Here is a 115,551-nt window from a genome sequence, read left to right as displayed (position 1 = left end):
TTATTCTGAAAAAATTTCAAACTACAGAAGAATGACAAGACTAGTATAATGACCCCCTCCATGCCCTGCACTGAGCCATCTGCGAAAGTAAGTCACAGACCGCGTAACATTTCGCCTCTAAATCTCGAAGTCCATAACTTCGAGGGAAGGGACAGTCTTCCGTGTGACCTGTCTATCTTATCGCACCTAGGAAACTGCAGACCAATGGAGCTACAGGTGGGTGGTCAGCTGGGGGAGGGACGGGTGACTGCAAGCAGCTTTGTTCCACACTTTAGTTTTATTTTTTTTAATTTTTTTTTCAGCGTAACAGTATTCATTGTTTTTGCACCACTCCCAGGGCTCCATGCAATCCGTGCCCTCTCTAATACCCACCACCTGGTTCCCCGACCTCCACCCCCCGCCCCTTCAAAACCCTCAGATTGCTTTTCAGAGTCCATAGTCTCTCATGGTTCACCTCCCCTTCCAATTTCCCCCAACTCCCTTCTCCTCTCCATAACCCCTTGTTTTCCTTAAGTTTTCTTCAATTTATTTAAGTCATCTCTGTCCCCCACATGGGGCTTGAAGGCAAGACCCTGGGATCCAGAGTGAAGTGCTCTTCTGACTGAGCCGGCCGCCCATTCCATTTTTTCCTCTTCTTTTTAAAAATTTTTTTTCCGGGCAAACTTTAATGTATCTTCCTCTCAGGACGGCTTTGGCAAGTGTTCAAGTTTGTCAGAAACAAGAAAGCGAAATGGAACTGGAGCACGTCACAGACCTTGGACCAGAAGTGGCCCGTGAGCCGCTGGAAGAGGCGCCACTGCGCGAGCTGATGGTCGCACAGCTTGAGGACCACAAAGCCGGCGCAGGAGAGCACGCCCAGAGCCAAGTAGGTCCCCGAGGAGGCAGTGCCGTGGCGCCTGTGAGTGCGAAGGGCCTGGGCCGCGGCAGCTGCGATGTGGACGCCCAGCGCGACCTCGAACCCATGGGAGTGTAGCAAGGTGAGGCCGTAACTGCCCAGGGAGAGACCCTCGATGGCAAGGAACAACCAGGGATCCCAACCCCTGTCTAGGGAGAGACACCAGGCGACTGGCCATGCGAAGATGGGTAAGGTGAACCACTGGTCCAGCACGGCGGCGGGGGGCACCTGCGTCGCGATCCGCAGCCACTGAACCGGGCCGTAGACCAGGGCCATGCTGGCGAAGACATCCTTCAGGTAGCAAGCCCTCCGCGCCTCCACGGGGTGCCCCGGGGCCCTGGACTTCCTCTGCAGCCAATACAGCCCCAATAGGACGTAGGCCACGTTAATGAGTGAGTTGAAGGGCATGGCCAGGAAGGCGGGGAGGCCGGCCACAGGGGCTTCCGCATAGTGTTCATAGCCCAGCTGGACAAAGACGCCATCGAACACGCCTGTGTAGACGGTGGCTGTGCAGAAGCAGCTGGCCACAGCCACGTGGGAGAGGGCCTGCCTGGACTCGGGCTTCATGTGGAGCCCTGGGGGACCTCGGGGCGGCCTCCACTGTCCGTTCAGAATGAAGATAAACTGCTTTGCTAAAACGTGCCTTGGCCTCCCAGCTGAGCCAGCTTCTTCAGCAGGCCAAGTCCCGGGGATTTCTGACGCAGATGCCGCAACCTTGTCCTAGACCTTGCCCCAGAGCGGCGGACATAGGCCGGAGAAAGGCAGTGGTCCCGCTGACCGGCTGGCGGGAGTGGAAGACTGTTGTGCCTCTTCCCCTGTGGTCACAAAAACAATGGGGTTACAAAGAAAAGCACCCAAAAGAGAGCCTCCAGCTTCCCAACTCTCTGCCTCAGGGTCCACCAACAGTTTTCATTAGAAGAAAACAAATGAAAGCAAAGCGATACCCACAGTGTGTTCACCTTCTTCCTTGAGGCTTCTGGAAGCCCCTAGAATGCTCTCTCTCTTAGGGGTTCCGTGCCTCTCTCCTGACCCCATGCAGTTCTTCTCTCCTCGGGGCAGTAGGAAAATCCTGCTCCTTGCTCTAGTTCTGTTGGATCCACGACATTTAGAGACTTAGACCTTCCCAAGGCCCGTCATTACAATTCAGAAAGGGTTTCCCCACCTCAGTGGTTTCATCAATGCTGACATTTCCAGTCAGCCCCGAGCCCCTTTAACCAAACATCCAGTTGAACTAGAGACCTTAGCTGTGGCGAGTTCTGGAATCCAAAGCAAGGGACGGGGCAGTACTGGAGGGGGGCGGGGCAGGAGAAGGAGGGGCGCGGCGGGAGAGGAGGGCAAGCAGCTCCCCTCTGCTCCTCAGGCCTCCCGCGCTCCCCTGAAGTGCCACCCCATCCAGTCACCTTCTTTCCTTGCGCACGATTAAACCGCCATATCCTGCAGCCACAGAAGCGGGTGACAGGAAGACAGTGTGCACTTATCACGGACTGCCAACGGCTTTGGGACCAGCTGTGGCGCGAGCTGGCCTAGTAGCTCAGAAAGCTGTCACCGTTGTGCAAAGAAAAGGTTCCACACTCTGAAGGGGACTCAAACACCAAGAGGGTGGCAGGTGGGGACGACAGGGGCTTTCTGTGTTTGAACTCGGGCCCCCCCGCCACCTACCATTTGTGTGACCTCAGGCCTTAACCGGTCCAGGCCTCGGTTTGCACACGCGGCCGGCGGGACGCGGCCTATACCCCAGCCGAGGAGCCATCGCCTGGCTTAAGTCAGTTGTTCTACCTGCAGACGGCGGAGCAGCGCTCGCTCCTGAGGCTGTACCCTGCTCATCTCCCCTCCGGCAATTCAGGCCTGGAAAGGGCGCAGCAGGGTCTGACCGTCCGCTCTCCCTTGCCTTGGGGGCCCCGTGAGCACCTGCTCAATTCCAGTCCAGCCCAGTTCAAATGCCCAGCCAGCGCCTGTCCTCTGCCTCCTCGTGCTTCCGCTGGCATGCTACCAGTCACTTCTCACACGGACCCCAGCACCCACCTATCTTCTCTGGGGAAGGGGCCGCTGGGCCTCCCACTGAGCTTTCCGGCTCCCATCCTGCCTTGGGGGTCCTTTGCTAAGGAGGCCCACAAAGCCCAGCCTTCCCACCAGGGACTCGGCATCTCCTCACTGACCATAAGCCCCCTCCCCAGCTCGCAGCACTGTCACACACCTCCCCCGACCCCTTCTCTAGCAAGCTTCCAGGTCCCGGTCCAGGGAGCTGCCCCCGCCCCGGGGTCCCCATTTCCAGGCTGGCCACTGTTGATGTGCTCTGCCCACAACGGCCCCCAACAACATCCTCCTCAAGTTCCCTTGCCTGAATGGTGCCAGTCCCTGCTTAACACGTGAAAAACTCCCTAGGCCCAGTCTGGCCTCCGGCTAGAATGAGCTTCTGCAGTCCTCACTGCCCTCCTCACTGCCCCCTGCCCCCTGCCTCGGGTCCACTAACACTTTCTTTCTTTCTTTCTTTTTAAGATTTATTTATTTATTTGACACAGAGAGATCACAAGTAGGCAGAGACGCAGGCAGAGAGAGAGGGGGAAGCAGGCTCCCCACTGAGCAGAGAGACCAATGCGGGGCTCGATCCCAGGACCCTGGGATCATGCCCCGAGTGGAAGGCAGACGCTTAACCCACTGAGCCTCACAGGCGCCCTCTGCTAACACTTTCAACTTGGCCTCCCCATTCAGCTCCTGACTTCAACCAAGACACCTTACCTGTACCTGTCTTGGGCCTGGCTCTGTGGCATGAAGCGCCAGGCCTTTGGAACCTCCTCCAGCCGGCAGGGGTGAGAGCCGGGGACAGGAGTCAAAGACTGTCAACTTGATAGAAAAGGAGGTCCAGGAAGGACATGGAAAGTGGCTCCTCTCTCCGGCTGCTGGGCAGAGTCCATCTGCGCCCTTGTGCAAGCTTAACGTGATACACCATCAAACCACCTTCTCGGGTCCCCCAAGACCAAGCGGGGTACTTTATGGCTGAGCTCCTCCGCATCCCTGAGCTGCCATAATCCTTGCTATGCAACACAGTATTCCCCCAGTACCTGGCACACGAAGGCTAAATCCTTGCTATGCAACACAGTATTCCCCCAGTACCTGGCACACGAAGGCTAGAGCTCAACAGCATTGGCCTGAGGTTCTCGGCTTCCTGGGGCCATATGCATTTAACCAGGAGCCAATATCCTCCATCACAGTGGTGGCTTCTTTCCTGTATGACAACTGCTTGTTTTGTCTCTGACTATCCTGACCATCCTTGCTGCCTTTCTATAGATGAGGGAATGCTCTAACATGGGGACAGCCCCGGCAGGTGAGGCCAATCTGGGCCACCTGGATCCCCAAGAAGCCTGGAGCAACTGCAGTGATTCCTGAACTCTCGGGAGAGAATTGCTGAATTCAGGCAAGGCCCTCAGAAACCAGCGGCTTGCATTCCTTAGTTTACAGGGGAGGGACTTGCGGCCATGGAGGTGAGGTGAATGCCATTTAAGGCAGTTGGTGGCACAGTCATTTATAGAGAGGGCTCTTGTCCTTTGGCTGTCACAGGTCCCTTTGGTGTTGCTCAAATAAATGCTTCCAAATGTGTAAAAACAGTTACAACATAAACTTAATGTCGAAAGATGGTATAAAATATTTTTGGAAAAGGTGTGATTCGGGAATACCTGTGCTACTTGACTAGTAAATGAAATTGCAGAATCTATGGGCCGATTGTACCTATAGTAATTTCAAAGTGTTAAGTCTCGTATTTGAGTTAATTACAGGGTAACTACGACAGAAGCTAAACGATCTGTCACTCCCACGGGTGACAAAGTCACCAGGTTAACACTCTGTGCTCTGTAGCCTACATTTGTAATTGTGGGAAAGGCCAAATTTCGACTACCGGTTGGTGAAAATAAAGATAACACAAAGCTGAAAGTGCAAAAAGCATGTTGTGGCTCCAAGCTCCCAGACGCCAGCGCAGGACCCCTGCACTACAGCCCGAGTCTATGACAGTGCGGATGATGGTGCAGCGCCCGAGCGGCCTCCTGCAAGATCTGGCACACGGGGTCCACGCCAGTACCCACCTCTGAAGGTTGCTGCGAGAACTTGCAGTATTGGCGCGAAAAGGCCAGCGATCACCATCCGGGTATTTGCCTCTCTATCTCTGCTGGGAGAAATTCAAATCTCGGGAAAGGGCGGACCCGAAAAGCGGCCCTGCGCCTGCGCGGAGGGGCGGGGCGCGGGTCTCTGGGAAGCAGGCGGGGCGGGGTGACGCGAGGTGACGCGGAGCGACGCGGAGCTCTCCCGCGCCCTCCCGCTCGGCGCGGGTACCGCCGGCCTGGCTGCCCGCCCTGCGGCCGGCGGGGAGAGGGCGGGGAGAGGGCGGGGAGCGGCCCCGGGCGCCCGGCCCGGCTCCTTTCGTCGGAGCGCGGGCGGTGGCGCCGGCTCCCGGGGGCGGGGCCGGCGAGCCTGGGAGCCGGCGCGTCACTGCCCACTCGCCCCGCCTCCGGCTCCCCCGCCCCCCACGCCCGGCGCGTCTCGCGCCGCTTCTCCCGCGGTCGCTGGGTGTGGGGAGTGGGAATCTGTCCGCTGTCGGACCCGAGGCGCAATTCTGATAGCTCCCTTTAGCCTCCCTCGGTAGTCTATACCTTGTCCCCACTGCTAGTTAAAGGCAACTCCTCGGGCGTGTGTTCCCTTCAGCAACCTGGGGGGACGGTTCCCAAGGGGGCGGGGCCCAGTTCGTTCGAGGCATTCTCATCCGGGCATTCACCAGATGCCTCAGCCGCCATCTTTGTTTTGTGCTGAAAGTCGCTATTGACGCCCGTGGACGGCCGGGCGAGGGGAAGTGGCAAGATGGCGGCTCCCAGGGCGGAGGCGTGAGGGCGCAATGGGGGGGCTGGGCCGCGGGGCTGGGCGCGCCTGCGCCTGACCCGCGAGCGTCCTGAACCCAAGCTCAACGCGCGGCGGACCTGGGCCCTCGCCGCGGGGCAGCGCAGGGATCCTTTAAGAGGCCTCAGCTCACGGAGAAGCCGTGCGAGGGCGGGGGCGGTGGGGGGGGGGAGACTATGACGTCGCCCGACTCCGCCCCCTCGCCCGACCGCCGCTGCCGCCATGTTTAGTTGTTACTTCTTCACACAAGATGGCGGCTCCCAGGGAGGAGGCATGAGCGCCCTGCCGTTACCGCTCCTGCTGCCGTACAGTTGCCACTTCGGGGCCTAACTCTGGCTCTTTGGAGCGGCTCCTGTGGGAAGGAGTAATAAGGACGGAAGCGAGGATTGGACACTGCTTTGCGTTTGGTTTGCAGTGGAAGAACTGACCCAGGAGGAAGAGAATAGGGGGGAAGGGGGAGTTAGTCTCAAGATGGCGGCTCCCAGGGCGGCAGGCGCAGTCTGAGCAGCAGAGGCGGACTCGGGGGAGACATTCGAGACCTCACGAGCTGTACGGCGCGGGTCTCCGAGCAGCTCCCGAGAATTCGAGTTCGTTCCACCGGCCTCCGGCGCGCCTCTGTCATTTACGAGTGTCGAGGCTGTTTCGGGAGCGGCGGCTGCACTAAGCGCTGGGCGGGGAAGCGGGACGGTTTCAAGATGGCGGCTCCCACAATTGTGGTGTGAGCGCCGGCGGGGCAGAGACAACCGCGGTGCTTGTGGCTCCTTTCCACCCGCCCCGGAAGCCGGCCAGTGCAGGGGACTTGGGGGGTGTGGGAACCGGGCCGGGGCTCCGCCATTTCCGGCGGGGGAGGGCTACGACTGAGGAAGGGAGGAGAGAGAGGCGGCTCAAGATGGCGGCTCCCAGGGCCTCCCGCCCGAGCTTGTAAGCGGGAGAGTCCAAGCGAGTAGTCGGGGCGGCGGGACTTGGTGGCCTCCAGCTTCTCGGGGCTAGGCGTTCGAAAGTTTCGGGAGGCTCTTGAAGAGACGGGGTGAGCTAGAAGAAGGGGAAGAGCCGAAGGGAAGGAGGGTAGTTAAGATGGCGGCCTCCATGGAGCCGTCCACCGCTGTGTGAGGAACCGCTTCTCCGTGAGAGCTACCTTAGACGAAAGGGGGTGTGTGTGAGAGGAATTGGGGGGCTCCCTTCTCGCTTGGTGACTTTTTCCGACTACGGCTTTTCCCGGAACTATGGCTTCGGCCGTGTCGCCCGCCAACTCGCCAGCGGTGCTTCTGCAGCCCCGCTGGAAGCGAGTGGTGGGCTGGTCGGGTCCAGTGCCCCGGCCCCGCCACGGCCACCGAGCCGTGGCCATCAAGGAACTCATCGTGGTGTTTGGCGGCGGCAACGAGGGGATAGTGGACGAACTGCACGTGTACAACACGGGTGAGTGCAAAGCCCGCTGGGTCCTGGGATCTTTCCCTCCCTCCTTCTCCTCCCCCTCCCTCCTCCCTCCCTCCCCCCCCCACTCCTTTCTCTTCCCCTCCCCTCCTGCCTGCTCTCCCTCCTCCCTTTTCTCCCTCTCCCTCCGCACTGATCGGCGCTCTCCTCCGAGCTGCGACCCTTGGCTCCGCCCGGCTCCTCTGCTTTCCCTCCTCTTCTCCCGGCCTTCCCCTGCCCCTCCCCGTGGGCGCTCGGGTCTTTGAGGAGTGCTTCTCATTATGTGGGAGAAATTCTCGAGTCCGGTGGGTGAGGGGGCGGGGGCGTCGCCGGCGCTGACTTGAGGCACACGCCGTTACCCCGCCGGGCGGGCGGCTGCGTCCCTTTGGCGCAGGCACAGTCCCACCCCCTCCCTCCGGCCTTCTGCGCCTGCTCAGCTCCTCTTCGTTGACGCCTGTTCTGGGGAAATGACAGCTTCTCGATTACGGATTAGGGACAGAGTTGAGGGCCCTAATCCCGGCGGGGGGGATGTGCTCCCCGCTGGGTGACCGCCGCGGAGCGCGTGCGGGAGCCTTGGGCACTGGAAGGCAGGGCAGGCAGGGCGGCGAGGCCGCACGTCTGTAGTGCTCGACTTTTCGGCCGCTGCCTTTCCTCCCCGAGGGCCCTGCAGGGTAGACGGTGAAGTCCAGCCATCCCTAGTGGGCTAGGTGGGCCCTCGCCTCACCTGCCCCAAAGCCCGGGCGCCAGACCCGCGGGCTGAGAGGAGTCTGAGCCCCGCGGACACGGCGAGCTGCGAGCAGCCCGAACCCTGCGACGGCGCAGGCTCTGGGACTGGGCCGCATCCTCCGGAGGCCTCTTGCCCACGGTGGCGTGTTTGGCCAGCTTTGCACACCCTGTTGCCGCTTGTTGAAGGGGCAGTGGCCCAGGGCCCCTCACCTCGCTCAGAGGGAGGGGCCAGACGTGCTCCCTGCGGTGGGGGTGGTGCTGAGAGACCAAGACACCCCGGGGGAGAAGGCCGGGGCGGGCTGCGTGGGCACCGCCCACACACAGGGCTATGCCTTCCCGTCTGAGTGGCCTGGGGCGCCCCCCCCCCAATTCCGTCGGGCCTCTTCTTTCCCGGGGTTCTAGCAGTGCCAGGTCTTTCGATCTGAGCAGGGCCTCCTAGCTGTGAGGTTGCTCTGGGGTGGCGCCCAAGGGAGAAGGAGGTTAGCGCCGTGAGGCTTGGGTGCTGCCATCTCCCTCGCCTGAGGCAGAGAGCGCGGCTTTCTGTGCTCCATGCGCGGTACTGCCCCTACCAAGTTGATTTGCAAACGCTGGTGGGTTGCTAGTGCTCCTTTGCGTTGCGGGGCTCAGCACCTGTTGCCTCCAGTGAGGCCAGGCTGCTTGGCAGCACCCTGTGCCAGCTGCGACAGCTGCGGTGACAGCCGTTAGCTCAGTAGGGTAGGGCTGAGGGACGGGGCTGTTTTTAGAGAGGCCGCTGGCCGGAGCAGGACCTTCTAAACTGCTTGGACTGACTTTATTCTCATAAGGCTTGGAGCCGATTCCTTAACAGGGAGCTACAATTTTAGAAAGTAGGGCAGGGGCCTAATTACCATCAGCTCCGAAGTCCACTGCTGCCAGGGCTTTCTGCATATTTGCTGGTTTATGAAAACGAACTGGCCACTTTGACGTCTTCCCCATCTGCAAGGTTGTGTCCCGTAGTACAGTGTAGCCAGCCATCCAAAGGGCCGTAGCCCCGGGTTCCTCCAGGGTAGCGGTTTGGAAAAGGCGCCGTCCACTCCCGCAGGAGAGCCGCTAGCACGACACCTCCGCACTCCTCCCTGCGCATCTGCTCGGGGTCCTACCAGAGCCAGAATCTGTGCTGCTTGTGGCATCTGCTCATGGTTGTCGTAGCTGTGGGGCTCTTGCCTTCTTCTCTGCAAATATGGGGCTTCGTGTGGCCCCTCTTCCACCACTGGGGGCACAGACGCAGGTGCCTGCGCGCCGTTGGCCTTGACAGCTGCCTGTCTGCTCCCCGCTGTTTTGTTTTAAGTCAGGGCACAGTAGACCTTCCTTATGCCTCTTCTCTTGCACTTTCCCTTCTCTGGGCTGAGAGACCTTCTGGAACGAGAGCTGACCGGGCTGGAAGCGTTCCCTCTTACCAAGATAAATGGCCCCAGGGGGCGCATCCGGGACGTGTGCAAGCACTTGGCTGTCTTGGTTAGCTCAGGGATCTGGAGGTGATGCTCGAAGGGTGTGTGTCCTTCCTCGTTGGCGACAACTATCATAGCGGCTGTTGGACACTTGACTGGCCTTTGGGAGGTCTTGGGGTAGCTGCTATAGGTTGTAGGAATGTTATCTCAGGGTAGCAAAGCGGATTATGGAGCAGAGCCAGCCCTAACGGTGGGCTGTGTCCCCATGAGGGAAGGGTGTGGCTGGTCTGCCTCAGTGGTTCTTTAACGTCTGGCGACTGTTGAACAGCCGCAAGGAGCCTTGAAAACATCTAGTGGAACTTCCTTGTTTTTTTGCACATGAGAAAGCGGGGTCTGAGAGGGGAAGTGACAAGTCTAGGGTCACCCTGCCAGCTGGTGGCAGGGTCATACAGGAGCACTTGGGGTACAGATACTCGTGGAGACAGTTGGGCTGTCTCTTCCTTCGGTTAACGGGCCCAGGCCACCACCTTGAAACACCTTCCCGACCTCTGCCCTCTAGCTCTCTGGCCGCTAGGTTCGGCCCCTCGGAAATCCGTTCCTCTCCGTCCGGAGACCTCCTCTCTTCTAACTCGCCTCTTGCAGTCACTTCCGGATCGGCCCCGTTAGTTTCGTTTGTCAGGAAATCCTGTCCGCCCTCCGAGGTCTGGCTCTGGGTTCGCCTTTTCTGAGAAGCCCAGTCTGCCGCGCTGCCCCGCTCCGTGCTCCCGAGGCCCCGGCTGCTGCAGACGCGCGCTGTCACTGCCGGGAGCCGAGGGCCCAGCAACTTTCCCGCTCTACTGGGGGTTCGCGGGCGAGGGCGGGCGTGTCTGTGCATCCCCACCCCAGGCTTGGCACCACGTCTGCCACGCAGGAAGCGCCCTGGCGTGACAGAGCGGAGCCGACGCCACCGGTGGACTGCGTGTGCCCAGCTATGTGGCCCAGTCTCCCGGGGTGACACGTAGGGGTTGATGGGAGCCACCACAGATGGAGGCAGTGCGTGGGGACAGGGCTGCGGCTGCGGATGAGACCCCGAAGCTGCGCTCTCAGGCTTGCTGGGTTGTCCCACGGAGGGTCCTGTGTGCGGGTGGCCTCCTCTCCTCCCAGCCCCCTCCCAGCCGAGCACACTGACAGGCCAAGGCGGACGGAGATGGCGGGACCTGGAGGCTGGGTCTCGAGGTGCCCCACTCCATGAGCTGGAGATAATGCGAGTGCGTGAGGTGGCGCTGTGCCGTCGCGCGGGCGGGACGGGGCTTTGGCTCTTGACAGCGGTGTGGAGGGCCCCTGCCCCGAGTGTTCTAGAACAAGATCAGCTCCTCTTAAAGGAGGTGGTGGTCGTGAGCTCTTGAGACAGCACCGGTTTGGTTCCTTCCAGCCTGGATAGCTGGGCCACTGATTAGAGCGTGACGGGCAGGCCGTGAGTTAGTTGATCGTGGGGCTTTGTCGCAGCCCCTACTAGTGGCCCTGTGATGGCCCTGTAGCCACAAGCGGCAGCCCCAAGGGTGCTCAGGTGAGAGGGCGGCCCATGGCTCCGGGCACGTGGGGCCCTTGGCGAAGTATCTGGCGATGGCTTTGAAGTCAGCGACAAGGTTCTTGCCTGTGTCTCTTTTTTGCTCTGTGACCTCAGGTAAGTCACTTCCCCTCCTGGGCTCTGTTCCTTCATCCACGGAGGGGGCTTGGCCCGGGGCAGCTTCCAGGTCTTCCTCCGGCTTTTTCCTGCGTAGCTGGGAGGGAACTCCGTGTCTTGCAGTGTGCGCACGGGGGCTGAAGGCGGAGCCGGTCTGAGTCTGTTTTTTACAGTGGGCATGACAGTGAGGTGGTGAGCTGGGGCCCCGGGCCGGCCCCTCTACCAGGAAGGCGGGGGAGGCTTTGCTGCTGGGCCTCCTGGAGTCCAGGTGACTCTGCTGAACCTCAGAGGAGGGGTGGGTGGGGCGGGGCAAGATCACAGCCTGTTCCAGATCAACCTGCTGCAGGTGGGGAGGCGGGAGCAACGGGGCTCTTCCACCCCAGGAAAGGCTGTGACTCTGGAGGCATCGTGTGCTTTTAGATGGGGGCGGGCCCTTTGGCTGACGTGGACATGGAACTTGTCACCTAGTGTGCAGGGGAGATGTGTCAGTGACCCAAGTACGCGCCCTCCCAGAAAGGCTGAGAAGCAGTCGGGCAGCTGGGGCCCCCCCCAAGGCGCTCCCCCGGGACGATCCTAATGCCCGCTTAGACTCCAGGGCCGCCCCCATCATGCTCGGGCGTGGCCGCTCACGGTTTGAGGTGTTGGGAGTGAGTGTGGCATGTCGTTTAGGGACGGTCCTTTATGTAACATGTAATGGAAAGGATCCCTCAAAATTCTGAGGAGGATGTGTGCCTTCTGCTTTTTCTGGGAGGCCCTGGCATGGCAGGCGCGCGGGGAGCTGAACCCGGGGTGCAAGCCTGAAGTGAGGGGAGCAGTGGCGTGGGGGTGGGGCAGGCTTCTCCTTCACCCTCTTCTGAGGTGGTGGTGTCCTCACTCTCACTTAGAGGTGTGGATCTGGGGGAAGCTTTTTCTTGCAGCCACCACTTCTGGCTTTCAGGAATGTTCGAGATTGGTATGGGTGTGACGTGACGGTAAAGGTGGGTGGCATGGCCCGTCTCCCAGGAGACCCCAGCAGAAATTGATTCTTGCCCCCGCCCCCCTTCTCAGCCGGTGGGCCGGGCTGCCTTGATGGGCCTCCCTCACCCGCACACCTCCGGCTCCGGCCGCCAGCGCCTGCAGGGAAGGAGGGCACCGGCGGGCCGCGGTCTCGCTTCCGGCCACTTAGAGGTGTAGCCCTGCACCCCCAGAAGAGGCGCACAGGGCCCCCGACGGGGCGCTTCGGGTGTCGGACATTGTGTTCCAATATCGGACCCCCTGAGCGGTAGGGGAAGGAAGTCAGCGGCTGCATTCTCAGAAGCTAACGAATTATCTTGGTTAGTGACTTCCTGCTTAAAAAGACGACCTTGATGAGAAGCCGGGCGATTGCAGGCTATTTGGAGGGGGTCCCCCCTTTCTCAGAGCACGTTTCGCAGGCTGCTGGATATGGGGAGTAAGAGGACTGGGGTTCTGGTTCCGAAGGCTTCCTGAAGTGTTCTGACTCCTGCTTCCTTTCGTTGCCCAGCGACTAACCAGTGGTTCATCCCAGCCGTGAGAGGGGACATTCCCCCCGGGTGCGCGGCCTACGGCTTCGTGTGCGACGGGACGCGCCTGCTGGTGTTCGGCGGGATGGTGGAGTATGGGAAGTACAGCAACGACCTCTACGAGCTCCAGGTATCGGCCCGCAGCATGCTCGCCTGCTTGCGGCTGTGGCCCCGGGCCTCCCTCCCGGCTCCCCCGCCGCCTCCCCCCCGCCCACAATAAATGGCCTGGGGTCCTGACAGAGACCAGCCCGTCCTGGGTTCGACCCCCAAGTCTTGATTTTGCAGGCAAGCCGATGGGAATGGAAGAGACTCAAAGCAAAGACGCCCAAAAACGGGCCGCCCCCATGTCCTCGGCTTGGGCACAGCTTCTCCCTTGTGGGCAACAAGTGCTACTTGTTTGGGGGCCTGGCCAACGACAGCGAGGACCCCAAGAACAACATTCCGAGGTGAGGCTTTGTCGTTCTCCGTGTGCAGTCCTGAGGGTGGCCGTGCCTCATCCCTTTCTTCCGTGAAACGAGAGGGTCACGCTCCCTGCCCGGGTAGGGCCTTTCTGCCTCCGAGGTCTGGAAACCATAGAGCCCCGCCTTGCCCTAGGCTGGTGCCTGCTCCCACCGCGTTAGCACTGGCGCTCGCCTTCCCGGCTTTTGCTGCCTGCAGACTTAGCGGTGGTATTTTCCAAGGCCGGTGACCGAGTGCCTTGCTAAAGGCTGAAGGTGGTCCCAGATGGGCTCCTGCTTTGACCCCAGGAGGCCCTAGTACAATGGCCAGCTTCGTGTGTGAGGCGGCCCAGCGGCATGCCATCCCATGGCTCCTCTCGGGCTCCCGCTCATCCTTGGGACTCTCATCCTTGGGAGTTTCTGGTGGTCACTTCTCAAGGCTGAGGGGAGAAGAACTTGGAGTTCGTTTGGACCTAGCTCCCCTTTGTTTCCCAGGGAGTCTGCTCTTTGCCCCTAGAAGGTGCTGAGGCCGCTGGCGCATGGAGTCAGGGGGCTTGCCGTGACTGCCTTTCCTCCTCCAGGTACCTGAACGACTTGTACATCCTGGAACTGCGGCCGGGCTCCGGCGTGGTGGCCTGGGACATCCCCATCACGTATGGTGTCCTGCCTCCCCCCCGGGAGTCACACACTGCTGTGGTCTACACTGAGAAGGACAATAAGAAGTCCAAGCTGGTGATCTACGGAGGGATGAGCGGCTGCAGACTGGGGGACCTCTGGACCCTGGACATCGGTAAGCTGCGGGAGGGCAGGCTCGGAGCACGCTGGGCTCAGGTGCGGCACGCAGAGACAGGGTGAGCGTGCCGCTCACCCCTCCGACTTTGGAGGGGCAGGCTGGGAGCCGGGGTGAGGGGGTGAGGGCCTTTTCTAGGCTGGAATGGGCTGCATGAGGCAGCGTCCATCCCTGTCAGTTCGTCAGGGATCAGCCTGTAGCGGGAATGACGCGCCGTGGTCTCTCGTGGTCACATGGGGTGTTGAGAGAGGCCCATAGCCGGGGTGAGGCTCACTCAGGGTTGGGAGTGGTTGAAAGGAGGTCAGGTTTTGGCCTGAAGGAAGGCCGAGGGCACTGGACAGCCGAGGACACATCTCTGCGGGGGCATGGCGTCCTGGAGGTCAGTGCTGGCTCTCAAAGGAAACCGTTTCCCCAGAGCGAAGTTCCTGGCAGCGCCGGTGGCAGGGACAGACACGTGTTTTGGGGTGAGCAGGGTGGCAAATGCGGTGCCTCTGGGAGTGCACCTTTGGCTCGTACCAGAGCCCTGAGAGCAGCGGTTGCCAGGATAGTGAACGGAGCACGGGAAATGCTGGAGCCCAGTGACCAGAAGGCCTCTTGGGGGCCGTGGGGAGGCCTGGCACGGAGTTTTTGGACCTGGTGGTCACCCGCCTTCCAGAGCCTTCCCTGTATCCGGGGAAGGTCCTGCAGGGCCGAGGGCCCGCGTCCGACCTTGTGTAGTAACCATCCCTTGTCCATCACTCTGCGCAGACACTCTCACGTGGAACAAGCCCAGTCTCAGCGGGGTGGCCCCTCTCCCTCGGAGCCTTCACTCAGCCACGACCATCGGAAACAAGTGAGTGGCCGCCGTCTTCCCACCCGGCCCGCCCCGCCCCCACAGGCCTCTGTTCTGTTCCTGCACTTCCTGAGGCCCAGGGAGGCCTCTTTCTGGCTGGGCTGGCCTGCCGCAGCCCCGTCTTTACATGACAACCCCGGGAGACCAAGACAGACTCGGGGTAGAGGGGCGCAGGCCGTTCTAGGTCCTCTCCATGAGCAGCAGGGTGTCTGTCAACGCCAAGGTCCCAAAGCGCCTATCAGAGCGATGGGGACGGCGGTGAGCTTTAGATGAGCTGAGTAGCAGCGCCGCGTGGCAGAGGTGACGCAGTTCTTGTGAGGGCTGAGCCACCACGGAGAGGCCCGCATCAAGAGCGTCCACACGTCCTGGGGGACTCTCCTGGGGAGAGCTGGAGGACCAAGCGTATTTAGAACTTTCTGGATGGAAGAGGTGGCCTCTAGCTTGGCACCTCCTCCACAACCGTCTCCTACTCTTCCCTCCCTCGTCCCAGAATGTACGTGTTTGGTGGCTGGGTGCCTCTCGTCATGGATGACGTCAAAGTGGCCACACACGAGAAGGAGTGGAAGTGTACCAACACACTGGCTTGCCTCAACCTGGGTATGGCCTCCCCGGGCTCGGCGTGGCCTGCGGAGGGCTGCGGGAGGCCGGCCCTCCTCAGCCCCGAGAGCTGTGTGGGCTGTGCAGGGAGCGAAGCTGCTTCTAAGGCCGGGCCTCTAGAATCCACAAGAAGTAGCCACTGGCCAGAGCGCTCGGAGGGGTGCCCCCGCTTTCAGGTTTTGAGTAGGCTCTCGCACGGCCCAGCCTCCGAAAGTACAAACGCGTGACGGGGCAGAGCCTCCCTCCTGCCTCCCCTTCTGTGGAGGCACCCACGTTGGTGGCTTGTCACCCGCCCCGCAGGGACGACTCTGCCTATACGAGCATCGTCGGCGGGCTCCTTTCTAAACACACACGATGGCAGCCTGCTCCCCGCAGTGCTGCGCCAAGCCCGGCCCTTTCGGGGGTGCACTCCGTCTCGGAGACTGACCCCTCCCGTCCCCGCACGCCGAGCGGCCTCATTCTTTTGAGTTGCTGTCCAGGTGTTGAAACTTGCACAGACGCGGCTCCGTGAGTATCCTTGCACTGTTCTCACCCACGTGCAAGTGCATTTGAAGGGTAAACACCTAGAGGTAGAGACGCTGCCGAAGGCCGTTGCCAAGCTGTCCCACAGAGGCCGCAGCCACGTAGGTGCCCCCGGTGGTGCCTGCGCCCTCTTTCTGGCGGGTCCGAGAGGTGACAGCCGCCCCCGCCGCCCCCCCAGCCCTGGCTGCAGTAGGTGCGGGAGCCAAACTGCCAGGCGCCTTGTGGTTTCAGTTTGTGTTTCTCTTGTTTTCCGTGAGGGTATGTATTTCTCCTTAGATCCTCCTGTCGCCTTCTCCGTAGCTCGCGTTCCTCTTTGCCCGTCTCTTTCTGTAGGCTCTTGTGTTCGATGTGCAAGAAGTGAAACCTTTGGCTGTGCGTTTCAGACAGTCCCGCCAGTTTGTAGTTTGTGGTTTCTAATTTCATCTTCCACGGGCCTTTTGCCATACTGAGTTATTTTCCATTTGTTTGTTTTTAATTTAGAAATCTTTGATGACTTCCTGGTTTTTAATTTCCCATCCCTGACAGCGAAAGGCCAAAGGGCCGCTGGGGGTTCCGGGTTCCTTTGTCCCCTTGCTGACCTCCCCTCCCGCCCTCCCCAGATACCATGGCCTGGGAGACCATCCTGATGGATACGCTGGAGGACAATATCCCTCGGGCCCGAGCTGGCCACTGTGCCGTGGCCATCAACACCCGCCTGTACATATGGAGTGGGCGCGATGGCTACCGAAAGGCCTGGAACAACCAGGTCTGCTGTAAGGATCTCTGGTACCTGGAGACAGGTAAGGCATCTGGGTCGGGGCCATAGGCCACCCCTGTGCAGCTGAGCCCGGAGTGGGGGTTGTGGGGGGAGCTAATGCTGCGGCCCCTTCTCACCGGCTCTGCTCTCTCCCAGAAAAGCCACCGCCCCCGGCCCGGGTACAGCTGGTACGAGCCAACACGAACTCCCTGGAGGTGAGCTGGGGGGCAGTGGCGACAGCCGACAGTTACCTTCTGCAGCTCCAGAAATATGACATTCCTGCCACGGCTGCTACCGCCACCTCCCCCACACCCAATCCAGTCCCGTCTGTGCCTGCCAACCCTCCCAAGAGCCCTGCCCCCGCAGCAGCCGCACCTGCCGTGCAGCCGCTGACCCAAGTAGGCATCACGCTCCTGCCCCAGGCTGCCAGCGCGCCCCCGACCACCACCACCATCCAGGTCTTGCCGACGGTGCCTGGCAGCTCCATCTCCGTGCCCGCTGCAGCCAGGACTCCAGGTGAGCTGGGGGCCCAGCACTGGGCCTGAGGGCAGGGTCTAGCCCACAGGGACATGGTGAGCCGCACTGAGGGCTGCCGAGGACCACATGCCTGATGGTCACGAGCGCCGGCTCGGCCATACCTGTGGACACCGTCCCTGAATGGGTCTGGGAGGACAAGACCTGATGCGCAAACAGGTCGCGGAAGCACTTCGCGTTTGCACACGGGACGCAGCAGAGGTCCCCTGCTTCCCTCACCAGGTATGCCTGCTGTTCTCAAAGTCACCGGTCCTCAGGCGACAACAGGAACCCCATTGGTCACCATGCGACCTGCCAGCCAGGCTGGGAAAGCCCCCGTCACCGTGACCTCCCTTCCCGCAGGCGTGCGAATGGTTGTGCCAACGCAGAGTGCCCAGGGGACGGTGAGGAGCCGTTGGAGAGGGCGGGACGTCCTGGTGATCGATGGCGCTGACAGGGCTTAACGCTGCCCCCAGCCAGGGCTTTTCTTGGCTGCGGAGCACTGAGGAGGCCACCTGTCATTACGGAGTTAATCAAAATTTATAAGCTAATGCCTCAAAAAGATCTCCCTGCTGTGTGCATCTGGCTCCCGCAAGGGCATCTTGAACGTGAACTTCCTTGTTCAGAAGCCCGAAGGGAGAATCTAGCCAGCCAGGGTCTGACCCCAGGCCAGGAGGAGGGAGCCGTGTCTGACTTCGTGGTCTTCAGAAAAGATGTAGAGCTGGCAGACGCGTGCTGCTGGGTTCCCGCACCTGGCTGGTGGCAGGAGGCCAGGCTGGAGCCTAGAGGTGCTGCCGGGAGGAACGCTGGGCCCCGGGGGGAGGCTCCCTAGGCTGGGCTGAGCTGGATTCTGCCGAGGTCTCTGCTGCCTTCCCCTGCCCCGGGCTCATGCACCCCATGCCCCCTGCAGGTGATCGGCAGCAGCCCCCAGATGAGTGGCATGGCTGCGCTGGCAGCCGCCGCTGCCGCTACACAGAAGATCCCTCCTTCCTCGGCGCCCACTGTGCTGAGCGTCCCAGCAGGCACCACCATCGTCAAGACCGTGGCCGTGACACCTGGCACCACCACCCTCCCGGCAACTGTAAAGGTGGCCTCCTCGCCGGTCATGGTGAGTATGCCTCAGGCCCGGCTCTGAGCCAGCAGCCTTGGGGTAGGGCCTCTGGGCACTGGGGTAAGACAGTGATCACCCCTTCCGGGCTTTGGAGCAAACTGTGGGGCTGTTGGCCCCTCCTCACTGCTTGCCGTGGACTGTGGAACAAGCCGTTCCATGGGGGCCGTGACTAGCCATAGGCTAGGCGTGCGCTGTCGGTGTCCTCTCTTGCTTCACTAACGGAAAGGGAAACCACCATGAGCCGTTCTGCAGGTGGGTGGGTGCGGGCAGGTAGATGAGCAGGTGGGGAGGGAGCCGCGGGCCTGCTGGCCACTCTGGGCGGGGGCGCGGCCTCTCTGTCCCGCTCATGGCCCGTCTCCGCCCCTTCAAGGTGAGCAACCCCGCCACCCGGATGCTGAAGACCGCAGCCGCCCAGGTGGGGACGTCGGTCTCCTCCGCTGCCAACACATCCACCCGCCCCATCATCACGGTCCACAAGTCCGGGACTGTGACAGTGGCCCAGCAAGCCCAGGTGGTGACCACCGTGGTGGGTGGAGTCACCAAGACCATCACCCTGGTGAAGAGCCCCATCTCCGTCCCGGGAGGCAGTGCTCTGGTGAGTGACGGGTGCCACTGGGCTGCCTGTGACGGGAGAGGCCCAACCCAGGCTGTGCTCTTGCTGGGCTTCCAGATCACTCCTTGCCCTGTCCTTTCCTTTTCAGATTTCCAACCTGGGCAAAGTGATGTCAGTGGTTCAGACCAAACCGGTTCAGACCTCGGCAGTCACGGGCCAGGCATCTACGGGCCCAGTGACTCAGATCATCCAGGTGCGCTTGTGGGCCCCAGACTCAGACACGGGGCGGCTCTGGGCCCCTGACTGACAACGGGGCGGCTCTGGGCTGAACCCCTGTCCCTGTCTAGGGAAGATCTCTTCACACTCTGCAGCTCACACCGTCCCAGGGCTTGGTCCCGCCTCTCCCTGTCTTCGGAACCTTCCTTGAGCCCCTCGGGCCACCAGTAGAGAGCGGCCCATCCTGGCGATGGTGCCATCCATGTACTTGTCTTGCTCTTGCAGACCAAAGGGCCGCTGCCGGCCGGGACCATCCTGAAGCTGGTGACCTCAGCAGACGGCAAACCCACCACCATCATCACTACCACGCAGGCCAGTGGGGCAGGGACTAAACCCACCATCCTGGGCATCAGCAGCGTGTCCCCAAGCACCACCAAGCCTGGCACGACCACCATCATCAAGACCATTCCCATGTCGGCCATTATCACGCAGGCTGGTGCCACAGGTGGGGGCCTCTCTCGGGCCCCAGATGAGGAACCTCGTCAGGAGGCTAAGGCTGCACGGGCAGGGGGTCGGGCTGTGGCGCGCTCTTGGTTAGGGTTAGGGGTCTGCTTTTCTCCTCTCTTCCTTTCCTTGCCCCTTGCTTCACGTTTGTAGGGAGGTGGCAGGGGCATGGTTATAATCAGTACCGGGTTTGGATCGAGGGGTGGTGGGTGGGAGGCACTGCTTGCAAGAGAGTATGAGGGAAATAGGGCGAGGGGCCCTTGAGATCAAACGACCCCTCTCCTGCCCAGGTGTGACCAGCAGTCCTGGCATCAAGTCCCCTATCACCATCATCACCACCAAAGTGATGACTTCAGGAACTGGAGCGCCGGCCAAAATCATCACTGCTGTCCCTAAGATCGCCACTGGGCACGGGCAGCAAGGAGTGACTCAGGTGAGGTGTGCCCGGCCCGTCCCTTGCCCCAGCATCCAGCCCAGGGTCCCTGCAGGCCACACGCGTCCTCTTGAGGGGCCCGGGAGGGGGCAGCACAAGGTCTGGGCAGCCTTGGAGTGACACAGGGGCGCTCTCTTCTGGCATTACAGGTGGTGCTGAAGGGGGCCCCTGGACAGCCAGGCACCATCCTCCGCACCGTGCCCATGGGGGGTGTCCGCCTGGTCACTCCAGTCACTGTCTCTGCCGTCAAGCCAGCTGTCACCACGTTGGTTGTGAAGGGCACCACAGGTGCGTAGCCTAGATGTCGGGCCTGCCGCTCCCCTGGGGTGTGCTCCTGTCCCTGTGTCCTGTCCCCGCCAGAGGGAAAAGCTGCTAGCAGGGGGAAGGCCCCAGGTACGGGCCTCACCCCACCCTTGCCCCTTCCCCCTCCAGGCGTCACAACCCTCGGCACAGTGACAGGCACCGTTTCCACTAGCCTTGCCGGAGCCGGAGGCCACAGTACCAGCGCCTCCCTGGCCACGCCCATCACCACGTTGGGCACCATCGCCACCCTCTCAAGCCAAGTGATCAACCCCACTGCCATCACCGTGTCGGCAGCTCAGACCACGCTGACGGCGGCCGGTGGGCTCAGCACCCCCACCATCACCATGCAGGTACAATGGCCGGCCTCCGCGTGCGTATGCACGTGTGTGTGCGCGTGCGCATGGATGGGCCACAGCCCAAGGCTTCTGCTCTGCTACTTGGGGTCCAGGCCCTCTTCTCCTCACCTGTGTGGCTTGGGGGAGGGGCAGGGGCGCTTCCCTGTTTGTACCGCTGTGGCTCTTGGTCACTACGACTGTCGTGTCAGCAGGTTAGGTCTTAAGCAGTTCTAGATTTTGAACGCGGGGCAGACGTTTCCTCTTACAACGTAGACGATTCAACGGTTTCTCTTTTTGCGTGCATAGTATTTACTTTCTTCATACATTTTAAGCTGAATTCATGCAAGTGGCGAAGCGTCTAGGTACAGGGTCAGCGGGGCTCCCTCCATGACCAAGGACTGGCCCTAGCCGCTGACGCAACCCCACAGCCCCTTCCCAGTCTCCATGGTCTTGGAGGCAAAGCCGTGCCTCTAACCTGGTCCCTGAGCCACTCAATGTCTGGACCTCAGAGGGAAAACGGGTCCTGGGTATTTCCCGGGGCTGTTGCTTTAGAACCTGAGCCAGTGGTCCCCGCCAGCACGGGTGACGCTGTAGGATGGCAGAGGGACAGATGGGAAGTTGCAGAAGTAACCCTTCCCATTTGTTCTCTCCCCCAGCCTGTCTCCCAGCCGACCCAGGTGACTCTCATCACGGCACCCAGTGGTGTCGAGGCTCAGCCTGTGCACGACCTGCCTGTGTCCATTCTAGCCTCACCTACTACAGAACAGCCCACGGCCACGGTCACCATCGCTGACTCGGGCCAGGGAGAGGTACAGCCAGGCACCGTGACCCTGGTGTGCTCGAACCCACCCTGCGAGACGCACGAGACGGGCACCACTAACACGGCCACCACCACTGTCGTAGCTAACCTCGGGGGGCAGCCTCAGCCCGCCCACGTGCAGTTCGTCTGTGACAGACAGGAGGCAGCTGCTTCCCTCGTGACTTCGACGGTTGGGCCACAGAACGGCAGCGTGGTCCGCGTCTGCTCCAACCCACCATGTGAGACGCATGAGACAGGCACCACTAACACAGCCACCACCGCTACGTCCAACATGGCTGGGCCACACAGCTGCTCCAACCCGCCCTGCGAGACGCACGAGACAGGCACCACCAGCACCGCCACCACCGCCATGTCCAGCATCGGCGCCGGCCAGCAGCGGGACGTGCGGCGTGTCTGCATGGCCAGCACCGCGCCCGCTGTGCTCCGGGTTGGCGTGGCTGCTGGGGCGTCAGAGGGAGCCCAGATGTCGGTCAAGCCCTTGTGCCAAACCCGCCAGACCAGCGTGACCAGCGCCACCATGACTGTGATGGCCACTGGCGCAGCCCCGTGCTCAGCTTTCATGCAGCTGGCCCCTGTGAGCGGCCAGGTCCGAGCCAGCATCCTCGGAAGCAAGGACAGTCCCGTGGCTGGCCTGAGTCCACTGGTGTCCATCGGCCGCCAGTTGGAGGCCCACCACACGCACACGACCAACACACCCACCACGGTCCGCTCTGCCATGGGGGCCGGGGAGCCTGGCGAGGCCCGGGGGACCCCCATGCCCACATACGAGAGCTCACCAGGCGCCACCGCCACCGTGACTGTGCCGGCCCTGGAGGCGCTGCTGTGCCCTTCAGCCGCCGTGACCCAAGTCTGCTCCAACCCGCCCTGCGAGACCCACGAGACGGGCACCACCAACACCGCCACTACCTCGAACGCAGGCAGTGCCCAGCGGGTCTGCTCCAACCCGCCTTGCGAGACCCACGAGACGGGTACCACGCACACACCCACCACCGCCACCTCTGGTGGGAGTGCAGGCCAGCCTGAGGGCGGACAGCAGCCCCCTGCCGGCCGCCCGTGCGAGACGCACCAGACCACTTCTACTGGCACCACCATGTCAGTCGGTGTGGGCGCCCTGCTCCCCGATACCGTTCCCTCCCATAGGACCCTAGAGTCCGGCTTGGAGGTGGCAGCACCGGCCGCCGTCGCCGCCCAGGCTGCTGCCTCGTTGCTGGCTCCGTTCCCGACGCAGAGGGTTTGCTCCAACCCACCTTGTGAGACGCACGAGACAGGCACCACGCACACAGCCACCACCGTCACCTCCAACATGAGCTCGAACCAAGGTGAGTAAAGACACTGGCCTGGCGTGCGTTGTCTCCCGGAGCCCTGGGCTCAGAGGCTGAGGGGAGCGGTGACTAGAAGAGCCGCCCGGCTAGAAGCCAGTAGTTAAGAGTTCTTGGGGCTCCGTGTCCCAGCAGGGGTTGGGGTACTGCCAGAAACTGTGTCCCCTGGGGGCAAAGCTGGCTAGAGGCCTTGGGGCTTCTGCTGGCCTAGTACTTGTCACACTTCTCTTTGCTCGCTCCCCTCCCTTCCAGATCCCCCACCAGCTGCCAGTGACCAGGGAGAGGCGGAGAGCACCCAGGGTGACAATGTGAACATCACCAGCTCCAGTGCCGTTACAACGACCGTGTCCTCCACCCTGACACGGGCTGTGACCACTGTAACACAGTCCACGCCCGTCCCAGGCCCCTCGGTGCCGGTAAGAACCCCCGGAGGTACCCTGTGCCACCTCTCTGCTGCCCACTGCACTTCTGGTCCGTGCGGTTCCAGGCTTGGACACCAGGTGTCGCCCTTGCCCCAGGCGCTGGACTGCTCCTCATCCCTTTTCCTGAGTCCTTCTTCCTGACCATAAAAGACCTGCCTGGGGCATCGTTGGGCAGGAGGCAGGGGTCTTCCAGGCCCCAGCGTCTTGGAGGCTTGTCATTTGGCTATAACCAGTGAGAGTGACACGGCAGGAGCCAGAGTGTCTCTTTGGCTAGACCGGGATACCTCTCTGAGGATGGGTGAAAATCAGCCAGAGGGTCCCAAGGGTTTCCCGTCTTGTGCGCCCCCACCATGGCTTGGTCACCTGCTGCGCTCCTAATCAGGTGGGGTGAGGCTGGCCGTGGACAGTGAAAATCCAGGTCTCCGGGGAAAGATGAAGGCTGCCCGGCTCTGGCCACTCTTTTCTCCCCTCTGACGGGGGCTTCTCTCCCTTTCTAGAAGATCTCATCAGTGACTGAGGCTACCCCAGGGGCTCTGACCACCGAAGTCCCCATCCCAGCCACGATAACAGTGACCATAGCCAACACAGAAACTTCTGACATGCCCTTCTCTGCTGTTGACATCCTGCAGCCCCCAGAGGAACTCCAGGCCTCGCCAGGGCCTCGCCAGCAGCTGCCGCCACGGCAACTCCTGCAGCCCACCTCTACACCCCTGCTGGGGGAGTCCGCCGAGGTCCTGTCAGCCTCCCAGACCCCTGAGCTCCAGGCCGCCGTGGATCTGAGCAGTACAGGGGACCCGTCTCCGGGCCAGGAGCCTGCCAGCTCAGCCGTGGTGGCCACGGTGGTGGTCCAGCCGCCCCCACCCACACAGTCTGACGTAGACCAGTTGGCCCTCCCCCAAGAGCTGATGGCCGAGGCCCAGGCGGGCACCACCACCCTCATGGTGACGGGGCTCACCCCCGAGGAGCTGGCGGTCACTGCTGCCGCTGAAGCGGCTGCCCAGGCCGCAGCCACGGAGGAGGCCCAGGCCCTGGCCATCCAGGCAGTGCTCCAGGCAGCGCAACAGGCCGTCATGGGTAGGTGCTGGCGGAGGGGCAGCTGAGCACTGACTGCGGCGGTTTCCGGCCAGGCCGGCCAGGAGCCCTGAGGGGAAGGTGGGCCCCTCGGGAGGAGCAAGGCCGGGTTGGGCCTCTGCGGCCTCCCACTGACTGCCCCGACCAGGTGGCCACTGCGCTGGGAGGTAGCGGGCTGCCTGAGAAGAGGGGGCCTGGTTCCCTGCCAGGGTGGCCCGAGTTGGCCAGGACAGGGAGGGCGGGGGCGTGGGGCTGGGCCGCCTGGGCCGGCGCTCCTCTTGAGTGGCGTTCCTGCCTCCACCCCCACCCCGCCCCCTGGAGCAGGCACCGGGGAGCCCATGGACACATCTGAGGCGGCGGCGGCTGTGACGCAGGCGGAGCTGGGCCACCTGTCGGCCGAGGGACAGGAGGGCCAGGCCGCCACCATCCCCATCGTGCTGACGCAGCAGGAGCTGGCCGCGCTCGTGCAGCAGCAGCAGCTACAGGAGGCGCAGGCGCAGCAGCAGCAGCACCTCCCCACCGAGGCCTTGGCCCCCGCCGACAGCCTCAACGACCCAGCCATCGAGGGCAACTGCCTCAACGAGCTGGCCGCGGCCGTGCCCAGCACCGTGGCCCTGCTGCCCCCCACGGCCACCGAGAGTGAGTGCGAGGGTGCCGCGCCGCGCCGGTGGGGGCCAAGCCCCTGGGCCCTTCCCCGCAGACGTGGCCGGGGTGGTCTGGCCTGAGGGGGAGGAGCTCCCCGCGCACAAGCAGGCTCTCCGGGCCAGCCCCCCAAGGATGTCTCTCTGCCTCACAGGCCTGGCTCCGTCCAACACGTTTGTGGCTCCGCAGCCGGTGGTGGTAGCCAGCCCCGCCAAGCTGCAGGCCGCGGCCACCCTGACGGAAGTGGCCAATGGCATCGAGTCCCTGGGTGTGGTGAGTCTGGTGTGGCGGGGTTTTGAGAGGTGCGGCGCCCGGGGCCCGAAGGCCGAGGGTTTCAGCTCTCCTTTCCGTCTCTCAGAAGCCAGACTTGCCGCCGCCACCCAGCAAGGCGCCTGTGAAGAAGGAGAACCAGTGGTTTGATGTGGGGGTCATTAAGGGTACCAATGTAATGGTGACACACTATTTTCTGCCACCAGATGACGCTATCCCTTCTGACGTAAGTGTTCCCCCCAGCCGGTGCCCTTGGGCGGGGGCGGGGGCGGGCTGGCCATGAGGCAGGTGTCGGGGCTCACGGCGCCTTCCGAAGCTCCCCAGGGCACCATCTGCCTTGGGGCTAGCCGGAGGACAGCCACCTGTGGCATCCTCTCCACATGCCTCTTTCTCCCAGGGCCCTTAGAGCCGCCACAAAGCCTATTGTCAGTCCCCTGTCCCTACTGCTGCCCTCCTGGCCCATCCCCAGGATGGGAGAGTGCTGCCGGCCCTGGAGCCCAACCCCAGAGCTGCTCTCTCAGCGATGGGGCTTAGGTCACCTTTTTCTCTCTCCCTCTTCCTGTCCTCCCGGCCTCTGTACCCAGGACGACTCGGGCACCGTCCCCGACTACAACCAGCTGAAGAAGCAGGAGCTGCAGCCGGGCACAGCCTATAAGTTCCGCGTGGCCGGGATCAATGCCTGCGGCCGGGGACCCTTCAGCGAGATCTCGGCCTTTAAGACATGTCTGCCTGGTTTTCCGGGGGCCCCCTGTGCCATTAAAATCAGCAAAGTGAGTCTTGCCATGGGGGTGACCCTGTGCCCAGCTGGAATTCAGCAGGCCGAGCCCAAGCCTGTCCTCCAGGCACTCCCTTCTGGGCCGGCTGGGTCTGGGCTGCAGCTTCTGTCCTGTCGCCGGGTGCTGGGTTGACGAGAGTCCGTTCCTTCCCTCCCCATGTTCGGTCTCCTTTTCTCTAACGTGGCAGCTAGTGTTCACTGAGGGTCTCTTACCTGCCACGTTCAATGTGTTTTCTTTATCCAATCTTTCAACGTCCTGAGGAGGTCTGGGATCTGAGGAAACTGAGGCACCAAGAGGCTCAGGGCCAAGTCCCACAGTCGGTGGCAGAGCAGGTGAAGGGAGGCGGTGCTCTGAGCCCCCGTTCGTGTTACTTCGTCATTCGGTCAGACTGACCCCCCGGGCCGGGGCTGGCGAGGCCATGTCCCCAGAGCTCGGTTGTGTCAGGAAAAGAGCTAAGGTACAACCAGTCAGTTTGGGGAGCCACAAAGTGTTCCCACTTCTCTGTCTCCGGAGAGGCCGAGGGAGAGAGTCACAGAGGCCACAGGCGGCATGGCTTGACCTCTGGCCCCTTGGTTCTAGAGTCCAGATGGTGCGCACCTGACCTGGGAGCCGCCGTCTGTGACCTCCGGCAAGATCATCGAGTACTCGGTGTACCTGGCCATCCAGAGCTCGCAGGCCGGTGGCGAGCCCAAGAGTTCCACGCCGGCCCAGCTGGCCTTCATGCGGGTGTACTGCGGGCCCAGCCCGTCCTGCCTGGTGCAGTCATCCAGCCTCTCCAACGCCCACATCGACTACACCACCAAGCCCGCCATCATCTTCCGCATCGCCGCCCGCAACGAGAAGGGCTATGGCCCAGCCACCCAAGTGAGGTGGTTGCAAGGTGGGTGTCGTGCGGGAGGCTCCTGGGGCCAGCATCACGTGAGGTGGGGCGACCTCGCTCCAGGCTGGACGTTAGAGCCTCACGGTTGGGGGAGATGACTTAGGATGGGTGCTATGGAGGGGTCTCGGGGCGGGGGGGCACCTCGCTTCATCTGCGGGTTCAGGGAAAGCCGGCCAAGGGTGTTTGAGGTGAGACGGGGGAGCATGAGGACTTCAAGTCGGAGGCGCAGGGCAAGGCCAAGTCCAGGGCGCAGGGTGGAGAATGGACGCCCCAGCGTGCTTTGTCGGGCTTCACTCCAGTTCCCATGAGGCCAACCTGGGAGAACGGTGAGCGTCTCGCACCCAGGCCCGGGCTACTGCGGGAAGAGGTGGCACACATAGGAGAGGCCTTCGCTCGGCAGGCTTCTGTAGGCTGTGGGCACGGTGTCCCTGTCCCCTCTGCTCTCGGCCTCTTGGCCTGTGGGCCACTGTGCAGCTGAAGTCGGCCACTCGGCCCACCTCACTGAGCTGCTTACCACTCCGTTCTTCCTTTCAGAAACCAGTAAAGACAGCTCTGGCGCCAAGCCAGCCAGCAAGCGGCCCATGTCCTCTCCGGAAATGTAAGCAGGAAGCCCCTTTCTGGAACTTTCTAAGGCTGAGGGTAGACAGCTACTGGGAGGAAGCAGCAGTAGAAACAGTGTGGCTCGTCCCTTCCAAAGCCTCGAGGGGCTGCACATGGGGTGGGAGTGCGTGTGAGGCACCAGCCGGAGGTCTGCAGGGAGTCCCGCCGCGTGGTTTCCCAGTGTCGTCGGGACCCATGCTGATACTCTCTTTCCTTCTTCTTGGCTCCTTCCAAGGAAATCCGCTCCAAAGAAATCTAAGGCAGATGGTCAGTGAGAGGCAGCGCCCCTGCACCTGAACCCTTCGCCGGACCCCCCCCCCCTTCTGCTTCAGGAACGCCACCTGCCAGGACCCCCTGTCCTCCCCACCCGGCGCTCACACTTCACCCTCAGGAGCCACTGGCCGCCTCTCATTCTCTCTCCCTCTCTGTTTTTAAAATAATCGCAAGAAAGCACATTGCACCGCTGCTGTGGGAGGAAGCAGAACGCGGATCTGGCAGAGCAGTGAGCAAGTGAGACTCGCGCCCTCCTCCCCTCTTCCCGCCGGCCCCTCCTCTGGGAGCCGAGCAGGCCCCGTTTTCCGAGGGAGCTAGACAGAGGCTTTGGATGAAGCAGATGTGCCTCGGAGACGGGGATGCACGTGCCTCCAGCAGCTGGTCACCTTGGTTCTGAGGGGGCAGTCAAGGGCGGAGGGGCTGTAGCATGGAAGCAGAAGAGCGCCCCCCCCCGCCCCCAAGCTCCCCTCCCCCGCCTCTGCTCCCAGAGGACTGGCGGGCACCTGAGCACTAGATGCCCACCTGGTTCCTTCTGCATATCCTGCCGCTGCACGGCCCTGCGCTTCAGCTTCATCCAACCCGTCTCAACGGCCTTCGTACTCCGAGCCCCTGTCCTGTCCCTCTTCTTTCGCGATTAGAGAGCTAGGAAGGAAGAGAGAAAGGGGAAGAATGAGCCCGCGGTGGCCCGAGCAGTGTTCTGTGCAAATCTCCTGGCTCCCAGCGGGGTGTACAGTAGCCCCCACTGAGCCTGGCTTGGCCCCTGGGTCCGGGCTAGGGGCCACACCACCAACTGCTGCATTTGTTGTATTTTTTTCTAAGTTGGAATTGATGAAGTTGACATTTTTATTGTAATTTTAGCCTTAGCGTGTGGGGTTTTGTCCCTTCTTTTGTTGTTGTTGTTAGCTGTGTACAGAATGTGTACCTTTTTTTCCCCTTTTTGTTTTCTTTTTTTTTTTTTAACTTTTACTTTTTTCTCCTTGGCTAAAGCCTTGGCAGGGATCTTTCTGGAAGAAAAGCTGGGGGCAGCTGGCACAGGAGAGGCGTGGAATCTCCCCTGCGGGCCTGGCGTTGGCTGCCTGGCCTGATGCCTCTTGCTGGCCCCTGCTGTCTGCTCCCTTTATTTGTCCCCAGGCCCCTGGGATAGAGGAGGGCTGAGCTGTCAAACCTTGCTCCCGTGGGTGATCCAGCTGGAGAGTCTCTGTTGGAGCCTAAAGTCAGGTTTCTGCAGAGGAGCAGGTCCTGGGTTCACAGTGCCCTCAACGTCTCCTGCCCCCCAGCCCACCCCCAACGACTCCCTACCCCCCCCCACCCCCCATCCCCGCCCAGGCTCCGTCCTTGGCACATTGGCTTAGAGTATCTGCCGCTTCCTGCAGCCACCTCCTCCAGGCAGGGGCGTGTCAGAGGGGGTGGGGTGAGGGGAGGAGGGCAGCGCGGGCTGGGAGAGTGGCTGTGTCGGGGCACCTGGAGAGGCCATAGAGAAAATGCAGGCTGACAGCACCGGTCACCCGTTCTGTGGCCCCAGGCCCAGACTCGGGGGGGGGGGGGGGGCGAGGGTTCTTAGTGTGGCTTGGGAGACTGCTTTCTGCCCCACACCTGAGCTTTAGGCACTGACAAGTTTTAGCAGCAGGTCGTGCCGAAGGACTTCCAGCGAGCAGCCTGTCTTTTCAGATCCCCCAGTCTCTGGCCTGGAGACGAGCTGCGGTGAGGGGCCCGGCCTCTGCAGACCCCTGCCACTGGCCCACACCTTCTGGGGCCTTTGGTTTGTTGTATTATAGTATACTTCGCTGTGGAAAATGTCATGTTTAGTCGGTCACCTTGGAGCCCACTCGCCTGGCCCTGTTGTTTCCCTGTCCCTCCTCCTGAGCGCCCTTTGATTTCTCTCGTTTCTGAGAACAGTATGCCGTTCATCTATTGTAGAGTAACCCTGTGACTCAATATTACCATAGTGCGATGTCGTTTTGTGCTATTTTGAACAATTAAAAGACTTTTTTTGAAATAACCACCTGCTCCTTTACTGTGTCCAGGACTCCGGGGAGGAGGCGCTAGGTGGTAGCGCCACAGCTCCAGCCTCCCCCCCCCCCCGCCCTGCCCCGTGACTCATGGAGCCCCTGGGAGCCTCTTGCTCTAAGGGCAGTGAGCAGGGTTCACTTGCAAGTTCAAGGCTCCACTGAGGCCCGCAGCCCTGGGGACTGAGGCCAGCACCCGGTTCCCCACGAAACGTCCCACAGCAGCCTTGGTTTGGAGTAGAGGCCAAGGGGCTTTCTGGGCAGTTGCTGTTGGTTCTTTGTGTGGAGACCAGATCCCCTGCCCTCCTTTCCCCACGCAGAGGACGGGGACAAAGGACTGGCAGGTCACCAGCCACTGGCCTCCTTGGACAGGCGGGAAGGGCTGAGCCGGACTCTCCGATGAGAGCTCAGGTCCCCCAGAGTGTATCACCCGCAGGTGGTTCCTGCAACGGACAGGTGCTGCGGTAGGGACTCTCAGTGCTGGCTCCCTTGTGCATGTGAGTCAGGCTTCAGAAAGAAAAGGAGCAAAAGCTATATTGAACAGACTGGGACGGTGCAGCTGTTGGTATCAGTAGCACCGGTTGGGCAGCCGGCGGGCGTAGAGCTGCTGCCGGGTGCTGGGGCAAGGGGCGCGGGGAAATGGCCTCGGTACACTCTCATCCGGCCATGCCATCTCTGCCCTTCGGGTGTGTGGGCCCACGCGGTGCTGGCTCTCAGCTGCCTCTCCTGGGCAGCCTCCCAGGGCAAGCCTGTCCCTGGTGCTCACTCCATTGGGCTCACAGTGCCTCATGATGGGACCTGTCCTGTGGCTCTTGATACCAGGAACCATGGCTCTGTCTTCCCCATGGCACCAGTTCTGATCTGATCTGTAGCCCAGTGGTCTGGGGGAGGGGGGATGGGGGGAGCCACAGGAGCAAGGGCCGGGGGTGAGAGGATGCCGGCAGGTGCACAAGGTCCGCGTGAGGCTGGCCCCAGAGTGGTGGGGCCTGTGCGGATTGGCCAGGCATGTGTTAGATGGCTCTGGGACACTCCCCTTCACCGGCCCTCCGCTCACCTGCCTCAAAGTGACCCAAGGGGCTCTCTGGGCCATGCCAGTATAGCCTCGGAGCATAGCACTCTGCGGCCTCCTGGGGAGAGGCCTGTGTGTGGGGAGAGGAGTGGTGCCAGCTCTCTGTCTTCAGACTGGCCAAGGCCCCATCCACTGGACCCAAGGCCACCGGGGGGCTCACCCACAGGAACCTTAGAAACTTCCACATACCGAAGACTTGTCCTTGGCTAGGCACGACAGGGAGAGAGTGCATGGACAACGGGGGAGGCTGGACGTGAAGGGAGCTACCGTAAACAATGACAAGCGTCTGTGAGCAGGCTGGGTATGAGCCCAGTCGGACCCAAAGCCAGGGCCTCCACTAAGCATGAGCTGGGGACATCACCCTCAGCTGCCCTGCCCTGCCCAGGCCCCTTCCGCAGGACTCTTCCCCCCCAACTCAGTTCAAGAGTGGGAAGAGGTGGCTGGGAGGGGCGGGTGTGCTGCAGCCGGCCCCGTGCTCCCTGCCCCAGACTGCCCTGCCAGTTCACCCAGCATTTGCCATCAGGAGGCCCTAGAACCGCCCTGCGGCAGTTGCTGCTAACCCTGCTCTGCTCTGCCCACGGGTCTTGGCCCAGGAGCTTAGGGGCGGTGCCGAAGCACGGGGGCGGAGCTGTGCGACCGCCAAGCCCCGCCCCCGGACTCCGGAACTTCCCCGAGGAGGGGGCGGGTGGGGCGCAGCTGGGTCAGCTGAATGACAGTCACGGGACTGCGGCCAGCTCTGTCTGGCTTCCCGGAGGAGAAGGAAGGATGAGCGGGGCTCTCCAAGTGTGGCAGGCCAGTGGAGGGGCCATAGTGGGGAGGGTGTTATTCTGGAGGATTCCCAGGACGGTGGGGTCAGTTCTGGGGCCGGTCCCCAGCCAGACAGCCCCACGCAGGGGTATGGGGAACCCTGAGGTCTGGGTTCTGAAGCCTGGGGGCCCAGGGGAGACGGCTCAGGTAGCCCTGGGGTCCCCTGGAGCGTGGGGTGACCTGAGGGCACAGAAGAGCCTGTTGAGGAGCTTGGGAACTGGGAAAATGGGGAGGCCTGTGGGGAAGCTGTGTCTCCAAGTCCCGGGTTCCCCCAGGACATGGAAAAGGAGCGAGAGGCTATGCAGACCTGGAAGGAGCGCGTGGAGCAGGAACTGGACCGCGTGGTGGCTTTCTGGATGGAGCACTCTCACGACCAGGAGCATGGGTGCGCCTTGCCCTTCTGGTACCCTGGGGGGGGGGGGGGTCTTTGCCTGTCCTGAGCCCCCATCTCACTCTCAGCTAACTCAGATCTGCTGAGCCCAGCAGAGCAGCAGACCCGGTGGTTGCAAGGCCCCTTCCCCACTTTGCTAACACTGTGCATCCCACAGGGGTTTCTTCACGTGCCTTGGTCGAGATGGGAAGGTGTACGATGACCTCAAGTATGTTTGGCTGCAGGGGAGGCAGGTAGGGCATGTGCCCCGGCAGTAAGCGCTCCCAGAGGTGGCTGCTGGAGTCGGCTTGGCTGGTCCGCAATCTGCACGCACCAGGCTGGGCACCTCCACACCCCTCCTCCCATGGCAGGGGCACCTGAGGACGACTTCTCCTCCCAGCCCTGCAAACCCCCGCTTGGGCCATATTCCCTCCATTCCCCCCGCAGGTGTGGATGTATTGTCGCCTGTACCGAAAACTTGAGCGATTCCGCAGCCCTGAACTTCTGGATTCCGCCAAAGCAGGTGCACCCTCCCTGTCCCCATCTCCTCAGAGGCGCGTCCAAGCTTCCTGCAGTTCTAGGGGGTGAAGGGCCTGCAGTGAAGGGCCTGGGGGCAACCTGACTTCAGCTCAAGCGTGGCAACTTCCCAACCACCAGGTGGCGAATTTTTGCTGCGTTATGCCCGAGTGGCACCTCCCGGAAAGAAGTGTGCCTTTGTGCTGACGCGGGACGGCCGCCCGGTCAAGGTGCAGCGGACCATCTTCAGCGAGTGTTTCTACACCATGGCCATGAACGAGCTGTGGCGGGTGACCGGGGAAGCGCGTTACCAGGTGTGCGGGAAGAAGGCTGCCTTACGGCCACCTGATGCCTTCCTGTTCGTGTGCAAGCCTCCTCCCTGGGCTCCGTGTGCACATGGGGTCTGTTGCCAACAGCAGTCCTTCTTCTGGGCCCCCATGGGCCCAGAGCTGCTGACAGCGGCCCCCTCACTGTGCTGTACTGTGAGGGGTACCCCCTCCCTGGAATCCATACACAGAGCACAGAGAGACCAGTCCACACCTGCCCCCGCCAAAAGGGAGCTCTCCCTCCTCCCTGGAGCCCCTTGGGCTCTCAGACCCGACCTCACTGCCCGGGAGTGGCCTGCACCCACAAACTGGGAGACACACACACACACACCCCGCCCCGAGGCAGGGTGGGACAGATCTACACCGGCCCCCAGCCCCCAACCCCCAGCCCAGGCCTGGGGCCCAGAGTCGGCCCTTGGTGAAGTGGTCCTAGGAGCCGGCGGGAGGACGAAGCTCTCCCCGCCCAGGTCAGACCGCACGGGATGCCGCCTCGGCCCTGGCCTCCCCTCGCCTCCCTTCTCTCCACCCAGAAGGAAGCGGTGGAGATGATGGAGCAGATCGCGTGCTGGGTGCGGGAGGACCCGTCGGGGCTGGGCCGTCCGCACCTCCCCGGGGCCCCGGCCTCCGAGTCCATGGCGGTGCCCATGATGCTGCTCAACCTCGTGGACCAGCTCGGGGAGGCGGACGAGGAGCTGGCGGGCAACTACGCGGAGCTGGGGGACTGGTGTGTCCAGAGGATTCTGCGGCACGTCCAGGTGGGGGGCTGGGGGGCATGGCACGCCCAGGGGACAGGAGGCTGACCCTCACCTGCCAGATGGGCCCTGGGAGCCGGGGGTCAGGGTGAGCCCCACTCCCCAGGCCCTGAGGCACCTCCATAGCCTACACACGCACACCCCCAGCTGGGCCTTGGTGGCCCCTTTACAGGCGGGGAGACCCGGTGGGGGTGGGGGTGGGGAGCTCGGCTTGGGGCCAGAAGCCCACACCCCTGGGAAAGGTGGAGGGCCAGGGAAGCCCAGGGGGGCCAAGGGCAGGAGGGAAGGGGCTGGCAGCTCTGGTGTGTTCAAGAGCAGGAGACCCAGCCAGACCCACGTTCTTCCGGGCCTCTGTGGGCAGCCCGGCCAGCCTTAACTCAGTCACTGCTCAGTGTGTCACTCTTCCCACGCATTCAGGCCCTTGGGCCCCTTCCCAAATGCCCCCTCTGAGCCAGGCCTGCCCAGGATCACAGATGACAGAGGGGAGGGCTAGTGGGCGCACCTTTCCAGTTGGATGGGCAGGAGCTGAAGGCAGATTTACCTTCTCATGTTCCTCTCTCCCTCCTGGGCAGAGGGATGGACAGGCTGTGCTGGAGAACGTGTCCGAGGACGGTGAGGAACTTCCTGGCTGCTTGGGGAGGCACCAGAACCCAGGTAAGGAGTAGAATAAGCTGGCGGGGGGGGGGGGGGCAGGAGGAAGGGACTGCTCAGTCCCTGGTTCTGTGTCTTAGGTGTGGGGAGTGCCCGGGGGCTGCTTCCGCCCTCCCTGCTCCAGCTGCTGCTGAGGATGGGGCAGAGAAGCCGGGACGGGCCTCCCAGGCTGGGGTGTCAGCAGCAGGAGACAGAGTCTGGGACAGACTGGGAGGGCGAGCTTTCTGCAGGAGAGGAGCTGTGGCAAGAGCTCAGAGCAGCTCCCACAGTTAGTGGAGGAGGAAAGGAGGCACCTGCCTTGGGGGGCCGGGGGGGGAGTCCACTGCCGGTCTTAACCCAAAGCACTCACCAGGCCATGCGCTGGAAGCTGGCTGGTTCCTGCTCCGTCATGCCGTCAGGAAGGGTGACCCCAAGCTCCGAGCCCACGTTATCAACAAGTTCCTGCTACTGCCCTTCCGCTCTGGCTGGGACCCTGACCACGGAGGCCTCTTCTATTTCCAGGATGTTGATGGCCTCTGCCCCACCCAGGTGGGAATGTGCCCAGGGCCACATGGTACCAGGCTGTTCAAGGCTTTCTTCCCTGGGAGACGGGTGCTGTCATCACTCATTTCGTGGGGCGCGGGGACCTGGGTCTCAGGGTGATGACCTCGCCCAGTGTGACCCTGGTGGGAAACTCCTCTCTGCCAGTGGCCCTCACCCTTCCGTCAGCGAGTGCAGAAGATGCCAGTTCTGAGATACTTGTGTCCTTCATCTTTGAAAGGTGCTCTGGGCAACTCTCAGGCGTCGGTAGTGGGAGCAGGTTTGCACCCTTATGTCCGCCGCCTCTGCTTGGGTTTTGACCCCACTGAGATCTGCAGAGGGTGACCAACCCTGCCATCAGCAGGAGCTGGTGTCCAGCGGGCTTTAGATAGGCTGACAAGGCAGACAGGATTTCGGTTCCAGGGTTAGAAAAGGAGGCCACCCCACCCGGGCCCTTGGGAAGGGGTTATTAGGGGGTGCATCCCAGTCAGGAAGCTGGTCCCGTGCAGAGGGGCCGTTCAGACCCTCAGGGACATCCAGCCTGTGATGAAGGCCCAAGTGCTGGGGCCTGATGGAGTCTGGGCCTCGATCGGGAGGTTGGGCTGAGAGGGGTGGCACAGGGCTTGCAGACACCGGTCACTGCTCTGCTCTCAGCTGGAGTGGGCCATGAAGCTCTGGTGGCCACACAGCGAAGCCATGATCGCCTTCCTCATGGGCTACAGTGACAGTGGGGACCCTGCCTTGCTGCATCTCTTCTACCAGGTGGCTGAGTACACCTTCCGCCAGGTAAGTGCGGCTTCTGGGTCCATAGTGCTCTTGGGTTCCGCAAGGGGGCGAGGGAAGAACAGGCAGCTGTCCCTCTCAGGGCGGCCCCCCAGCCAGGCTTTCTTGGACTGTGGGAAGAGGCTAGGCAGGGATGGGGAGACGGATCTCACAGCCCCTTCTCCTCCCCCTTAGTGGGTGTGGTCCCAGAGGTCCGGTCCCTGGTGCCCTCCATTCACTCAATGAAGCAGCCGCTGCCTCCTCTGGAGCTGATGCTGGGGGGCAGGGTATAAACAAGTAAACATACAAACATGTAGGTGGCAGTGACAGCTTTGGAAAATACATCAAGGGCAGGGGACTGGGGGCGGGCAAGTGGGAGGGAGCAAGTGCAGAGGAGGTGCCTCATGGGATTTAGGCATTACTGGTTCCTGGGGCTTTGGGCAGGGCAAGAATCAGCTGTGAGGTCAGAAGGCAGCCAGGGGTCCACCAGAGGCCAAGCACTAGGAACAGAGTGATGTGCTAGGTGCCTCCCGGGGGTGCACCTGGTGATGAGGATTCCCGGCGTGTTTCTAAAGCTGTGACCCACTCCACTGGTCCATCCCGGCACAGGAGGTTCTACACGTGGTCTCCTGGGGTCTGTGCACTTCAGAACTTGGAAGAAAATTATACCTTTCTTGGCACTAACCTCTGACTGGGATCCAGTGTTGACTTCTGCGTGTTAAACACAGGAAATCAGAAGACCTGTGGCTGTTAGAGGCCACCGGTTTAAACTGCGTAAAATGAAATTTAAAGATTTTTTTTATGCCTTTTTTAAAAACATTTGACAGATCACAAGTAGGCAGCGAGGTGGGCAGAGAGGAGGGGGAGGCAGGCTCCCTGCTGAGCAGAGAGCTCGATGCGGGGCTCCATCCCAGGACCCCGAGATCATGACCTGAGCCAAAGGCAGATGCTTAACCCACTGAGCCACCCAGGCACCCCAAAGATTTTTTAAAAAGATTATTTATTTATTTGAGAGAGCACGGATGCGAGAGAGAGATCAGGAGTGGGGGAAAGGGCCGAGGGAGAAGCAAGACTCCCTGCTGAGCAGGACCCTGAGATCATGACCCAAGCCAAAGGCAGACGCTTAATCGACTGAGCCACCCAGGTGCCCCAAGAATACATTTTATTTTTTATTTATTTATTTATTTAAGATTTTATTTATTTATTTGTGAGAGAGAGAGAGAGTGAGAGTGAGCACAGGCAGACAGAGTGGAAGGCAGAGTCAGAGGGAGAAGCAGGCTCCCTGCAGAGCAAGTAGCCCGATGTGGGACTTGATCCCAGGACGCTGGGATCATGACCTGAGCCGAAGGCAGCTGCTTAACCAACTGAGCCACCCAGGTGTCCCATATTTATTTATTTTTTAAAAATATTTCATTTATTTATTTGACAGAGAGAGATCACAAGGAGGCAGAGAAGCAGGCAGAGAAAGAGGAGGAAGCAGGCTCCCTGCTGAGCAGAGAGCCTGATGCAGGGCTCGATCCCAGGATGCTGGGATCATGACCTGAGCCGAAGGCAGAGGCTTTAACCCACTGAGCCACCCAGGCACCCTTACATTTTATTTTTTAAGAAATATTTTGGGGTCGCCTGGGGGGCTCAGTGATTAAGCGTCTGCCTTCGGCTCGGGTCATGATCCCAGGGTCCTGGGATGGAGCCCCGCATCAGGCTCCCTGCTCAGCGGGAATCCTGCTTCTCCCTCTCCCCCTGCTTGTGTTCCCTCTGTCGCTCTCTGTCAAGTGAATAAATAAAATCTTAAAAAAAAGATTTTCCCTAAAGGAGTATAGTACTGAGGAGGTACTATCACTATGGTGAAGAAGGGAAATTAAAGAAAAAAAAAAAAGATTGTAGAATTCGTGTGCACGCATCCATGCACAACCAGGGGGAGGGGCAGAGGGAGAGAAAGGGAGAGAGTCTGTAGCAGATTCTAACCCCTCCAGGAAGCAACTACAAAGTTACATGAAGGTCCGCAACTCCACCGGATTTCTCCTCGTTCCTTTAAATCAATTTTCTTTTCCTTTTTTAAAAAAGACTTTATTTTTTTTAGGATTTTTATTAATTTATTTCACAGAAAGTGAGAGAACAAGCGGGGGGGGGGGAGTGGGAGACAGAGAAGCAGACTCCCCACTGAGCAGGGAGCTCGATGCGGGGCTCCATCCCAGGACCCTGGAATCATGACCTGAGCTAAAGGCAGACGCTTAATGACTGAGCCACCCAGGCGCCCCTAAAATCAATTTTTTAAATCAATTTTCTTAAAGTACAATTTATACACAGTAAAGCCTATCCAAGTGTTCAGGTCACTGAGATACAGCAATGTATGCATCTGTGTAACTACATCTGTGCATCTATCAAGCTGTAGAATGTTTCTCGTTGTCCCCAAACAGGGTGCTACTTAATCCCTTTCTGTAGTGTTTCAAGTCTCAGCCTGTGGCCCCCTCCCCAGCGGGTGGTCTAGCTGCCCACTCCCATTCCCAGGCAAAAAGAGAAAAGCCCCCGCCTTCATCTTTGTCCTGGAAGTGGTCCTGCTTTTAAAAGTGGTGATTCTGGGGACGCCTGGGTGGCTCAGTTGGTTAAGCGGCTGCATTCGGCTCGGGTCATGATCCCAGCTCCCTTGCTCGGCAGGGAGCCTGCTTCTCCCTCTGCCTCTGCCTGCCATTCTGTCTGCCTGTGCTCGCTCTCCGCCCCCCCTCTGATAAATAAATAAAATCTTAAAAAAAAAAAAAAACGTGGTGATTCTGAAGCCCCATCACCTGGGGCCAGCCCTGGCTGTGACCCCGCGGTAGCGGTGCGGTGGGAACGGTGAACGCCCCTTTACTTGGCCTTGCGGCACCTGGGAGACTCCTAGAGGCCTTGTCACTGTCTCATTCCAGTTTCGGGATCCTGAGTACGGGGAATGGTTCGGCTATTTGAACCAAGAGGGGAAGGTCGCTCTCACCATCAAAGGGGGTCCTTTCAAAGGTGAGTGGGGGACAGACAGGGCGGGGGCCCGCAGGGGCTTGGGGCAGTCGGCTGCCCCTGGGCCTCTCAACAGCTGTCCTGCCTCTCCCCGCAGGCTGCTTCCATGTGCCGAGGTGCCTCGCCATGTGCGAGGAGATGCTGGGTGCCCTGCTGAGCCGCCTCCCGGGTCCCAGCTCTGGCTCCCCTCCCTCCGTGCCCCCCGCCGTACCCCCCGCCAGCCAAGGCGCGAAATAAAACCGAGCGTGCTGCACTACCTGTGTGCGTGCGTGTGTGTGATCGCGGGAGTAGGGTGGCGCGCAACCGGCACGAGCGGACCCGCGGGAGCGGACCGAACCCGGACCCGCCCCGCGCGCTGGGCCACCCCCAAGAGCCCTGTGACGGACCCGCCCCGCGCCGGGGCTCGCCCGGCCATTGGTTCGCCCCGCGCCCTGTCCCGCCTCCCGGGCAGGCCCCACCCCCGCACTGGCCCCCACCCCAAGCATTGGCCCGGCGGCCGCGAGGGCGGGTTCGGCGCCGCGCACTTCCGGCCGGCGGCCGGGCCAGGCGCGCGCCGCCCCTTCCGCCACCGCCCCCGCGATCCCCGAGACCCAGCTCCAGCCCCGGCCCCGGCCCCAGCCCCGGCCCGGCCGCCCCGGCTTCGCTTTGGAGCGCGGCGGCAGCTGACTGCGCGTTTACGACCCGCTGGGAACCGCGTGCCCCGTCGCCGTTATGAACATCCGCAATGCGAGGGTGAGGGGCAGGGGCGGGAGGCTGTCCGCGCCGCGTGGGTGCGCGGCCCGCTGGCCGCGTGCGCATGCTCCCGAGGGGCCCGGCCGAGTCCCGGGAGGGTAGCTCCACGCGCCTGCGGCCTCGGAGCATGGACAGGTGAAGGCCACCGTCCCTGTGGGGCTGGACCCGTCTGAACAGGAATGTCGGGGCTCAGTTGCCTGATGTCCCGAAACAGCCTGGCGTTCAGATCCATTCCTGGGACGGATGATTTCTGTGGCGACTGTGCGCCAGGCGTGTGCAAAGACAGATAGTCCCAGTGCCCGCCCAGCCCCGCGGGGGTGGGGGTCGGGTGGCAGACAGACAGGGAGCAGGGTTCTAACGTGGCTGAGGCCTACTTAGGCACCACAGCCCCTGGCCTGACCGCATTCTACCGCCTGCCCTCCCGCAGCCGGAGGACCTCATGAACATGCAGCACTGCAATCTCCTGTGCCTGCCCGAGAACTACCAGATGAAATACTACTTCTACCACGGCCTCTCCTGGCCCCAGGTGTGCAGCTGCGGAGTTTGGCGGTGGGGGACAAAACCAGGCCAAGGGACATCCAAGTGGGAGGAGTAGCAATGGGGTGTGTGGAAGGAAACCAAGCCACTGGACCTAGAGGTCAGGAGCTGTCACTGAACTCGCCACTGAGTCGGTGTCTGTCATGCGCAAAGTGACAGGCGGGCAGTGGGACCAGGTGCCTGCCAAAGGTTCCCCCACCCCGGACAGGAAGTTATTCTCTAACTTTTTTCTTCTCCCTGTCACCCAGCTCTCTTACATCGCTGAGGATGAGAATGGGAAGATTGTGGGATACGTCCTGGCCAAAATGTGAGTCACCAGAGTTGGCAGTGGATTGGGGGTGGGGCGGGGCACCTACACCACGTGTGTCTCCTAGATGCTGCCCTGTAGTGGTTTTTCTTGTTTTAATGAATCAATCTACTGGTTTTTAGTTCCATGTTGGGTTTCCAAAATTACTGGAAAATATTGACTTCCCGTATACCCCCTACCCTTTTACCCCAAGTTTTTTCTATCACTAACACCTGGGAGTACATTGGTGACAGTTGACGAAGCAGTATGACCACATTATTAAAGTTCACAGTTTACAATAGGGTTCATACTTCGTGGTGTACTTTCTGTGGGCTTGGGCACATGTGTAGCGTGTATCTGCTGGTCTAGAGCCCGTAGTTTCAGCGATCCCCGAGACCCAGCTCCAGCCCCGGCCCCGGCCTGAAAGTCTTCCCTGTTGTTCCCTTTCTCCTCCCCCCTTCCCCACGCCAACCACTGCCACACTTACTTACTGTCTCTGTAGTTCTGCCTTTTCTAGAATGTCACGTGTTTGGAATCGTACGGTATTGGGCTTTTTCAGATGGGCTCCTTTCACTTAAGTCACGGCACTGAAAGGTCCGCCACGTCTTTTCCTGGCTCGATGGCTCGATTCCTCACAGCACAGTCAGCGTTTCCATCGGGCTGCTTTGACAGTGTGCTTGTGTTTTGTCTGTGGCATGGGGTTTTGAGAGCCCAGCTCTGCCCCGCCCCGGGTCTGGGGGAACTTCGGAGCCGCCAGAGGAGTTCTGTGCTCCTGCTCTTTGCTTGCACCGTGGACGTGGGCTGGTGACCGCCTCGGCACCAGGCTCCTCTCCAGCCTCTCCTCTCTCCTCGCTTTAGGGAGGAGGATCCAGATGATGTGCCCCATGGACACATCACGTCGCTGGTGCGTAGGACCCACCCAGGTTCTGGCAGGGGTGGAGGTGGGCTTGGTTGGGGCGGCCCTCAAGGTCCCACCCTCCTCCCGCCAGGCTGTGAAGCGTTCCCACCGGCGCCTCGGCTTGGCTCAGAAGCTGATGGACCAGGCCTCGCGAGCCATGATCGAGAACTTCAATGCCAAATACGTATCCCTGCACGTCAGGAAGAGGTGGAAGCCAGGGCGGAGGGAAGGGCAGGAGAGGGGGGTGGTGCTGAGGCAGGGGGAGGGTCGGGGGTCCTGGGGTGCCCTGGCTTTCGGAGAAGATTTGGGACGTGGTATTAGTGGGGTAGGGGGTCCTGGGAGGAGGGGCTGGACCCGGGCGCGCTGTCCCTGTCTGTGCAGCTCAGCAGTGCCTTGTTCCCCTGCAGTAACCGGGCTGCCTTGCACCTCTATTCCAACACTCTCAACTTTCAGTAAGTAGCTCAAGACTTTTCTAATAGGATGGGGTGGTCCCAGGTCTGGCTCGTCCAGACATCAGAGCTGCCTTCCGGTGGGGGTTGTGGGTGGCTGGAGGGAAGACCTGCAGTCGGTTGAGACGGGGACTGGGCCGTGGACTCCATGCGTTCCCAGGAGGTCTCCTCTGGTGTCTGTGAAGACGGTCCCTGCCGCTGCAGTACGCTCAGGATGCATTTGGTGTGGCTCTTGCTGTGTCGCTTGACACCAGCTAGGGCTAGGTGAAGGACACACAGGCTTCTTGGTAGAGGTGAGGGCCTGGGAGATGAGCAGAAGCAGGGTTCAAGGGCACCTGGCACCTGGAAGCATCCAAGAGGCCCAGGAGAAAGGAGAATGTCATGCTGCCGAAACCGTAGCATGTTCAGGCCAGTATGGCCTTTGGCAAGTTCTGGGCTGGCTGTCCTGGTGGATGAGGACAAGCCCGCCTGGGGACATGAGAGTCTCTGTGTGCCTGGCACAGGACAGGGAAAGCCTGGAGGGAAGTGGTGTGACCGGTACGTGGTGGTGAAAGCTGCTTGACAGTGAGGCGGGGATCAGGGCCCAGAGAGGCAGCTTTAGCCTCGGTTCCATGGGAGATGAACAGGGCCCTCAGGGAGGGAGCTTTGATCTGGACGTACATGTTTCCAGTGGCCAACAATTCTGGGGTCTCAGGGCTGCCAGGCCCTCCAGTGCCCCTTCCAGCCAGTGGCAGGAATACCCGGGTCTGTATGTACACCCCCTGCCGGTGCAGGTGCCTAAGCTGCTCCGAGCGGGGGTCGCAGGGCCTGGCAGTGAGTGTCAGGAACAGAGGGCCAGCGCCCGTCCTCATTTCCCGTTGCTGGACACAAAACAAGTCAGCTTGCCTTTGCGCAGTCCAGGATAGGTAACAGGGCGTGGAGAGAGGGGATGTCTCAGTTCAGGGCTTCAGCTCGATATAACGGACCACAGAAACAGATCCTTGCGAATTAGGTTAGGGACACAGGACAGTGGCATCTCCCAGAGGCATAAAAACATTGGGAGCTACTTACTGCTTGACTCCTGGAGAGCACACAGGGAAACGGGGCTTGCTGTCTCCAGAAGGGTCCTTCAGGGAAAACAGATAGGCTGCTCTGCTAGCAGAGGAGGCCAGAAGCCTGAGGAGAATTTGCCCTCTGACTTGGGTCGTTCGTTTCTGCACTTCCTGCTTCCAGGATCAGCGAAGTGGAGCCCAAGTACTACGCGGATGGGGAAGATGCGTATGCGATGAAGCGGGACCTCACCCAGATGGCGGATGAGGTGAGCGTTCCTGGGGGCCAGGCCAGCAGGGCAGGCCCTCTGGGTGTGCCTGAGGCATTAGGAGGCCTTCTGCAGCCAGAGGCGAGGGGACTGGCGCCCGCGCCAGTGGCCATAGCGCTGGGAGTCCTCCGCTGTCGCTCCGGGATGCCACTCTCTGCAGAAGCCTGTACTGTCTGAGGCGCGATGGCCAAGGGGAGGGAGGAGGCCCCGGCCCGTGCTGAGAACTAGGGCCCCCAGGGTTCAGGGGTGAGACACAGCTGGACGGAGGACAAAGTCAGGGCCGGGCCCTGGCCCGCGGCTCCCAGCAAGTGACAGGTGCAGGCTTCCCTCATCCCCAGTTCAGGTGGCAGGCAGGGGCCCACGTGGTCTGGACACTTAGGCCCTGTCTCCTTCCTCCTGCGGCAGCTGAGGCGGCACCTGGAGCTGAAGGAGAAGGGCAGGCATGTGGTGCTGGGTTCCATCGAGAACAAGGTGGAAAGCCGGGGCAACTCACTTTCAAGCTCGGGAGAGGCCTGTCGTGAGGAGAAGGGCCTGGCTGCTGAGGATAGCGGTGGGGACAGCAAGGATCTCAGCGAGGTCAGCGAGACCACAGAGAGCACCGACGTCAAGGACAGCTCAGAGGCCTCTGACTCCGCCTCCTAGAGCCTGCACTTGCTCCTCTCCCCACCCTGACCTGCCCGACCTATCCTCGCCGCCCCACGAGGTTTCACAATAAACTTCACTCAGCGGCCTTGGGGAGTTTGTGTGTGCGAGAGTGTGCATTGGTGGGGCCGGTGGGCGGCTGCCTCTCTCCAGACCCTGTATGTCCCCGCGGACACGGGCCTCAGCCTTTTGGCACCATATGTCCTGCTAAGCCCATATAGAAGGCAAGAGCTTTGTCAGGGTTTAGAGGTGGGGCTCCCAAGTCTGATGGCTTTCGGCACCTTTGGGCCCAGAGGAGGGAGACCCCGGAGTTCTGGAAAGCCGGTCCCTGCCAGGGAGCAAATCATCCCCCTTCTGAGCCCTGCTTTGCCGCTGCCTCACTGGGCTACTGATGTCGAAAAAGCCGGCTGTGCTTGGGTTTTATCTGTTGTGTCCTGTGTGGTAATGGCCCAGCAGCTACCCCGTCGCTCAGGCCCTGACAACAGTGACGACAACGGATTGTCCTTGATCCCTCCCGCGCCCACCGTCTAAGAGGTCAGGAGATCTTTTGTGTTCAATGACGGTAATAACCATGGAATCTGCTCCCTAACCTCAGCCTTCATTTGGAAATAGATTTTATTTTGGGGGCAGTTTTAGGGTTACAGAACTGAGCAGATAGTGGTTTCCTTGTACCCCCCTCCACAGTCAGTTTTCACCTGTTAACATTTGTGTGAAATGTTGCATTTGTTAAAATTGTTGACCCAATACGGATACATTTTTTTAAAGATTTTATTTATTTATTTGACAGAGACATGAGAGGGAACACAAGCGGGGTGGGGGGAAGCAGGCTTCCCGTTGAGCAGGGAGCCCTATGTGGGGTTCCATCCCAGCACCCTGGGATCATGACCTGAGCCAAAGGGAGATGCCCTTAACAACTGAATGCCCAGGTGCCCAAATATCGATACATTATTAACTATAGTCCAGGGTTTACATTTCCCTCTGTGTTGTGGACTGTTTTTTGACAAATGCATAATGTCATTTCATGCAGAATATAAGCCCTCTTTTTTTTATTGGTGCATAGTTGACAAAAATTTACAGTAATTTCAGGTGCACAAAAATGGTGATCAACATCTCTATGGGTTATGCAGCGCTCAGCACAAGCGTAGCTGCCATCTGTCACCACACAGTGCTATTAACAATACCACTGACCATCTTCCCTGTGCTGACCTGCCCATTCCATAACCGCAAGGCTGTATCTCCCCTTCCTCCTCAACCATGTTGCCTGTCGCCCATTCTGCTCCCCTCTGGCAACCAGCAGTTTGCGCTCTGTATTTACGGGTGTATCTCTGTAAGCCCTCCGTTTCCCATGGTTCTAAGACAGCCCTAAGATTTGCTCCCGTGCCTTTGTTCCTGCCCTGCCCTCTGGCTGCAGCACGATCACTTGCTGCTGTTAGTCCCTGGGGAGGCTCTGCCTGGGTTGCCCACCTCCCAGCGGAGCTCGCACTCCAGAGCTGTCACTGTACTTGATGCGCCTGCCGCTGCAGATGGTGCAGGGCTCCCCTGCTAGGCTGAGTAATTCGCCAACTCCCGGGCCCAGGGCTCCGTTTTCTCTCTGGCCCGCGCCGGTCACGTGACCATCAGGCTGCCGGGGAAGCTCAGACAGCAGAGGGTGAGGCTGCAAAGTTGCGCCTGCGCCAGCCCGCCCATTCGCCGGTGCGCTCCGGGGGCGGGAGGTGGTGCCTTGCCCCGCCCTCTACGCCCGGCGTCAGTCCCTCCCCCTTCTCGTCAGCCGCAGCCGCCTTCTTTCCCAGGCTCTGATTGGTCTGGCGGCGGCGGGGCGGGCTTTTCCGGGAGGGGCGCGCATGCGCGCTGCCTCGGCCGCGCCCCAGCACTGGGTGGAGGGAGTCCTCGGAGGCTCCCACGGCGCCTTGTGCCCTCCTTCCGCCCTCGACCAGTCCCCAGGGTCCCGGCTCGCCCTCTGCCCTCCGTGCCCTACGTCCCTTGCGGCCCGTTGACGCTGGGCCTCTTGCAGGCGGTTGGGTTTCCTGGGCGGAGGTGGGGGCCGCGGCGGGGAGTGAAGAGGGGAAGCCGCAGGCTCGAGCGTCCCTTGGGGCCCAGCACTTCCCCGGTCGCTGCGGCACCCGCCTCTGGGAGGGGCCGCCTCTTGCAGGACTGGCCGAGCGGAGCTGGGGCAGGAAAGCTGACGGTTGGGGAAGCAGGCCCGCCCTTACCTTTTTACTCTGTTGCTGGGGGTGGGCTCTGGGCACGTCTCCCCAAGGGATGAACCTGTACACCGACTGGGTGCACAAGCTTGACCACGGAAGCCCCCATTCTTTTTTTTTTTTAAGATTTTTTTTTAATTAATTTATTTGACAGAGATCACAAGCAGGCAGAGGCAAGCAGAGAGAGGAGGAAGCAGGCTCCCTGCTGAGCAGAGAGCGGGGCTCGATCCTCGGACCCTGGGGTCATGATCCGAGCGGAAGGCAGAGGCTTTAACCCACTGAACCATCCTGGCGCCCCTTTTTTCTTTTTTTAAGGTTTTATTTGTTTGAGAGAGCGAGAGAGCACAAGCTGGGGGAGGGGCAGAGGGAGAGGGAGAAGCAGGCTTTTTGCTGAGCAGGGAGCCGGAAGGGGGGCTGGATCCCAGGATACCCCCCCATCATGAAGTGAGCAGAAGGCAGATGCTTAACCCACTGAGCCACCCAGATGCCCCCACCCCCGCACAGCCCCCATTTTTTTTTTAAAGATTTTATTTATTTATTTGACAGAGAGAGATCACAAGTAGGCAGAGAGGCAGGCAGAGAGAGAGGAGGAAGCAGGCTCCCTGCTGAGCAGAGAGCCCGATGCGGGGCTCGATCCCAGGACCCTGGGATCATGACCTGAGCCGAAGGCAGCGGCTTAACCCACTGAGCCACCCAGGCGCCCCCACAGCCCCCATTCTTAAGCTGACTTGTAGGAAAATAAGGGCCTCAAAGCATCTTCATATGGGACCTTCACTGCCCAATTCATGCTGTCATCTCCTCTCGCTCTGACATAGACGGCGGCAACATTAATCTCATCTCCCTCTAGTCCATCCTCCGCACAGTGCCTGACCCATGTCAGCCCTGAGGTCACCCCTCCGGGCCCAGGGTATACTTTACTCCTTAACACCTTGAACAAGGTCGCACACATCTGGTCCTCATCTTCTGCAGGATAATGAGCTTTGGGATTCTTCGAAGGGGAATAACGGAGCTGAGGATAGAGCAAGCACTAGAGCCTCAAAGGCCAAACAAGCATCTTAAAAGCCAGGGCTTATGATGTCAGGTTTTAAAGCAATGGCCTAATGGGGCATCACATGAGTGTTTCTGGAGCCAGAAAAGGATAGAGGACAGCATTTGAAAGTAGGGGCTGAGGCCAGGAGTGCTCAGATGGAGGGTAGGGGCAAGGTGTGTTGGGTTGGCTGGTGAGGTGCACAGGTTCCTGACACACGGGGTTTGGGGTCAGAAGTGTTCGGGTGTGCTCCAGGAAGGGGCAGAAGGCTCGCCTGCCTTGCTAGAGGACTCCAGCAGTGGTACTGCTGAGGCCAGCTCCTGGAAGCCCAGGTCCTGGGCCTGCTGGTGTCTGGCCAGCTCCCACGCCCTGTGGACACATAGTGTCTTAGAGAAGGACCTTGGTCCTGGGTAGGAGTAGGGGTGGGTGAGCAGGGAACTGAGGAGGTATGTTTTCCCCTTCTGGGCAAGAGAACTCATAGTCCAGAGGCAGGAAGGAGCTGTGCAGCCTCCTCCACCCCGCCCCACCCCGCGGCTGCAGGTCGAGGCCGCATGTGCCCACGTTTGCTCTGAGCCTGACTTTGACATCCGTGCACACACATGCCTGCCTGGACCCCTTGCACTAGTGCCTACAGACCTTCCTCGGCTCCCTGGGCACAATTCTGGAGCCTAATGGCCTCACCCCTCTCCCACCATCTATACCCCAGGGATTCCCCACCCACCCGACCTCTGGCAGATGTCCAGTCTGGTTCGTCAATGGCCGCGTGCAGCTTGCCTTCCCAGTTCAATGGAGAAAATCCATTGCCTTTTGGCTCAGGGTTGGTAGAGGCTGGTGGAGGGAAATCCAGCACTCCTGGATAAGGGAGGCCCCAAGATTTGTCCCCAGGCTTGTTAAGACCTTACACTGGGGGGGGGGGGGGGAGAAGAAGGCTGAACCCCCAGCCCCAAGTCTAAGGGCAGGTGCAAGCTACAGCAGAAAGAAGGCAGAAGAGTCTCTTCCGGCAGCAGGAAGTGGTAGGAAGTGGTAACTACCTATGGGGAAATGAGGCTTGTTCCTCCCTATGGGGTTGAGCAGAAGGGGAACCTTAGCCAAACCGTGCTCTCCCCGCAAGGAGCGGGCTTGAGGGAACAATGGCTGAGGTTCTAATCTCTTGTGCTGACCTTCCTTCGCCACCCCCACCCTGCCCTTCCCCAGGAAGTTGACACCGGGCTCTCCAGTCTCCTTGTGCTTATCTCTCAGGGCTGTGACTGGGGATGTGTGGGTTCCATCTGATGTCCTGGGGGTCCAGGGGGAAGCAGGCGACCCAGGGGAGTCCAGGGCCGGGAGCAGCCAGAGTGGCAATGCCTACTGGCATTCGAGACTCATGGCCATGCTGTGAAGGGTGGGGTTTGGCAGTGGTGACCCGACAACCTTCTGCGGGAGGGGGGGAGGAGGGGTGGGGGGACAATGGCGGCAGCGGGAGGGTGCCAGCTTGAGGACCACGTCCAGGCTGTCACACGGGCCCTGGCGGCTTGGCCGCTGAGCGCGGGGCACAGGCAGCCAGGGTGTGTGCCGAGGGCCCAGCACGAGGGGGCGGCAGGGTCCGGCCGCCGGGGGACCCCGCCGGAAAGCCCTTGCCCGCCAGTGTCGGGCCGGGGCCCGCCCCTCCCCCCTCCCCCCCACCCCGAGCCGCGCTGGGGGCGGGGCGGGGCGGGGCGGGGCCGGCGGGGGTGCGGGCTGCAGAGCCCCGGGTCCCCGCGCCCGGCCCGCTCGCGGCCGCGTGGGAGCAGTGAGGCTCGACGGCGCGGCCGCCCGGAAGCCATGGCCGCGCACGGGAAGCTGCGCCGGGAGCGGGGGCTGCAGGCCGAGTACGAGGCGCAAGTGAAAGGTGAGAGGGCGTTGGGCGCTCCTGGCCCGGGTGCCTGCCGAGCTTCCCCCTCCCACCCGGGCCCGGGGTCGTGAGGGAGCCGGAGAACGCCGCTAGCCCAGGGCCCCGCTGCTCCTCCCCTCCCCCCCCACCCCCAGCGACCTCCGGAGGGGCTTGAGGGAGGGAGCCCGAGCCGACCCCCGACTCCCGACTCCCGACTCCCGACCCCCGACCCCGAGCCCTTTGCCCGCTTCTTCGAGCCCCTGCGGTCTCAGCTGCGGACTGTTTCCCCTTGCGTCTTCCCTCCCCTCCTTGGTTCTCCCTGCACCTACCCCAAGAGCCCGAGTGAGGGAAGGGGGCCCACGGGGGCCCCCAGAAAGTGGCATTCTAGCCAGAGTGAAATCGAGCACCTTTGTTTTGCCGAGGAGGTCCAGGTAGGGGAGTGTGAGTACCTAAGGTGTCTAAGGTGCCTGGAAGCAGGTCCTGTGCCCTCTCTTGGACTTGGGGGCCGCTGTCTCTGGGTCACGCAGGCCGGTGGGTATTAGCGGTAGAGCTTTGGCAGGGCCAGCTTGGATGCCTTCTGACGGTCAACCTCCTTGGGTTCTGAAAAACACTTGTGCAAATCACGTGCAAATTAGTTTTCAGATTCTTAGTGGACCCCTTCTGCCTGTCTTACCCAGGGCGGTCCAAGTGCCAGCAGCTGGGACCATAATGTTTCCCCGAGTCTTCAGATGTGTGACCCCATATATCACTCTTAATTGACCCGTTTTACCGGTGAAGGAAACTGAAACTCGGGGAAAAGTGCCTGGCACACAGTCACACGGCAATAAAAACCCTTGGGAGGGAGAAGGAAATGATCCTTGAAGTTCCTTCCCACCCAGAGATGCAGGTTCTTTTCATTTTTTTTTAAGATTTTATTTATTTATTTATTAGAGAGAGAGACAGACAGACAGACTAGAGAGGGAACACAAGCAGGGGGACTGGGAGAGGGAGAAGCAGGCTCCCCACCAAGTAGGGAGCTGAATGCGGGGCTCGATCCCAGGACCTGGGGATCATGACCTGAGCCAAAGGCAGACCCTTAACCCACTGAGTGGCGCCCTGAGATGCAGGTTCTACCAGAATTATCCAATGTGAACAATTTGCACCAAAAAGTATGCCTTCCCCCCACACCCCCCGTCTGGGAAAGGTGGCCTAATGGCCGAGCCAGCTTGAAGTGACTTTGCAGGGTGAGACAAGCCTTGCCTTCCTCGTTTCTCAGGTGGAGATAATGAGCCCCATCCTGCTTCCCCCGAATGTCAGGAAGCTGAAGGACTTTGGAAACTGTTCAGTCAGCAAATACAGACCAGTTAACTCACATTGAGACATTGGGAATGTGAGCCAGGCTGTCCTTACAGCCTGTTCCTTGCCAGCTCTGGGTCTCCAGGGCCTTTACCTTCTACTTCCTCCCCCAACAGAACTTGTCACCATACTAAACAAACCCCAGATCGCTGTCCTGACACCCTAAATTCTGAAAGGTCAGCGTAGTCGTGGTTTCGGTGGCCATCTTCTCTTTTGCTTTATTTGTCAGCAGAAGTGAGACCGTAGGCCTCGCTCACAGGAAGTGTTGGTGGGGCCCAGGCCCCGGCTTGGCGATGCAAGCGTGTGTGGACCCTGTCCTTCCTTTGGACAGAAGTTTCACATGCGTGTCTTCTGTCCCAGGCCCCGGGAATGTGGTGCTGGGCAAGAGAACCTGCCGCTGCCCTTGGGGGGCCCGCAGGTCCTGCGGAGGAGACACACGGCAAACAACCCCTACCACAATCACGTTCGAATATGATGGCAACCACTGTAAAGGGAAAGCACAGTGGTCCAGAAAGGGGGCGGGAGGAGGGCCAGACCTGGTTTGCGGGGAGGCTTGGCAATGAGCATGTTCGAGCTGAGATCTGAGAGCTGGAAAGTGGCAGCCTGGAGGCTGGGAGCCAAGCCCCAGTCACGGATCTCTAGACACCAGCCACCGTGCGGCGCAGGTCCGGGTTCCCGTCAATGCACGGCTGTCCTACTCAGCTGTGTTCAGTTGCAGCTGGTCTCCGGGAAAATCTGGTTCTGCAAATAGCAGAGGACCGTGAGGTGAGCTGGGACATCTCACGTGTTTCTTAGGATGAAATGAGATGTGCTTTTAGCCCCCAAATGTTACCCTGATTGGCCGAAGAACATCCAGATTGCCAGCGGCGCGCATCCCCCTCCCCCTGGCCCGTGGAGCCGGCCCCCAAGCCCGGCCTCAGATGGTGCAAGGAGACTCTGGCTCACCCAGCTCTGCCCTGCTCCCCGCTGGTCTCAGTGTCAGGAAGCACCCCCCAGCTCTGACTTCTTTTTGCCCAGCTTGACCCCGCGCTGGAAGGAGAGCGCTCCTGTTTAGTAATTCCAGCAATGACGCAACGACTGGGGCACCGCAGCGACCGGGGCGCCCCCCCATCGCAGGGCTCCTGCTGGGGTGGGGATGGGGCGAGGGGCAGCTGCATCTGGGAGAGGGATCCAGGGGCCGAGAATAGGAAGGGGACATTCTCCAGAGGGAGATCGGAGGAGGTGATGAGGACGCCGGGCACGCACCGCCTCTGGGGGCTGCCCCGTGCCCACAGCCCCCCGGAAGTCACCGGCAGGACAGAAGTGCCAACGGTCCCACCACTGAGCTGTTCACAGTGGGGTTCTTCCAGTGGGCCCTGGGTCCTGCCCCTCCTCACTGCCTCCCAAGCCCGCTCCCTGGTCTGAGCCCTCACTATCTTCTGCCTGGACTGGTTCAGGAGGTGCCCACTAGGCCAGGCACTTTCTGTCTGTCACCTGACCTCTGCCTGACCTCCCCACATGGCTTGGGCGCTGTGGCCAGCCCGACGGCCCTCCCTCACCACAGGCCTCTCACGCGTCTCCGCTTTTTCCCCTGCCGCCACGCTGGCTCCAACAGCCTTCGCCGTTTTCTTGGACCCAAACATTCTTCCCAAATGGTGGCACGGCCCGTGGCTTCCTTCGCCGCCAGACCACGGGCTCCGAAGAGAAACCCTCCTGCCCCACCTGTTTGCTCCTGGACGTTCTAGGCTATACCTGCCCACTTATGATCCGTTTTTTTTTTTTTTTTTTTTTTAATATTGTTTGTTTATTTGGGAGCTAGAGAGAGCATGAGTGGGCTGAGGAGCAGAGGGCGAGGGACACGCAGGCTCCCCGCTGAGCCCAGACTCCCTGAGATCAGGACCCGAGCTGTTGAAGTCCGGCGCTTACCTGACTGAGCCACCCAGATAAGCCTGCCCCCTGCGATCTGTCCCCCTATTCCCATCCCAGCATCATGAGGGCAAGCACTTGCTCAACCGTCTTTGCCCCTCTCCATGTTCTTGTCTCGAACATGCCCGGCACAGACAGTCTAGGGACGGGAGACATCCACTGCTGTCGCTCCCTGGGTGTGTCGCTGGAGATGAGTCAGCGGGCCACCCAGAAGCCCAGTGTTATTAGTAGGGCTCCCTGGTGCCCACCTGGGCGCCCTGCGGGGGGGGATGCAGGTTGCTTAAGCTTGTCATCCACGCGGCTCTTTGCTTTCATGGGGAAAGCAGTGTTGCCAAATCAAGCTAGCGATAAGGTGTCAAAAGCTAGTGGCGTGAGGGCCCAGGGTGTGGCTCTCTGCTGGGAGGGGTGTCGGGGGGTGCCCTGTGGGTCGGTGATGGCGAGTAGAAACCAGGGGGCAGAAAACAGGCCAGCTCTCTCAGCCTGTTCATCGTCAGCTCCAGCCAGCTTGCTCCCTCCCCGTAAGGCCGCCCTTTCCCCCTGGGGGCCAAGGGCAGGGTTCCTGGCCACTAAGGCCACAAGTGCACCGCAGCTTCGGCGGAATGCCACGGCAGCCCTGCCCCTACGCAGACCCGTATGTCTGGGTGTTTCAGCAAAGGCTACTCTGCCTGGGGTCCTGGGCACCCGGAAGGCAGGAAGTGGCCGGGCAAACAACCCAGGGGCTTTCCAAGCACCAGGGAGCGATGGGAAGCCCAACTGAAAGGCACCTGGCTGGGGCCAGGGCGAGGTGGGGCTAGGCCACTCTGTGTTCCCACCATCCCGAAGGACCCCCGCCCTCCCAGGGTGCCCAGGCTCCCTCTGTCCCCAGAGCAGCCTTCCCAATCTTTAGCTGCGTGGGCCTGACCGCTTCCCTCTAGCCTTGGCCCAGAGGTCCCTTTCCCCGGGGCCCAGCCTCCTTCTCCCCCTACCCCGGGGTCGTGAGGCATCATTCCCATCGGAGCCCCCCCACGCCCCGAGCTGAGCTGCGGTCCCCCCTACCACCACCCCTGCAGAGATGCGCTGGCAGCTGGGCGAGCAGCTGCGCTGCCTAGAGCTGCAGGGCGAGCTGCGGCGGGAGCTGCTGCAGGAGCTGGCCGAGTTCCTGCGGCGGCGCGCCGAGGTGGAGCTGGAGTACTCCCGGGGCTTGGACAAGCTGGCCGAGCGCTTCTCCGGCCGCGGCGGCCGCCTTGGGGGCAGCAGCCGGGAGCACCAGAGCTTCCGGTAGGTCCTCGTGGGGCAGGAGGGGCGGCGGCTGAGCCCGAGGCCCCGCGCCCGCTCTGAGCGCCCCTCTGTCCCAGGAAGGAGCCGTCGCTCTTGTCGCCCTTGCACTGCTGGGCCGTGTTGCTGCAGCAGACGCGGCAGCAGAGCCGGGAGAGCGCCACCCTGGGCGAGGTGCTGGCCGGGCCCCTGGCCCAGCGCCTGAGTCACATCGCTGAGGACGTAGGGCGCCTGGTCAAAAAGGTGAGGTACTTGCCCTGGGCCCAGGAGTTGCGGGGGGGTGGCCCCAGGCTTGGCGGGGGGGTGGGGGGTGGCCCGGGGGTGTGTCCAGTGGAGCTCTGAGGACCCTCACGCTCGGCCCCTCCACCCTCAGAGCAAGGATCTGGAGCAGCAGCTGCAGGAGGAGCTGCTGGAGGTGGTGTCAGAGCTGCAGACGGTGAGCCCGGGCCCGAGGGAGGCCCGTGGAGGGGGCCTCCAGGCGGGGCTCAAGGAAGAGGGTCGGGGGCCCAGCAGGGTCCTGGCTTTGGGGGACGGCAAGCACAGCCCCTTGTCCCCGTTCCTGGGCACGGGGTGGTGGGGCTAAGTGCCTCCATGGGATGGGGTAGCTATCGGATCTGAATCCCCCACGGGCTGGGAGGGGCAGGGAGAGGGCTGGCTGTGGCCATGGCCTTCAGCAGGGCAGCCCGGCCCCGGTCCTCTCTGCAGGCCAAGAAGACGTACCAGCTGTACCACACGGAGAGCATGAATGCCGAGGCGAAGCTCCGGGAAGCTGAGCGGCAGGAGGAAAAGCGGGCGGGCCGGAGCGCCACCAGCGCACCTGCCCCGGCCACCGACACAGGGACCCTCCGCAAGAGCTCCCTCAAGAAGGGAGGGCGGCTGGTGGAAAAGGTAGGCCTGTCTGTCTTCGAAGGCTCTGTTTCAAGGCTTTGTCCTCGGAATCCCTGGCCCTCACTGGGGCCTGCTGGGAGGTGGTGCCCGGAGGGAGAAAGCAGGGCCAGGGAGAGGAGAGTCACAGCCGTCTGGTAAGGCTGGGCCTAGGCCGCTCTGCTGGCTTTCAAGGGCTCCCTAAGCGGGACTGGTAGATGTGGGGGGGTCGGGGGGCAGGAGAACCGTCTTCCCGGTGCTCCCGCCTCGGCCCCACCCGGCTGCAGTGAAGAGAGATTTGGTTTTGCCTCACCCACCCCTGCCTCACCTAGTGCTGCCAGGTCTCAGAGAGGCGAGAAGACGCACAGGAGGGGTGACTGGGGAGTGTGCACGGAGAGCTGGAGGTGGTCCCTGAGAGGCCGGGGAGGTGCCGAGCCCAGAGGAGCTGAGGGGGTCGCTGGCCCGAGGCGGGAGGGTTTCTGCGTGGCAGGGAGGGGCAGAGAGGGGCAAGGGAGCACATTGAGATTTCTGGGCCATGTTCCTTGGGGGCCTGGGGGACACCCCGGTGCAGACGTTCGCATGGCGGGGGGTGGAGGTGGAAATTCCTCGGAAGGCCTGAGGCGGGGGCCGGCCGGCCAAGTCAGTGACCCTGCTGTACTTGCGTGGTCTTGAGCAGCGTCAGGCCAAGTTCTTGGAGCACAAACTCAAGTGCACCAAGGCGCGCAACGAGTACCTGCTCAGCCTGGCCAGTGTCAACGCCGCTGTCAGCAACTACTACTTACATGACGTCATGGACCTCATGGATGTGAGTACTGCGGGGGGAGGGCAGTAGGGGGCGGGGGGAGGGCCCAGGCCCGGGGGACCCGCCCGAGCCGCGTGCTTGCCTCCTCCGCAGTGCTGCGACACAGGCTTCCACGTAGCCCTGGCGCAGCTGCTCCGGAGTTACGTGGTGGCCGAGAGCCGCGCCCAAGTTTCCCACATGCAGGGCCTGGGCAGCCTGGAAGAGGCCGTGGAGGCCCTAGACCCTTCGGGGGACAAGGCCAAGGTGCTGGAGATGCATGCGGTCGCCTTCTGTCCCCCACAGCGTTTTGACTACCACCCCCACGAGGGAGATGAGGTGAGGGTCACGGGCCCCCAGGCAGGGACGTGAAGGGCTTTGTGTTCTCTGGTCTTCACTGTAAAGCGCTTGAGGCACACGATCCCCACTTTGCTAAAACGTCGGAGCTGCCGCCGTGGCTTATTTCTCAGCCCCTCCTTCAATGGCCGCGAGGCAAATGGGCTCTCTGGAAGTTTTGCCGCGTGCGTTTGAAGCCTCAGCCAGCGAACGCACGCCTCCCCACCACGGCACACACACAGCAAAACTATCTCCGGCTGAACACCAGGTAGTCCATGGGCATCTAGCTGTCCGTATAGTCTTTGCCCAAATGCTCTGCATGTTTTAGACACTTCATAATGCCAAGCTGAAGGCGAGTAAACCACACAAGCAGTGGAATGTAGCGTCTCTTGTCTCTTCACTGTTGTTTTCCCCGGCTTGTCCAAATGGGTGTTGCGAGTGACAGGAATTACATGGAGCTTTTAGCTTTTTTTTTTTTTTTTTCAATTCTGTTTACTTATTTGACAGACAGAGATCACAAGCAGGCAGAGAGGCAGGCGGAGAGAGAGAGGGAAGCAGGCTCCCCGCTGAGCAGAGAGCCCGATGCGGGGCTCGATCCCAGGACCATGAGATCATGACCTGAGCCAAAGGCAGAGGCTTTAACCCACTGAGCCACCCAGGCACACGAGCTTTTGACTTTTTAATCTGTATTCTGATCCAAGTCGTAGTTGAAAAAGTCCAATGTTGCTCAAGGCTTACAATGGCCCGTGGCAGTTCTCTGACTCACCCTTTCTGGTCCTGATTCCACTCCCCAGGAACTTCCCGCTCCTCTTCCAGCTGCAGTTTCTGGTGCTCGCCTCGAGGTGTTCTCGCGGAACTTCCTTCCACAGCCGGCGGGCCAGGCCCGCCGCCGGGTCCTCTGCCTCCTCCCCCGCTTCTCCCAGGCAGTCTGGGACTTCGCTTGTCTGAAAATGCCCATATTCTAGCCTTGAAATTGGTTGCAAGTTGAGCTGGATATAGAATCTTGAGTTGACAGTCCGCTTCTCTTGGACTGTGAAAGACATCGCTGCACTTCCCACTGACGACGCAGTCTGATCCTTAAGGATCTTTTTTCCTTCATGGGACTGGACCACCAGTGGGCACTGTGGGTTTAGAGTACTGTGGCCTTACGTTTGGGCCTTATATTGTTCCTTTAATCATTTCCTGCCCCCCCCTAATTTTCTTTTCTCTCACTTTCAGGAATTCCTGTACTTGGGTGTTGGACCTTGTGGGTTGATTCTCTAATTTTCTTATCCGTTCTCTTTCCTCTTCTCCGCCTCTATTTCTTTTAGTTAGAGATTTCTTCAATTATCTCTTTCAATCCCTTGTTGAAATTTTTTAAAATTTACTTTCGTAGTTTTTGTTTCAAAGAGATCTATTCTGTTTTCCAAATTCCTATTTAAAATAACCCCTTCTCCTTGTTTTGTGCATATCGTATTTTCTGAAATCATTCTGAAATGTTTATTTTTGTTTTCTTGATGTTTTTCTCGGCTCTCTGCATTTTCTCTGTTTTCTTGCAGTTAAGAAAAGAGCTCACTTTCATCTTTCTCTTTCATTTTAGAGCTTGCCTCAAATGGCTGGCAATTCTTGGTCATGAAGTCATATTTTTTTATAAAATTTTATTTCTTTGACAGAGAGAGACACAGAGAGAGAAGGAACATAAGCAGGGGGAGCGGGAGAGGGAGCAGCAGGCTTCCTGCCAAGCAGGGAGCACGATGTGGGCCTCGATCCCAGGACCCTGGGATCATGAGCTGAGCCGAAAGCAGAAGCTTAACAACTGAGCCTCCCAGGCGTCCCTCATGAGGTCATATTTAAGAGGACGGGCTGACAGGTAGATTAGATGATATAGCGGATGTGCATGAGCAGAGCTCATCAATGGGGTGGGGGGTGGGGCTTTCCGTCAGGGAATCAGACCATTGCTTTGAGGGAGACACCCATGGTGGGGATCTTGGGGTGTCCTGGTAAGAGGGTGCTAGGAAGGACTAGTGGGATTTGGGGGAGGGACTTGGCTCTGACTCTGGCCTAGATACTGTCGGGAAGCCGGGGCGACTCTGATTGGATGTCTTCGGGAATCTTATCTAGAAGGCAGGAGGTGGGGGGTGGGGGGTGAAGGGAGGCTAGAGCAGCAGACATTGTTATTAGCCTGAACAGAGGGAGGTTTGCGTATTTCTGTGGCTTGGACAAAATTCTTGTTTTTGTCTCCACTCAGATGTGATTATAAGGGGTTCTTGTTTTTGTCGTCAGTCCTCGTGGTCATAGAGTGACCTTGTCTGATGCTGATGCTCTGTGACACTCCTTATGTTCAGTAGGATAACAGCATGTCCCATCTGGGCGGCGCCAGATGGCAGCGGCTGCTTGCTTATTCCTCATCGGTAGGAAGTTTTGTCCCCTTCTTTAGCTGTGACTAGTGTCCCGAAGTCCAGAATCCCTCTGATTTATCCTTTCCACAGGCCAAATCTCCTGCTAACCATATGGGTCTGGGGGGAGGGTCTTCTAATATTAGTGTCTCCTAGAGCTTGGAGAGACTTTTCTTTCTTTTTTTTTTTTTTTTTTTTTTTTTACAATTCTGGTCAAACATACATGAGATTTACCATTTCATATAAGGATTTTTTTTTTAATTTTGTACCCAGTGTGGGGCTTGAATTCAGACCCCGAGACCAAGACTTGCACACTCTACTGACTGAGCCAGCCGAATGCCCCCATTTTAACCATTTTTAAGTGTGATGTTCAGTGACATTAAGCACATGTCACATCTTCCCAAACTGAAACTCTATCCGCAGGAGACACTTGCTCCCCCTCCCGACAGCCCCCCAGCATCCCCTGTCCTACTTTCTGTTTCTCTAAATCTAGCTTACTGTCGCGGGTGGACTCACAATGTACTTGTCTCTTGTAATTTGCTAGTGGTGCTCGGCCTAGTGTCCTCGAGGCTCCTGGATGTCGCAGCCTGTGACAGGCTCTTCTTCCATTCTAAGGCTGAAAATCATGGCCTTGTATGGACAGAGTGCATTTGCTTCTCCATTCATCCCTTGGTGGACACTTGCGCTGCTTCCTGCTTTTGGCTGCCGTGAACGCAAGTGTGCAAATCTTTCACTTCTATGGCATCTCAACTGCTGGCCTTGCTCTACCGGCCCCCCCGCCCCCGCATCTCCATGACCTAGGCCTTCCTGTGCCCCTTTCTGGTGGGGCTTGCAGAGGACAGAGAGCAGGGCATGTTCAGCAAAGTCTTAGCTCTCCATTTGAACTTGACGTCACTGTCAGAGTTCTCCAAGTGGTTCATGTTCGAAGGAGAGGCATTCCTCTGCCTCACTTCCTAAAGTCAGTCTCCCTGACCCCTCACTGCCCACAGGGCAAGCGGCTCAAAGGCTCACATTTTGCTACAGGAAACCTATTTCTGCCTGATCAGAATGAGGCGTTTTTCTCGCTAGGCTCTCCCTCTTCTGTCTCACACCCCAGCCCTCCTGACCACATTTTTAAAAAATGATCAGCTGCTTTATTGAGGTGTGAATCACGTACCATATAATCTGCCCATTTAAAGTGTACAATTCCACGGGTTTTAGAATCTTCGCCGAGTTATGCAACCATCACCACTCTCTCATTGCCAAACACGTTCACCCCCCAAAAGAAACCCTGGACCCCGGAAGCAGTCACTCCCCATCCCCTCCCCCATCCCCCCACACCCCCTCATCTGATAGGCATTGGGCTCGCTTCTGTCTTGGGGCCGTTAGGAGTAGCACTGCTGTGAGTGTCTGTACGCTGGTGTGCGCGGGCACGGAGGAGCCCGTTCCTCTCAGGGAGAACTGGGTAGGTTACATGTCAAGGACCAGGGGTCCCGGACAGCAGCTGCTGCGGCAGCGGAAACGCGCATGCTGTCCTCAGGCCCAGAGGCCTCGGTGCCCACTGCCCAGCCCACTGCCACGCCTGAGCTTCATGGCCCCAGGCTCAGCCCTCAGTGCCCCGCACACCGCTCCGCACAGGTGGCTGAGATCCGGCTGGAGATGGAGCTGCGGGATGAAATTCTGCCCAGAGCCCAGAATATCCAGAGCCGCCTTGACCGACAGACCATCGAGACAGAGGAGGTAGGAATGCCTCGGCTCAGGGTGGGGACGGGGACCCGGAGACACGGAGCCAAGTGGCTGTGGTCTCCCCTCCCCCTTCCTTCTGACTTGGACTTCTGTCCCTCGCTTGTGCCCCAGGTGAGCAAGACTCTGAAGGCCACACTGCAGGTCCTGCTGGAGGCGGTGGCGGCAGAAGACGGGGACGCACTTGACTCCCTCCAAGCCAGCCCCTCCACCGAGTCCCTCAAGTCCACCAGCTCGGATGCAGGGGCGCGGCAGGCTGGCCGCAGGCGGGGCCAGCAGCAGGAGACAGAGACCTTCTACATTACGGTGGGGAGGAGTCAGCTGGGGGGGGAGCGGGGTGCAGGGAGGGCCCAGAGCTGGGATTCCAACTTCAGACTCTTATTTGGGCTCCCCAGAAACTGCAGGAGTACCTGAGTGGGCGAAGCGTCCTCGCCAAGCTGCAGGCCAAGCATGAGAAGCTGCAGGAGGCCATTCAACGAGGTGGGCCCCCCTTCTGGCCCTGGGCTGCTCCCTCCCAGCCCCCTGGGCCCAGAGTGGCTCCCGCCCTCAGCTCTCCTGCCTCGGCCCCCACCCAGCCCACATTCCTCTCTGCCAGCCTTTCTTTCGGACCTGCAAAACGCACCACTGTTTTCTACCCCCAGGTGACAAGGACGAGCAGGACGTGTCTTGGTGAGTTCCCGCTGCGTGCGGGCCCGTGTGTTCTCAGGGGTGGCTTCTACAGGGACCAAGCTGCCATGTCCCCACATACCCTTTCCTTGGGGCCCAGCTCTGCTGCTTATCGTTCTGTGGCCCAGTGGGTTCTAGACCGACTTGTGGGCTCCAGGGCCCTGCTTGGCTGGGCTCTGGGAGGGTGGGGGGCATCCTGTTCTCCGTACCCTCCCCTCAGAGCCAGCTGCCGTCCGCTACAGGGCCCAGTACACACAGAGAAAACAGCAGAAGAGTCGCCGCCCCCGCCCCAGCTCCCAGTATAACCAGAAGCTCTTTGGGGGGGACATGGAGAAGTTTATCCAGGTACTGGCTCCGCCTCATGCTCCAGCCAAGTGCAGGCCCTGCCCTGCCTTTTGGCTTCCCTCGGGCCCACGACCCCCGTGGCCTCCATTGTCGACTAGTGGTCGACCGACCCCTCCTGCACAGGCCTCTGTCAGGCCTGCCCCGACTGCAGGGCACGTCCTTCACTTAGCACCAGGCGTCTACCGAGGGGCACCCCTGGGGCCCAGTCGGTGAAGTGCTGCCTTTGGCTCAGGTCACGGTCTCGGGGTCTTGGGATCGGGGCCCACATCGGGCTCCCTGCTCCGCGGGGAGCCTGCTTCTCCCTCTCCGGGCCTCCCGCTCGCGCGTGCGCTCTCTCCCCTCCTCTCTCTTTCACAAATAAGTAAATAAAACACTTAAAAACAAATTTAAAAAAACAACCCAGGCCTCGACAGAAAGCCTCAGGCAGGAGTGCGTGAGCAGGAAGCCCAGGAGCGAGCAGAAAGGAGCGCCCCTGGGGGTCCGAGGCCACGAAGCGAGGGAAGGGAGAAGGGTCTGAAAGGAAGAAACAGCGCGTTTTCGCGACGTGCTCACGCGCTGTGGCTGGTTCATTTAAGAGTTTGGCAATGTCAGTGGATTCGAGGTTGGTTGGGGCGAGTCTCGCAAACCACGTGGCGGGCCGCATTGCCAGTAACCGTTGCCAGTAACCGTCGCGGCTTGTTCAGAGAAGATGCAAGGGAGCCAGAGACAAGGAGGGACTGTGAAGTGAGCCCCCCCCTCTGTCCCCAGAGCTCAGGCCAGCCCGTGCCCCTGGTGGTGGAGAGCTGTATCCGCTTCATCAACCTGAATGGTAAGCAAGCCCGGGGCCTCCCTGCTGCCTGCCCAGCACCCAACCCCCTAGGCGCTGGGGAGGGGACCCGGCTGGCACCCACTGGCTCTCCTCCTCCCCCAGGGCTGCAGCACGAGGGCATCTTCCGAGTGTCAGGTGCCCAGCCCCGGGTCTCAGAGATCCGTGACGCTTTTGAGAGAGGTAGGGGACCGGCTGGACAGGGTAGGGGTGGGCGGAGGGGTGACAGCCAGAGCTGGTGCGATCGGCCTCCTACGCCCTGCGTCACCCCTAGGGGAGGACCCACTGGTGGAAGGCTGCACACCCCACGACCTGGACGCAGTGGCAGGGGTCCTGAAGCTCTACTTCCGGAGCCTGGACCCCCCGCTCTTCCCTCCGGACCTGTTTGGAGAGCTGCTGGCCTCGGCAGGTGAGACCCAGGCATGAGGCATCCTGGCGGGGGGGGGGGGGGGGGACACTGCCCCGTGGCCAGGGCCTAACTCCCGAGCTTCTCTCCCCCGGGGGCGGCCTGGGCCGCAGAGCTGGAGGCTGTGGCTGAGCGGGTGGAGCACGTGGGCCGCCTCCTGACCCAGCTGCCTGCACCCACGCTGGTCGTCCTGCGCTACCTCTTCACCTTCCTCAACCAGTGAGTGTGCTCTGGGGGACCAAGAGAGCTGTGGGGAGCGCGGGGCACAGGCAGTGGGGCACTTGCTGCCTGTGACCCGCATGTGCCCCCAGCCTGGCGCAGTACAGCGACGAGAACATGATGGACCCCTACAACCTGGCGGTGTGCTTCGGGCCGACGCTGCTGCCCGTGCCCGCCGGGCAGGACCCAGTAGCCTTGCAGGGCCGCGTGAACCAGCTGGTGCAGACCCTCATTGTGCAGCCGTCGCGGGTTTTCCCGCCCGTGGCCGTGCTGCCGGGCCCGACATATGAGAAGTGCATGGCGCCGCCCTCCTCCGGCTGTCTGGGGTGTGTATCTGTGTGCGGGGCCTGGGGGGGCGGTGCAGCAGAGGGGAGCCCCCTCATTCACGCAGATGCCTCACTTTGACCTCAGGGATGCCCAGCTGGAGGGCTTGGCTGGGGACAACGAGCCAGAGCTGGAAGCCGGGACCATGGCCCAGGAGGATGGTGAGTGGGGGGAGAGGAGGTGCCGATTTCTGACTGCCCTGGGTGTGCCCTCCGCCTCCAGCCCCCTTTTCTCCGCAGACCTGGAGGGGGTCATGGAGGCCGTGGCCTGTTTTGCTTACACGGGTCGCACAGCCCAGGAGCTAAGCTTTCAGCGCGGGGACGTGCTGCGGCTGCACGAGCGGGCCTCGGGCGACTGGTGGCGGGGCGAGTGTGCGGGTGCCCGGGGACTCATCCCGCACAAGTACATCACGCTGCCTGGGAGGTGAGTGAGTCCCAGCTTCCCTAGGCCTGGGGCAGCCCAGACCACTTCGGACCAACCCTGAGAGCCTGCCGGCCCCCAGAGTCTGCCCCGGGAATGAGCACTTTTTGTGGGTCGTCTCTCTGACCCTAGTGCAGAAAAGCACACGGTGGCCCAGGGGCCGCACGCTGCGGGAGAGCCGGTGAGCAGTCCAGAGATCCTCCTGGCCATGGAGTTCATCCATCGGTGAGCGAGGGAAAGATGGTTCCCTGGGAAGATTCATTTTGGTGGCCTCACTCACCCACCTCGGCCTGAGCACTGCCGCTGGGGAGCCAAGCCTGTGCCAGGCAAAGGTGTGGGGCCGAGTCAGAAGGGGCTGGGGTCTGGCTTAGGCCACGTGGAGAGGGTCTCGGCTGGGGGACAGTTGTCCGTGAGGGACACCAAAGGAGAGAATCCCGCTGGGCCAGCCTCGCTCTTCCTCCTCCCTTGGCCATGTCCTGTCTGTACCCTGCAGGCCAGAGCCATGCACCCCGCCCGAGGCCCCACTGGGCACCTCCGGGGGGCCCTCTGGGCACAGACGGCACTGTTTGGTCCCTACCTCCCCGGAGCGATATGTGGAGGTAGACAAGGTGAGAGCCAGGAGTGGGTGTGTGGCAGATAGTGGGGGGGGGGGTACCTCTCCTGGGGGGCGTCTTTACCTCCCCATTAGGAACCAAACTCTTTCTTCCCAAGGTTCATGTCTGCCCTTCCTGGCCTCAGACCAGCTGGTGGGGCCCAGCCCGAGGAGGGACAGGCCAGCAGGGGTGTGAGTCCAGAGGGAAGGATGGAGGGGGACCTGGGGGCTCATTCAGTTCTTGAGCAGGAAGTGGCAAGCGGGAGTCCCAGGCAGGCATGGCATCTGGAGCCAGGGTAGGTGACCAGTAGTGGCCTAGCAGGCACTTGGTGGCCAAGGAGGACAGAAGGGACAGGTTGAGGAGATGGACAGATGGAGAGAATGGGTGCTGGATATGGCCCCAGTTGGGGGGTAGCCTAGGGAGACCGGCTCCCTGCTCTCATGGGCCTAGCACGTGTGCTTCTGGGCTCCCAGTGAGCGGAAGCCTTCGGGATAGCGGGGACTGGAGGAAAGAGCCCAAGAGCAAGCGGCGCGCCGGCTGTGGCCAAGTGGTCCGGCCTAGGACTCAGGGGACCGGGGGCTGACCTAGGCCACACGGACTCTCATGCCAGGGAGCAGGAGTCTGGTGGTAGGCAGGGGAGGCGAGAGGCAGGCGGCAGGCAGGGCCAGGGGGGTTGCAGGGAGACACTCACCTGAGAGGCTCCAGCACTCTGGTGGTCCCTGGGACCAAGGTGTGGCTGTGATCCCAGCCATGGCGAGAGTAGGTATGGGGGGGGGTGTATTGCTGTCCCCAGAGGAGGCTGTGACAGTCACACCAAGAGTGGCAGGAGGGAAACCGGACAGGGAAGGAGGGGTGGCAGCTTTGGGGCCAAAGGAGAGAAGGGGCGTGGGGACAGGAAGGTGGCCAAGGGCTTTGGTTTCGGAATGAGAAAGAGTTCCAGTGGATGCTTGGGCGGCAGAGGGAGGAAGGCCCCCCACTCCTGGCTCAGGGAGGCGAGCCCCCAACCGGGGATGGGAGAAAGAGCGGGCTAGGTTGGGGAGGTCCTCAGCAGGAGGACCCCTCTCTCTTCTCCCCCTTAGGCCGTGGCCCAGACCATGGACTCCGTGTTTAAGGAGCTCTTGGGAAAGACCTCCGCCCGCCAAGGCCTTGGGCTGGCATCCACCTGCTCCCCTGGCCCCGGGCCCTGCAGCCTGAAGCCTCCAGCCTGCGGCCGCCTCGGCAAAAACAAAAGCCTCTCCCGGGGCTCTGGGGTCCTGGCACCCCCCTCGGCGTCCCGTCCCCAGAGCCCGGACTCGCCCCTTAAGCACTGAGGTGCTGCCAGCTTCTCCCCCGCTCCGTGCAGCCGGCGCTGGGGCTCCTGCCCTCGGCCCTCCGGCCCCTCGCAGAGGAGGGTCCAGCTGCCCAGAGGCGGCCCCGCCTGCTCCAGCCCGGGCTTGGGCCCCTGGGGAGGCCGAGGAGGGAGGAGGCTGGGGCAGGCCCCTCCGTGGCTTTTCGGTGAGGGTTTGTCCGCGAGCTGGGTGGTGGGCGCCCGGGCCTGCATCTGCCTCACCGAGAGTGCGGTGCCGGTGCTGGTGGGAGCTGGCAGGCGGCGGCTGCTGTTCATAAAGGCCTGTGCGCTGACTCCCCATGCGAGCCGGTTCTCTGTCTTGGCGCCGGGGTGGGAGCTGGGTGGCGGGCAGCGGGCGGCAGCTCAGGCAGCTGCAGCAGCTTCCACGGGGGCCTCTCAGCACAGACTTGCCCAGGCCAGGGCATGGCATCGCAGGGTGACCCGCACACCAGCTCTGGTGTCTGGCGGGGGAGCCCAAGAATGTCTTTCTGCGCTGCCCCACAGCCAAAGGTACTCTGATCCAAGGAGAGTCACCGGTGTGAAAAGAGCTGGAACGCTGGAACGTTTATTGGGGAGTGAGTGAGAGCGGAGGGCTGAGGGGAGCTAGAGAGGCTGGGACCAGGGGAGCAGTGGGGGGGAGAAGAAGGTCCTCCGGTCCCGCCCCTTTTCCTTTCTGGGTGTGGGGTGGTCCCCTGCTGGGGTGGAACCCCTGCTGCTGCAGCCTGAGGCCTGAGCCCGCCCCAAACCCGGCATTCCCAGGGCCAGCCCCAGGTGGGCAGCGGGGTTTCACAGAGCTTCTAGAAGGAAGGCGCCCCCTGACTTCTCAGGAGGAAGTGTCCTTGGCCAGGAAGGAGCTGGCAGTGGCGCAGGACTCCTCCTGGGGGCCTGAGCTGGGTGGGGCCCGACTTCGGGCTCCGCAGAGCAGGCTCCGCAGCTCCGAGGAGACGCTGCTGCTGAAGAAGGCGTAGATCCAGGGGTTGGTGCAGCTGTTCAGGCTGGCCAGCAACATCAGCAGCACGAAGGGGGCCTCTGTGGGGGGTGGGAGAGTCCGGGCTGGGACTGAGGGTGCCTGGGCAGAGGTGCGGCCACGCCGCCTGCTCGCGGGGGAAGAGCGATCTGCGTGAGCCCACGGGTACTCCGGAGCCCGAGGCCCGCGGGCGCGGGTGCCTCTGCGGCCGGGCCTGAGCCGTCCCCCACAGTCCTAGCCGTGGCCGCACCCACCTTCCACCGGCGCCTGCGGGTCCCACGCCGCCCACAGCTGCACGAGGAAGAAAGGCGCCCAGCATAGCACGTACACGATCACAATCACCAGCGTCATCCGCACGGTCTTGGCCATGGCCGCTGACACCCGGGCCCCCTCGCTGGGACTGCCTGTCCGGTGCCCTCCCCGGCAAGCCCCGGCCCTCTCTGCTGGCCCCAGCAGCAGGCTCGCATGAATCTCCCGGAAGATGAGCACCTGGCAGGCAGCGATGCCCAGGGCCGGGGCCACGAACACCATCAGAGCGATCCAGGTGACATAGGCTCGGAGACCCCAGGGCTCCACAAAGTGGGCCCAGCAGTCATGGACCCCACTGCCGTTACCCACGTCACGCTGGGCAAAGATGAAAAGCTGGGGCAGGCTGAGAATGAGCGAGAAGGCCCAGGCCACCAGCACCGGCCGGTTCCAGTGAGTCCCACCTCCGTGGCGGTAGGCCAACATGGGGCGGCAGATGGCACGGTGGCGGTCCAGCGTCATGGCCAGGATCATGTAGGACGAGGCGTACATGCCCACCATCTGCAGGTACTTGACGGCCCGGCACAGGGCGTCTGGCCCACGGAAGCGGTCTGTGGCATCCCATACCAGCTGGGGCAGTACTTGGAACAGAGCCACAGCCAGGTCGGCCAGGCACAAGTGGCCAATGAAGACATGCATGGGTGCCCAGCGACCCCGCCGGCCCCGGCGTGCTAGGACCCCCAGCACCAAGCCGTTGCTCAGGGCCACAGCCACAAAGACTGTGGAGAGCAGGGCAAGCTCCGCCTGGGCGAGCAGCAGGTTCCGCGTGTCCAGCAGCCCCTCGCTGCCGTTGCCAGGTGGCACAGGGGCAGAGAGGGTCCAGGGCGCAGCTGGGCAACGGGTGGAGGAAGAGGGCCGAGTTAGGGGGTGTGCTGCATGGGGGCCCCTGGGCCCAAGGACATTCCAGCTGGCCAGGCAGAGCCAGGGGCTCGAGCGGCCATCAGCCTGGGCCTTCTGCTTCCCTCCAACCTCCCACTTCCCGAGTCCCAGCAGATGCCATAGGGAACGCGTAGGGCCTAGGGCCATACCCTCCCTTGCCCACACCCGCAGCCTGGAGAGGAGGGGGGAGGGGGTCCCAGGAGGAGGGGCTTCTCTGCTTCATCCAACCCCACTCAGCCTGCCTGGATGGAGGGGTGGGGGCCCAGGGGCAAGAACCTTACCAGAGGCGGTGGACGCCGTGGGCATGGTGGGGCCAGGGCAGGTGTCTCGATCGCCTGGAGGAAACATGGTATTGAGCTCAGCCTCCTATCAGAGGGGTCAGCTGCGTCCTGTGTCTAGACAGGGGCCCCGAGAAGGGTCTAGACAGGGTACCTGTGTGCGTGTGTGTGCGCGTATTCCAGCAGTGGGGACGTGGGGCTACAGCCCTAGTCAGATCCAGGTTGGTGACGTCTGGCCACACTGAGTCAGCCACAAACCCCCGGGCCCACTGTGCTCCTCCCCGTACCGAGCCGGCTAGGACAGAGGGACGAACGCATCCCCGGACCCACCCGGGCAGCCCGCAGGATCTGAGGCAGCCGTACAGACACCCCTTCCTCCCACACACCCTGAGGGAGTCCGGGAGAGGCGGCCATGGGAGGGCAGGGGCTGGGCGGGACAGGCCAGCTTGTCCCTGGGACCCCTTGAAGCCCCTTACCTGGCTGGGCTCTCTGGGCTCCAGGCAGCTGGGCAGTGGCCGGAGCGAAGGTGGCCCAGGAGCTCAGACAGGAGCTCAGACCGGCTCTCCATCTCCTGCCCCGCCCCAGCCCGGCCTCTGGGAGTGACCTGCCCAGGAGGGGACTTCCTCTCCTCCCCTCCCCCACGTGCCTCTCCTGGCCTCCTGCCTGAGGCACCGGGAAGTTAACCCTAACCCTCCTGTGCTGCCCTTCCTGTCCCGGCCCTCCCAGGTCTGTCCCAGGGACTCCTTATCCCTCACTCCTGAGGGCCTGAGCCCTCCTAGGTGGGTCCCCGGCTTGGTCTGGGTGTGACCATCAAGCGGGTTCTACCCCTGCCCCCGACCCCGGCCTGCGCCTGCGCTCACAGGGCCCACCTCCCTCGGAAGATCAGGTCCAGCAGGACTCCGGGAGATCAGTTAGCTCAGCGGCTCCATTTTATAAGTGGGGAAACTGAGGCCAGAGATGTGTGGGGCTGACTGAAGGGCACCCGCTTTTTCATGGCACAGCTTGACTCCTTTCTCACACCAGGTTCTCTCTGTCCCTCTTGAGCCCCGGTGAGGAAGGGGAGAGCTCCGGAGTGTGGGCTCCTCCTGGGCCTAGAGGTACCCGCCCGCCCTCAATTAGGCCCTCCGGAGAGGAAGGACAGGAAGGGAGGGGGTGGGGCGGGTTCAAGCCGGGGCTTCTGCGCCCCAAGCGAGCCAGCTTCCTCCCCACCCTCTTCCCCTCCCCCACCTGCAGCTACCTGTCCTAGGGGGAGGGGGCAGCTTCAGCTCTCTGTCTGTCTCTGTCTGTGTCTCTGTCTCTTTCTCTTACACACACACAGGCCCACAAAGGCGACTCGACCCGCTCGCGTTCCTCTGAGGCTGGGGCTTCCCCTCCAGGCGCTGGGCCCTTGCTCCTTCCTCTCCTCAGCGCCCGGCACCCCCAGCCCCTCCAGTCCGGCCTTTCCGCCCTGTCCCGGGAGCCCTCTTTCCAGTCCTGTCCTGCTCTTGCTACAAATCCCGGCCCTCCTCAGCTGAGCTCCGCACAGCCCAGCCCAAGGCAGTGGCCGCACGTCTCCTAGGGCCAGGCTCCGGGCCCAGCTGACTCTGTTTTCCTGTTTGTCCCTCTTCTCTGATGACCTGCAAGGCTAAAGGCCAAAACGGCTTCACACTGACCAGGCGCAAGTACAGCCCCGACTAAGGCCTCCCTTTCCTGGCCAGAGAGCCTGGCGGGGCTGGGGGTGGGGGGTGGAGGGCTGGACCCTATGGGCACAGGTTGCAGAATGCTGACACCCCATGTCGGACCCCTTCAGCACCACCCCCTACAAACAAGAACATTCTCACTTTCTTCCCTGTAACTGCACTGCTGTTAATAACCCAGAAGCCTACAACCAACTTTTCTACTGCTGTCCAGATCGACAAAAATGGTAGAAAGCAGGAGTTCTGGGCAGGATGCTAGAACAGATTTTTCACGGGAGAGCTAAGAGCCAATGGTAAAAAGTCACATCACATCCTCTGTCGTGCGCATCCGCCCTGTGCCGAGGCCTTGCCTCATCTGTACAGGAGACCAGGTGCCTTGCCCTCTAGGGCTGTGCGCCCTTGTGCACACTCTGCCCAGCAATCCGGGCCTCAGCTTTTGTCTCTGTAAAATGGGAAGCCAGCCCCTGAAGGCTGACGATGGTGACAGGAGGGCAAAGACCCAAAGCCCATGGAAGAGTCTACCTTCTCTGCCCACAGGGCCTAGCAGGACCCCCTCCCTCTAGCCGAGCCCTGAAGCCACTTTCCTCGCCCTCTCTGCTCCCTGTGCTCCATGTTTCCTGTCGTTGAACCCGGGGTAAAGTCCTCTCCCCTCCCCAGTGGTTCTCTCCTGGCTCCAAGAGGCAACGGGTATGTGTCCACATCCAGACCAGACGTTAAAGAGAGACCGTTCTGCCCCTGCTAGCCAGAACAGACGCTGGGGAACTTCAAGAGGAACTGAGAAGCCACCAAGGCCCGAGGGCATGCCCTAGAGAGTCTGGATTCTTTGCCAAGAGCTCCTAAGGCTGGGGAGCTCATGGCACAGGGGCAAGTGCCACATGGGCACTGGGCTGGGGGAGACACTAGGCCAGACTGGCTGAGTGCCCTCTCCAGCAGCCAGGGGCTGATCAGAGACGACAGGCCCCAGGCAGGCCCCTGCCCCAGCGCCGCCCCCCTCATGGACTGAGAGCAGGGCACTGGCCTGGCGGCCAGTTGTCCCCGAGACAGGATGGCAGGCAGGGACTGTGGAGGGGAGACAGGAGGGATCCCTGAGAGGAATTTGGGGGGTGGAACTCACCCCAGGCAGCACTGAGAGGCTGGTTGTGAAAGGCTCAAGAAGGGCTTGGTCACGGGGCAGGCCAGTTGGCCTCAGTGGGCCTCAGGCCCGGGGAAGGCACTGAGCAGACACCCCCTCCCCCGACCATGCCTCCAGCATTCCATCTGCAGAAAGGATTCCGTAGGTAGCCAAGGTGTGAGCCTGGGTGTCCCCCAGCCCAGTGTCTGAGTAGAAGAGGACAGAAGGCCTCAGGCCGGGGCACTGGGCCTCCCAGTCGCCAGCCACCAGGGCAGGGGACCAGAGCTGGCAGAACACTTTGCTCGACAAACGGCCCATGCTGAGGGCCCTGTGGCCTGTGTGCAGAGGTGGAAGGTCCCGGGCCCTGCCCCAGGGACTGCAGGGTCATGTGCCTCTCCAGCTGAGAGGGCTGGTTGCGGGGGCAGCCACCACCCAGGGGAGAGATGGTGGGATCCTGTTAGCACGTTAATGGATCAGAGACATTTCTCAGGCCCTGAATAAACTCTTGAAGGAGCTTCCAGGGATGAGAGAGGAAGAGGAGGCAGCGTAGCCCATCAAGAAGGAGCGATGGAGCCAGGAGAGGAGCAGGCTGGGGGGAGCCTGACGGCAACCAGGCACCTCCGAGAGCCTCCCATGGCACGAAAGGGCCCTGGGGCAGACGTTGGGATCCAACGGGGCAAAAACGCATTTAATAAAAACACGTGGGACATGCATGGCTCGAGGGTAAGAGCAAGACACAGTGTCCGCTCACCTGAGGTCCAAATTCAAGGGAACAGCAGTTTTCCAAGTTCGACAAAGCCTGCTTGCTCGTTTCGGGAGGAGGGAGAGTGGCACTTGCATTAGGAGCCCCGAAGGTGGGGAGGGGCAGGGTCCCCAGCAGGGGCCGGGAGCACCCCTCTTCTGGGCTGATGACCTGGGAGGGGGCAGAGGGCAGCTGGAGCCTGGCAACCACGATCTTTCTATTGCTATAAATTCGTCTTTTCTAGAATTTTATATAAATAGAATCGTAGAGTATGTAGTATCTCGTGCCTGGGCCCATCTGTTGTATGTGTTAGGACTTTGCTCCTCTTTTGTGCCAAGTGGGGCTCTGCTGGCTGGGCCTCAGAGGATCGGCTCCACTGCTAGGTGGTGAACATGGGACTATTGTAAGTTTGAAGCTGTCACAAATGTGCGCAGGACCCCGTTCCTCCAGAGGACGCCCTCGGCGCTGAGAACCTGCGGGCCTACTGCTCCGCCTCTGTGCGGGCTGTTGCCTCTTTAGTCTGAACTGTTTCAGCAGGATTTTACTGGGGTCTTATCTGGCATTTTCCTTGTGATAAATGATGGTCAGAACCTTCTCACGTATTTATTTGTCACTTTCTTAAATTAAAAAAAATTTTTTTTATTTGATACAGAGAGAGATCCCAAGTAGGCAGAGAGGCAGGCAGAGAGAGAGGGGGAAGCAGGCTCCCTGCCGAGCAGAGAGCCCGAGAGCCCGATGCAGGGCTCGATCCCAGGACTCTGGAATCATGATCTGAGCTGAAGGCAGAGGCTTAACCCACTGAGCCACCCAGGCGCTCCTATTTGCCACTTTCATAACAGTATTTTTGTCAGGTCTTTTGTCAACTTTTAAAAGTTTTCCCCAGGGGCGCCTGGGTGGCTCAGTGGGTTAAGCCTCTGCCTTCGGCTCAGGTCATGATCCTAGGGTCCTGGGATCAAGCCCCACATCGATCGGGCTCTCTGCTCAGCGGGAAGCCTGCTTCCTTCTCTGTCTCTGCCTGCCTCTCTGCCTACTTGTGATCTCTCTCTCTCTGTCAAATAAATAAATAAAAATCTTAAAAAAAAAAAAAGTTTTCCCCATTACTGAGTTGTGAGAGTATTTTTCACTTTTAATATATTTTGGATACTTCTTCGAAAGCTGTGCATCGCAAATATTTTCCCCAGTATGTGGCTTGCATTTTCGTTGTGTTAGTGGTCTCTTTTAAGTCATTTCTACCCCCAGCGTGGGGATCAAACTCAGCAGCCTGAGATCCAGAGTCACGTGTTCTGCTAACCTAGCCAACCAGGCACCCGTAACAATCTCTTAAAAAGCAAACTTTTGGGGTGCCTGGCAGCGCAGTAGAATATATGACTCTTGATCTTAGGGTTGTCAGTTAAACCTCACACTGGCTATACAGATTACATGAAAAACATTAAAAAATAAAATTTGGGGGGGGCACCTGGGTGGCCCAGTGGGTTAATCATCTGCCTTCGACTCAGGTCATGATCCTGGCATCCTGGGATTGAGCCCCACATCCAGTTCCCTGCTCAGCGGGGAGCCTGCTTCCCCCTCTCCCACTACCCCTGCTTGTGTTCCCTCTCTCGCTGTGTCTTTCTATGTCAAATAAATAAAATCTTTAAAAAAGAGATATTCTCCTATGATTTATTCTACAAGGTTTATATTTCTAGCTCTAACATTTAGGCCTGTGACTAATATCATTTTAAAGTTTTTTAAAGATTTTATTTACTTATTTATTTGAGAGACAGAGCGAGAGAACACAAGCAAGGAGAGAGGCAGAGGGAGGGGAGAAGCACACTCCCCACTGAGCAGGGAGCGTAACTCGGGCCTCAATCCCAGGATCCCGGGATCATGACCCAAGCTGAAGGCAGACATTTAACTGAGAGGCACCCCAACCTCAAGTTAAATTTTGTGTGTGTTATAGGTTAAAAGTTTAGGTTCATTCTTTTGCATGTGGATATCCAGTTGTCCCCACACCGTGTAGTCAAATAGCTGTCCTTTCCTCACTGAATTACTTTGGCAACTTTGCCACAAATGGGTCACATGTGCGGGTCTGTTTCTGGACTCTCACTTCCGTGATCTGTACACCTGTCCTTACACCAGGGTTACACTGTCTCGATTACTATAGACTTATAGTAAGTCTGAAATGAGATCATATAACTTCAACTTTGTTCTTTCTCAAAATCATTTTTGTTAGTCTAGGTAATCTGCATTTTCACGTAAAACTTAAAATCAGCTTGTCAGTTTCTACCGAAGGAAAAAAAAATCCTGCCAGGATTTTAAAGATTTCTATTTATTTTAGAGAAGGAGAAAGAAAGAGAGCTCGAGTGCAAGGGAGGGACAGGGGGAGGGAGAAGGAGAGAATCTTGAGCAGACTCCGCGCTGAGCATGGAGCCCGACATGGGGCTTGGTCTCACAACCCTGAGATCATGACCCGAGCCAGGATCAAGAGTCTGATGCTTAACCCACTGAGCCGCCCACGCACCCCTCCTGCCAGCACTTTAATTGCCCTTACATTTGAATCTAGAGACACGGATCTGAATCTGTCTAGAGATAGATCTTAATAATGAGGGGTCCTTCAACCCTCGAATACAGTATTCTACTCCATTTGTTTACGTTCCCTTAATTTCTCTTAGCAGCATTTTACGGTTTTTGGCTTACAGGGTTTCCATACGCTATTAAGTTATCCGCAAGGATTTCATATCTTGGATGCTTTTGCCAAGGGTACTTTTCAGGGTTTTTTTTGTTTTTTGGGGGGGATTTGGGGGGGTTTGTTTGGTTTGATTTTTTTTTTAAGATTTTATTTATTTATTTGTCAGAGAGAGGGAGAGCGAGAAAGCGAGCACAGGCAGGCAGAGGCAGAGGGAGAGGCAGGCTCCCTGCTGAGCAAGGAGCCCGATGCGGGACTCGATCCCAGAACGCTGGGATCATGACCTGAGCTGAAGGCAGCTGCTTAACCCACTGAGCCACCCAGGCGTCCCTTTTTTTTTTTTTTTTTAAGATTTTATTTATTTATTTGTGGTTTGGTTTGATTTTTAGGCACACACATTTATGTAAGTTTTTCAAGACACAGGAAACTTGTAAGGAAATGAGGAACTAAAAATATGGTGAAAACACATGCTTTTTAATTTCTTTTTTTTTAAGATTTTATTTATTTATTTATTTGAAAGAGAGAGAAGGAGGGAGTGCATGAGTGGCGTGCGGGGCAGGTAGAGGGACAAGTGGGCTCTATGCTGAGCCTGGAGCTCAACGTGGATCTCAAATTCATTACCCTGAGACCATGACCGCAGCTGACATCAAGAATCAGCTGCTCAACTGCCTGAGCCATTCCGGTGCCCCAACCAATGGTGCTTTCAAATGTCGTGACTTGATTGTCTGTTGCTAGTATATAGATATGCTATTGATACTGTATATTGACTGTTTAACTGTGACCTTGCTAAACCTACTCATTAGTTCTGCTGGTTTTTGTGGATTTCTTAGGTTTTTTTTTTTTTACATGGATAATAATACCATATCAAATAAAAACACATTTCTTTCTAATCTATGTGCCTTTTACTTCTTTTTCTTGCCTTATCACACTAGCTAGGACCTCCAGTGCAACAATGAGTAAAATGGATGAAAGATAGCCTTGCTTTGTCCCTGATCAAAAGGGAAAAGCAGTAGTTTGTCACCACTAAATAAGATGTTAACTTGTGGGGTTTTCAGAGATGCCCTTTACCGGGCTGAGGAAGTTTCCCTCTATTCCTACTGTACTGAGACCTTTTATCACAAGTGTTTGTCCTGCATCTATTGAGATGATCATGTGGTTTCTCTTTTTTGTTGTTGCTCTGTTAATATGGTTAATTACCTTGGCTGATTTTCAAATGTCAAAGCAAACCGGCATTGCTACTTGGTCATGATGTTTTATGTTTTTAGATATTGCTGGATGTGATTTGCTAGGATTTTGGTTAGTATGTTTGCATCATGTGTATTCAGAGGCATACCAGTCTGTAGTTTCCTGTTTGTGCCATGTCTTTCGTTCTGGTAAGATGAGATGGGAACTGTTCCCTCTGTTTTCTGGAACAGTTTGTGTGGAACAGTTTGTGCTCTTCTTTCTTCCATAACATTTGGTAGAATTCCTTAGTGAAGACATAGGCCTGGAGTTTTCTTTGTGGAGATGTTTTTAGCTACAAATTCAACTCTCTAAATAGATATAGGATTATTCAGGTTATCTATGTCATCCTGGGAGAATTGGATAGCTTGTCTCTTTGACGGAAACCATCCATCTCGTCTACCTTGTATTGTAATGTATTGGCATAAGGTTCCCTTACTATCATTTTGATATTTGTAATATTTGTACTGATATCCTCTCTTTCACTTTTTCTCTTTGTTTTCTCTCTTTCATCTTTTTTGAAAGATTTATTTATTTATTTATTTATCAGGCAGAGAGACAGAGAGCTCCCTGCACAGGAGCAGGGGGCATGGCAGGCTCCCTGCTGAGCGAGGATTTTTTTTTTTCCCCCTTTCAGGACTCTGTTCCGGACACTGAGGTCATGACCTGAGCCAAAGGCGGAAACTTAACTGTCTGAGCCACCGAGGTGTCCCTCTCCCTCCCTCTCTCTTTTTGTAAAAAGATTTTATTTATTTATTTGACAGAGAGAGAGAGACTGCAAGTAGGCAGAGAGGCAGGAAAGGGGTGGGGGGAAGCAGGCTCCCCGCTGAGCAGAGAGCCCAGTGCGGGGCTCAGATCGCAGGACCCTGACTGAGATCATGACCTGAGCCGAAGGCAGAGGCTTAACCCGCTGAGCCACCCGGGCGCCCTCCGATGCCCTTTTCTAATATAAGCAATGAATGTCAAACGAGTTCCTTTAATCACTTGTTTAGTTTTGAATTCCCAAATTTTTATATTTTATGTTTTTGTTTTATTCAATTAAATAAGTTTTCTTCCAATAGATGAGATTTAACTTGTGATTTCTCCCTTGACTCATGGTTTATTTAAAAGCATATTTTTTCATTTCCAAATATTTGACAATTTCCTAGATACTGTTTTGTTATTGATTTCTGATTCAACATCATTGTGGTCAGAAATCCTACTTCACAGATTTTTAGTCTTTGTAATTTACTGAAATTTCAATTTATTGAACTACTGCCCAGAATGTAGTCTGTGTTGGTGAATGTTATATCCACACTTGAGAAGAATGTGTATTTTCCTGTTATTTTCTCGATGTACAAATATCAATTAGGTCACTTTTGTTGATAGCGTTGTTCAAATCTTACTGATTTCTTTTTCCCCTCTCTGTGTTATCAATTATAGAGAAAGGGATGTTATAGTCTCCAACTATGTTTGGAGATTTGTCTATTTCTAGAAACTTCATTGCTGTAAATTTTTGTCTCATACTTTTTTAAGACTTATTTATTTATTTGACAGAGAGAGAGAGATTGCAAGTCGGCAGAGAGGCAGGCAAAGAGAGAGGGAGAAGCGGGCTCCCCGCAGAGCAGAGAGGCCGAGCGATTCGGGGCTCGATCTCAGGACCCTGGGATCATGACCTGAGCCGAACGCCGAGGCTTTAACCCACTGAGCCACCCAGGTGCCTCTCATAGTCTTTAAAAGTAAATGAAAAATTTTTTAAGAAAATCCTTCCCTCATGGTCCCATTTCCCACAAACTGTTTTCACCTTCATTCTTGCACGGGGCGCTCCCTCCGATGCTCACTGATCCTTGCTTGTCGTCTCATATTTAAGAATGTCGGTTGGATGGCGCGCCCGGGTGGCTCAGTGGTTAAGCGTCTGCCTTTGGCTCAGGTCATGATCCCAGGGTCCTGGGACGGAGCCCTGTGTCGGGTTCCCCGCCCCACGGGAAGCCTGCTTCTCCCTCTCCCTCTCCCCCTGCTTATGTTCCCTCTCTCGCTGTCTCTCTCTCTCTCTCTGTCAAATAAATAAATAAAATCTTTAAAAAAAAAAAAAAAGAATGTGGGTTCAAGCGGCCTTCGTGGTGGGGCGATGCGCTGAGCCATGTTAGTGGAGAATCCTGGTATCACTGTCAATGCTAGGTCTGCAGTGGGGACAGAATTCAGAATCCGCAAGCATCTCCAAGTGGGCTGGGGGCTGGGGCTGGAGCAGCCGTACACTCGGGGCTCTGGCCGCAGTGACCTCTGAAGCCAACTCCTGACCCCATCCTCCAGCAGGGGCGACGGTGGCCTGCTGAGGGGCCTGTACGCTCGCACGCTGAGGGCTTGTCGGGCATCCGTGCCGGGCAGATGGGGCACCGCGATCTGTCCTCGTGGAACTGAGCCAAGTCCACGCCCCGTGCAGACAGCTTGAGGCCATACGTGCTGGATCGCGGCGATCCTCCTTCAGGCAGCCTGTCAGCCACCTCGGTCCTGCTCTTCCTGCGCTGGGAAAAGCAGGCGGACGGCCGTTTGTTGGCGACTCTGCTCCAGCCCCCAACTGCTGAAAGCGGGGCTGGCTGCAGGCACCTGAACGAAAGAAGGCAGGGGGCCAGAGGCCCCTTGGCAGGTAGGTAAGTGTTCATCTGCCTCTCCTCCTGTCCCCAGCATGGCGCCCCCCCAGCTGTCCCCGGTGTCGCCCAGCCAAAGCGCTCTTCGTTTCCTCATCTCCCAAGAAGGAAGCTGCTCTTCGGCTGGGACGGGGGACAGCACGGAGGGGTCGAGCTGCCTCGTACATACATTTGCGTCCATGTCGCCACCGCTGCTGTCTCAGCCCCGGAGACCTGCCTCTCTCTGCCGCCACTGTTTGCAGTCGGGGGGAGGACTGCATGCGTCAAACGTCAAACGGGCAGCTCTGTTCAGAGCCTGGGGGGTTGCAGGAAACCCAAGAGAAGAGGTGGTTTAGGCATGCTTACACTGCACAGGCCAAGCCAAACGCCTACCAAGTCATGGCTCCCGGCTGTGCTCACATCTCTACCCGGTGACTGACACACAGGCCAGGTCTTAGCCGGCAAAATCCCACGGACTGTGTGGCGTAAACAACAGACGTTCCATTTTTCACAGTCCTGGAGGCAGGTAGTCCCAGATCGAGTTCGGATCAGGTCGGTTTCCTAGTGGAAGTCCTTTTCTGGGCCTGTAGGTTTTTGTCCCCTCCTGTGTCCTCGTTCAGTGGCGAGAGAGATGGAGACAGACAGAAGTCTCTGCTGTCTCTTCTTCCAAGGACACTAACCCTATTGGATCAAGGCCCCACGCTTATGACCTCATTTAACCTTAATTACTTCCTTAAAGGCCCCGTCTCCAAATATGAGGGTTAGGGCTTCAACACAGGACTGGGGGGAGTTGGCAACATTCAGCCCATGGCAGATGGCCACGCTGCATACAACAGAGTCTGCCGCATCCTTGGCCCCCAGAGTGGGTGGGCCTCATGCAGCCCACTGAGGACCCGAAGAGAAGAAAGAGGCTGAGTGAGAGGGAACTCTTGGGCATGACTGTTCCAGCTGCAACACCAACCTTTTCCTGGCGTCAGACTGGAACTTTCCCCAGCTTGTTCTTTAGATCTTAGGTCCACACACACACACACACACACACACACACATCCTGTCGGTTCTGTCTCACTGGAGATCCCTGACTAATGCAAATGACATTCCTCATTTCCCTCCATGAATGGAGAAACTGGAGCCTGTCGAAGGCACAGGGGGCACGTGGAAGACAAAGAGGTCCTGTGGGATCTGGTAGGTTGGGGACGGGATCGATGGACTGGAAAGCTCTTGAGAAACCCGAATGCAGGGCTGGGAGAAGGGAGGAAGTTGGAGAACAGGAAGGGACAGATCGGAAGTCACGCCAACAAAGCTGGCATTTGGAACTTAATATGACAGAGTGATTCTGCGAATGATGAGGTCTATAAGGCATAACCATCAGAGGGAGAGGCTGAGGTGAGGTCAAGGTCTTTGGAGATAAGAAGGTCAGGAAACTGAGAGGTGAGTGTGTGAGTGAGGGGAAGCCACTGGCGAGTGAGGCAGAGTGACAGCTCAAGGAGGAACAGAGGGTGGCCAGGTCCAGGGAGAAGAACATTAAAGGACCCTGGCCATGGGGCCGTTGAGTGCCCCTCGCAGCACAGCCACTGACTTGTCCCACACAGAACAATCCAGGAAAGAGAACAAAGAGGAAGGAGCAGGACACTTTATGACTCCCCAAAGTGGCCCGCCGCCACTTGTTTCATTCTGTTCATTAGAAATGAATGCTCAAGGGAACCTGCGTGGCCCAGTTGGTCAAGCATCCGACTTGATTTCGGTTCAGGTCATGGTCTCAGGGTCGTGAGATGGAGCCCCGCTTCAGGCTCTGTGCCCATCAGGGAGTCTGCTTGAGATCTCTCTCTCTCTCTCTCTGACCCCACCCCCCCAATAAATAAATAAATATTAAAATAAAAGAAATGAGTCATCAAGTACAGCCCACACTCAGGAGGAGGAAAGGCGGCACCACCTCTCGACGCCAGGAATGTCAAAGACTTTGCCGCCACCAGTTAGAACCACCAGAGCAGAGATATTGATGGACTTTGGGCTTTATTAAGAATGCACATGAAAACAGCTAGAGCAACTACTAAAAAATTCATACAGCGCTTCAAAACAGAAAAGGAAATGAAAAAGAACACAAGTTCAATCTATCTAAATGATGACAGTATCACAGGAAATGGCTGGGGCCTCCTTTTTAAAATTTATTTTATTTTATTTATCCATTTGTCAGAGAGAGAGAGAGCACAAGCAGACGGACGGGCAGTCAGAGGGAGAGGGAGAAGCAGGCTCCTTGCCAAGCAGGGACCCCCAGGAGGGGCTCCATCCCAGGACCCCGGGATCATGCCCTGTGCCCAAGGCAGATGCTTCGCCGACAGCCACCCCAGCCATCCCTGGGACCTCCTTTTAATGTGCCTTTGAGCTTCCTGCCCAAGAGCATTATTTCCCAGACTGCGCAGGGCCAGCCAGGCTCTGGGAGACAAGTTGGATTTTGCCAGTGAGGCGCACTCACCTGAAATGTGGAAGGCTGAAGGAAGGGGAGCCCATCCTTTCGCTTTGCCGAGCCCTTCTCCTGCTCGGTTTAAAGGACAAGGAAACACGGGGCTCCAGCATCCACGCTCCAGCGCTTGGCCTCCTCTTCCCACAGCCCTGACTGCCTGGTCCCAGCTCGCTGATCCCTGACTCAGGCCAGCAGCGATATCTTCTCGATAACCGTAACCCACACTTACCCTGGGGGCCGCCCGTCCCCCGACCTGGCTGATGGTGGCAGAGATAGCTGGTCCTTAGGGAGACTGGTTTGGAGCTGCACCGCCCCCCCACCAAACACTCCCCTCGGGGCCTCTGCAGGGGCTGTGTCTGTGACCCCCTTTTTCAGGCTTACAGCACCCCTTCTGCATCCTGCCTTGAACTTTCGCCGATAGCTGGTGGGGGCAGAGAGAGCAGTCTGGAACCAGGTCAGACAGAAAGCACTGAATAAGCCGGCGAGAGAACGAATCTGAACACGTCGCGAACACCCCCTCCCCATGGCCAACTCAACCCCACAGGTAAAAACCAGTGGCAGAAAAAGGCACCCAGTAACCCGGCAATCTCACTCCTCGGTCGGCACAGAAACGGGAGTGCGCCGATGTGGAAACCTGTATGCTCGCTCTCAGCTGAACCCGGTGACTCCTGACATGGTCTTTGCCTTGTGGGGGGTGGGGTGGGGTCTTAACAGACTCTGGGTGCCTGCTGTGAGGAGCTGTGGCCACTGAAGGGGGAGGTGAGTGGCCTCCCAGTGTCCCCAGTGAGCACGCGGCTCACTTCCTGTTGGGATCCTCTCTCCTTCCTGGCCTCACTGCCGCTGGCCCCTCCATCTCAGCCCACAGAAGTGGGAGAACGGGCTTTTCCGTCAATTAGGAGCCAGCGCAAATCCCTGCTCTGCCATTTGCCTCCTGGGTGACCTTGGGTAAGTCGCTTGACCTGCCCAAACGTCAGTTTCCTCATCTGTGAAGTGGAGGCAACAATGGTGCCCACGTAACTGCCTCTGGTTACACTCCCTGGACACATCCCTTGAGGTCTTGTGACTTTCGTCACCTCCCCTGTAATATGGGCTAATAATGACTGACTTCCCCAGGTTGCTTATACAAGACCCTGCGCTCGGAACCAGGGCAGGCCCGAGATTCGGTGTCCCGATGGGGATGAATGCTGTCGTGGTCACTGGCGCCGAACCCATCAGTATGCACTGGGGAGAGCACGCTCTCTGGGCTCCGTCCTCTTTCACTCCTGTCATCGCTGTGGCAGTGTCGGCATCAAACCCTATATTCCCGAAAAGGAGGAAAGGGTTTGTGCAGTTGCGGCTGGAGAGGAGAGAGACCAGGCCTATCAGAGGTGGCATCAGAGCAGGCAGAAAGCAGGGAGCATCTCAGCGCTTCTGCCTTGAGTGCCCAGGACGCCCCCCATAGGGAGCTCTGGGCCCACTGGCCTTGTGCCTGGCTTGGCCTCTGTCCTGCTCCCGAAGGGGCTGAACCAGTGACACAGGAGCACTGCACTCCCACTCCGGATCTACTAGATCCAAATGGGGTGTGGGGTAGGGGGACACTGGCAGCCCTGGAGGGCGGCTCGGGGGCCCCTTGGCTCTTCTGGCTCTCCAGCCCTCTCTGTTCACTCAAGAGCCTCTTCTCCTCCCGGAGTCACCTTCCAAAGAGCCCAGAAACACCGCATCCAGACCATCACTGAGGGCAGGACCCCAAGCCTCCCCGTCCAGGGGTGCTAGAAGCTGGCACTTTGGTCAGTGGCCTGGGGGGGGTCCTCCCACGTGGGCCTCCTGCATGGCTTGGAGGGTCTGGGGAGGCTGAGTTGAAGGCCCCAGAATGCTTCATTGGGCAACAGGCATGCTCATAAAAATACCGTAGGCCACCAGGGCTGCAATCTGCCATCTGGGCCCTAGGCCTTCCTTGTCCTGCGGCCGGCTGGGCGGGCTCGGCTTACTCCGCAATCGCTGCGCCCTCCGCCTCCCATCGGAGGTCACTGGCGGGGGGGGGGGGGGGGGGGGGGAGGCGGGGCAGGGGGGGCGCTGGGGAGGAGCTCCTTCCCAGGCTTCCAGGGCTAGGGCTACCGGAGAGAGCGGGGCCTCTGGGAAAGGTCGAGAAGGGGCCGATCCTCCTGACAAAGAAATAAACCGCGGGCCTGAGAACGCGGGCAGGGAGTTGGAGGAATATCTAGGAACTGGGAGTGGTGGCTCCAGGGGCTCCCTCTCCGTGACCTCCTCGCACCCCCAGAGCGTCTTTGGTGGGCTGAAATCGAGGCCTGCGCCCTACCGGACCGGGTGCCTAGGATGGGAGGGATTCGGGGAAGACCCCAGGGACTGGATAATTCTGCCCCTGGCTGGGGAGCGTCCAAACACCCCACTACCAGGGCGCGGCCGACAGCGTTGCGTGTGGGCGCTCTTCGCTCGCCAGCGCCCTCGAGGACCGGGTGAAGGCTGGGGGATGTTTCCGCACCCCACTCCTCTCTCCACATCCCAGCCCCGTGCCCCGGGGGCACCCTCGCCCCGCAATTCCCTCCGGGAGCCAACGCTGCGGCGAGGGCGCCGCGGTGCGGGGCCGCTCAGGGGCCAGGGACTACGGGGCTGCGGGCGCAGGTCTGGCGAGATCTGGCGACGGGGGTCCTACTGAGCTCCCGCGCAGCGCCACAAGGGGCTCCTGGCCGGCGCCCGGCTCCGCAGCCCGGGTCCGCGGAGAAGAGGGGAGAGGGCGCGGCGGGGCGGGGCGGGCGGCGGGGGAGGTGATCTCACTCCCTCCTCCCCCGCCTCCCCTGCGCTCCCCTCCCCCTCCCCTGCGCGCACGCCCGCCCCGCCCCGCCGCCGCCGCTGCCGCCGCAGCATCGGCATCGCAGACGCGCTCGGGCAGCGGGTCCGAGGCCGGCGTGCGCGGAGGCTGGGCGGGTAGCGCGAGCGGCAGCCGCAGCGCAGGTAAGCCGGGCAGGCCTGCCCTCGCGCCCCGGCTGCGGCTGCGACGCCCCCGGCCCCCTGGCTCAGCCTTGCCCGGGGTGGGGGAACGAGAGCTAGGGGCGCCGCACAGCCAAGCCCGCAGTTGCGGGCGGGGTGGCTGGAGCCCCACCCAGGCCAGGCCCTGGGCTCCGGGCCCCGCGGGCGGGAGCCGGGCGGGGGGCGGGGAAGGAGACCGGGAGCCTGAGCCCGACAGGTGAGGGGTACCTGGGCGACGCCCAAGATGCCAATCGGGAGAGGGACACTACGCGGGGAGTCAGGCAGGGCCTGTGTGGGCAGGTAGGGGCTGAAGTTGGCACATCCCTACGGGTGTGCGCGTGTGAGAGAAAGGGGGAGCGTTGGGGACCGAGTGACCCCCCCCCCAGTGGCCGCCGTGGGGTGTGGCCCTGGGCGTGGCTGCCCCTCTTACCCACTCGAGGGCTCCGTTTGGCTGAAAAGCCCGCCGCTGCGTGGTAGGGGTTGGCCTAGGCTGCCCCTGCCGTGGGGGGAAGGGTGGGGGCAGGGCCGGGCGCTGCCAGGCCCTCCGCCCCAAGGCTGGGGGAGAGCGAAGGGGGGCTTTGTTCTCCTCCCTCTTCTTTCCGAACCCCAGACTGGACTCCCCGGGGCTCCCCTGCAAGCCTGCACCAGGACCAGGGACTCCTGCGGAGGCGCGGGGTGTGTCTGGAGCCTCAGTTTCTGAAGGCTCTTGCGGCGGAGAAAGGTGCACTGTGTGCAGTCAGCCCGGGCACCTACGGTGTGCGGCAGTGCACGGGGCATAGAATGTGGGTCTGTGGGGTAGAGGTGAGGGAGGGAGGGTCGCAGCGGCTCAGGGCCAGGGATTCTGGAAAGCGAGATGCTCAGGGCGCTGGCCCTGCCCACCGCAGGTCTTCGGGTCTCTGTGACGGGAGGGGCCTGCAATCCCTCTTCCCCCTTCTCTAAGGCAGACTTTGGAATCTCTTGGTTGGGGGCGGGGGCAAAGAGCAAGTACAACGTGCTGCCCCCTGCGGGGGTCTGGAGCCCCGCGCCTCATTGCCTGTCTTAGGGAGTCAGTCCCCGGGGCCATCTGCCAGCCCCAAGGCGCTGGAGGCCTGATGCCACCCCTCTAAGGAGGTGCCCTGCTTCCAGTTAACTCCACCCAGAGGGTAGGGGCTTCTGGGCAGCCCCGTGTCATCTCTGCTGACTCACGTGGGCCCTGGCAGTGAATAAGCCAGTCAGCCTTTCTTCCCACCAAGAGCCGCTAAGCCTCATCTTTCTTGTCTCTTGGTGGTGGTGGGGGGAGCTGGGGCAGGGCCCTGTCTGGGGCCTCTTACTCCCTCTTACTCCGGAGTAGCTCCTTGCCGCAGATAGTGGGACTCAGTCCGGCCCAGCCTCTCGCCTGGCACCGCACCCAGGCAGCACCCACTCGTGCGCCCCCAGGCTCCCGGGGCTGCAGAGGCTCCTGACACCAAGCTGGTGTCAGGGCTGAGACCGGGGATGTGGCTCCTAGTCGTTTCTCTTTGCCGATCTGATCGTTGTCTTTCCCTTCACACTTATTTTGTGTCTTTGTGTGTGCAATCCCGGAAGTAACGAGGCTTACCATGGTACACTTGAAATATCCAGAAAAGAACAAAAGAAATTAAGGGTTGCCGGTGATCTGATCACCACTCAGCACACCCCAGCCTCAGTCTCCCCAGAGGCTCCTCCCCCAGTGCCTGGGCCGCAGCCCCCCTGCAGAGCACCCAGTGGTTGCACAGTGCCCCGAGGCGGCAGGGGCCCCTTTCTGCACCACGATGAGCTTCTCTCTGCCCAGGAGCCCAGCGGCCGGTGGTGTGGGCCGTCATTTGCTGGGCGACTGCCCACTGCCGAGTGCCCACTTGGGCCAGGCTCCGTGCTGCTGATGGAAGAGCCAGTAAGGAACCATACCAACGCTGCCTTTGTCCTCGGAGGGAATGAATTGGTTTTCTTATCTCCTTTGTGACTCTCTGAAGGGAAAAAGGAAGCAAGGAGCGAGAAAGGGCCTCAGCCGAGGTCTCCTCCAGTGGGCTGTTCTCCAATTAGCCTCTTTCTGCTGCTGGGGCAGGTGCCTTCCATGGCACACACTTGGGCAAAGCCTGCGGGGGAGGATGGAGGAGGCAGCCCCATGTGCCACACCTGCCCTTCCCAGCCCAGTGACCTGGGCGTCCCAGTTCATTTCCTGCTCCGAGCCTCTGCCCTCTTGGCTCTCACATGAGGGTGCAGACTCGTTCACCTCCAAGGTCCCTTTTGAGACTGTCTCCGGTGCCAGTCTAAATGGCTGCCACTGGAAAGAAGGGCTCCGGGCGCCGTTGTGGGCGGCGAGGGCCACGTGGCCTTGCAGAGGGTCCCGGCCAGGAATGGCAGCGCCAGGCCAGCTCCCCGAGAACCGGGGCAAAGGCGAAGGGAGCTTTTCCTGGACCCACCTCTTGGGTAAAAGATTGAACAGTTCTGGGGTGAGGGGGATAGGTCTCTAGGGTTGTCCTGGGCTTGGGAGGGCATGTGCTAGGGGAGAATGGAGTAGAGATGGGGGTCTGGTGCAGAGGTCGACCAAGATGGACATCTCAGCCAACTGCCCTGCTCTGCCAGGCCCCCCTCGGCAGGTGGGAGGTGGGGAGACTGCGCACAGAGTGCAGTTCTAGGGGCCCCGCCCCAGCCTGTGATTCACACAATGGGGGACGCAGGGGGTCTGATCAGGCCCTGCCTGTTCCTCCCACAAGATAGCTCTGGGTCCCAACGGCTGTGTTTGGGTCTGGGTCCTTGGGTGGGGACCTGCTGGGACGGGCCTTCAGCAGGCCCTGCCTTCCAGTCTTTCACCCTCCTTCCTGCTCTGACCAGGCCCATCCTGACCGCCCCCCCTTCTTCTGCCTCCCCTGGCCCGCCCCCTTGCTCTCCATGCCCCCCCTTCCTTTCTCCCCCTACTCAGTTGAGTTTGGCTGTGGGGAGTGCACTGCTGGCCCCCCCCCCATGCCTCTGCCTGCCCCACCCTTCCCCCTCGGTGCCCTGGCCTTACTCTCTGCTTCCCCTTTTGTCTAGCTGCTCTCCCTGCTCCTCCCCTGCCCCATTCCTGATCTCCCTGAGCTTGGCCCCAGCTCTGAGCCTCAGCACCTGGGTGACTGCTCCGCGGCTCCCAGCGCTCCTCCAGGGGGCTCCTTGCCTTGGGGTTGGGCCCAGACTGTCTGTAGTAGCTTCATCCGACCTGGACGGTGGACAGGAGGCGCCTGCTGGCCACCAGCCAGAGGACTGGGGGACTGGCAGTTAACAAGGCCAGTCTGCCTTCTTCCCCGATATCAACAGGATCTTAATGGCATCCGAAAGCCCACGGTCAGAGAGGAGGCCACGGTCCCTCTGCAGGGGAAGGGTCTGGACTGCTGGCCTTTCCAGAAGCTTTTCTTTGTCCAGTGCCCCCCACCCAGGGCCTCAGGAGCTTGCCTGGGCCCTCCATGTTCTCCTCAGGTCCTGAAGCTGCGGAGGGAGCACCCAGCCACTGTCCTCTGGCCCTGAACCCATCAGGGATGGCTTGTGTCAGCCTTGGGTTGGGCGGAGGAGGAGGTGACAGCGTCCTGGGCTTTGTGCATGCAGCCGAGGGGGGCTTCTGAGCCTGTCCATCTCGATGTCGGCCTGACTGAGGAGCTCGAAGGCAGGAGATGAGTTCCCAGGAGCCCATCCCTCGGCCTTCAGGTCCAGAGAGAGAAGCCAGGCCTCCGGACGTTTGCACGGCGTTCCTCTTTGCATGAGTGGGGATCATACATCTGGTTGCATGTGTGCGCATTTGTCTGTGTTCGTGAGAAAGCGTGGGCACACAGATCCTTCTGTGCCCGAATGGGTCCCCTCAGATGCCCCGTGGGCCTGTGCTGGGAAGGGGCGGGCCTGATGGTGGCGGTCGCGGGGGCTAGGGTGCCTTGCTGCATGACCCGCGCAGCATGGGGCTTCCCGTTTTGTGTGGGGTGCCCTCTGACCCCTCCCCTGGCCTCCTGTGTTCATGCCTTAGGAATGCTGAGGCCCTGGGGACAACAGAGGCCCCATTGTCCACCCCAGGCTTCCTGTGCCCTCTGCTCTGTAGCCCTTTGGGGGTGGGGGAGCCCTGAGGGGGCTGGAGGGGCCTGGCCATCTCTGAGCCCTTTTTAGGCAACCCCTGCCCATCCCCCATGCCCCTCCTTGGGCCAGGTGTCCCAGGACTGGCCGCTCTGGCAGCAAGCTGAGGCTTCTTGCCTCTCCTCTTTGCCAGGCACAGTCCCTGCGCTGCCTGCCCGCTTGGCTGCCTTCTCTTCCCTGGGGTTCTAGAGGCGGGCCCTGCCAGCCCATTGCAGTGGGATGTACATTGTACCCTCCAGCCTGGCTCCCAAGCCCCTTCTAGTGCCAGGTTTATTTCTTAGGAGTGTTTGTGGTCTTGTCCCCAGCTTTCCAGAACTGAAGGAAAGGCTTAGAGGGGGGAAAGGGGGGCAGATTTTAGGCCGTGGGCATCAGTTTCCCCAACTGTGCATGGGAAATTCGGCTATGGAACTGGCACTCTAGGGGTCTGGGAGGCTAGAGTCTTGGCCCCTGCTTCACTGGACGGCACCCTTGGATGGCAGGGGTCATGTAAAGCCGAAGGCCCAGGAAGGGGATGGTTTCTGCTCTGTGCTGAGGCGTGATATGGGTCACATCCTCCGTCCATGTGGCCTCCTCCCAAGATTTCCTTCCCCGCCCCCCCCCCACATTTGCCTGCCATCTGCCTAGCAAATAAGCCCTTCCCTAGGGGGCAGGACGGCTTGGAGGCCATCCCTGTCCAAGGCCCTGGCCCTCTGGGAACGCAAGCAAGTACACCTGCTGGGTAGCCGGGTGCCCGAGAGGCGAGCTGACCACCCCCCCCCCCACCCCCGGCCCTCCCCCGAGTAGTGCTTAGTGACTTTGGGAATCTGTCCTGGTGAGCGTCGGTCCATGCTGGCTCTGTGAGCCTCAGTTTCCTCATCTGTGAAGTTGGGATCGTGATAGCACCTCCTCCGGTGGGGGGGATTTTAAGGATTAATTGAGTAACGCATGTAAAAGTGCTTAGAAATCCCTGGGGTGTGGTGAGTGGTATCCGTGAATTTATTTAATAAAATGGGGCATCTGACTGAGACACACACGTGAGGGGGTGGGGAGAACTGTCCGGGCCCCAGATGGTGAGCTCCTCCCCTCCCCAGTGGAGACTGTCTCTTCTCCCTGCTCTCCCACGAAGGGTTAATGTCTGTCCCGCCCCTTCCTCACCCTTTAAGGAGAATGGTCCTTTACAGGTGAGGTCTCGTTGCCTTGGCGACTGCAGGCTCGGGCTGAGGGCTCACTCTGGGGAGCGCCTCAGGGAGGGTGAGGTGGGGAGGCCACAGAGGACAAGGTGGCAATTCTTTCAGGCCCGCAGCCCCCAGATTACCTGTGGGGGCTCCCACCCAGCAGCCTCCTTTATGCATTATCGAAATAACCCATTTGGGTGCGGCAGGCTTTCCTCTCCGAGGCCGGTGGAGGGAGTTGGGCTCCATCTCCATGGAAACCCGCCAGCCACAGCCTGCGGGGGGAGGGTGAGGAGGAACCTTAAAGGAACACAGTGCACGGGGACGAGGTGACACCCACGCCCTCATGTACATGTGGACAGGCTTGAAGACCCCACCAGCCCTGCTGGGGAGAGAGCCCAGGCGTGGGCGCCCGCATGTAGCCGTGCCCCAGGCCTAGGAGTCCGAGGACCCACTATCCACGTTCAGACCATCTCACACACCTGGGGCATTGAGCCCCCAGCCCTGACCCTGCTTGGGCCTGCGAGATCATGGGACGCTGCCATTCTTAGCGGACCTTGAGCTGGAAGGCCCTCTTGCTGCCTGTCCCTTGAGCAGGTGCATTTTTATCAGATGGGAGGAGCAGGGAAGCAGGGAGGACTGTACACAGGATCTGGGCACCCTCGAAGATTCATGCCCTGTGTGTGTGTGTGTGTGTGTGTGTGTTTAGGGAGAAGAGCAGAAACCCCAGGTCTCAGCATCATTTCGTGACATTCCAAGTCCTCCTGCCAGTCAGAGGACAGGAGGCCGGGGGAGAGGACTCCTCAGGGGACCCAGGGACTAAGGGGGCACAATCTAGCTAGGGAGCGGCGAGGGGTGGAGCTCCTCTGGAGTCCTGAGCCTGTTTGTCTGCCGGCTCCAGTGGACCAGACCAACTACCCCACACCCCATACCCCACACCCCCACACACACCGGCGCGTGCCTGCCACGCCCTTTCTTCTTGACTGGGGCGGGGGATGGGTTCCCAGCCAGACCCACTCAGGAGCAGCCTTTGTTGTGCATTCCGCCAGCATGAAGTGCAGGCGCACACGGACACCCACGGGCCCCTTCCCCTAGCCAGGTGGCTGCTCACTCTCCACTAGCAGAAATCTTGGAAGGACCCCACTGGGATCCTCTGAGTGCTTCTCCCTCCCTGTTTTGGGGGTTCCCACCTCCTGGGGGAGAAGCCGGCAGTGGCTCATTCATCGAGTCTTACAACTGTCTCCTAGCCCCAGTGCCACAAGTGGCCGGGGATCTGCTGCTCTGCCTGTTACCGTGGGCTTTGTCCCTGTGTTCCTGGCTCAACAGCTTCTTTGCCCTGCCTGTCAGTCCAGCCTGGCCTCCTAGCCCAGGAAGCCCCGCTCCTCGGGCCCATCTCCCTCCTCCATCTCAGTCCCTTGCCTGGCACACCCCCCCAAGGGACAGGAACGCCCGAGGAGGCACCACTAGGCCAAGTGCACACACACACCGCTCACTCTTCTTGCTCTTTGGACCGCTTTCCATCAGAGCTTCCTGCAGCCATCTCTCACCCTTTGTACTCCTTTTCTCCCTCCCTTTCTCCAGTGCCAGGCTCTGCTGGATTTCTCCGTCTTGGTTACTGTAGTGGTGGTCCAGCATCCTTTGTCTCCCATTCCCTGTTCTCCCTCCCCCAGCCCCACTTCTCAGCCTCTCCTGCTCCCTCCTGCCTCTTTCTCACCCTGTCTGTCACCCTTCAGTCTTCCCCAGCCCGTCCCCACCCCTCGCAGACATGGCCTTGGCTCCATCTGTACAGCAGCTTGTGGAACACTCTCTTTGCCTCCCTGCCCCTGGAGGTGCTGATGGGGGTTGGGGGGCCTGCTGAGCTGACAACCTGAGCAGCCTGCTCTGTAATTGCCTGAGGAATGATGAGAGATCAGAGACCCAGCAGCAGTGGGAGTGGAGGAGGCAGAGCCCCCTCCCTGCTGTCAGGGGACCTCAACCTTCTGGCTCCTGCCTGTCTGAGTGCCCGGGAAGGTGGCAAGCTGGGTGGCAAATACCAGCAGACCGTGGGCCACTGGGACGGGGCAGAGAGTGGGGAGCAGGGCTTGTATTGGCCGTACATGTGCACCTGGGGTGTATCTGCCGACCCTGTTCTGGGAGCCTGGATTTTGAGGACACACAGGAGCTGCCATGACAGTGGTCATCATTCCAGCAAAGGGAGCACTCAGGTCTCCTCCGTGCAAGAAGGCCCTTCTTTGAGCTCGCCCTCGCCGGTTTCCCTCCCCCTGCCTCCGAAGACTTTAGAGCATTCAGAGCTCCTAAGGTGGTTGTTTGATCGCCTGCCCTCTGATCTGAGTCTCCTACTGTTTCCTACAGGCCTTGAAGTGGAGGCCAAGCCTGCCTGGGGGCCACCCTGCTAGTACTGGCTTTGTGGGGGAAGGTCTGCTGTTGCTCTTCCCTTCTGGGCCCCAGCTTAGTTCTTGCAAGTTGGGAACTGGCCATGCGGTCACCACTTTCAGCCCTCCAAGGCATTCTCTTGGCCTTCAGCCCATCCATGTTGACCTGTCCTGGTGCTCCACCACCTCCCCCGTCCCCAGTCAGCTGACCACTCTCCACCACCATCCATTTGTCCTTCCTAGTCCCCAGGCGGTCTGTTGCATTCACCACTCTTCTTGGGGGTCACCTTACCAAAACCCAATGTATGGCTGCTGGTTGCTTCCTGACAGAGTCTAGTCTAGTCTAGACCCTCAACAGGGCGTTCTAGGCCTCCCTATCCACCCCTTCAGCTTCTGGATGAGGCTTTGTCTCTCTTCGTTGAGGTCTTTGCTGGGCACAATGACGATATCCAATATGGTCTTGGGGAGGGCACTGAGACCCCAGCTCCAGACTCAACAGCAGCCCACTTTTACCCCTCCTGCACTTTCTCCACTTGTCTCTTTCTCACACCCCTTCCTGTTGGGAGTCAGTTTGCTGTCTTCTTGGGAGTGTGTTTCCTCTCCTAGTCATTGGCAGAGAAACCCCCATTGCTTGGACCTCCCATCTTCAGGGTTTCTTGCATGCAGGTGGGATGTGGGTGTGGCACTTGAGTGGACACATCTAGCAGTTGAGCCCGGAAGACTCAGAAAAAAACCTGGGCTTGTGAGACACTTGAGAGGTGACAGAAACACTGTCCCAGAGCTCCCCCTGATCCCTGTCCTGACCCTGGCTTGCAGCATCTGGAATGGGAGAGGCCACACTCACTTCTACTGCGTCGCAGGGGACAGAGGAACAGGGGAGAGACGCTTTCCTACTTTCCTTTCTCCTGCCACTTCTTGAGGTCAGGCTTCCTTCCCCCTTCTTCCATTTCCTCAAACTGTTCTGTGAAATGTCATCTTCCCGGGCCCCTTTCTTCCCTTCCTTGTCCCCACTTCCCAAGATCCTGCTGCCCCCCTCACCAGTTTTTTAGACCTGAACAGCACCCAGAGATTTGTTGGCTCTGAAACCCATGGAAGTGAGACTGACAAGAGTTCTCTGCATACATGCGCACCCCTGCTTGTGTGTAACACAGAGAGAGCACTTGTGAGGATTCATCCCCCACAGGTACACATGAGAAGACACATGTGTTCCTGTGTGCACACAGCTATCTATACCCATGCATTGACACATACCTACTCGTGAGTGCACTCCCCTCCTAGAGAGGACGTATACAAATGTGCTCCTGCCTGCACACACACAGCCACATAAATACTAATGTGCACATTTGGCTACGTGCCCATCCTCATCTACACTCATTGAGTGGCCTATGGCATGCCCAGGGGAGCTGATTGGGGCAACAAGTTGACGCTGGAGAGGCAGCTGGTGCGGAAGGCACAGACAGAGGGAATGAAAGGCAACCTGGAGGCCTGGCCAGTGCTAAGACTCTTCTAGGTTTCTCCCTCTAAGGTGTGGGGGAGGGAGGGATGGGGGAGCCGGCCAGCCAGGGGCGGGGCGGGGGGCGGGGCCAGGAGCCGGAGCTCGCCCAGATGTTAGTCACTAAAGTCGTCCGTTCTCTCCTCTCTCCTCCCCGACCCTTCCTTTCCCTCCTTCCCTCTCCCAGTGCCCCCACCCCCAGATCCCGCCCCAAGCCGCACAGCAGCCCCCTTCCCTCCGGCCGGAGCCTGAGCCAAGCCCGGCCGGCTGTGCGGTGCCGAGCTGCCGGCGCTGCCGGGAAGATGGCCGTATCGCTGCGGTACTTGTGGCCTCTGCTTCTGTGCAGCCCCTGCCTGCTCATCCAGATTCCCGACGAATGTGAGTAGCCGGAGGGAGCCTTGACGCCTCCATTCGCCGCCGCGCCGTGCTCTTCTTTATCTTCTGCATCTTCACCTTCTGCTGGCTCTGGACCCTCACTCCTACTTTCCTGGGGACAGATGGGCAGGAGGCCCCCAGGACCTCTGGAGAGGACTGGGTGGAAGAGGCGGGATGTGTCAGCACCATGGATAGGGGAAAGGCGCGGGCGGGGGGGGGGGGGGCGGGCGGTTTCAGGACCACGGACAGCAGGCTTGGCGCTGGCCCAACCCCCTCTGTGCTCGCCCTTGGCCCGCCCTCCCCCACCCGCCGCCCGGGTTGTGGCGGGCAAGAGAAGGGAGCCCGGCCCCGGTTACAGGCTAGCTTGTGCAAAAGCCTGGATTCTAGTTTTGCCTTCCTTCTGACTTGAATAATCCCATCTCGGGCCTTTGGTGGCCCTGTCTGTGAACTGAGACAGGACAAGACACCTTACAAAGGCCCAGCAGCTTTCTGGATCCTTATGAATGGGTGGGGCGGAGGGGTGGGACTGATGGAACCTTCCGTTTGCTGAGTGTCCTGGATAGGTGTGTGGGTGTTGGGAAGTGTGGCTGGAGGTTTGTGACAAACCATGAGTATTTGCGTGTGCTTGTGAGTTGCACAGACTGTGTATTTGTGTGTACGGAAGTGTGTGGTTGTGATTGACAACATGTGGATATTCTTGAGTGTGATTTTGATTTCCTATATGTGTAGGTTGGTGCGTCACTGTAACTGTTACTGGTCAGGTTTGTGAAGGTCTGCAGGTGTTTATTAGCCTCTGATCGTGGTGGGTCGCGTGTGTGTGTGAGCTGGGGCCGCATGTGGGGTGTGCGTTACTGTGCTGTTTATCTTGAGCCCACCCCTTGCTCGGTAGTTCCAGTCCTTTCGCCTTCACCTTGCTACCTTTGTCTCTGAGCCTGGAGCTGGAGGAGGCCAGTGTCACTGAAAGATGAGCTGGGGGCTGGCGGTGGGGAAGACTGTCTCTGCCAGGAATGGGACAGGGGCTGAGGGAGGTGGGCTTGGAAGGTAGCCGGCATTGGTGGAAGGCAGCCAAGGGTTTGGAGGAGGTGGAGAGGGGACAAAGGGCGGGGATGTCCCCTTAGCTGCACACGTGGGTAGACACAGACAAGCCACCTGTATCCAACCAGGCCCAGATATACAGAAGGGGCAGAGACCCTGAGAGGACACATGGGAGGCACGCAGGCACACACACACACACACACACACACACACACAAGAGGTTTAGACACAAAGAGAGTCACCCACACAGACGGAGGCAGGTGTACGATGTACGATATGGAACGCAAGCATGCACACCCACAGCCTTCAGATGTGCTCTGGCGGAACATACCCATGTACACACACTGCCGGGCAAACGTATTGCAGGCAGAACACCCAGGAGCATTCACAGGTCTGCCTGGATTCACACTTTTGCACACTCAGGTACATGTACCTGTTCTCCTTCCCCTCCATCTCCTTTCGGTTGCTTTTCAGGCTTTACCCTGGGCACCAGCCCGGCCCGCCTGCCACCACACTGCCTGGGCCATCTGGCCAGGCATGTCTGTGTGCAGAGGGACAGGGAGAAGGTGGAGAAAGGGAGGAGTGAGGAGACAGACGTGCGCTGCCCTGAGCACTGGCCGGCGCTGGTTATTGAGCTCAGTACAATATGGTGGGTGGTGGGGCGCCTCCCCTTCGGGACCTTCAGCTACAGCCGCTCCCCCTTGCAGCTCTGGGCCCCTTTGTCTCTTCTTCCGCTTTCTCCATCCAGTCCATTTCCCCCATCTTGTTCTCCACCCCAGTCACCATCTCTTGCTCTTGGGCTGCCTTTGCTGGCCCCTCCCCAACTCAGGGCTCCCTGGGCTGTGTCCTCAGGAAGCCTCCTCCTCTCTCTCTGGGGACCCTTAACGGAGGTCTTCTGCGGAGACAAAGCTTCCGGAGGCCTCCCTGCCTCCTCTCCCCTCCTCACAGCCACCCAGGCCGATGTGGCGCTGAGTCCTACAGCTGGGAGGCCATAGCTCCGGCCCCCCCACCCGAGGGAACTTGGTGGCTGGTGGGGAGGAAGGCAGGGGAGAGAGAGAGGGCTGGCATCAGCCCTGCAGGCGACGGAAACTCGGAAACCCAGCGGCAGCTTGGCCTTTGGGAGGGTTTCACGGGGGGAGGGGCGGCTGGGCTCCGGAGGCTGGGCCTGGGTAATTGAAAACGCCTGAGCCATGCTAATTGGATTAGGAGGGAAGTGGGCTGGAGCCGTGGAGGGCACCAGGGACGCTGGGCTTCCCGCCTCCCCAGCTTCTGAGGCACCCTGGGTGGAACGGGGGTCAGTCCTGCAGGCCCTGCCAGGGGAAGGATGCAAGGGTCTGTCCAAAGGGCACTACTTGTAAAAGGCACAGATTTCTCCTGAGAGCTGCAGCCTGGACCCTGTGGCCATGACCCCGCCCCTGGGACCAGTGATCGGGACCCTGCCCTGTTCTCTGGGTCTTGACCTGCTACAATTCCAGCCTGGCATGTAACCCTCACGTTACCCCACCCGTGGCCCTGGTTCACTTCCTCCCCTTGCTCGGGTGAGGGGGTGAGTCCGCGGGGACGGGGTAGGCTTACTTCTGCCCCGCCCCCCATCGGGCGCCCTCCTGGGGCTTAGTGTCAGCATTTCTCTCTGCTCTCTCCCTTGCTGCCTGGATTCCTTAGATGAAGGATACCGGGGTAAGTTGGGGGAGGGTGAGAGTGTTTCCCAGGAGGCGGGCAAAGAGTGGTGCCTGCAAGTCCCCCTCCCATGCTGGGTCTGCCCAGCTCTTCCCATGAGCGGGCGTGCGGCACCTGCGTGCGGCGCCCACTTCTCTGGCTGTCTCACCTGGGCCCCGTCTTTGTTCTGTCTCTGCCCCGGCCTGGGCTTTCTTGCTCACCCTCTCTGCTCCCTCTCTCCGTGGCACTTCCTGGTTTCCGTCTCTGGCTTCCTGTTTCTCTTCATGTCTGTCTTCGTTCTTGGCGCTGCTATTCTCCCCGTTCTGTCTCTACGCTTGCCCCGTGCCCCCTTCTCTCCCTCTTCTCATGGCCCGCAAGCCCATGGCTCTCGAGCTCGTTCTTCCCCACCCCTCTCCTGTGGCCTTGGGGCTCTAAGGGTTTCGAACCCTGCTGCCCTCCCAGTGGGACAGGGGTTGAGACTGTGAAGCCAGACACTATCCTTGCCACATCTCTGTCTCTCCTGTCCCCAGTGATGGAACCACCTGTCATCACGGAACAGTCTCCACGGCGCCTGGTTGTCTTCCCTACAGATGACATCAGCCTCAAGTGTGAGGCCAGCGGCAAACCTGAAGTGCAGTGAGTGACCTTCACCTTCTAAGCCCTCAGCTTGCAGTCCTCGTGCCTCCCAGGGCCACCCAACTTCTGCGCCCAGACGCCCCAGATCTCTCTTGTCACCCTTGGTCCTTGCCCTGCCTGGCCCATCCCCAGGGTCCCTGGCTGCTCACAGCCTGGCCTCTGGCCTGTTCCAGCCCCTTTCCTGGGTTCCTGGGCCTCAGGCCTCTGAGCCCTTTTCTGCCCACAGGTTCCGCTGGACTCGGGATGGCGTCCACTTCAAACCCAAGGAGGAAGTGGGTGTGACCGTGCACCAGGCACCACACTCTGGCTCCTTCACCATCACAGGCAACAACAGCAACTTTGCCCAGAGGTTCCAGGGCACCTACCGCTGCTTTGCCAGCAATAAGCTGGGCACAGCCATGTCCCATGAGATCCAGCTCATGGCTGAGGGTGCGAGACGCTGCAGGGGCCTGGGAGGGCCTGGGGCACTCAAGAGGGTCCCCGAACAGGTCTCAGGGAGCTGGCGTGGGAGTCCGGGCTGGGAACCATGCCCCTCCTGCTGGCAGTTTAGTGTGTGGAAGAGATTGGGGGCCCCGCCAGCCGCAGCCACCTTCCTCCGCTCTCCAGCACTGCCCCCCTCCTTCCGTGCTTTGTTCCTCTCTCCGCTCTCTTTCTGGTCACCTCTAGCTCCTCTTCCCTCGCTTCTGCCTCTGGGCTTTGTCCTGCTTTGGCCTCCGGGGCCCTCCTCACGACACAGGCTCCGGCTTGTTGAGCTGCCTTGTTCCTCCCTCTGGTCTGCTCTGTCTGATCGCTGCCTCGGCTTGGCCTTCTGTCCCCGCTGCCTCTCTGCAGTCCCTTCTCGTTCTCCGCAGCTCTTGGGTCATGTCTCGCCACCTCCCCCAGCATTCTGTGGCCCCTTTCCTCGGCTCTCCCTCCTCCCTGCTGCCTCCCTGTCCACCTCCGCCCTGGCCCTCTGTCTCCCTCCTCCGGCGCTCGCTCTCTGGCTCTGTCTTTATCTGGGCCTTCCTCTCCCTGGGGTTTTGCCATCCTCCCCGAGCTTTCTGCCTCTCCACCCCTCTGGTTACCTTGGCGACTGTTGCCATGGTTTCTGTGTCACGATGATGGAAGGGTCTGTGACTCCCACATCCTTCCCCAGCTCCCCTCCCCCATCACTGCACCACAGCCTTCCCCCACCCCCAATCTTAGGCCTCTGGGTGGGAGCTGAGAATTGTGAAGGGTTAACCCTTCACAGTCCTCTGCTCTTCTGCGCAGCCTCTCCTTTGCACGCGGAGGGTCTCAGCCCTGAGCCCAGAAAGGCCCTCCCACGGGGCATCGGTCCTCCTTTCCCTGCCCTGCCCTGCCTTGACCAGGACAAGACTTGGGACCCATAGCGCCAGCCCATCTGTCCCCTCTAGGTGCCCCCAAGTGGCCGAAAGAGACAGTGAAGCCTGTAGAGGTGGAGGAGGGGGAGTCGGTGGTCCTGCCTTGCCACCCTCCGCCCAGCGCCGAGCCGCTCCGAATCTACTGGATGAACAGCAGTGGGTGCCCACGAGGGGCTGCCGGCTGGGGAGAAGGTGGCAGCGGGTACCTCTCCCTGGTGGGGCCTGACCTTTGCTTCCTTGCCCCCCACCTGCCCCCGCAGAGATCTTGCACATCAAGCAGGACGAGCGGGTAACGATGGGTCAGAACGGCAATCTCTACTTTGCCAACGTCCTCACCTCCGACAACCACTCGGACTACATCTGCCACGCCCACTTCCCTGGCACCCGGACCATCATCCAGAAGGAACCCATTGACCTCCGGGTCAAGGCCAGTGAGTCCCAAAGACTCGGACACCTGCCCCCCACCCCCCGCAGGCACGACCCAGCCCAAAGATCAGGTGGCTTCAGTCTTCCGCCAGGACTGCTCGACCCCCACTTGCACCCTGGCCAATCCCCATCCTGGGAGGCCAGAACAGAGATGGGGTCCTTCCTTTAGAGCAGAGGACGAAACAGGCCCCACCCAGGACCTCGCAGGGGGAATCATCTACCCTGGTAACTCTGTGGGTGCTTCCTTTCTCCTCCCGTGATCTCATGATCATGCTGATTCCCAGCCAACAGCATGATCGACAGGAAGCCGCGCCTGCTCTTCCCCACCAACTCCAGCAGCCATCTGGTGGCCTTGCAGGGGCAGCCGCTGGTCCTGGAGTGCATTGCCGAGGGCTTGTGAGTCTGGGGGCTCTGGGCGGGGGCGGGCAGATGGGGGGGGCTCTGTCTCTGGCCCAGGCTGAGCAGCCTTTTGCTCTCTCCGATGTGCTTTGCCCCCACCCCCCGCCCCGCTTGGCCCCGGGCAGCCCTACGCCCACCATCAAGTGGCTACGCCCCAGTGGCCCCATGCCGGCTGACAGAGTTGCCTACCAGAACCACAACAAGACACTGCAGCTGCTAAACGTGGCCGAGGAGGACGACGGCGAGTACCGGTGCCTGGCCGAGAACTCGCTGGGCAGCGATCGGCACACCTACTACGTCACTGTGGAAGGTAAGGTGCCTCCCTGGGCTGCACCGGCTCCTGGGGTGACCTCCAGGGACAGGAGCCTGCAGTGCCCAAGGTGGTGGCGGGGGGCAGGGGGTGGTGGTGGCCAGGGGCGAGGCGGAGCAGTGGCTGCGGGCTCAGGGCGGCTCTCCCCACCCCCACCCCGCAGCTGCCCCCTACTGGCTGCAAAAGCCCCAGAGTCGTCTGTACGGGCCTGGCGAGACTGCCCGCCTAAACTGCCAGGTGCAGGGGAGGCCCCAGCCGGAGGTCACCTGGAGAATCAATGGCATTCCCGTGGAGGGTGAGTGGGGCCTTGGGCAGGGGTAGGGAGCCTGGGGAAGTCCTGGGGTGGGAGGGGAGGGTGAGGGGGGTCTCAGCATGCCTCACAGCTCTGCCCCGGACCCCTGGGCACACCTGCTGCTCACGCAGAGCTGGCTAAGGACCAGAAGTACCGAATCCAGCGTGGGGCCTTGATCCTGAGCCATGTGCAGCCCAGCGACACGATGGTGACGCAGTGCGAGGCCCGCAACCGGCACGGGCTCCTGCTGGCCAATGCCTACATCTATGTCGTTCGTGAGTAACCCGTCTGTCCTACCCCGCAGCCCACCCGGCGAGGCCACCGGACTGACTCGGCCAACAGCTGCTTTGTCTGCCGTGGCTGCCCCTCTCCTCCCCGGGGTCCTTCACCCCGTCTTGCTCCCACCTTCGTCAGCAGCGTGGGGCAGGGGCGGGGGCGGTGCTGTGGAGGAAGGGCAGGGGCTGGCCGCCATTTACAGCTGACAGGGTGGCTTCAGACAGTGCACTGGCCCACCACCTGTCACTGAGTGGAGGCCCTGTGTCTCCGAGGCCAGCCTGGTGCCTCCTCTCTCGGAGCCTCTGGAAAGGCAGGGATGGGCCTGGAAGGCTTTCAGGAAGAGGTGGGCTGTCGGTGGGGCCTCATGTAATTGGTCAAACTTGGGTGCTTGGGATGGGAGACATAGCTGAGGCCTTCTAGAAGGCAGAGGCTCAGGCTTGGTACAGGGAAGCAAGACGGGCAGGGCTCTTGGGGACCTGAGAATGGCCCCTGAGCCCATCCGGGAGAGGCTGGCTTTGCTGAGCCCTCGCCTATGCTGATGGCTTACGTGCCCTCGCCCTACCCTGAGCCCGGCCTGTCTCTGTCCTCCAGAGCTTCCTGCCAAGATCCTGACCCCAGACAACGAGACGTACATGGCAGTCGAGGGCAGCACCGCCTATCTTCTGTGCAAGGCCTTTGGAGCCCCTGTGCCCAGTGTCCAGTGGTGAGTGACCCCTCCCCAGTGGGGTGCCTCCAAGCCACCTTCTGGCCCCGGGAGGGCAGGGCCCCCAGCTGGCTGGGCTCTGAGCCAGGCCCACCCTACTCACTCCAGGCTGGACAAGGAAGGGAAGACCGTGCTGCGGGACGAACGTTTCTTCCCTTACACCAATGGGACCCTGGGCATCCGGGACCTCCAGGCCAATGACACTGGCCACTACTTCTGCCAGGCCGCCAATGACCAGAACAATGTGACCATTGTGGCTAACCTGCAGGTCAAAGGTCTGATGTGATCAGCAACGCCTCCAGGAGGGAGGGGTAGGGTCTCTGGAGAGAGTGTCACCGGTGTGACCCACTTTCCTTCCTCGCCCTCAGATGCCACTCAGATCACGCGGGGGCCGCAGAGTGCGATCGAGAAGAAAGGCTCCAAAGTGACTTTCACGTGCCAGGCCTCCTTTGACCCCTCCTTGCAGCACAGCATCACTTGGCGAGGGGACGGTCGAAACCTTCAGGAGTCTGGGGACAGTGACAAGTGCGGGCCCGGCCCCAACCTCGGCCTGGTGGAAGGGGGCAGAGTGGGGAAAGCAGGACATCCAGACCTCCTGGCCTCATCCGCAGGGGAGCGCTCCTGCCTGGAGCAGGGAGGTTCTGGCAAACGAGGGAGGGGGGGGAGCAGAACAAAGGGACAAGCATGCGCCCCCTGCCCCCGGCAGGTACTTCATAGAGGAGGGGCGCCTGGTCATCCACAGCCTGGACTACAGTGACCAGGGCAACTACAGCTGTGTGGCCGGCACCGAGCTGGACGTGGTGGAGAGCCGGGCCCAGCTCCTGGTGGTGGGTGAGTCCCAGGATGGTATTGGGCTGTCGGCCTGGGAGACCCCTCCAGCTGGGGTGGGGGTGGCCGGCTGGCATTCGGGCCAGAGAATCCACTCTCTGTGACCCACAGGGAGCCCCGGGCCGGTGCCCCAGCTGGAGCTGTCCGACCGCCACCTGCTGGAACAGAGCCAGGTGCGCCTGTCTTGGAGACCCGCCGAAGACCATAACGCCCCCATCGAGAGTAAGAGGCCTGAGCGTGCCCCCCCTCCCCCACCCGGCCGCCCCTGGTCACCTTCCCTCCTGGTGGGACTCCTCCTCCTGGGACCACGGCTCCATGATGGGCGCCCCCTCCATGGGGCTCGCAGTTCCTCCCCAGGCTCTGAGGTTGCCTGTTGCCTTAGGCACTCCCTTTCCCATTCAGGGAGAGTCCGGCTTGTACCCCTGTCTGCCCCTCCCCCATACGCCCCACGCCAAGTCACCGGTTCACTTCTTGGCAGAGTATGACATTGAATTTGAAGACAAGGAGATGGCGCCTCAGGAATGGTACAGTCTGGGCAAGGTGCCGGGGAACCAGACCTCCACCACCCTCAAGCTCTCGCCCTACGTGCGCTACTCCTTCCGAGTTACTGCCATCAACAAGTACGGGCCTGGAGAGCCCAGCCCAGCCTCCGAGACCGTGGTCACACCTGAGGCAGGTGAGCCACCGGGGGTCCAAGGGTAAGAGATGGCCCACCCGAGCCCCTCTGCTGGAGCCAGGGCTCGCTCAGAGCTTCTGGCTCCTGGCTTCCAAGCGCCAGAAAGGGCCCCTCCTTCCTTGGGCCTTGGCCTTCGCAGCCTCGGTGGGAGCCCACAGCTCTGATGTGTTATCATGTTATTTTCTAGCCCCGGAGAAGAACCCTGTGGACGTGAAGGGGGAAGGGAACGAGACCAGCAACATGGTCATCACTTGGAAGGTGAGGGGCCCCCGGCTGAGCGTGCCCCAGGACATCAGGCCGGGATGCGGGATGCGGATGTTGGCTGCTCCCCTGACTGCGAAGGATCAGAAGACAATAGGATATGAGACTGGGCTCCGGAGCAGGTCAGCGGAGGGCGGGGTGGTGTGCTGTTGGCTGACCAGCTCCGCTTCTGCTCACCCCTCTCTAGCCCCTTAGATGGATGGACTGGAATGCCCCCCAGGTTCAGTACCGTGTCCAGTGGCGCCCTCAGGGGACACGGGGTCCCTGGCAGGAACAGATCGTGAGCGACCCCTTGCTGGTTGTGTCCAACACGTCCACCTTTGTGCCTTATGAGATCAAAGTCCAGGCTGTCAACAGCCAGGGCAAGGGCCCTGAGCCGCAGATTACCATTGGCTACTCGGGGGAAGACTGTGAGTATTGTGCAAACCCTCCCTCCGTGCTGGGGCTCTCAGTAGAGCATTTCCTAGGAGCAAGGACATTTTCTTCCCTAACCAGAGTGCCCCCACGAAGTACAGAAGTTGATCGTTGATCACTGAGACACTGTTTTTCTAGTCGGCAGCCGACATCCTGGGTGTACCCGTCCGCTCTGTCTTCCGCCCAGTCCAGGATCCAATCCAGAACCCCTGTCAGGTCTAGTTGTCCTGCGCCTTTCCTTTCCTTGCATCTGGAACATTACTAGACACTGATTTTGGTCACCTGGTCAAGATCCTTTCTCCCTTGCAACTAGTAGACGGTCTGCCAGGAGAGCCCGACACCAGGCGCACACCCCATAGAGCACCCAGATCCATCTTCCTTCTGTGGGAGGGTTCTGGGCTGGCCTCCGGATGCCACAGGCCCTCATCCCTGTCGCCGGCTGCTTGCAGACCCCCAGGCAAGCCCTGAGCTGGAAGGCGTCAAGATCCTCAACTCTAGCGCCGTGCTGGTCAGGTGGTGGCCGGTGGACCCCGCCCAGGTCAAGGGCCACCTCCGAGGATACAATGTAAGGAAGGGTCCAAGGTGTGGGGGTGGTGGGATCCCCAGGGTGACACGTGAGGCCACAGGAGTAGCAGCACTGGCGTGAGCCTCTGCCACCTGCCAGCCACTCTCCCGAGTCCTTGGGGTAGGAGGAAAGGGTCCCCATCGAGGGCAGTGGGACGCAGGCCTGAGGAGGTGTGCTGCCCGCCGCCTTCCACACTACGGCAGGGTCTCCTGCCCCTCTCCACAGGTGACGTACTGGTGGGAGGGCAGTCAGAGGAAGCACAGCAAGAGGCATATCCACAGAGGCCACGTGGTGGTGCCCGCTAACACCACCAGTGCCGTCCTGGGAGGCCTGCGGCCCTACAGCTCCTACCATCTGGAAGTGCAGGCCTTCAATGGCCGGGGACTGGGGCCCGCCAGCGAGATGGCCTTCAAGACCCCCGAGGGAGGTGAGTCTGGGCCCCGCCCCTGCCCCGTCGCCCATCTGGCAGCCCCAGGCGAGGACCTGCCGCTCTTCTCTGTGCCCCACAGTGCCAGGCCACCCTGAGGCGCTGCATCTGGAGTGCCAGTCGGACACCAGCCTCCTGCTGCACTGGCAGCCGCCACTCAGCCACAACGGCGTGCTCACCGGCTACGTGCTCTCCTATCGCCCTTGTGCGTTGGAGGGAGCTTGGGGGGACGGGGGGAGGCAGAGCCGGCAGCCGCAGCCAACTCCCTGCCTCTCCCCACAGTGGACGACGGGGACAAGGAGCAGCTGTCCTTTGACCTTCCGGACCCCGAGCTGCGGACACACAACCTGACCAACCTCAGCCCGCACCTGCGGTACCGCTTCCGGCTGCAGGCCACCACCAAGGAGGGCCCCGGGGAGGCCATCGTGCGGGAGGGAGGCACCATGGCCTTATCCGGTGAGCGGCAGGGGCTGAGGAGGCCCCCGACCCTCAGCCAGGCCCCAGGAGGGCCAGCCCTGGGCTGCCTCGAGGACCCACAACCTCCTCTTGCTCCCCAGGGACCCCGGATTTTGGCAACATCTCGGCCATGGCCGGCGAGAATTACAGCGTGGTCTCCTGGGTCCCCAAGGAGGGCCAGTGCAACTTTGGGTTCCAGATCTGGTTCAAAGCCCTGGGGGGTGAGCACAGAGAGGGGCCCCCCGGGGCTGGCACGACCCGGGCTGCTGCCTGGCGTTCCTGCTTACCCCTGCCGCCCTCACCCCTGCAGACGAGAAGATGAGCCCCCATCTGCCCCCGCAGTACGTCAGCTACAACCAGAGCTCCTACACACAGTGGGACCTGCAGCCCGACACCGACTACGAGATCCACCTGCTCAAGGAGAGGGTGCTCCTTAAGATGGCTGTGAAAACCAACGGCACCGGTGAGGCTTCTGTCGGCCCCGCGCGCCCGCCGCTGCCCCGGGCCCCAGGCCATGGCTCTGCTGTCCTCCTGGAATCTGGGGGCCTCTTGGCCCGGATTGAGAAGTCCGGGCCCCTGAAATGGCCTCTTTCATTATCCTTCTGTTTGAACCGTTTCCAAGGCAGTCATCTTTGCAGTAGGCCCTCCTCCCCACCCCCTGTCCCCGGCCGCTCCCCTACCCCCCACCCCCGTCAAGTGTCAGATTCAAGCATGATTCAACACCAGGTCATCACTGCCCCCCTCCCCTGCCCTCAGCCCCTGGGGTGTCTGCGGGCCTGGCCCTCCCCCAGCCCCTCCGGGTCCCCAAGGGCAGAGGGCTGGGAGCGCAGGTCTCTCTGGAGCCCAGGCTCAGTGTCTTCGGGAACCCCCCTCCCCAGGCCGTGTGAGACTCCCTCCCGCTGGTTTCGCCACTGAGGGCTGGTTCATCGGCTTCATCAGCGCCATCGTCCTCCTGCTTCTCGTCTTGCTCATCCTCTGCTTTATCAAGCGCAGCAAAGGCGGCAAGTACTCCGGTAAGCGAGGCCTGCGGTCACCGGGTGGGTGGCGGGGCCCAGGCTTACCTCCCTCGGGGGTCTTGAAGGCCGTCTCGCTGGCGGGCCCCAGTCCCCGGCCATGGAAGGTCTGCACCTCCACACGGTAGGAGCTGTAGGGCCGCAGGCCTCCCAGGATGGCGCTGGTGGTGGTGATGGGCACCCGGCTCTGGCACGATGGCATGGCCGCATGGGGACAGGCAAGGGGCCCCACAGGAGCTTCCGTGCACACTGGCAGCACGTGGTGCTCAGGCCCACGTGAGGTGAGGGGTCTGCCTCAAAGGCTTCCCAGCTTCTGAGCACTGCTGAGAGAGAACGGGGGGTACTTGGGGCACAGAGCTTCTCCACCCTGGGGATGGGGCTCAGTGCCCAGAGGCAGGCAGGGGTGGGAGAGGAAGCTGGGTCTTCTCTGTGTCTGTGTCTCAGTGAAGGACAAGGAGGACACCCAGGTGGACTCCGAGGCCCGGCCAATGAAGGACGAGACCTTTGGCGAGTACAGGTGAGCCCAGGGCTAAGAGTAGGGCCTGGCTGGCTACCCGACACCACCCTAGCTTTCATATCTGACCCTGTCTCTCTCTCTCTTCCGTGCTGCTGGGTGATGTCAGGTCCCTGGAGAGGTAAGACGGGGGTGGTGGGAAGATACCAGCATAGCCTCATGGCGGGGTCCGTTCCGGGGACAGTACCCCGGGGTTCTGCCATCCCCCAGCCTTCCAGCCCCGCAGCTCCCTGTTTCGGAGAGAAGCCGACATGCCCCAACCGGTCCCTACACTGATGCGCAGTTTATGGGCCTGCTGTCACCTGTAGGCTGAGCACCCACTTCCTTCCTCTTGGCCCCTGGATCCTGGGCATGCCCAAATCCTGCCCCTCCGGTGGTGCGCACTCCACCTGCCCCTCCCTTCTTCAGATGAAAGGCCGGTGGAACCTGGGCCCGGCCCTCCAGCCGGGCCTCCTCCCTCAGGCTAGCACCTGCCGGCTCCTGCTGGGCTCCCCCTGGGCTCCCCCGGGCCGCCTCCCACTCCCTCCCCGCCCTCTGTCCTCACAGTGACAACGAGGAGAAGGCCTTTGGCAGCAGCCAGCCGTCCCTCAATGGAGACATCAAGCCCCTGGGCAGCGATGACAGCCTGGCCGACTATGGGGGCAGTGTGGACGTGCAGTTTAATGAGGACGGCTCCTTCATCGGCCAGTACAGCGGCAAGAAGGAGAAGGAGGCCACAGGAGGCAATGACAGCTCAGGGGCCGCCTCCCCCGTCAACCCTGCCGGGGCGCTAGAGTAGCGCATTCCAGCCAGGCAAGGCCAGGCAGGGTCAAGTCTGGAGCCGGGCCACAGGGGAGTCAGAGGCCAAGACCCCCGAGCCCAGCACCCCGTGCTGACCTTGGGACTGAGGCTCCACCCACTCCCTTCCAGGCCCGGCCCCACCCTCCCGGCCCTGGGCCTGCGGGAGGCTTGAAGTTGGGGGCAGAGGAGAGGAGCTCACTGCCTCTGAACCCCTTCTGACTACCCGGTCCCCACTTTATTGCCAAAACCCAGCTGCTCCCCTTCTTGGGCACGCACTGCTTTGTTCCAGCTCGGGGACCAATCACCCGCCCACCAAGAGCCCGCAGGTGCTGCCTCGTCAGCCTCTGGGCTGTGGTTGGGCAGAGAGGAAGTAGGGGTGGCCACTCTTCGGACGGCCTGGCTGGGGTTGGGGACAGGACTCGGTGTCCCTACCATCTGCTCCAGTCAGGACGGGATCTGGGCAAGCTGGCCGCGGGGGCAGAGGAGGCCATCTGGAGGGCCCAGAGTCCCCACCTCGCAGTATCAAGCTGGTCGCCGCCTTCCTCCGCTGCCCGCTCCACCCTGCGGCCAGCGTTCCGGAGCTCTGCACACACGCTGCCTTCGGTGCCCACCAGACAACATCCAAGTGGCCTCTGTCACTGCCAGCGCATGGGGCAAGCACGTTTCCCCGCTGCCCCTGCCACTGCCTGCAGCCCAGGACCCTCTAGCCACCCCACCCGGTCCAAGTAGAGCCCCTCCTCAGCCTCCCCTGCCCCTCAGCCTTGGGAATGTAAATACACCGTGACCTTGAAAGTTTGTGCCCTCGCCTTTCCCCATATGCCACTAGTGTAGGCAGATGTCTGAGTCTCTAGGTGGTTTCTAGGTTTTATAGCAATTAGCTTTGATGATCCCACCCTAGGAAAAATACATACACACACACACACACACACACACAGAAAAAAGGAAAGATTGGTTCTCCCAGCTCTGCCGCGCTCCTGCCTGGCAGCTACGGTCTCCCTGTATGCCTTTGCTTGGTCTGTTGATGAGCCCTTTACAAAAAAAAAAAACAAAAGAAATATATATATATGTACATAAATATCAGAATTATGACAGGCAAATAAAAACCTGTGACTGAAGACGAGCTGTGTCATTTTACCGAGCACACTGGCCTTAAGGGGACCCGCAGGGCCGGCCCCTGGCTCTCCAAGGGGAGGTCCGCTCCCTTCCCCACAGCTCAGGGGCAGCCCGTGTTTCATCTGCCACTGAGCACGGAAAGCATCTGAAGAGAATTTCTTTCCCCCAGTTGCCCCCTTCCTGCTGCTAGATCAGCCCCCCCCCCGCCGCCCCCCCCCCCCCCCCGCGCGGAACCCGAGCCCTGGCCCTCCCGGCCCCTAAGGCTGAGCCGCAGGCCGTCGAGGTCACCCACCTTCCCCGGGCCCCGGGCTCCCAGGACATGGCCGCTCAGGGCTTGCCCTCTCTTCTGCATATCTCATTTTCCCGTCGCTGTTGATCAGTCCTGGGGGCCAACGAGCATGCTGTCCCAGCTGCCACCACTAAAAACACCGGCCGTCTCCGCACACGCCCCTCTGGCCCTTGCCCCGGTTCCGTGCTCCGGTAGACAGCGAATTCCTTCAAGGCTCCTCCACACTCGTCAACCCACCTTAACCTCCGGCTGTAGCAGTCAACGCCCGCTTCCTGTCCCCAGGATCAGGGCTTTTTGTGACATAACAAGAAGAAGTTTTGCTCAGCTGAAGGTCCATCTCCTGTCCTCTTTTGCACCGAGGTGGGGGCCAGTGGAAAGTGAACAGATGGGGAGCGTTCCCCTGCCCCAGTCCATCTCGTCGCTGGAAACCAGTGTGGCCTGGCAAGGCCTGACTACTGGGCATTTCCGACCCGGGCCCTGGCGACGGGGAGTCGTTCCTTCAACCCTGGGCTGCCTTCCTAGAAGTGTGTTCACTCATGGCACAGAGCCTAACTCGGGGCTTGAACTCGAGACCCTGGGATCGAGACCTGAGCTGAGATCAAGAGTCGGACCCTTAGCCGACTGAGCCACCCAGGTGCCCCAGACTTGGGTTTTTAAAGCAAATTTAGGGGGGTGCCCAGCTGCCTCAGTCAGTAGTGTGTGACTCTTGATCTTTGGGTCATGAGTTCAAGCCCCACGTTCTGAGTGGAGCCTACTTAAAACATTAAAAAAAGGGGTGCCTGGGTGGCTCAGTGGATTAAGCCTCTGCGTTTGGCTCAGTTCATGGTCCCAGGGCCACATGTCGGGCCCTCTGCTCAGCAGGGAGCCTGCTTCCCTCTCTCTCTCTGCCTGCTTCTGCCTACTTGTGATCTCTCTCTCTCTGTCAAATAAAGAAATAAAATCTTTTAAAAAAAGATAAAATTAAAAAAAATAATAATAAAGCAAGTTTAGGTTTACAGAAAAATTGAACCGGCAGTAGAATTCCTCCACAGAGTCCCTCACTCGCCAACCTCAGCGGTTTTCACTCCCGTTAACATCTGGCACTTGCAGTGGGACACCTGTTACCACCCGAGAGCCAAGGCCGGTCTATTGCCCATGAGACCGCGGCGTTCACAAGGGCTCACTCTGTGCGTTCTATGGATTCGGACAAACGTATAATGACATCGATCCGGCTTTCCCGTATCCTACAGAATTATTTCGCTGCCCCGACAATCCCCTAAGAATGTCTTCACCGAGACCTGGCGTGCACGAAGCAAAGTATATAGCTGAATTTGGACCTGGAAACCCCTCAAATCACACTGCAGAACACTGGACAGCTGAACAAAATTTTCAAATTTCCCAACACTGACAGATCAGCTCCAGGGAAGCCCACCTCCCCAGGCCAGCAGTGCCCCCTCCGCAGAGCTCTGAGTCCCAGGGCTTAGCCCCTGTCTCGAAGCTGCTAAGTCTGAGGAACTGCAGCCCTACCCATTGCTCCGGGAGTCTGCGGGGGCAGCTGGAACAAAGGACCACAGACTAGGGGCTCCAACAACAGAAATATCTCCTGGTTCTGGAAGCCAGAAGTCCGGGATCGAGGCGTCGGCAGAGCTGCGCTCCCCCTCCACACACTAGGGAAGGACCTGCCATTGTTTCGGCTTCCTCATAAGATGGAGAAACTGGTAACAGGAGTGTGTTGGGAATCCTGTCTCAAAAGAGGGGCTGCACAGATGGGTTTGTCTGCGTCTCCAGGCCTGAACGCACCGCTGGGTTTGCAGGACCCGCTCCCCCCAACCCAGTGTTCTGCCTTCCACGTGAGAAGCATGAGCCCCGGCACTAGCAGCTCTACGGCTATAAAAACGAAGAGAATTTTTATGGATTTTTATCTATCTTGTTTATTGTTTTAAGATTTTTTAAAAAGAGGGCACCTGGGTGGCTCAGTGGGTTAAGCTCTGCCTTGGGCTCAGTCATGATCCTGGGATCGAGCCCCGCATCAGCCTCCCTGCTCTGCAGGGAGCCTGCTCCCCCGCCCCCTGCCTGCCTCTCTGCCTACTTGTGATCTCTGTCAAATAAATAAATAAAATATTTTTTAAAAGATTTAAAAAAAATATTTTATTTACTTATCAGACAGAGAGAGCACAAGCAGGTGAAGCAGCAGAGGCAGAGGGAGAAGCAGGCTCCCCGCTGATCAGGGACCCCGATGTGGGCTCGATCCCAGGACTCCAGGATCATGACCTGAGCCAAAGGCAGAGACTCAACCCACTGAGCCACCCAGGCGCCCCAAAAGATTTTATTTTTTACCTTATCTCTATGCCCAATGTGAGGCTTGAACTTACAAACCTGAAATCAAGAGTTGCTCGCTCTACCAACTGAGCCGGCCAGGTGTCCCTTAGAAAGTAAGAGAATGTTTAGGGCTCTCATGCAAGTTCCCTGGTGCCTGGCAAGGGGGTACCCATTCTCCTCAAGACCCATGACAACCATCCCTTGTTACCATTAAACCCATGGCCAGGTTCTACTCTCCACAAGATCCAAGAGGAAATAGCTTATACACCAAAAGAATAGCGAGAGTTTTGATAGTAAGTACTGGCAGAACGTGGGCACAGCATGTGTAAATTCTAGAGATGCTCTGCTAAGGAGGAGAGGATGTGACATTTAGATGCAATTTATTGAGCTGACGCATTTACCGGGGAGTCTGTATTTAATGTGAGCCTGTGTAGCTGCAAGGGACTCTGACAAGTCCACTTGGTTGGTTGACTTAAACTTGAAGTCAATCTTGGCCTAAATTCAGTGGTATCAAGATGTCAGAACAGGGGCGCCTGGGTGGCTCAGAGGATTAAGCCTCTGCCTTCAGCTCAGGTCATGATCTCAGGGTCCTGGGATCGAGGCCCGCATCGGGCTCCCTGCTCAGCGGGGGGCCTGCTTCCCCCTCTCTCTCTGCCTACTTGTGATCTCTGTCTGTCAAATAAATAAATAAAATCTTAAAAAAAAAAAAAAAAGATGTCCGAACAATAGATCATTGGAATGGACCAATTACCCACAAGGAGACTGAATCAATAATCAAAAAAATCCCAACAAACAAAAGTTCAGGGTCACACAAATGGCTTCACAAGTGAATTCTACCAAACATCCAAGGAAGAGTTAGTACCTATTCTTCTCAAACCACTCCGAAAAACAGAACAAGGAAAACTTCCAAATACACTCTATGAAGCCATTATCACTGAAACCAGATAAAGACACCACAGAAAAAAGAACTACAGGCCAACATCTCTGACAAACATAGATGTAAAAATACTCAACAAAATACTGACAAATCAAATCCAACAGTACATTAAAAAGATCATTCACCACGATCAAGTGGGATTTATTTTCGGGATGCAAGTGTGGTTCGGTATTTACAAATCAATCACTGTGACATATCACATGAATAAGAGAAAGGATAAAAACCATATGATGATTTCAAGAGATGCAGAAGAAGCATTTGACAATGTGCAACACCCATTCACGATAAAAAAAAACAAAACAACTCAACGAAGTGGGTTTAGAGGGAACATACCTCAACATAATAAAGGCCATCTATGAAAAACCCACAGCTAACATTATCCTCAATGGGGAAAAACTGAGAGCTTTCCCATGAAGGCCACAAACAAGACAAGAATGTCCTATCTGCTCTCACCACTTTTATGTAACATAGTACTGGAGGTCCTAGCCACAGCGGTTAGACAAGAAAAGAAATAAAAGGCATCCTAATTGGTAAGGAAGAAGGAAAAAATTTGCTATTTACAGATGACATGATATTACATATAGAAAACCCAGAAGATTCTGTTGAAAAAACTACTAGAACAGATAAAGGAATTCGGTTAAGTCGCAGGATACACAATTAACATGCAGAAATCTATACCATTGGGACGCCTGGGTGGCTCAGTTGGTTAAGAAATCTGTAGCATTTCTGTACACCAATCTTGAAGCAGCAGAAAGAGAAATGAAGAGAACAATCTCATTTATAATTTCACCATAAATAATAAGATACCTATGAGTAAGTAAACTTGGCCATGGAGATGAAAGACCTGTGCCTTGAAAACTATAAACCACTGATGAAATTGCAGATGACACAAAGAAATGGAAAGACATCCTATGCTCATGGGTTGGAAGAACAGGTATTGTTAAAATGTCTAAGCTGCCCAAAGCAATCTACACATTTAATGCAATCCCTACCAAAATACCAGTAGAATTTTTCACAGAACTGGAACAAACGATCCTAAAATATGGGAGCACAAAAGACCCAGAATAGCCAAAGCAATTTTGAAAAACAAAAGCAAATGGGGCGCCTGGGTGGCTCAGTGGGTTGAGCCTCTGCCTTTGGCTCAGGTCATGATCCCAGGGTCCTGGGAAGGGGCCCTGCATCCAGCTCCCTGCTCAGCGGGAAGCCTCCGACTCCCTTTCCCACTCCCCCTGCTTGTGTTCCCTCTCTCACTGTGTCTCTCTCTGTCAAATAATTGAATAAAATCTTAAAACAAAAAAAGAGAGGAAAAGCGGGGCACCTGGGTGGCTCAGAGGGCCAAGCCTCTGCTTTCGGATCAGGTTATGATCCCAGAGTCCTAGGATCCAGCCCCGAATGGGGCTTTCTGCTCAGCAGGGAGCCTGCTTCCCTTCCTTTCTCTGCCTGCCTCTCTGCCTACTTCTGATCTCTGTCTGTCAAATAAATAAATAAAATCTTTTAAATAAATAAATAAATAAAAGAGAGGAAAAGCAAAGCTGGAGACATCACAATGCCAGACTTCAAGTTGTAGTAATCAAAATAGTATGATACAAGCACAAAAACAGACACATAGAATAACAGAATAGAACATAAAACCAAGAAATAAATCCACAACTTTATGGTCAATTCATCTTTGAAAAAGCAGGAAAGAATATCCAATGGAAAAAAAGACAGTCCCTTCAACAAATGGTGCTGGGAAACTGATCAGCCACATGCAGAAGAGCGAAATTAGACCACTTTCCTACACCAAATATACACAAAATAAACTCAAAATGGATTAAGGACCTAAATGTGAGACCTGAAACCATAAAAATCCTAGAAGAGGACACAGGTAGTTATTTCTCTGACATCAGCCATAGCAGCATCTTTCTAGATGTCTCCTGAGGTGAGGGAAATAAAAGCAAAAACATAAACTATCGGGACTGCATCAAAATTAAAAGCTTTGGGGCGCCTGGGTGGCTCAGTGGGTTAAGCAACTGCCTTCGGCTCAGGTCATGATCTCAGGGTCCTGGGATCGAGTTCCGCTTTGCTCCCTGCTCAGCAGGCAGTCTGCTTCTCCCTCTGACCGTCCACTTCTCGTGCTCTCTCTCTCTCACTTTTTCCCTCTCAAATAAATAAAATCTTTAAAAAAGGAAAGGAAATCTTAAAAACAAAACAAAACAAACTTCTCCACAGTGAAGAAAACAACCAATAAAACCAAGAGACGACCTACCGGACAGAAGGTATTTGCAAGTGATGCATCTGATGAAAGATTGGTGTGCAAAATACGTGAAGAACTTATAAAACTCAACACCCAAAACGTGAATCATCCAGTTAAAAACTGGGCAGAAGACATGAGCAGACACTTCTCCAACGAAGACATCCAGATGGCCAACAGACCCATGAAAACCTGCTCAGCATCACTGGTCAGCAGGGAGACGCAGACCGAAATCACAAGGAGGGATCACCTCGCAGCTGTGGCTAAAACAGAAAACAGAAGAAACAACAAGTGCTGCAGGGCGCCTGGGTGGCTCAGTCCTTAAGCGTCTGCCTTTTGCACAGGTCAGGATCCCAGGGTCCTGGGATCGAATCCTGCATCAGGCTCCCCTGCTCGGCGGGGAGCCTGCTTCTCCCTCCACCTGCCGCTCCCCCTGCCTGCTTGTGCCCTCTCTCTTGCTCGCTCTTGCTCTCTCTCTCTCTGACAAATAAACAAATAAATAATCTTAATTTAAAAAATTTAAAAAAAAATTTCCCAACGGATGGAAGGAGCAAAAGAAAAATCAATAGCTAGCTGGGTCCGTAGGTAAATACATAATTCTTTTCCAGCCTTATTGAGCTATAACTGACATATATCACTGTGTAAATTCAAGGTGTGTGATGCGATAATTTGGTACATGTATATGTTGCAAAATGTTTACCACAGGAAGGTGAGTTAGCATACCCTTTACTTCCTGAAATTACCATTTTGTTGTTGTTATGTTGGAAACATTTAAAGCCTACTCTCATAGCAACCTGTAAGTATACAACACAGTATTTTTAACTCTATTCACCCTGCTGCGCATTTGCGCCCCGAACTTACTTATCTTGTAACTGAAAGCTTGTACCCTTGACCAACATGTCATTACCCAGTCCCCAACCCATAACCACCACCGCTCCATTCTCTGCCTCTTCCAGTTCCGCTTTTTTAGGTACTAATGTAAATGAGGTCACAGTTTTTGTCTCTTTCTGACTTATTTCACTGAACAGAACGCTTTCAGGGTCCATCCATGTTGTCCCAAATGACAGGATTTCCTTCCTTTTCAATGGCTCAATAATATATTCAAATACATACAAAACCACGTCGTCCTTATCCACGCATTCATTAATAATCTCTTGTTATGGGGCGCCTGGGTGGCTCAGTGGGTTAAAGCCTCTGCCTTCGGCTCAGGTCATGATCCCAGAGTCCTGGGATCGAGTCCCACATCAGGCTCTCTGCTCAGCGGGGAGCCTGCTTCCCCGTCTCTCTCTGCCTGGCTCTCTGCCTGCTTGTGATCTCTGTCTGTCAAATAAATAAATAAAATCTTTAAAAAAATAATAATCTCTTGTCATGTCGACAAGATATCATTTTGATGATAGTTATTCTTGTAAAAAAAGTTTTATTTATTTATTTGAGAGAGGGAGGGAGGGAGAGAGAGAGCATGAGCAAGGGAGGAGGCAGAGGGAGAGAGGGAAGCAGACTCCCCACTGAGCACAGAGCCCTATCAGAGCCCGATCAGCAGAGAGCAGGGCTTGATCCCAGGACCCTGAGGTCATGACCTGAGTGGAAGGCAGAGGCTTAACTCACTGAGCCACCCAGGCGTCCCTAATTCTTTCTTTTTTTAAGGTTTATTTTTTTCGGGACGCCTGGGTGGCTCAGTTGGTTAAGCGGCTGCCTTCGGCTCAGGTCATGATCCCAGCGTCCTGGGATCGAGTCCCACATCGGGCTCCTTGCTTGGCAGGGAGCCTGCTTCTCCCTCTGCCTCTGCCTGCCACTCTGTCTGCCTGTGCTTGCTCTCGCTTCTCTCTCTATGACAAATAAATAAATAAAATCTTTAAAAAAAAAAAAAAAAAAAAAAGGTTTATTTTTTTCAGTAATCTTTACACCCAGGGTGTCACTTGAACTCATAACCCGGAGATCAAGAGTCACATGCTTTTCTGACTGAGCGAGCCAGATACCCCCGATGATACCTGTTCTACCGTGTGTGAGGCGTATCTCATTGTCAGTTTGATTTGCATTTCCCTGACCTTGAGTGACGTTGAGCATCTTTTCATGTGTCTGTTGGCCACTTGGATGTCTTCATTAGGCAAATGTATATTCAGGGGGTGCCTGGGTGGCTCAGTGGGTGAAGCATCTGCCTTCGGCTCCAGTCATGATCCTGGGGTCCTGAGCCCTGAGATCCGAGCCCTGCATCGGGCACCTTGCTCAAGTGGGGAGTCTACCTGTCCCTCTGCCTGCTGCTCCCCCTGCTTATTCTCTCTCTTTCAAATAAATGAATAAAATCTTTGAAAACCAAAGTGTATTCAGGTCTTCTGCCCATCTTTAAATTGGATTAATTGGGGGTTTTAGCCATTTAGTTGTAGGAGATTTTAAAAAAATACATTTTAGATATTAACCATTTATCTTATATATGGTTTGCAAATATTCGCCTTCATTTTGCAGGTTGATTTTTGGTCATATTGATTGTTTCCTTTGCTATTTATTTGTTTGTTTGTTTGTTTAAAAGCGGGCTTCCTGCCCAACGTGGGGCTTGAACTCAGTCTGGAGGCCAGGGGCTGCAGGCTCCACCGGCCGCACACTGCTGCGGTCGGTCGCTCATTCTGACCGCCTGAGAGAGGCTAGAAGTTCGGCTCCACAGCGACACACAGGAGGCTGCTCAGGATGTGGCCGAAAGGTCATGACTTGGAAAGAACAGGGGTGGGAGTTTGGTGACAGAGGTTTGGGGAAGAATGTGGATGGGCCTCTCGGAAGGGGCAGAGGAGACTCTCAGCGCCCGACGGATGAAGGGTCTGCTTGGTGAGCGCCCGCCCAGCCGCTTCCCAGCCAGCCCGGAACCTTCTCGGAGGTCCCTTGAGGGCCTCAGCCCCGACGGCAGAGCCTCCCACTGCCCGTAAATGGCAGCACCTGCAGAGCGGCCAACCCGTGGGGGACACGGTGCTCTGGAAGGTGTTCGGACTCTCTGGGAATAAAAGTTTGAGAAACTCCCCTACGTATAGAATCCCAACCAGCCAAAGTGGCCGCTGATGGGAAGAGAAAGATGGAAAAGATAGGAGAAGAAGAAAGCTATCAAAACCAATTTGGGGCAGACCATTGACAGAAATACATGTTACAGCTGTGTATGATTTCTTCCTATATTATATTATATTATATTATATTATATTATATTATATGATAATTTCTTTTCTGCTTCCTCTCCTTTCCCTTTAGTACGTTATATACCAATTGTTGTGATGAGTAATTTTACAATGTCGTCTCTGGGTCACGGAATACTCAAGTGGGACTATGATTTACTTATAAGGCACCTGGGTGGCTCAGTGGGTTAAACCTCTGCTGTCAGCTCGGGTCATGGTCTCGGGGTCCTGGGATGGAGCCCTGCATTGGGCTCTCTGCTCAGCAGAGGGCCTGCTTCCTCCTCTCTCTCTGCCTGCCTCTCTGCCTACCTGTGATCTCTCTCTCTCTCTCTCTGTCAAATAAATAAATAAATCGATTCTGTGGCTGCGAGTTGGGGATGATTACAAAGGCTGTTGGGACTTCGAGTCTCTTGGCCTTGGGGAGATGGTGTGAGCATATCTTTTATTAATAATGCCAGCATTTTGTCAGACAGAAACAGAAAGTTGTCACCATTGGTGACTGAAGTTCAAATACATGTAAAAGGGTTTGTACTGATGCTGAGAAGCCAAAGGGGCCGGTGGGGGGCGGGGTCAAATACACCGCATTTAGCTTTGTGATGCTCGCACCGGGACTCTGTAACCTTCCTTGTCTTCTGGCTGTCTGGTAGTTTGGTTCCACCAGCAGGGACACTAGAGGAACACTGAGAGCCTGGAGAAGGGGGGCAAAGATCTTGTTCTTTCCTGTTTGCTTTCTGTCCCTGTTGCTGTTGCCCAGCCTTGGTCCTTCAACTGGGAGCACGAGTTGATGGCCGGCTAATCCAGCATCCTCAGAACTGGTCAGAGGTCACCCCTCCTCAGAGGCTGATGTCCCAGCCCTGTGTGGCCCTTCCTCTAAGCCTTGGCAGTAAGGTAGCACCCATCCAGCACTCTCTCCTTGGAGTCTGTCTTCCAACTCTGCAGAACCCCTCATCTGAGCTTCAAGGTTCATAGCCGAGCACCTTCCTTTTCTTCTTCGAGTCCTGAAGGTGGGAGCTGCTTCCTCCAGCTACTGCCTCCGTGCTCAGCTCCTCCCGTGCCCAGCCTTCTGCTGCTTGGATGATCGATTCTCCATATTAAAGCCGCTCTGTTGAAACACTTGGTGTAGCTTTTTTCTGACTGGATCCTGACTTACGGTGTACTTTAATGGTTATGTGCCAAGTATATCTCAATAAAATTAGAAAAAATAAGAAAACTAAGAAATTGGGCAAAGCATACAAATAAGGGGTTTACAGGAAAAAAAGATGCTCAAAGCCACTGATTATCACAGAAATGCAAATTAAAGCAACAATGAGAAATCATTGTATACTCATTAGTTGGCAAATACACATA

General features: G+C 59.3%; 7 protein-coding genes across 25 annotated transcripts; 5 read left to right on the top strand and 2 right to left on the bottom strand.

The window, feature by feature from the left end:
• Positions 1 to 404: 404 nt before the first annotated feature.
• TMEM187 (transmembrane protein 187) lies at positions 405 to 5,278 on the bottom strand. Of its 4 annotated transcripts, none has more exons than XM_059156660.1 (3): positions 4,969 to 5,278; positions 1,844 to 1,982; positions 405 to 1,710 (listed from the first exon to the last, which is right to left on the bottom strand). In XM_059156660.1, the coding sequence occupies exon 3, from the start codon at positions 1,460 to 1,462 to the stop codon at positions 665 to 667; it is 798 nt and encodes a 265-aa protein (XP_059012643.1). In that variant the 5' UTR covers positions 1,463 to 1,710; positions 1,844 to 1,982; positions 4,969 to 5,278; the 3' UTR covers positions 405 to 664. The 4 variants fall into 4 exon arrangements, with proteins under 4 accessions (XP_059012643.1, XP_059012644.1, XP_059012640.1 ...); XM_059156661.1 differs by lacking the exon at positions 4,969 to 5,278 and adding an exon at positions 2,555 to 2,995; XM_059156657.1 differs by lacking the exon at positions 1,844 to 1,982.
• A 435-nt stretch (positions 5,279 to 5,713) lies between these two features.
• On the top strand, positions 5,714 to 29,452 carry HCFC1 (host cell factor C1). Of its 7 annotated transcripts, XM_059156655.1 has the most exons (27): positions 5,714 to 7,189; positions 12,480 to 12,628; positions 12,784 to 12,944; positions 13,517 to 13,725; positions 14,473 to 14,557; positions 15,048 to 15,154; positions 16,276 to 16,455; positions 16,569 to 16,627; positions 16,835 to 16,928; positions 17,169 to 17,329; positions 17,836 to 18,033; positions 18,407 to 18,631; positions 18,738 to 18,842; positions 19,091 to 19,310; positions 19,600 to 19,742; positions 19,892 to 20,030; positions 20,175 to 20,395; positions 21,037 to 22,519; positions 22,772 to 22,935; positions 23,439 to 24,015; positions 24,334 to 24,651; positions 24,809 to 24,927; positions 25,013 to 25,150; positions 25,509 to 25,694; positions 26,280 to 26,580; positions 27,115 to 27,178; positions 27,416 to 29,452. In XM_059156655.1, exons 1-27 carry the CDS (start codon positions 6,997 to 6,999, stop codon positions 27,453 to 27,455), a joined length of 6,039 nt encoding a protein of 2,012 aa, XP_059012638.1. In that variant the 5' UTR covers positions 5,714 to 6,996; the 3' UTR covers positions 27,456 to 29,452. The 7 variants fall into 7 exon arrangements, with proteins under 7 accessions (XP_059012638.1, XP_059012633.1, XP_059012634.1 ...); XM_059156650.1 differs by having other exon boundaries at positions 16,569 to 16,928; XM_059156651.1 differs by having other exon boundaries at positions 5,715 to 7,189; positions 16,569 to 16,928; positions 24,337 to 24,651.
• A 1,718-nt stretch (positions 29,453 to 31,170) lies between these two features.
• Positions 31,171 to 38,475, top strand: RENBP (renin binding protein). Of its 2 annotated transcripts, none has more exons than XM_059156679.1 (11): positions 31,171 to 31,320; positions 31,611 to 31,720; positions 31,884 to 31,959; positions 32,153 to 32,228; positions 32,363 to 32,535; positions 33,078 to 33,302; positions 33,872 to 33,953; positions 34,303 to 34,478; positions 35,124 to 35,255; positions 38,135 to 38,222; positions 38,317 to 38,475. In XM_059156679.1, exons 1-11 carry the CDS (start codon positions 31,294 to 31,296, stop codon positions 38,454 to 38,456), a joined length of 1,305 nt encoding a protein of 434 aa, XP_059012662.1. In that variant the 5' UTR covers positions 31,171 to 31,293; the 3' UTR covers positions 38,457 to 38,475. The 2 variants fall into 2 exon arrangements, with proteins under 2 accessions (XP_059012662.1, XP_059012661.1); XM_059156678.1 differs by lacking the exon at positions 31,171 to 31,320 and adding an exon at positions 31,367 to 31,482.
• Positions 38,476 to 38,758: 283 nt separating this feature from the next.
• Positions 38,759 to 43,156, top strand: NAA10 (N-alpha-acetyltransferase 10, NatA catalytic subunit). 2 transcript variants are annotated; one of them, XM_059156682.1, is made up of 8 exons: positions 38,759 to 38,951; positions 39,379 to 39,477; positions 39,737 to 39,795; positions 40,633 to 40,678; positions 40,764 to 40,879; positions 41,080 to 41,124; positions 42,334 to 42,418; positions 42,824 to 43,156. In XM_059156682.1, the coding sequence occupies exons 1-8, from the start codon at positions 38,931 to 38,933 to the stop codon at positions 43,058 to 43,060; spliced, it is 708 nt and encodes a 235-aa protein (XP_059012665.1). In that variant the 5' UTR covers positions 38,759 to 38,930; the 3' UTR covers positions 43,061 to 43,156. The 2 variants fall into 2 exon arrangements, with proteins under 2 accessions (XP_059012665.1, XP_059012666.1); XM_059156683.1 differs by lacking the exon at positions 38,759 to 38,951 and adding an exon at positions 38,993 to 39,086.
• A 4,838-nt stretch (positions 43,157 to 47,994) lies between these two features.
• ARHGAP4 (Rho GTPase activating protein 4) lies at positions 47,995 to 64,109 on the top strand. Of its 5 annotated transcripts, XM_059156673.1 has the most exons (22): positions 47,996 to 48,155; positions 52,427 to 52,634; positions 52,712 to 52,874; positions 53,005 to 53,067; positions 53,337 to 53,519; positions 54,172 to 54,300; positions 54,391 to 54,612; positions 58,602 to 58,703; positions 58,821 to 59,012; positions 59,102 to 59,186; positions 59,348 to 59,375; positions 59,615 to 59,717; positions 60,465 to 60,525; positions 60,628 to 60,705; positions 60,797 to 60,931; positions 61,042 to 61,147; positions 61,240 to 61,473; positions 61,559 to 61,632; positions 61,711 to 61,894; positions 62,024 to 62,116; positions 62,385 to 62,499; positions 63,564 to 64,109. In XM_059156673.1, exons 1-22 carry the CDS (start codon positions 48,089 to 48,091, stop codon positions 63,792 to 63,794), a joined length of 2,856 nt encoding a protein of 951 aa, XP_059012656.1. In that variant the 5' UTR covers positions 47,996 to 48,088; the 3' UTR covers positions 63,795 to 64,109. The 5 variants fall into 5 exon arrangements, with proteins under 5 accessions (XP_059012660.1, XP_059012656.1, XP_059012658.1 ...); XM_059156675.1 differs by lacking the exon at positions 54,391 to 54,612; XM_059156674.1 differs by lacking the exon at positions 62,024 to 62,116.
• Positions 64,110 to 64,348: 239 nt separating this feature from the next.
• AVPR2 (arginine vasopressin receptor 2) lies at positions 64,349 to 66,849 on the bottom strand. Of its 2 annotated transcripts, none has more exons than XM_059156680.1 (4): positions 66,718 to 66,849; positions 66,245 to 66,298; positions 65,033 to 65,914; positions 64,349 to 64,840 (listed from the first exon to the last, which is right to left on the bottom strand). In XM_059156680.1, the coding sequence occupies exons 2-4, from the start codon at positions 66,267 to 66,269 to the stop codon at positions 64,635 to 64,637; spliced, it is 1,113 nt and encodes a 370-aa protein (XP_059012663.1). In that variant the 5' UTR covers positions 66,270 to 66,298; positions 66,718 to 66,849; the 3' UTR covers positions 64,349 to 64,634. The 2 variants fall into 2 exon arrangements, with proteins under 2 accessions (XP_059012663.1, XP_059012664.1); XM_059156681.1 differs by lacking the exon at positions 66,718 to 66,849 and adding an exon at positions 66,396 to 66,505.
• A 14,710-nt stretch (positions 66,850 to 81,559) lies between these two features.
• On the top strand, positions 81,560 to 105,256 carry L1CAM (L1 cell adhesion molecule). 3 transcript variants are annotated; one of them, XM_059157803.1, is made up of 28 exons: positions 81,560 to 81,666; positions 90,970 to 91,160; positions 93,855 to 93,869; positions 94,379 to 94,484; positions 94,711 to 94,808; positions 95,879 to 96,001; positions 96,106 to 96,276; positions 96,556 to 96,667; positions 96,796 to 96,980; positions 97,144 to 97,275; positions 97,404 to 97,547; positions 98,140 to 98,251; positions 98,360 to 98,526; positions 98,620 to 98,776; positions 98,958 to 99,082; positions 99,191 to 99,301; positions 99,558 to 99,755; positions 99,943 to 100,013; positions 100,204 to 100,426; positions 100,880 to 100,995; positions 101,221 to 101,422; positions 101,505 to 101,627; positions 101,705 to 101,878; positions 101,980 to 102,099; positions 102,189 to 102,341; positions 102,757 to 102,891; positions 103,336 to 103,408; positions 103,952 to 105,256. In XM_059157803.1, the coding sequence occupies exons 2-28, from the start codon at positions 91,085 to 91,087 to the stop codon at positions 104,181 to 104,183; spliced, it is 3,654 nt and encodes a 1,217-aa protein (XP_059013786.1). In that variant the 5' UTR covers positions 81,560 to 81,666; positions 90,970 to 91,084; the 3' UTR covers positions 104,184 to 105,256. The 3 variants fall into 3 exon arrangements, with proteins under 3 accessions (XP_059013786.1, XP_059013783.1, XP_059013784.1); XM_059157800.1 differs by having other exon boundaries at positions 94,711 to 94,913; XM_059157801.1 differs by lacking the exon at positions 93,855 to 93,869 and having other exon boundaries at positions 94,711 to 94,913.
• The last annotated feature ends 10,295 nt before the right edge of the window (positions 105,257 to 115,551 follow it).

Source organism: Mustela lutreola, chromosome X (genome assembly GCF_030435805.1).
Source record: "Mustela lutreola isolate mMusLut2 chromosome X, mMusLut2.pri, whole genome shotgun sequence".
NCBI classification, from domain to species: Eukaryota; Metazoa; Chordata; class Mammalia; order Carnivora; family Mustelidae; genus Mustela; species Mustela lutreola.
This window is presented reverse-complemented; position numbering and strand designations above follow the sequence as displayed.

What these genes read in the sequence shown, in the direction of transcription:
- HCFC1 (XM_059156650.1), top strand. Translation starts at nt 6,997, where the DNA reads ATGGCTTCGGCCGTGTCGCCCGCCAACTCGCCAGCGGTGCTTCTGCAG. An exon ending in CCTCTGGACCCTGGACATCG is followed by an intron (nt 13,726 to 14,472) that starts GTAAGCTGCGGG and finishes CACTCTGCGCAG; the next exon opens with ACACTCTCACGTGGAACAAG. An exon ending in ACTGGCTTGCCTCAACCTGG is followed by an intron (nt 15,155 to 16,275) that starts GTATGGCCTCCC and finishes CGCCCTCCCCAG; the next exon opens with ATACCATGGCCTGGGAGACC.
- ARHGAP4 (XM_059156673.1), top strand. Translation starts at nt 48,089, where the DNA reads ATGGCCGCGCACGGGAAGCTGCGCCGGGAGCGGGGGCTGCAGGCCGAG. An exon ending in ACGTCATGGACCTCATGGAT is followed by an intron (nt 54,301 to 54,390) that starts GTGAGTACTGCG and finishes CCTCCTCCGCAG; the next exon opens with TGCTGCGACACAGGCTTCCA. An exon ending in ACCCCCACGAGGGAGATGAG is followed by an intron (nt 54,613 to 58,601) that starts GTGAGGGTCACG and finishes CGCTCCGCACAG; the next exon opens with GTGGCTGAGATCCGGCTGGA.
- TMEM187 (XM_059156660.1), bottom strand. Translation starts at nt 1,462, where the DNA reads ATGAAGCCCGAGTCCAGGCAGGCCCTCTCCCACGTGGCTGTGGCCAGC.
- L1CAM (XM_059157800.1), top strand. Translation starts at nt 91,085, where the DNA reads ATGGCCGTATCGCTGCGGTACTTGTGGCCTCTGCTTCTGTGCAGCCCC. An exon ending in GAGTCTGGGGACAGTGACAA is followed by an intron (nt 98,777 to 98,957) that starts GTGCGGGCCCGG and finishes TGCCCCCGGCAG; the next exon opens with GTACTTCATAGAGGAGGGGC. An exon ending in TGTGAAAACCAACGGCACCG is followed by an intron (nt 102,342 to 102,756) that starts GTGAGGCTTCTG and finishes CCCCCTCCCCAG; the next exon opens with GCCGTGTGAGACTCCCTCCC.
- RENBP (XM_059156678.1), top strand. Translation starts at nt 31,426, where the DNA reads ATGGGGAACCCTGAGGTCTGGGTTCTGAAGCCTGGGGGCCCAGGGGAG. An exon ending in GGGGAGGCACCAGAACCCAG is followed by an intron (nt 33,954 to 34,302) that starts GTAAGGAGTAGA and finishes AGCACTCACCAG; the next exon opens with GCCATGCGCTGGAAGCTGGC. An exon ending in ATGGCCTCTGCCCCACCCAG is followed by an intron (nt 34,479 to 35,123) that starts GTGGGAATGTGC and finishes CTCTGCTCTCAG; the next exon opens with CTGGAGTGGGCCATGAAGCT.
- AVPR2 (XM_059156680.1), bottom strand. Translation starts at nt 66,269, where the DNA reads ATGCCCACGGCGTCCACCGCCTCTG. An exon ending in CACGGCGTCCACCGCCTCTG is followed by an intron (nt 65,915 to 66,244) that starts GTAAGGTTCTTG and finishes CCCGTTGCCCAG; the next exon opens with CTGCGCCCTGGACCCTCTCT. An exon ending in CCCGCAGGCGCCGGTGGAAG is followed by an intron (nt 64,841 to 65,032) that starts GTGGGTGCGGCC and finishes CACCCCCCACAG; the next exon opens with AGGCCCCCTTCGTGCTGCTG.
- NAA10 (XM_059156682.1), top strand. Translation starts at nt 38,931, where the DNA reads ATGAACATCCGCAATGCGAGG. An exon ending in ACGGCCTCTCCTGGCCCCAG is followed by an intron (nt 39,478 to 39,736) that starts GTGTGCAGCTGC and finishes CCTGTCACCCAG; the next exon opens with CTCTCTTACATCGCTGAGGA. An exon ending in TCCAACACTCTCAACTTTCA is followed by an intron (nt 41,125 to 42,333) that starts GTAAGTAGCTCA and finishes TCCTGCTTCCAG; the next exon opens with GATCAGCGAAGTGGAGCCCA.